General features: G+C 29.9%; 14 protein-coding genes and 10 non-coding genes across 27 annotated transcripts; 12 read left to right on the forward strand and 12 right to left on the reverse strand.

The window, feature by feature from the left end:
• The first annotated feature begins 203 nt into the window (after positions 1–203).
• On the forward strand, positions 204–1242 carry LOC134827345 (gamma-glutamyl hydrolase A-like). The gene is made up of 2 exons (XM_063839940.1): positions 204–375; positions 440–1242. The coding sequence occupies exons 1-2, from the start codon at positions 221–223 to the stop codon at positions 1212–1214; spliced, it is 930 nt and encodes a 309-aa protein (XP_063696010.1). The 5' UTR covers positions 204–220; the 3' UTR covers positions 1215–1242.
• A 6172-nt stretch (positions 1243–7414) lies between these two features.
• LOC134837438 (juvenile hormone esterase-like) lies at positions 7415–9414 on the reverse strand. Its single transcript, XM_063852813.1, has one exon. It carries the CDS (start codon positions 9412–9414, stop codon positions 7735–7737), a length of 1680 nt encoding a protein of 559 aa, XP_063708883.1. The 3' UTR covers positions 7415–7734.
• A 507-nt stretch (positions 9415–9921) lies between these two features.
• Positions 9922–11619, reverse strand: LOC134837439 (juvenile hormone esterase-like). Its single transcript, XM_063852814.1, has one exon. It carries the CDS (start codon positions 11617–11619, stop codon positions 9922–9924), a length of 1698 nt encoding a protein of 565 aa, XP_063708884.1.
• A 9-nt stretch (positions 11620–11628) lies between these two features.
• Positions 11629–13534, reverse strand: LOC134837992 (juvenile hormone esterase-like). The gene has a single exon (XM_063853414.1). It carries the CDS (start codon positions 13528–13530, stop codon positions 11845–11847), a length of 1686 nt encoding a protein of 561 aa, XP_063709484.1. The 5' UTR covers positions 13531–13534; the 3' UTR covers positions 11629–11844.
• A 252-nt stretch (positions 13535–13786) lies between these two features.
• On the forward strand, positions 13787–15600 carry LOC134837440 (juvenile hormone esterase-like). Its single transcript, XM_063852815.1, has one exon. It carries the CDS (start codon positions 13787–13789, stop codon positions 15473–15475), a length of 1689 nt encoding a protein of 562 aa, XP_063708885.1. The 3' UTR covers positions 15476–15600.
• Positions 15601–15704: 104 nt separating this feature from the next.
• On the forward strand, positions 15705–17384 carry LOC134837442 (juvenile hormone esterase-like). Its single transcript, XM_063852816.1, has one exon. The coding sequence runs from the start codon at positions 15705–15707 to the stop codon at positions 17382–17384; it is 1680 nt and encodes a 559-aa protein (XP_063708886.1).
• A 3305-nt stretch (positions 17385–20689) lies between these two features.
• LOC134828232 (5S ribosomal RNA) lies at positions 20690–20808 on the reverse strand. The gene has a single exon (XR_010161864.1). It is a non-coding gene; the product is annotated as a 5S ribosomal RNA (ribosomal RNA).
• A 378-nt stretch (positions 20809–21186) lies between these two features.
• LOC134828233 (5S ribosomal RNA) lies at positions 21187–21305 on the forward strand. Its single transcript, XR_010161865.1, has one exon. It is a non-coding gene; the product is annotated as a 5S ribosomal RNA (ribosomal RNA).
• A 1169-nt stretch (positions 21306–22474) lies between these two features.
• Positions 22475–61922, reverse strand: LOC134827509 (E3 ubiquitin-protein ligase goliath). Of its 3 annotated transcripts, none has more exons than XM_063840186.1 (10): positions 61587–61922; positions 37157–38393; positions 27873–28005; positions 26207–26324; positions 26077–26148; positions 25943–26019; positions 25779–25875; positions 23526–23660; positions 23269–23466; positions 22475–23212 (listed from the first exon to the last, which is right to left on the reverse strand). In XM_063840186.1, the coding sequence occupies exons 2-10, from the start codon at positions 37710–37712 to the stop codon at positions 22805–22807; spliced, it is 1794 nt and encodes a 597-aa protein (XP_063696256.1). In that variant the 5' UTR covers positions 37713–38393; positions 61587–61922; the 3' UTR covers positions 22475–22804. The 3 variants fall into 3 exon arrangements, with proteins under 3 accessions (XP_063696256.1, XP_063696255.1, XP_063696257.1); XM_063840185.1 differs by lacking the exon at positions 61587–61922 and adding an exon at positions 60883–61334; XM_063840187.1 differs by lacking the exon at positions 61587–61922 and adding an exon at positions 48298–48381.
• Positions 27132–27203, forward strand: Trnaa-cgc (transfer RNA alanine (anticodon CGC)). The gene has a single exon. It is a non-coding gene; the product is annotated as a tRNA-Ala (tRNA).
• Trnac-gca (transfer RNA cysteine (anticodon GCA)) lies at positions 28077–28148 on the reverse strand. Its single transcript has one exon. It is a non-coding gene; the product is annotated as a tRNA-Cys (tRNA).
• On the forward strand, positions 29694–30767 carry LOC134827510 (large ribosomal subunit protein P2-like). Its single transcript, XM_063840188.1, has 3 exons — positions 29694–29845; positions 30122–30473; positions 30642–30767. The coding sequence occupies exon 2, from the start codon at positions 30123–30125 to the stop codon at positions 30456–30458; it is 336 nt and encodes a 111-aa protein (XP_063696258.1). The 5' UTR covers positions 29694–29845; position 30122; the 3' UTR covers positions 30459–30473; positions 30642–30767.
• On the forward strand, positions 50252–50322 carry Trnag-gcc (transfer RNA glycine (anticodon GCC)). Its single transcript has one exon. It is a non-coding gene; the product is annotated as a tRNA-Gly (tRNA).
• Positions 50577–50647, forward strand: Trnag-gcc (transfer RNA glycine (anticodon GCC)). Its single transcript has one exon. It is a non-coding gene; the product is annotated as a tRNA-Gly (tRNA).
• Positions 60480–60551, reverse strand: Trnac-gca (transfer RNA cysteine (anticodon GCA)). Its single transcript has one exon. It is a non-coding gene; the product is annotated as a tRNA-Cys (tRNA).
• A 2962-nt stretch (positions 61923–64884) lies between the features above and the next one.
• On the forward strand, positions 64885–69413 carry LOC134837443 (trichohyalin-like). The gene is made up of 6 exons (XM_063852817.1): positions 64885–64934; positions 64984–65170; positions 65329–66466; positions 66937–67749; positions 67994–69357; positions 69408–69413. Exons 1-6 carry the CDS (start codon positions 64885–64887, stop codon positions 69411–69413), a joined length of 3558 nt encoding a protein of 1185 aa, XP_063708887.1.
• Positions 69414–69460: 47 nt separating this feature from the next.
• LOC134828234 (5S ribosomal RNA) lies at positions 69461–69579 on the reverse strand. The gene has a single exon (XR_010161866.1). It is a non-coding gene; the product is annotated as a 5S ribosomal RNA (ribosomal RNA).
• Positions 69580–69731: 152 nt separating this feature from the next.
• On the forward strand, positions 69732–69850 carry LOC134828235 (5S ribosomal RNA). Its single transcript, XR_010161867.1, has one exon. It is a non-coding gene; the product is annotated as a 5S ribosomal RNA (ribosomal RNA).
• A 689-nt stretch (positions 69851–70539) lies between these two features.
• Positions 70540–72700, reverse strand: LOC134833880 (gastrula zinc finger protein XlCGF57.1-like). Its single transcript, XM_063848367.1, has 3 exons — positions 72646–72700; positions 72342–72497; positions 70540–72284 (listed from the first exon to the last, which is right to left on the reverse strand). Exons 2-3 carry the CDS (start codon positions 72495–72497, stop codon positions 70686–70688), a joined length of 1755 nt encoding a protein of 584 aa, XP_063704437.1. The 5' UTR covers positions 72646–72700; the 3' UTR covers positions 70540–70685.
• A 105-nt stretch (positions 72701–72805) lies between these two features.
• LOC134838185 (spliceosome-associated protein CWC27 homolog) lies at positions 72806–74991 on the forward strand. The gene is made up of 3 exons (XM_063853663.1): positions 72806–72926; positions 72981–74040; positions 74228–74991. Exons 1-3 carry the CDS (start codon positions 72854–72856, stop codon positions 74568–74570), a joined length of 1476 nt encoding a protein of 491 aa, XP_063709733.1. The 5' UTR covers positions 72806–72853; the 3' UTR covers positions 74571–74991.
• A 242-nt stretch (positions 74992–75233) lies between these two features.
• LOC134830695 (apolipoprotein D-like) lies at positions 75234–86382 on the reverse strand. Of its 2 annotated transcripts, none has more exons than XM_063844254.1 (5): positions 86240–86382; positions 85834–85952; positions 76013–76387; positions 75722–75928; positions 75234–75504 (listed from the first exon to the last, which is right to left on the reverse strand). In XM_063844254.1, exons 2-5 carry the CDS (start codon positions 85945–85947, stop codon positions 75376–75378), a joined length of 825 nt encoding a protein of 274 aa, XP_063700324.1. In that variant the 5' UTR covers positions 85948–85952; positions 86240–86382; the 3' UTR covers positions 75234–75375. The 2 variants fall into 2 exon arrangements, with proteins under 2 accessions (XP_063700324.1, XP_063700332.1); XM_063844262.1 differs by having other exon boundaries at positions 75368–75504; positions 75649–75928.
• On the forward strand, positions 81079–82842 carry LOC134830684 (major royal jelly protein 4). Its single transcript, XM_063844243.1, has 2 exons — positions 81079–81687; positions 82229–82842. The coding sequence occupies exons 1-2, from the start codon at positions 81101–81103 to the stop codon at positions 82776–82778; spliced, it is 1137 nt and encodes a 378-aa protein (XP_063700313.1). The 5' UTR covers positions 81079–81100; the 3' UTR covers positions 82779–82842.
• Positions 86383–90478: 4096 nt separating the features above from the next.
• LOC134838495 (hyaluronidase B-like) lies at positions 90479–94501 on the reverse strand. Its single transcript, XM_063854038.1, has 9 exons — positions 94467–94501; positions 94181–94383; positions 93926–94071; positions 92813–92977; positions 92298–92470; positions 92098–92237; positions 91117–91295; positions 90846–91053; positions 90479–90779 (listed from the first exon to the last, which is right to left on the reverse strand). Exons 3-9 carry the CDS (start codon positions 94063–94065, stop codon positions 90585–90587), a joined length of 1200 nt encoding a protein of 399 aa, XP_063710108.1. The 5' UTR covers positions 94066–94071; positions 94181–94383; positions 94467–94501; the 3' UTR covers positions 90479–90584.
• On the reverse strand, positions 91464–91582 carry LOC134828236 (5S ribosomal RNA). The gene has a single exon (XR_010161868.1). It is a non-coding gene; the product is annotated as a 5S ribosomal RNA (ribosomal RNA).
• Positions 94502–133272: the final 38771 nt, after the last annotated feature.

Here is a 133272-nt window from a genome sequence, read left to right on the forward strand (position 1 = left end):
TTTCTGAAATCTTGACTGATAAGATACAAAGACAATGAGTATTTAAATTTTTGTCGTGATTAAAATCGAATCACTTTATTTTAGTTTCTCAAGTAATTCACACAATTTTAGCAAAATGAGGCTATTATCAATTTTCGCGATTTTATGTTGCTTTTTTGCAACAAATTTAGCTGATGAAGTTCTAAATGAGCGTCCAATCATCGGAGTAGTAGCGCAAGAAATGACTACAACACTGAATAACGGCTTTCCAGGACATAAACAGTTCATTGCAGCATCTTACGTAAAGTTTTTAGAAGGAGGTGGTGCCCGAGTTGTCCCTGTGTGGATCAATCAAACTGAAGATTATTACAGAGATATAATGAACAAAGTTAATGGGTAAGGAAAAATCATCAAAAAATTTAAAAATAATTTTTTTTCAAAATAAAATTTCGTTCAATAGAATATTTTTCCCTGGCGGCTCCAGCAGCTTTAAGAAAAGTCACGGATTTTCTGAAGCTGGATACCAAATTTACAAAATCGCTAAAGAACTAAATGACAAAGGTGATTATTTTCCACTTTGGGGAACGTGCCTCGGATTTGAACTCTTAACTTATTGGGATGCCGATCGTGCGGATCATCGTGTCAAGTGCAAAAGTGAAAATCAACCACTACCACTGGACTTCACCTTAAACTACAACAATCATCGTCTCTTCCAACTGGCCAGTCATGACATTATCCACAGTTTGCGCTACAAAAATATCACCTCAAACTTCCACAGTTATTGCATCACCGAAGAATCTCTCAAAAAGGTCGGAACAGAGAAAAATTGGATAACTTTATCAACAAACAAAGATTTTGACGGCTTAGAATTCATCTCCAGTTTCGAACATAGTCGATATCCCTTCTTTGGCACCCAATTTCATCCTGAGAAAAACATGTACGAATGGTCAATCGACAAAGTGATTCCGCATGACGAAGACGCTACACGTGCCAATCAATATTTTGCCAGATTTTTCGTGGAAGAAACTCGTAAAAATCGACATCGCTTCGATACACTGAACAACGAGCTGGCTCATTTAATTTTCAATTTCCCAAAAACTTTTACGAGTCACAAAAGTATTTACAGTGAATGTTATTTATTTAAATCTGAAGACGACTATCCGGTAGAAAAATTCAAAAACATTAAGATTGAACAAGGAGACGAAAATGAATCGGATGTTTCTACAGACGAATAATTTAAGAGAAAAAAAAATTAAAGAAAAAATGTGTCAGTAAGCAAAAAAAAAAAATTAGACAAAAAAAGTAAAAAGTATGTAAATTGCATTCGTTCTACTTCTTATGGGCATGCAAATCAAAGCATTCTTTCTCCATTTCATCTCAATTTGAAAGAAATTCACAATGCAGTGCTAAAGACCTTCATGGTTACGAAATATTAACACTCCCATCATGACGCTTTAATTGTTTTATTTTTCATGCCAAGCAAAAAGACAAAAGAAGACAAATGAATGAGGAATCTTCCCTATGCAATAAACAAAATAATCATCGGGGGTTTTCTAATCCTAACAAAAAAAATGTTGACTGCAATGCCTGACGAAGACACACAAAGCTAAGAATTGTAAAAATGCTTCAAGCAGAGACGCAATAAAAACATAAAATAATTAAAGTGAAATATATGCATTTTTGTGTTGCACACACAGAGATCTTCTGCTTACTGCTGTTTTCCGTATGTCTGCGCCTTTTAAAGTTGTGTCGCTCTCTCTGAGGGAGGTATATTTTTGTATCAATGTTTGCATGCAAAAATTGTCGACAATTTTTTTTTATCTCTCGAGTGTTGAAACACAGAAGCAGCAATGCAAGAACTAAAGATGAAGTTGATAAATTGCAGCAAAAGTTGTGTATCAAATTTAATTTAAATTTTCCGAGATGGATGCTTGAGGTTTTGTGCAGCAATACCTTTTGTTCGGAAATGTGTTGGCAGAGCTTTTGTGTCGAAATTCCTTCGTAAAATGAATAAGACGAAACAAAATCGTTTCAAATCTTTTCATTTTTAATTAACTTTCGAAGTGTTTTTACAACAAACTGCATTTCAGGTAAATAAGACTTTTTAATCAGATTATCGGAATTAAAGAAACAAGACAAAAAATAAATAGAAATGTTAGAACAAGAAAGTTTTGTAATTGGATGTATGGGCGATTATTTTTCTGTTGAAACCAGATTATTATTTAAGGTTGTTTGCAAAATTTTCGAAGGATTACCAAGGTAAAATCCTTTCTCAACAAGATTTGATCTTTTCTTATGTTTTATTGTATGACAAGATTATTATTGGAAAGACGACGTATTGAATATTTTTGTTAAAACTTGGCTTTTAATATAAATTTTTGATAAATTTAGTGATAATACTAGTAAAAATTTTTTTCGTTAAATTTTTTAAAAACTAAAAATAATAATTTTTAATTCTATATAAAAAAAATATATTTGATAAAAAAAATTTTAATTAATAATTTTGTACTAACTTTTAACAATAAATTTGCCAAAAACTTTTTATATTAAAAATTAAGTTTCTTAAAATAAAAAAAAAAAAAAAAAAAAAATTTTAAATATTTAAAAAAAAAAAAAAAAATAAAAAAAAAAAAAAAAAAAAATTAAATTTAAAAAATAAAAAAAAATAATATTATGACGTTTAATTTTTCAATATTTTTGTAAAAATCACTTTCAGATTTTTTTGTTTTTAAATTAGAAGTTTTTATTTCTTTTCTTTGATATTTTCCATGTAAAATGCTGTGTTCATGTGGGAACTTTTAATAAAATAAAAGTAAAAACATGGTTAAAAAAATATCAATATGTCATTTTATCTGATGTTTTTTAATGTTCTTATCATGTAGCATTTAAAAAACAATGACTAGCCAAAATCAACAATAAAAAACAAATCAAATCAAGCAGAACTAAGTAACGACACATTTTTCGAATAAATATCGAGCAAAATTACATTTTTATCACACGAAAACGCGTCAAAACTAGTTCTATCCATTATTTTTCCTAAAATGATTGTTTCCGCATCTAATTTTTCGTGAATTTTATCAACAAAGTCCCTACCCACTACGCCACGTTTTCCACTTTCCTGTCATCTCCTCGTGCATTGGCGATGCAACTTATAGTCTATCATTAAAACCAGGTCTTTAGTGCACAAAGTAAATACCAGGCAGCTGTATGCTCTAATTTTTGCACGCTTCACGCCTAATTTAAATGAAGAATGAACGAGAGACACAGAAACGAATGCAGGACACACAAAAATCCCCGAAAAAAAAAACATTTTACTCATAGGGTGATGACTTTTTGTTTGCTGCAAAAATTAAATGATTGATACCTTTTGAACACACACACAAAATGCCATGCATGAGAACCAACGACGAGAAATTCTGACTACTGCATGATTGAAAATGAATTTAACAAAATTTCAGTCGATGCCACGCCATGTCGGAGCTGAGAAAAAATGAACAGTTCCCTCATTTACGACAAAAAAGAGTATAATTTAACTTTACATGTATAATAATAATAAGTAATAAAAGGGACTGCAGAGAAAAAAAATGTATGCAGTCACAGAAGAAGAATGGGGTGCTGCTGCTTATTGCAGTAAAATTTGATTTTCCATGGTTGTCAAGAAAAATATTATTTAAAATAAAAATAACGACGACACAGAAAAAAGAATTAAAAATTTCTATTAAATTATACCGTGAGTTATATTTAATTTTTTCTCTTTTTTTTATTTAATTTTTTTAATTATATTTTTATAAAAAAAATAAAATATTAAAATTCAACAAGGAATGGTCAATAATTTCAAACAAATAATTAATATTTTTTTTTTTTTATTAAATTCTGCTTTAATTAAATTTTCTCATTTATTCGCGTTTTCTTACATTTCTTTTCCTATTTAAATAAAATTTAAAATAAATTAGTTTATTAATTTTTAAACCTTTGAAAAAAAATTTCAAACTTTTTAATTTTGACAAATGTAAAAAAATTAAATTTTGTCTAAAACATTTAATTAATTCAATTTAAAACAAAGCCAAAAAAATTGTTGAAAAATTAAAAAAAAAATCCAGTAAAAATTTAAAAATAAAAGAAAATGATAAAACTAATGAAAAAATTAATTTTATTAAATTTCCTAAAAATTTTCGATGAAAAGAGTAAAAATAATATTTTTTAAAAATTAATTAAAAATTAACGAGAAGCGAAAAAAAGTGAAAAAGTGAGAGAAAATAGTTTAAATAAAAATATAAAATTCAAGAAAAAATAGAGGAAAATTTAAGTGAACGCACGGTATATATTTCGGTAGTAAATGCACACAAAATTCATTTTAAATTTTGTTTATTTAACACTGTGCCCTGTGCATTTCTACTGAGACATCGCCATATTTATTTTTTTTCTTCCTCATTTTTATTTTTCAATGGCAATGACGATTTATTTGTATAACAATATTTTTCAATTTGATTTTATAATGACGGTGACAATTTTTATGTGAATATTTTTAAATAGTGAACCCTCATGTTTTTGAATCATTAGCGTATTGTTAATGCGAGTGCCAATAAAAATCAATCGAACGAAACAAAATGGATGGCAAAATTTGACTTTCTTTTATTTTATGAAAGATTTTGAAGACCACACCAAAATTTTAACACCTACTGAACACCTATGATGACACTATTGTTCCAGTCGTCATCAGAAGTCCCACAAAATCTTGATAAATCATTATCCTCCTGCTCATTCTCCTTTATGCAGCACATGGCATTCATTTGGACACACAATAAAATCTGGTAAAATGTCATAAAAACCCGAAAAAATAAGTGTGAAAATTATTTGAATGAATAAAATTAGTCGCGGTACCTTGTTAATATTATTATAGATGGATTTGCTTGATTCTCACTTTTTTTCTTTCTGTATGAGTGTAGGACGTTGTGTGTGGCTTTCGAGGATATATTTGGTATTTTAATACTAGAAAAATGAAAAATTTCATTTCGGACATATAAAAAGGACAATAAAAGTAAATAGATAATAGTTTTGTATTCATCAAATTTGTTTTTTTTTCTCCAACGAACAAAAAGGAAAATTCGTTCCATATTAAAATATGAGTTGCAGCTGGATTATTATGGATGAAACAACAATTTATTGGTTTACATTTAATGATTTTTTCTAGAAAATTTTAATTTAAATGCAGTTTCAAAGTAATTTCCATGCCAACAAATTTTCGAAAAGATGACACAAATTTTAACAGACATCTCATTTCCATATTTTGCAATTTTATCTAATTCCGCATGATGACAACAAATGCTCTAACAACGCATTAGTCGCGTCAAAATATGTTTGCGGAATCGGAACACGGACGTTTATTTAATTATTTTAATTCAATTTGTAACAAGGTACCGAATCGCCATGGTAAATAAAATTTCCTTTGTACTTAAAAAATAAGTGGCAACATGACTGTTAAATGCTGTATCAAAACCAATTTTTCCGCTCATAAGACTTTGTACACACAAAAAAAGGTATTTTCCTTCTGTCTAAATTACTTTGTGTAAACAATCTATCAACGGAACTGTGATTATAACTTGCCATGAAACAAGTTATGCGTACTTGAGGAAAAAAATGTTGCTCTTGAAGCGTAAGCATTATTAATTGTTGATACTGAACGAAGAGCGACCAAATCTAAGCTGGAGCACCGTAAATAGTCTGATTTGTGGACACGCATATTTAAAATGACAAAAACTGGAATAAATTTCATTTTTTTTTCGAGCATGAGCTTTTTGTTTTGGTTTTCTTGTCGTTCACTGAAATAAATATAATTTATTCATGAGAAGTTGACATGGGCTTTTGATGACAAAAATATTTTTTAGTTTTCTGTGTGCGTACAAATCTAGTTCATTTGTCAGTTTTAACGCCTAGTTCGTATAAAAAGTCTCCAGTCTGTGTGAAAACTTTGTGTTTCAAAATTAAAAATTATTGCGAGACTGAGACCTTTTTCATGGAAAATATGCTGGTATGTACAATTAAAAAAATCACAGAACTGTTAATTTTTATTTAAAAAAAAAAATTATTAATTTTTAATTAAAAAAATTTTTAAAAAAAATTAATTTTTAAGCTTTTTAATTAAAAAAATAATTAAACTAAAAAGGTTTTTTTCCTGAAATTTTTAAATTTCTGTAATTTTTTAACGTTTTTCAGAATTCATATTTTTTAAAATTTTTAATTTTAAAAAAAAAACCAAATTTAAGGCTTTTTTAAAAATGAAGAAAAATAAAAATAAATTTTTTACGAATTTTAAATTTTTCGATCTTACACGATTAAAAATCAAATATTTATCAATTCAATATTCGAAAAAAAAAACTAAAATTCAAATAGCACGTTAAATTTTTTTTAAAAAATTAAATATGGATCAAAATCCAAGTTAAAATATTACTGAAGGTAATTACATTTTTTGAAATATTTTTTTAGAATATTAAAAAATACTAAAAATAACAACATTTTTTTTAAAATACCTAATTGTTGAAAATTTTACAGGTTAATTATTTAAATTTCTAAAAATTTAAATTGCATTTATCTAATTAAATTTGTAATTTTGCAGCTCAAAGCTTCGAGACGTAATTTTTTCACATTAAAAGCACAATAAAATGTCTACTTCATGAAATTTCTGTCACAAATGTCAAAAATTATCACGAAGCAATCAGTCAAAACCGCGTGTGCTTTACATATCAAGTTCAACGACACAATATGTGTATCGCAAGTAAGTACCGTGCAATATTTGGCATATCAAATAAGATGACTATGACGTGAACAATATCATTTTGTTATAAGTTTATTATTATAATTATATCATTAAATCGCATCTCAGGTAGTTATCTACCACTTGCTGCGGTCTCTAATCAAATTATTATCCGTATCATCATCATCATCAATATAAAGTTTACTTGATTAAACTATCAAGCACCGTATCACAATTATAGATTTAATTCAAATGAAGCTGAAAAGTGTGACCAAATACGAAAAAAAGGCAAACATCATGTATTTGCGTGTATGTCACACACATTCGCGTGCTCCACTTGCTACATATTATCATATTGGTCCACGACAACGACGCGGCTGATGATGATGATGATGTTGTTGATGAAGCGCAACATAATAAATTAATTAATCTGAACAAATTGCAACAATTTATATTACTTTCTCATATTTCTGCCGTTCGTTGCGGAAAATGCTGCGGAAGATGCCTTTTAATCGATTCCCGAAGAAGAAAAAGCAAAGCTCGGCGGTACAAGAGAGACGGAAGAATATATATGAGAAAAATAATATTAGCATCATTAAATCACTGGCGTGCACCAGAATTGCCCTTTTATCGTTTGTTATGCGCTATCTCTTGCCCGCTCTTCAGGTATTGATTATGCTTCGCGTTGTTTCGTTTATTTTTATTTTTTGCCTTTTCTTTCCTTTGATCATCAACATGATTCAATATAATAATATTATTTTATTAATGCGCGCCTTCAACGCTTACACGCCTCTTAAGACAGCACCAACAAAACATAATAATAACGTGATGAGAGCAAAGTGCAAGCAATTTGCCTTGTAGATAATAATTTTGATCGCCGATATATTGCTTTGATTTATTTGCATTTTGTTTCTTTCATATTCTTTCAAAGAGAAAAAAAATCCCGATCTCACTTGAATTATTGATAAATATGTGCCATATGAGAATATGCGGAGGAATGTTGTTTATTTTTTGTTGTATTTTTGATCCATTTCTCGCCACATGGCCATTCGTTTGCTGAAAGGATCCTCTTTGGATTCCAAATCACCATCAATGTTCAAGTATTCGAGGTTGGATTGAAGATTTGACCAAATGACGTTTAATTCACTTTGTTCCGGAGTTGGATTACCAAATTTGCCGAAATTTGACCACATTTTTACCATTCGAGTACGAACAGTTGCTGCTGGACTTTCTGCTGAAACAGAAGGTAATGCTTTGAAATTCCATAGATATCCCAGTTCATCGGCATGGGCAGCTCCTTCGTACTGCTCCAATGATGCAAGTTTCTTAAAAATATTTAAATCCCCACCGAACGAGAAAATGTAGTAAAAAACTTCGTGACTTTGAGAATGTAACTGTGCCGTTTTTTGAATACCATAACCAAAAACGCGATCAGTGGAATATTTTATAAAATCCATAGTATCAGTGATGTTTTGCCCATGGAAATATACTTTACGAATGTTATCTATTATATCAGCGGCCGCTTCGCTATCTGGATCAATATGCCATTCGTAAGGAAGTAAGAAATGTGGATTTTCGTTGAGTTTTTGTAGGAAATTCGGATTTGCATTGAGTTGCGGAATGCCTAAGAGCATTTCTTTATCGTTACTTCCAGAAATGTACTTGATATTTTTGTTAAATTTTTTCTCTTGAATTATGGTCAAGGGTGTTTCTGTCAAAAATCGGGTCTCTTCAGAATCTTCTGGCTCTACACAAGGTGAAAATGGAATAGGTTGCAGAAATGCGGGTAATTGATTGTCCTCTGCGACTCCTACAAATTTAACAAAAATCTTTGGATCATCAATTTCCCGAATTCCTTTAACAAGTTCTTCTGTATTCGAAAACGTTAGATTTAAAAATGTCCCTGCTTCGTAAGCAATACGTTTTGGATCATCTTGAAACGACCATGGATTAAGTGCGGAACCAGATTGAGAAATTGCTGCTCGAAATAAACCGTTTGCCATTGGTGAAAGTGTTAGATAATGAACACTTGCTCCTCCAGCTGATTCTCCGAAAATTGTTACTTGTTCGCGATCGCCACCAAATGCTTCAATGTTATTTTGAACCCATTTTAGAGCTTCCACACAATCTTTCAAGCCGTAATTTCCTTGCGCTGCTTTATCGTTCGTTGAAAAAAATCCGAGAAATCCCAAACGATAATTGATTGTTACTATAACGACTTCTTCCTCCATGAAAAATTCAGGTCCATAATATTCAGAATCGCCAGAGCCACTTTTAAATGAGCCACCATGAATCCAAAACATCACTGGAAGTTTTTCCTTAGACTCAAGTCTTGGGACATAGACATTCAAAAAGAGACAGTCTTCTGATCCAGTCACAGATTCACTGAACATTTGTTGACCAATGCAATTTGAACCGTGCTTTGTGGCATCTCGGGTTCCTGCCCATCCAGGATGGGGCTGGGTATTTCTTAGTCGAAGGTCGCCAACTGGAGGCTTAGCGTAAGGGATACCTTTGAACGAAAGAAATTTTTGGCCGGCATCTGTTGTTTCTTCTGTACCTCGGACTTTTCCTCCATGATTTAATGTAACAACGAGCTCGTCATCTGATTTAAAATTTTCGTGAGGAAAGGAATTAACGTTTAATATCCAGATAAATAGGCAAAATATTGTTAATTTGAACATTGTCTTAGACGATAAGAAGATCAAAAGTGGGTTCTAGTCGATAGTTACTGGTATTTATAAATTTTATGAGCAAACAATGACAGATTATTTAGATAAGATAAGGGATTGTCAAATTTTTTGAGTGATGGATAAGCCTGACAAAAATCTGCATTTAAAAAAGTGTAAAATTAAAAAAAACTTGAGAAAAATAGCAAATTCAAAAAAATACTAATTGATTTAATTTTAAAAGGCTTAAAAAAATTTAAAAGCAAATTAAATTTTTTTCTCAAAAATCGGACGGATCGAAAGTTTAATGAAAAATTTAAAATAATAAAAAAATATGAATTATTTTGTAAAATATGCAAAAAAATTAAGTTTTGCAAAATAAAATTGATTTCAAAAGACTCAAATTTGCATTAAACGAAACTTCCTTTATTTGTTTTCTCGATAAAAAAATATACGAATTTATAGGCACATATTTTTGCCAGGCTTAATAATGAATAAGAAAATAAATTTTATTTTGATATATTAATATGGATTGTTATTCCACTTTTGATCCATTTCCTTCCACATTGTCATTCTTCTTCCAAATGGATGAATTTTTGGCTGTAGTTCTTGTCCGATGTCCATGTATTCATGATTAAATTGAACTGTTTGCCACTTTACTGGAATCAACGAAGTTCTTTTCGGCGTTGGATGACCATATTTACTGAAATCTGTCCACATTTTCACTACACGTTGTCTCACTTTTTCAGTTGGACTACCTTTTGGAGGGCACGACAACTTTGCCATGGTCCACATATATCCCATGTCATCGGAGTGACAAACACCATCGTAATCTGTTAATAAATATTGCTGTTTGTGCCAACTTAGGGTGCCATCGAAGGAAAATACGTATTGAAACACTGGAGATTTTTGTTTTTTGGCATGCAAACTGGCTGTTTTGTAGGCAGAATACTGAAAGGCTCGATCAGAATTAAATTCAACAAATTCCAAAATGTCAGTTATCTCCGTTTTGTTGTTAAAATACGTTTTTCGAATGTTGTAAATGATGTCTCTAGCTGCTTCACTGTTTGGTTCAATAAACCAAAGATAGGGTATTAGAAAACTTGGATCGTCATTGTATTTTTTAAGTAAGTTTGGATTTAATCTGTGATAATGAATTTCCGAAAGAAATTCTGCATCCGTTGCGCCAAGAATGATTGGAACTTTGTTAAATTTTCCTTTTTGAAGCATTTTTATCGGGGTCTCAGATAAAAATCGTGGCTCTTTTGAGTCTTTTGGTTCGACAGACGGTACAAATGTAAGAGGAAGATATAAAGTTTGTAGATTTTCTAGGCTAATTCCAATTGTTGCAAATACTTTGGGATCTGAAATAGCACGAAATTGTTCCACAAGATCTTTAGATGAATTGAACGTGATATTTAACGTGTTTGCGGCATCAAACGCTTGTTTTCTGGGAAACGGTTGGTGACCCCATGAATTTAAAGCTGTGCCAGATTGAGAGATAGCGCCATGAAAAAGTCCCTTAGCCATTGGAGACAGAACGAGATAATGAACGGCTGCTCCACCAGCAGATTGTCCAAAAATTGTCACTCGATTGCGATCACCGCCAAATGCTTTGATGTTCTTTTGAACCCATTTTAGAGCTTCGACACAATCTTTTAGGCCGTAATTTCCTTGAGCAGCTTGGTCGTTCGTTGAAAAAAATCCAAGAAGGCCCAAGCGATAATTTATAGTGACAACAATAACTTCTTGCTCTACAAGCATTTCAGGTCCATACAAATCAAAGTCGCCAGATCCACCATAAAAGCCGCCTCCATGAATCCAAAACATCACAGGATATTTTTTGTTTGGATTGATATTTGGTGGTGTGTAAACGTTTAAAAAGAGACAGTCTTCAGAACCAACGACGTCGATCCTCAAGAAAGCGGGAATCTGGACACAAACGTTTCCATGTTCGGTAGCATTACGAATCCCATGCCAACCTGGATGTGGTTGGGGATTTTTGAAGCGAAGTTTTCCTACTGGTGGTGTAGCATAAGGAATGCCTTTGAAGGAAAATAATTTTTTGGTCGACGTTGGAGCAAGCAGTATTTCTTCGCCACGTACTTTTCCGCCGTGATGTAAGGTCACGATGAGGTCTCTATTTCTTTCGTAACTTTGTTGAGGCAACGAATTGGTAAGTAAAACCAAAAATAATAGAATAATTATTTGTCTTAACATGTTGAAAGTTCAAGTAGAAATAAACCTAGAATTCTTATTCTTTTATTTATATCAAACGAGGATAAGATCAATCAAAAATTTCAGACAAAGTCTAATTGTTTACAAACAAATTTATTGACCTTTTGTATCAGTCAACTTTAAACGCGTAATTTTACCAATTTGCATTGGAACAATATTATTTTTTACACGCAATATTTTTAAAACAATTTTTTCAAAGCTTGAATTTTACTGTGCATTGTTATATTTTTGATCCATTTCTTTCCACATAGCCATTCGTTGGCTAAAGGGATCGATTTTTGGTATCAATTCTTCTCCAATTTCCAAAAACTCTTGATGGTTTCGAACTTTTGGCCACTCTACGGAAATTAATTCAGTAACATTAGGCGTTGGATGTCCGTATTTACTGAAATTTGCCCACATTTTTACCATTCGCTTTCTCACTTTTCTTGCTGGATCAGTTGGCATGATAAGGGGCGCTTTGGAATTTTTCCACAAATATCCCATATCATCAGAGTGCATAGCGCCATCATATTCGGTAAGTAACTGAAATTTTTTGTCTAAGTTTAAAGAGCCATCGTATGAAAAAATGTAAAAAAATACGGGAGCTGTTTGTTTTCTAGCATGCATCTCTACTGTTTTATAAATTGAGTATAAAAATACTCGATCGGCACCAAATGTACGAAATTCGATTATATCATTAATTTCGGTTTTATCATTAAAATACGTTTTTCGAATATTGTTAAGTATATCGTCTGCTGCTTCAGTGTTTGGTTGAATGAACCACTCATCAGGCAGTAAAAGACGAGAATCGTTATTATATTTTAAAAGAAAATCTGGATCTTTTCTTTGCGCGTCATGAACCAGGAGCATTTCTTCATTCGTGGCGCCAAATATGCATGGAACCTTGTTAAAATCTCCTCTTTGAAGAATTTTCAACGGTGTGTCTGGCAAAAATCGGGGTTCATCGGAGTCCTCTGGCTCAACAGACGGCTCAAAAGGATAAGGAATGAATCCTGGAAATAGATCTGGATTTGTCATCGATTCTGCAATGACTGCAAACTCATATGGATCTTTAAAGTCGCGAAGTTGATCTACCAGATTTTCCGTTGAATTGAAAGTAATATTTAACAATTTAGCAGCTTCAAAAGCGATTGTTCTTGGATATGGCTGAAAGCCCCAAGCATTCAAGGCTGTGCCAGATTGTGAAATGGCCCCATGAAAAAGTCCTTTGGCCATTGGAGATAAAAGAAGATAATGAACCATACCTCCACCAGAAGATTGTCCAAAAATTGTTACACGATTCCGATCACCTCCGAATGCTTCGATATTATTTTGAACCCACTTGAGCGCTTCTACGCAATCTTTCAATCCGTAATTTCCTTGTGCTGATCGATCGTTGGTAGAAAAGAATCCAAGAAAGCCCAAACGATAATTTATAGTGACAACAATGACATCCTCATTGACCAAAAACTCCGGTCCTTGCTTGGCTGAGTCTCCAGATCCTGTTACATAGGCCCCTCCATGAATCCAAAACATTACGGCATATTTTTTAGTTGGATTTAGATTTGATGGCGTATAAACGTTCAAAAAGAGACAGTCCTCAGAGCCTTGTAGTTTATTTAATTGTACGCAGATATTACCATGCTTTGTTGCGTTAAGAATGTTTGTCCAACCGGGATGAGGTTGGGGACTTCTGAACCGAAGTTTTCCCACTGGTGGTTCGGCATAAGGAATACCTTTGAATGAAAAATATTTTTTATCCGAATAGAGTCCAATAGATTTTTTCTCGCCACGAACTTTTCCACCATGATGTAAAGTTATGATTAAATCCTCATCGTTTATTTTTCGTGAATGTGCCAAAGAATTGGCAATTAATACCAAAACCACCACTAAAACTATTTGTCTCAACATGATGAGAGCTCAAAACGAATTGAATTGAAAACAAAGTTACGCTAAAAAACAAAATCGTATAGACTTTAGATGATTAGATTAATTTATTTTGTTTTTTTTTATCATAGATATTTAATTTTTTGACATGTTTATTTCAAAAAATGATTGATCAGTGATTGAAAAGTTAAAATTAATATATAATACAATTTTAATCATAAATCAATACGACTTATCAAATTTGTGATTTTGCAAGTTTAATTTGCGTTGCAATCTCAACATGTTAAGACTAATAATTTTATTGGTGCTTTCGGTGTTAGTTGCCAATTCCTTGGCACATCAAAGAAAATCAGTCAATGAAGATTTGATTATAACTTTACATCATGGTGGAAAAATTCTTGGCGAAAAGAAGTCTCTTTCATTAAATTCGGACAAAAAATATTTTTCCTTCAAAGGCATTCCTTATGCCGAACCACCAATGGGAGAACTTCGCTTTAGAAGTCCTCAACCTCATCCAGGATGGAATGGAATTCGCAATGCAACAGAACATGGCAATATCTGCGTGCAATTTGGTAAATTGAATAGCTCTGAAGACTGTCTCTTTTTGAACGTTTATACGCCATCAAACCTTAATCCAACTGAAAAATATCCTGTGATGTTTTGGATTCACGGAGGAGCATTCAACGGTGGATCTGGAAATTCCATGTTCTATGGACCGGAATTGTTGGTCAAAGAAGACGTTATTGTTGTCACCATAAATTATCGTTTAGGATTTCTCGGATTCTTTTCCACTAATGATCGATCGGCACAGGGAAATTATGGATTGAAAGATTGCGTTGAAGCGCTTAAGTGGGTTCAAAAAAATATCGAAGCATTTGGCGGTGATCGGAATCGCGTAACAATTTTTGGACAATCTGCTGGTGGAAGCATGGTTCATCATCTTATTTTATCTCCAATGGCTAAAGGACTTTTTCATGGAGCTATTTCTCAATCAGGCACAGCCTTAAATGCTTGGGGCTTGCAACCATATCCACGATCTGTCGCATTTGAAGCTGCTAAACTGTTAAATATTACATTCAATTCAACGGAAAATTTGGTAAACCAACTTCGCGACATTCAAGATCCATATCAGTTTGCAGTTGTTGGAGAACTGCTCGAAGATAAAGAACAAATGGCAGGATATCATCCTTATCCTTTTGAGCCATCAGTTGAACCAGAGGACTCCGATGAACCCCGATTCTTGCCAGATACACCGTTAAAAATTCTTCAAAGTGGAGACTTTAATAAAGTTCCATGTATTTTTGGTTCTACGGATGACGAAATGCTAGCTGTAATTGACAAACAAAGAAAAGATCCTGACCATCTTTCACTATATAACAACGATCCAAATCTTTTACTGCCATATGAGTTTTTTATTCAACCTAACACTGAAGCAGCAGAAGATATCCTTAACAATATCCGAAAAACGTATTTCAACGGTCAAACGGAAATCAATGATATAATGGAGTTTCTTAAATTTGGTGACGATCGAGTATTTTTATACTCAATTTATAAAACAGTAGAGATGCATGCTAGAAAACAAACAGCTCCCATATTTTATTACATTTTTTCATATGATGGCTCTTTAAACTTGGGCAAAAAATTATCGTCACTTTCCGAATACGATGGCGCCATGCATTCCGATGATCTAGGATATTTGTGGAAATTGTTACAAATGCCCGCACCTATTAAGCCAAGTGATCCAGCGAGAATAGTAAGACAACGAATGGTAAAAATGTGGGCAAATTTCAGTAAATACGGACATCCAACGCCTAATGTTACTGAATTAATTTCCGTAGAGTGGCCAAAAGTTCGAAACCATCAAGAGTTTTTGGAAATTGGAGAAGAATTGATACCAAAAATCGATCCCTTTAGCCAACGAATGGCTATGTGGAAAGAAATGGACCAAAAATATAACAATGCACAGTAAAATTCAAGCTTTGAAAAAATTGTTTTAAAAATATTGTGTGTAAAAAATAATATTGTTCCAATGCAAATTGGTAAAATTACGCGTTTCAACGTTAACTGATACAAAAGGTCAATAAATTGGTTTGTAAACAATTGGACTTTGTCTGAAATTTTTGATTGATCTTATCCATATTTGATATAGTAAATAAAAGAATAAGAATTTTAGGTTTATTTCTACTTGAACTTTCAACATGTTAAGACAAATAATTATTCTATTATTTTTGGTTTTACTAACCAATTCGTTGCCTCAACAAAGTTACGAAAGAAATAGAGACCTCATCGTAACCTTACATCATGGAGGAAAAGTCCGAGGTACAGAAGAAACAACAGATGCCGGCCAAAAATTTCTTTCGTTCAAAGGTATTCCTTACGCTAAGCCTCCAGTTGGCGACCTTCGACTAAGAAATACCCAGCCCCATCCTGGATGGGCAGGAACTCGAGATGCCACAAAACACGGTTCAAATTGCATTGGTCAACAAATGTTCAGTGAATCTGTGACTGGATCAGAAGACTGTCTCTTTTTGAATGTCTATGTCCCAAGACTTGAGTCTAAGGAAAAACTTCCAGTGATGTTTTGGATTCATGGTGGCTCATTTAAAAGTGGCTCTGGCGATTCTGAATCTTATGGACCTGAATTTTTCATGGAGGAAGAAGTCGTTATAGTTACAATCAATTATCGCCTGGGATTTCTCGGATTTTTTTCAACGAACGATAAAGCAGCACAAGGAAATTACGGCTTGAAGGATTGCGTTGAAGCTCTGAAATGGGTTCAAAATAACATTGAAGCATTTGGTGGCGATCGCGAACAAGTAACAATTTTCGGAGCATCAGCTGGAGGAGCGAGCGTTCATTATCTAACACTTTCACCAATGGCAAACGGTTTATTTCGAGCAGCAATTTCTCATTCAGGTTCCGCACTTAATCCATGGTCGTTTCAAGATGATCCAAAACGTATTGCTTACGAAGCAGGCGTATTTTTAAATCTAACGTTTTCGAATACAGAAGAACTTGTTCAAGGAATTCGAGAAATTGATGACCCAAAGATTTTTGTTAAATTTGCAGAAATCGCGGAAGACAATCAATTACCTGCATTTCTGCAGCCTATGCCATTTTCACCTTGTGTAGAGCCAGAAGATTCTGAAGAGACGCAATTTTTGACAGAAACACCCTTGACCATAATTCAAGAGAAAAAATTTAACAAAAACATCAAGTACATTTCTGGAAGCAACGATAAAGAAATGCTCTTAGGCATTCCGCAACTCAATGCAAATCCGAATTTACTACAAAAACTCAACGAAAATCCACATTTCTTACTTCCTTACGAATGGCATATTGATCCATATAGCGAAGCGGCCGCTGATATAATAGATAACATTCGTAAAGTATATTTCCATGGGCAAAACATCACTGATACTATGGATTTTATAAAATATTCCACTGATCGCGTTTTTGGTTACGGTATTCAGAAAACGGCGCAGTTACATTCTCAAAGTCACGAAGTTTTTTACTACATTTTCTCTTTCGATGGAGAATTAAATCTTTTCAAGAAAATTGCATCATTGGAGCAGTACGAAGGAGCTTCCCATGGTGATGATTTGGGATATCTATGGAATTTCAAAGCATTACCTTCTGTTTCAGCAGAAAGTCCAGAAGCAACTGTTCGTACTCGAATGGTAAAAATGTGGTCAAATTTCGGCAAATTTGGTAATCCAACTCCGGAACAAAGTGAATTAAACGTCATTTGGTCAAATCTTCAATCCAACCTCGAATACTTGAACATTGATGGTGATTTGGAATCCAAAGAGGATCCTTTCAGCAAACGAATGGCCATGTGGCGAGAAATGGATCAAAAATATAACAATGCACAGTAAAATTCTAGCCTTGATGAATTATATATTTCCATCCAATTTATATATATCAAAAAAATGTGGGAATGGGGGATATATGAAAAATAAATGTAATTACTATTTTTTTTAATTCTAATTTTTTTTTGTAATAATTTTAGGTTTCAAATAAGAATATTTAACAAATAACTGAAGAAGTTTATTTATTCGAATACAGTTTAAAGGTTTGAAAACAATTTGAACTCGCAAACTGTGTCATATCTAACAATCTTCAATTTAAAAAATATGTTTTTCGGATGTTGTAAAAAAATATCGTCTGCTGTTTCAGTGTTAAGTTGAATGAACCACTCAAAATGGAGTAAAACCAAATAATCCTAAATTTTTCAGCGAAAAAAAAAACAATTCACAATTGTCAAATAAAAAAAATATCTAAAAAAATGTTAAACGAAAGTTTTTTTTAAGTGCCTCTCAATTTAATGCAAACATTTTTTTCCGTTGCACCTCTTGTTTTATTTTCTCTGAAATGCTCACACGACTCCACTCTATAATAAAGCAAAGAAAAGAAGAAGAAAAAAGTGGTTAAATCAACTTTTGATACAAATTACCAATATTAAAGTGTTGCAATATGTAATCACATTAGTCAGTCAGTCCTTTAGTTATGTTGCAAAAGCCGACACACACACAAACAACGTCGCGATCGGATAGATGGATGAATGGGTGGTAGAACGTGAAGTGCATGCCAATGTGTTTGAGTTGCATTTTCTTGCAGTTTTTTTTAAATTTTAATAAGAGCAAAGAGCGCGTTTTAATAGAGTTGTAATGCAAGTCATGTATTTAAAATAATAATAATAGGCGGGTAATTGTAATTGTTGGGAACAACAGCAGTTTTTGAGGAAATATTCCGCGTTTATGTAGAGCAGAATAATGTTTTTTTGGGTAAAAAAAATTTAATGAGACACTTACAAACTTTCCAGAAATGTCAATATTTATCAATAAATTTCGCATTGCGACCTTGTTGTGCGACGCTGGCAATGCACTAAACATGAAAACCACACATTTAACATAAAATTCAATTTACCATAGCAATATATCATCTTCTTCATGACACTATCAAATATAATAAAATTCGGTAACATAATTCAATTTATCGTATTCTGTCTCATACATGTATACTTTATGATGACGCAGAGCATAAGTGCAGCAACAGATTGAATAAAATCGATAAAATTTTGTGCGATACTTCACAAGTGAATACAAAAGACGGCTTAAATCGGTTCGTTGTTGCTTCAATTCATTATAAAAATCCATGTTTCGCAAAACATAAAACGCGCGAAACATATTTTTTTTGTTCTTCCACTTTCAATTTCAAATCAGTAATTAAAGTGGAATAAGTTCAAAAATTTGGACAAAACTTATTTAAGAATTTTTTTAAAATTATAAAAGATTTTTTTTCAAATTGTTAAAGAATTTTTTTAAAATTATTTAAGATTTTTTTTTTAAATTATTAAAGAATTAAATCTTTAGGTGAAAATATTTTTTTTTCAAACTTTAATTTCTAAATTCTAAGCCATCTAAGCTTTTTTCTTCATCCTTTAATTTTTTTTAAATTTTGGAAATAAGAATTTTTTTTAAAAAGTTGAAAGCCTCATTAAATGCTTTTTTATATTTTTAAAAATATTTTTTAATTAATTTAAACATTTATTTATAAATTGAAAAACCACTTTTAAAAAACATTTGAAACCAAATAATTAAGTTTTTTAAAAATAATTTTAAAAGAAATCAAAAAAATTCCATAAAAATCTACTTTCGATGAAATTCAATAAATTTTTAATAATTTTTAAGGAAATCTTAGGATTCGAAAAAACATAATTTCTTATTTTTCTCATAATAATTTTTTTTTCACAAAATTTTTTTTCTCATTCAATTTTGAAAATTCTAATGATGTTTTGTAATTATTTTAGGTTTCGATACACCAATTTTTTACATTGTTGATTATGAAATGTGAAGCAGACTTGCAGAAAACACAACTTCAAGTTAAAAATAAACAATAAAAGGAAGATTATACTGTCTCTTAACAAAATTTGTCGCAATAAATCGAGTAGTTGTCGACCTGATTTTGCTTTAAAGACACATAAGCATCGATTTCCTCCTTGAACATAACAGTGGATTTATTGTTCTTTTGTGTTTGCACATGACTTCTGCACTTTAATGCACAATTTCGATGATGTCATGAGAACTGACCACCCAAAAATTGTCGTCATTGATGCCTTTTCTTTCCTGCGTAACATGGGTGTTAATGTGTTAACTGATTGTTTGGGCAATATCTTTTGATATTTTGTACGTGCATTTCTTCACTCAAAGAAACAAACAGGATGACGACAATAAAACCCAGAAAAAAGATAACAAACAATAGGAAGAACTTGATTTTTTTTCAAAGACAACGAAAAAGAAGTTGAAAAAAAATTCGGTAGTCATTAAATATATAATATTTCACTTGACCAAAGAGTCCTTTAATCGGAATTCTGTACGTAGAAGTAACACAAGAAGACATAGATCACCGAACAACACACACAAAGATTATTACATGTGTTTTCTATTGTCTCCAAATGACATTATTTTCTTGTAATTTATATATCGGGCCCATTATTTAGAAAAAAAGACTTCGTATGTGCGTACACAATCACATTGTAAAGCACAAAATAACAGAAAAAGCACCCTGGAGCTGACTATGCATTCATTACGGCTACTGTGTCTTTGCTGGAATGCAGACTTTTACTTGGGGGGTCCTGTTTTTTTTTTACTTGCAACTCTTAAAAATCGTGCTACTGGTTTTTCTACCACGATTTGCCTTCCTTTTGATTAACGCCGAATTCAATAACTATTTATTAAAGTGTGTTTTGGTAAACAGCGGCACAAAAAATATAGTTTGATAATCGCGATTGATCAACATTGTAAACAAAAAATAAAAATATGTTTTTACATCCGAAAAACGGTAGCACAAAAAACATAAATTAGCACGTTCAAAGCAATTTAATTTTGGACGAAAATGCCATACAATTATCAAAAATTTTCTCTTTATTTATTCAATTTTTGCTGCAAAGCGAAATATTTAGGCACGTTCGGACCACACATGTCCTGTTATTATTAATTAAATATTTTTCGAGTATTTATATGTTTCACATACTATATTGTTTTTGGTGCATAAAAATAGCCCTTTTCTGATCTGATACCCTAAAAATTTTTTAATTTAAAAAAAATCGAATTTGAATTATTTAAATTAGGCTTTTGAAATGTGTTGAACTTTATAAATTTATTAAAAAAGTAAAAAAAAATGCCAACGACACGCGGCGTTCCCAAGCGGTCACCCATCCAAGTACTAACCACGCCCGATGTTGCTTAACTTCGGTGATCGGACGAGAACCGGTGTTTTCAACATGGTATGGACGTTGACAAAAGCAACAGAGATAAGTTTCGTACTCATTCATGCAAAATCATCAAAAATTATATGAAAACCTAAAAATATCTTCTAATTTGCTGAACATGGAATTTTCAACATTCGATACTGGAAAAAGTAATAAAACGTCGTTTCCGGGAAATTTACAAATTCACGAAAAAATTTTGAATTTTTAAGAGAAAATGGGGAAATTTTTTAAAAAAATTAAAATTCAAATTTAAAATTTGTAGAATTACTTAAAAAATGTGTAAAATTGACTTAATTTATTATTTTTTTCATTATCTTGGGGTAAATATAATTTTGGAAAATTAATTTAGTTCCCGGAAAAAATAAACTTTTTTCACAATGTGTACCGATTTTATTCGTTAGATTCTCGTCAACGTCCATACCATGTTGAAAACACCGGTTCTCGTCCGATCACCGAAGTTAAGCAACATCGGGCGTGGTTAGTACTTGGATGGGTGACCGCTTGGGAACGCCGCGTGTCGTTGGCATTTTTTTTAAATTTTTTTAACTAGGTATTTCTGACAATTTTCTGAAAATCATATACTACGATTCGAATTTGCTTGCTAATTCAAGGTACTTTGTTTTTTGCATTGTGAACGTTTATTTTAAATAAATAGGTAGGTTGTCCGGTAAAAGGACTTTGATTGTTTATAATTATATGGCGATTGTTTCGTCGGAACACCTGCTAATAATGATTTTGCGTAATTTTTAATTTTATGAAAAAATTGTTTTAATGTCTGTGGCATTATTGAAAAATTTGAAACCGTTATGTAAATATTGGATATATGTACATTTTGCTTTCATATTATATTATTACCGTATGCATAAAAAATGTCAAGCTTTGACATTAAAGTGGTTTAAAAAAAGTTTTAATAAAATTCTTAGTTAAACTTCTTGTTTTAAGGAATTTTACCCATATAATTAAATAACAGAAATTTCTTCTAAAATAAAAATTTTTAATTGTATTTTCTTTGCTCTTTGGCTTAAAAATTTGTAACGTCCATAAAAATTGATAAAATGTTGGTCTTAGTAAAAACTTTGACAAATATCATAAAAATTTTTATTTTTTCTCCCCTTTTTATCGGAATGCCACAAAAAATAAAATATTTGAATTTAGTTGCCTTATGAAGAAAATATTTAGTAACTTACCACTTGATTCTTACAGTATAGCTCCCGTTTAATTATTTTAAAATTTTAATGAAACTAAAAATTTTAGTTGCAAGAAACATTTTTAAATTTGTCATCCAAATAAAATTTTTGTAGATTTTCAACGGTTTTCAATCAAACAAATTTTTGAACATCAAAACGCAATAAAACGCTAAATTAAGTTCAGTAAAACGCAACAAATTACAAAAAATTTATTTATGGTCATTCAAAATTTTTCTTTTTAATTTTAAATTAAATAAAAAATAAAATTGAATAAATTAATTTAAAAACGATTTTAAACTTTTAATTCAATAAGGTTAACTTTTTATTCTTCATAATTTGTTTTACAGCATATTTTTTTATTTATTTATTTTTTCATAAATTTGTAATTCTATTTATTTTTTTTTTATTTTTAGTATTTAATGATAATAGCACTCAACTCTCCATCAGAAAAATCTGCAGACAGAAATATTGTATGATAAAACTCTACAAATTGCACCTGTTTTGACTAAAAAATTACATATTTTGAGATTTTAGTTTAATAAAGTTGTTCCTAACTTCTGTTCTATAGATTTTTTTTAGATTTTTCGTAAATAATTCATTAAAGTTTTTTCTTTAAGTACATTGTTTATTCAATGTTTTATTTTTTAAGTATAGTGAGTAGCTATTTAGTTTTAAAAACTATATTTTTTAGGTCATGAAGATCATTTTTTTTAATAATAAATATTTTTTTTTGTCTCGCTAATATTAAGTACAAAGAAACATTTTGATCACACTGTTTTTTTTCGAGTGTTGTTTCAACACATTTTTTAAATTTATTTTAATGCAGCACAACCTAAAATCATTCGTTAATTTTTTGCTCTAAACTGCCAACAATACTAGCAACAATGACACTATCTAACAGCACATTGTCGTCCGAGTCATCAAAGTCTGTTAACGCGTTATTGTTACTATTTGTCGTATTCAATATTTTATCACATGATACTGAGGCAGAAAAGGAAGAAACATTTGCTTTTGATGCATTTCTGTCTTTATTCGAGCGGCTTTTATTGTATTTATTTTGACTGGCGGACGATGCGGTGTCGTCGTACGGGTTGCTTTCGGCGTTCTTTTGGTGGTCCTTGTTGGACGTTCGGGAACTGCTGGCATACAGGTGCTTGCATGCCTCTGTGGAATGGTGTCCCTTGTATTTTTTCAACGTTGTTGGGAGACTAATTGAGCTGTGACGGAATGTGTTGATTGGGGAAGCCTTAAAAAAATTTTGTTAAAAAATTTTTGTTATCGAGAAAAAAAATTAAAACTCACATCAACATCATCCGTTTCATCCAATAAGGCAGAATCAACAGACTTACGGCTTTTCTTGAGTGCAGCTGCTAAGCAGCTCACACAAATTTCGTTTTTATTTGACACTCGTGATGAATAATTGGTTAAACTGGGAGTTTCTTCAGTGGGACTCGGGACTTCATGCTCAGAGTCAGAGTCGGCGGTCGATGTATGTGACAACTAAACAATCCAAAAAATCATTAAAAGTTCAAATTTCATTTAAAAAAGCAAAAACTCACCCGGTTACTACTACCTCCTCCACGAATTTGTGGCAATGGACTAACGCTGTTCCGACGTGCAGATGGATTATTTATCTCGATCTCAACATCTTCATAATCTTCCAACTGCAGAATACTTTCTTGCGATCCAGTAAACTGAAAATTATTATTTTGGTCAATAATATTTATTTTTCTCAGTTTATTAGGAAATTCAGGAAATATTAGGATTTTTTTTAGAAAAATTAAATTTTTATTAAGGATTAATTTTTTGTTAGTCACAATTGATCGTGCAGATTACTACTAAAATGATTGTTAGATTAAAATTTTTTTTACGAATGAATTTAATGATTTTTTTAAAATTAGTAATTAAATTTTAAAAATTGATTAAAGTTTTATTTAATGAAAAAATTTTAAAATAAAATTACCTTTTGTTGATGAAAATGTATTTTTTATTACTTGCATTCACTACAACACATAATAAATAAATTTTATGAAAAAAAAAACAAAAAATAAATAAATATTGCAAAAGCGAGAAAAAGTGGAAAAGCGAGCGAGCGTTTTGAAGCCAATAACTTCCTTCAAAAAATAAAAGATCTAAAACCAGAACCATACGGGTTTTTTGCTTTTTAGAAAAAAAATATTTGATGATGTTTGCAACTAAACTAGAACTTTTGCACCAACTGTGATTAAAAAAATAAATAAATTGATCTCGTTTCGTTATCTTTTTTATTTATTATCCATTAAAATCTAATTTAATGCTCTAATATTTTTTTAATACGTACTAGCTTTACATTTAGTATTTTTTTTTTCATTTAAGTTGTATAAAAAGTCTTCATTATTTTTTTTTGTCTAACTTTTATATATTTTTTTACTTCCTAGACGGCTAGAATTACAGTGCTGAACATACAAAAAAATGTGTTTTCTACAATACTAATTCTTATTATCATTTATGATTGTTCTTGTTTTATCGTTTTAAAAATTATATTTAATCATTAGAAGTACTTCATCTGTGTTGATCTCATAGTTAGTTACAAAATTTTCTCCCAAAAATATTACATGCAAAAAATTAATAAAGTTGACAAAAAAATGAAATGCATGTAGAAAAAAAAACTTATATCACAGTGTTTTGCCCTCATTTCTAAATCCCATTGTGCATGCGTATGAGAATCTTAAGTTTAAATATTTAGTACAGTATTTTATTTTTCATCCTTTGACTAGATGTCATCGATGTGCAAAAATTTTGGTATGAAAAGTACATTTTTCTAATTAAGCATGAACATGAATTAATAAGAAAAAAAATTATCGTGCTCTGAAAAAAGCTAAAGCAATAATAAATATGTTTGTAAGAAAGCCGCAGTAGTTTATACGGTTTGTTTAAATTTAATTTTTGGAAGAAGCAAAACTAAATATTTTTCTAAAAAATTTATTTTATATTAAATAGCATGAGTTTTATGACTAAAAAGTTTTTTTTATCAGATTGTCTTAAAATTAAAAGATTTTGAATCCTTATTTTCTTATCGCGAGCAAATAGAATTATTTTTTGGGGAAAAGGGGAAATCGATGTATCGTATTTTTGTGTCCTTTTTGTTCGTTCCTTACATTAAATTATTTATTTATCATACATAGTAATACAATGTTGTGTCACTAGCTTAGCTATTAATTTATAATTTCACGTTAAAAAAATTAAGTTTTGTTTAAAATCAAGTAATTATTTAATAAACGTACTTAAAGCCTTTATCTCTTTCAAATTATTAAGTTTGGTTGTTTGTCGAAAAAAATTCGTTGCGAATGAAAGAAAAATATTAATTTCCGTTTGTAATACTGCAGGCGACATTTTTTTTATACGTCGGTTATTTGTCGACTTTCTGTCACAGATTTGTGGGGTCTTTGGTCACCTAGCAAGCTAAAATTCGTCTGACTCGACACGGAATCTGTCATAACTTCGGGACAATCGGAAATTTGCTCGACACTCACGCAAACCGTATTGTTATTATTTACTGTGATTGTTGTGGTATTGCTACTATTTCTATTATGATTATTAACACTACTACAGTTGCTGCTAGTCACAACATTGTTCATACTACTATTTATTTGGGGATTTGCGGAGGACGTGGAGGAGGAATTCGATTGAGACGAAGACGAGGCGGGGGAACTCGAGGCAGTGTTTACGGTGGTCGTGATATTTGAATTTGTGTTTGAGGAAGATGGAGAAGAGGAGGAAATCATAATCATTGGATCGTAATTATAAACATTAATGGCTTGATTTGCACTCACAACAAAACCATAATGCTTCAAGATGTCGAGCTTGCACATGGGACATGTACGGTGCTCCAATAACCACGGGTCGATGCACACTTTGTGATATTCGTGTCTGAAAAATTTTAAATTTTCAATGAAACAATGTCCATTTGGCAGCATTTTGTGTGAATAAAACTTACTTGCATGGAAGAACTCGAACTTGATCAGCGACCTTGTATGGTTCAATACAGATGGCACAACAATCACTGTCGATTTCCTGCAAATTAATCAAAAGATAAAAAATTTTCCTTTGTTTAGAAGTTACTTTACTCACCTTATCATCAGATTTGATATTTTTCAAAGGAATTTTTGATATGATGCGTTTGGCTACACTACACAATCGTCGCTGCAAGTAAATTTTGTAAATATTGGAAAAGAAATTAATTCTCAATTGCATGACTTACCGATTGCTTATCTTTGGTTTGGAGATATCTGAATCTCTGTACATAGTAGAACACCAACCATATCAAGGAAATTATCATTAAGACGATAAATGATATTGATACGAAGAGCACGGATGTTCTGGAAAAAAAAATAAAAATAAATAATTAAAATAAGCTAAGCCCTCAAATGATATAAACTTCAGTAGTGAGAGATTATTTTTTAATTTTTTTTTTCTCCAATATTTTAAATTAAAGTTTAACAATGAATTTTCAATAAATTTATGGAAATTTTTTAACTTTTAGTATATTTTTAAATTATTTAAAGTTACGGTAAATATTCAAAAATTTCATAAAATTTTAAGAAAAAATTATTTTGGTTGAGAAATTTGGGAAAATTTTAAAATTTTGATAAGCTCTTCCTAAAAATTATTCAAAAATTAATGAAAAAATTATTAAATAAGAAAAAAATATTTTTTCCCATTTTATTTTTCCGAAATGAAAATTAGAACTTTTTAGAAAAAAACTTTTTCCATCTAAAGTTCAAAATAAAGGTCTTGCGAGTATATTTCGTGGTGAAAAAATGATCAGCTTTAGGCAATAAAATCCTACTGAAAAAAAGTTCGACTCTATCAAATATTAAAAAAAAAAATTAAAAAATTTTAGTTAAATTTAAAAATTAAAAGAAAATGACCAAAAATCGAAAGTTGGGTGAAAGATTTTAATAAATATTTTTCGCTAAAATTTATTTACGCCTCGATATCGTAGATTTTTTTGCTGTGTAACTTAAAAGATTCGCATTAAAAATTTATTTTCAACAAAAAAAAATTTAAAACGCAAAAAGAATATTTTAATTAAAGTCAAAATAGCGTTTTATTTGCGTTTCAGGTCAACCACATCTTGCCTGTACACAATTGAAATACCGCATTTGACACGGTATGGGATATATGGGGCTGTAGCTCAGTGGTAGAGCGCTAGCTTCGCATGTTAGATGTCTCGAGTTCAATCCTCGACTGCTCCAGTTGAATAACTTTTTTGGTATTTTTTTTCTTTTTTTACTTCAGGACTCGAATTAGTTTGTAATTTTTAATTTAAATTCATGATAGAAATTTTAATCAAATTCTAGTAACACACTTTTTGTCCCTTAATGATAAATGGAATGTGACGCAACACATTCAAGTCGTGTATATGTTCTTTTCCGTTATAGATTTCCATTTAATTAACATCATTCTTGATTCTATTTAGTTTCGTCGTCATGGACGAAAAAACGTGTACGGCGATAATAAAAAGGAAAAAAAGAGAAATCACATTTAACAGATCGTAAAGTTTAATTTGCTTCATCAATTTAGTGTTTGGTGGGACGCGACCGACAGTGGGATGGCTAAATAAGACATTTAACTCACAGACATTTATGTTGGTAAGTGATCCTGACAAGGACGAAATTCATTATGTGAGTAAAAAAAAAACGAAGACTTTAATTGAAGGACGGCGACATCGTTTTTATTTGCGGCAAGGAAAAAACTGTCGACATTACATTTTCATTGTCAGTTGTTGAAGAAAAGTCGTAAAAATTCCTTGCATAATGTGGTTTTAGCAAAAAAGGGTCTCGTCTCATATATGTGAATTTTTTTTTGTTTGTCTCGCTTGGTTAAGGTCATGTTAACGAGAAAAATTACTTTAATTGACTTACCGATTAATGTTGCCAATCATGCGTCCGCCACGCATTCCTTCATTGATAGACACTGTGACATCTTTGTCTTCCTCAACTAATTTTGCGAAATCTTCTCCTACCCATTTATAGGTGAACACCGCTGTGATGTGACCTGAAATTAAAAAAAAAATAAAAATTTAATTAAAAAATTATTTAATGAAAAAAAAAATCAAAAAAGTTAGTAGGAGACTACCATAGTCGAAATGGTGACCTATCGATCTGCAGTCGATTGCTCTGCCACTGAGCTAAGCCTCCTTATACGTGAATGAGCGTTAAATCGCTATCATATGATGATGTCGACACGAAATTTAGTATGGACTTTGTGTGTGCGTAGGTTAAATGGAATCTGTACGTGAACATATGATCAATGTACGTGTGTATGAGGTCTGTAGTAGTATACATAATAATTTTATGCTTATGCTCCTTTAATATTTAAGCATATATTCATGAAATCCAGTATATTAGAAAATTATTAAATTATTGAAATAAATGTTTCTTTTAAAATTTATTTTTTTTTTACTTTTCTTCATTAAGGAAAAATGTTTAATAAAAAAATATATATAAAAAATTAATAGAATTTTATATTTAAAATAAATAAAAATGTTTAATGTTTTAAATTTATTTTTTCAATTTTTTGCTTTTTCCCTGATTTGTCAAAAAAAAAAAAAAAAAAATAGAAAAAATAAAATTAATATGTAAAATAGAAAAAACCTTCAAAAAAGGACAATTTAGAAAATTTAGGCTACGTGACTAAAATTATTTTTTTAAAAAAATATTTTGAATAACATAAACTTAAATTAATTTAATTTAAAATTTTTTTGATAGTTCATTTTTATTTTTAATTTAATTTATTATGTTTTTAAAATTTAATTTAACGATCATTTACGGTCAAAAACTTTAAAAATAACAAAGAAAAAAATTAAAATAATTGTTTGGACAAGAATTAAAAATATCAAATTTATTTGCTTAACAATTTACCGATAAGAACATTTTCAGAGGAAATATATTCATTAATTCCGTAATGTTTTGAATTGTTATGGAGACCACGCAATGGTTTACCTCTTTCTTGTTACCAAAAAAACATTTGTTTCAAAATGATAATTTACTCAAACCAAGAAAAAAATAGCACGGTAATTATTCCGAACAGACCAACAAACCTCCGAATGACCACACAGCAAACATTCAGCACGTACCTCTCAAACTAGGCGTGTGTTTGTGAATGGTGTGTCGAATGTAATATTTCTTGCATGTCAATTTAAAAGCAGTTACTGATTCGTTTGGAAGATATTTAGTCATAATGTTTTATTGTAACACAAAACAACAACAACAAAAAATAAGATAATTTGAACGATATTGTGTCATTCTACTTCCTAAATTGCTGTCTTTTTGTGGGTCAGACGCATTATAATTTTATTTTTTTTTTTCTATGAAAATTACACGAACAACATGTGACATTGAATTTTTTTTTCCAGCTTTTATGTAAGAATAAATTGACAAAAGCAGCTCATTACAAGACTATAAGCACACTACACACTTGGGAAAAATTAAACAACAACAAATCCTTAAGCAGTTATGATTTTCTCAAGTTTCTTACTACTATCTCCGATGATTAGCAATTTGAAAAGATGATCATAATCATAATGTTACACACACTTTTCAGGCATTTTTGATACATGCCATCTTTGCCTGTCTTCTTGTCTTCTGAATGCATCCAAAATTGCATCGCAAGAAAAACACGGCAAAAAATAAATACAATTCAATCGCGTATTGACGGAGGCACGTTTCGTGAATTTCGCGAGGCAATCCACAGTTACTATTTCCGTAATGAGTCGGTCGAAAATGATATTGAAGCTCGTGCTCATGTCAAATTTCGTTCTCTTTTAAACAAGCTTTTGTGGAAACAACACCTTCTTTTTTGCGACTTACGATTTCGTGTCAAAAACTGACTTAAAGTAAGTAAAAATTATCTGAAAACATTCAATTGAGTTCCGATTATCTGAAACATATGGAGTTTCCGCGTGAAAAGTGTTATTTTGTCAGAAAAATACAAAAAATGATTTGCACGTGGCCATGTGCTTTAGCGTGTATGATGAAACTATTCTTAACCATCTTTCGGATGATTCTTCCGTGATTTTAACTCAAATTTCTGAAAATGTCAATTTTCCGATATTGTAACGCGTGTTTTGCAGTGCATTAATTGCCAATTCTTGTCTTTTTCTTTGTTCCAGAATGCGTTACGTAGCCGCATATTTACTTGCAACTTTGGGCGGAAATGCCGAACCATCTGCTGCTGATATCGAGAAAATCTTGGGATCTGTCGGTGTTGAATGGGACGGTGATCGTATCAAGAAAGTCGTTGCTGACTTGAAGGGCAAAGATCTCGAAGAATTAATCGCCCAAGGACGTGAAAAATTGTCCTCAATGCCCGTTGGAGGAGGCGCAGCTTCTGCTCCTGTTGCTGGAGGCGCTGCTCCTGCTTCTGCAGCTGCTGAGAAGAAAGAAGAAGCCAAGAAGGAAGAATCTGAAGAAGAAGACGATGACATGGGCTTCGCTCTCTTCGATTAAACATCTCCTCAAATGGTAAGCATTCAATAGAATTTTTCCCGATTTACACACATGATGATTTCCTTTACATACCATCTTTCGGATGAACACTCTTGATTTTAACCTTTGTAAACTGACAATTCTCTATTCAATATTTAATGAAGACATGTGTAATATTTGCAATTTTTTCATCCTCTATTACAGGTTACTTCATCAGGCATTTATCAAGGAATTTGGTACAACAATGGAAAATAACACACATTTCCAGACAGCACTTTTTATTTCTATGAAATATCAAGTTGACTTAAATAAAAGAAAAGCCTAAAGAAATACTATTGTTTTTTTGTTGTTGAAAAATCATCTTCGAATTCATCCAAATAATCTTCATCTCTGATATCCTCATCTCCTACATCTTCAAACTGTGCAGTTTCATAGGAATTTATTGAGTTTAATTTGAACCTTTTTCTGTCTGTTTTGTTAAAGTCTTTTGATTCTAGATACTTTTTGAACTTTGATCTCAACATTTCTTCAGATTCGGCGGATTGCAGTTTGAGATTTTCAACATTTTGTCCTACATTAATGCATGAACTTTTTCCCTCGTACACTTCCCAAGCTGCTCTCACTTTGTCTTTTTCTCTACTGATTTTCTTCAAAATATCCGCAGTCCTTGTTTTGTAGGCTCTCGTTTCTTCGGAATGTTGGCTGTCGACAGAGCATGAATGGTTGATGAAGAATATTGAGTTTGAAACTAGCACAAAGAAGATGAAAAAAAAGACTTTTTTTTTTATCACACTCTCTTTGTTATTAATATCGCGAGATATAACTGCAACAACGGCATAACACCAATAAATTACATTATATCATTCGTTTGACAAGCAAAAACCGGCTTCTTATCTATACAGAAGCGAAACACAATTATTTTGCCTAGCTTTTACTGACATTTCCGCAAAATTAAAAGAGAATGGGTGAAACATTAGATGACAACAACAACAACAACAACTCCAATAAAGAAGAAAAATCAAAACAGCAAATCTAAGGAGTGTTTTATTGATTGCCATTTGTAGCAAAACTTTTATAAAAAAGTTTCATTTTTTTCTCGGGCACAATCAAGACATCAATAGACAGCCATGTGGTTTTGATTTTTTTTTAAATGCTCGTTGTCGCACTTGCGTTCTTATGCAAGAATTTTTTTAATCGATGCAATCCATATTAAGTGACGTGGGAATGGACGTGAAGTGTACTTTATTTTATGCAACATGATCAGACAACATGGTTCACTCTAAACATTGTTGAGTCATATTTGGAACGCATTATGATGAAATTTATGACGATTGACAATTTTCACAACAATCGACTCTGCTACTACTACTGAAGACAATAAATAATAATGTTGCGCTTTTTTTGTTTCTTTTGCGGTTTCGAAATAGAGAAGAAGCAACTTTTTTTTGGTTTGTACACCGAAATAAAAGCAGAATATCGATTGTTTTATGCAAAAATGATCCTATGTACACTAATGAACCGAGCAAATTGACGTCAATAATAGCGAACTGACGAGAGTTGCGTTACGAAAATAAAATAGAAAATTATCTGAAAATCGATTTAATGTTGACCATTCCAAAGAATCGCGTTAATGTGTCAGGGATGATGCTCGTAAATAAAATAAAAGCAATTTTGTCACCATTTATTGAACATTAAAAGAGCGATTCATAAGAAAATTAATTAACCGTGAAATCCAATTTCTCAATTTTTTATAAATCACTTCAAGGTGTCTTGACACAATAATAAATGGATGTGTGCCGCAATTTTCTAATTGTTTTATCGTCTTTTTCCATCCTGATTTAAAAAAAAGCTTTAATTTATCAGTTTAATTAGTCGGAAATGAAAATACGTTTTCCACGTCAAATCATGTTCTATAGAGGAAATGCAAACAGACATCATTCTAAATATACATAGTAGAGGCCGGTACAAAAATTAAAAATGTTTTCAGTTTTATAGATTTTTTGAATTTTAAATATTCAAAGGACGGATGTGGCAATTTTTGATGTCCTGGATAGGGTCTTCAAGTTCAAGGAAAATTTTTTTTCCGAAAAAAAATATTTTTTTTTTAAACTTAAAAAAAGGTTTTTAGGTATCAAAAATTATTTTTTTAACAAAAAAAAAAAAAAAAAAAAATCGAAAAAATAAAAATAGAATTTTTAGAAATTTTAATATTTTTTTTTTTTGTAAACTAAAAATTTTTAAAATTTTGCATGTTTTTGATTATTTTTACTAAAAACTTTAAGATTTGAACTGATTTTAAAGAGAATTTCATATTTTTTCCTGTAATTATTTTTTTTTCAAAAGAACTTTGGTTGAAAATATATGAAAATTAAAAAAAATTCATACAATTCAGATACTCAAAATTTTTTTAAATTAAAAAAAAAAAAAATAAAATAAATATGAAAACATTTTTGATTATTTTATCAGCCTTTATGTTATATATTCTTCAAACATTTTTTTGTGAGTACTTTATGTGAATAGAGAAAAAATAACTTTTTTTTCGTGTTAGGCAGCGCAAATGCAACAACGGATAATGACAAGGTGAAACAATTTTAGTGGCAAACTAAAAATAGGCTATGCTCTTTTAATATCGATTTGCTATTTTTCAAGTACATGGTTAAGAAAAACGCGATTTTGTGCTTTGTTATAAATTTTTATTTGAAATATCGCGAGTTTGGCTGCACCTAAACTTGAACCAAAAGAGACCGCGAAAGTTGTTCAAATAAAATACCTCTTCCGTTAGTCACTTACATCAATCACTGACCCCAAACACAAAACTAATCTAGTTCAATGTTACAATAAAATATTTTCAAGAGAGATCGCAATTATTACAAACGCCATTAAAATTCAATAAATCATATTTTCAAGACTTTCATGAAAAAATATTTGAACGTCACTAATGAAAAACACTCAAATCCATCACAGACATGAACTATTTTGGCTTCGATTAAACCTTTATTATTTAACATTTATTCGATTGTAAAATTTTTGTTTGAAGTGTAATTATCGATACATTGTTTAAAAATACATAAAAGCGATCGAAATGCAAAAATGGCATGACGACTCGAAAAAAGTAAATAAATTTACAGACAGACGGAATATCATTTAACGTGTGTTTGCTAAAGTTTAGTTAAAATTTCGGTCAATGAATTCTCAATTAGATCAGAACTGAACCGTATGCATGAGTTCATATGGTGACCTTGATGAGTTGGAACACATTTGATGGAGGCGCCTTGTTGCGTATATCCTTTTAACATTTTTTAAAAAATTAATATCCTGCTGTTTTTATTTTTTTTTGCCTGCAGTTAAAAATATATTTTTTTTATTAAAAATATGACACTTTTCTGTCGACTTTAAAATTATTAGTATGGGGTCAAACGTTTAATTGGATTTCATTTAAAATGAAGCAAGGTAGAATAAATTCAATTAAACGCAAAAAATATGATTCATAATCTTTTTTTACTTTTTTTTTGTTTTAACAAGAATTAAATCCATCAACAGTTCCACACCCAGAACCGGTTTATTCAACTAACAAGACTTCTGTCTCTCTTTTTTCGTTTCTTTGATAAAAGGAAGGCTTGCTACATGCAATTGTATTCGTGAAGTAGCGTAAAATGATAATACTTAAAAAAATACACTACTGCCTTACTTACGAAAAAAAGAGTGTAATGCAAAAGTGTTAACAACGGTCATGCACTAATGAAATTATGTAATCTACGAATAATAATATAGAAACAATATAATAACATTATTTCAGTATTGTGAGCACATTTACTTGAATATTATGTGAAATAACATAAACTGCCTTTTATGAATAAAAGATACGACGATATATATGTTTAAAATGAGTTTTCATGTGAATATCAATGCGAAGTGAATTGAAGCGATTCGCATGCAATTTTCCAAAGAAATTACGAGTTTTGATTTGTGCATGGTTTAAAAAGTAAAACTGATCCATTACATTAATTGAAGTCTTTCTCTGACAAGAAATTCAAGACTCTTATTTGAAAGTCGGAAAATTTGTTTTAGTATTTTGCTTTCTAAAGAGGATCATTCATTAGCATATAAAATACCGAGTAATGTAAAACGATGACAGAATAAATATAGTGCTTTTTTTGCGAATGAAAGTGAACATGCAAACTAAAAACTTATTTAATGGCGAGTGTTTATGACATGTTCTTGACCTGACCTTGGCAACGCAACACCACTTTCGTTCTACACAGTTGAAATCAAATGAGAAATGAAGTTTTGATTGTATTTCCGCCATAATTTTCGTCAAAGTGAAAAGTGAAATTTCTTTAATTTATTTCATTCAATGCTAAAAACATGACTTTTTATGAGACTCGTACTTATACAAAGAAAAACGTACAAGAAAATAATAAGGAATTGTCTATTGTTCATTTTATTTTATATTTCACCGAATAACGAGCACGACATGACTGACATTGGTCAAAGCATTAATCAAAAGACATTTTATTAAATAAATTCGTTTAATGCGGAAACTTAAACTTCGCGGTTACATATAAGGTCCGTTGTAGCAAACTTTTCCTTTAACATGAACCTTTACGATGTTTTTTGTTTGTACAAATTATTGTTTGAACACAATATACTTCATAAAAAACTTTAATAGTTTGGAGTCGTTTACAACGATAATGAAAACAAACATAACATAAAATAAACATTCGGAACCGACAATTTAGAAATAAATTAGCCATTGACTCTCGTAATGTTTATTACTTCATTATTACAGAAAATACCAAAATGAGAAAGCTTTGAATATTTTTTTTTTAAAGACGAAAAAGCGTGAATCCATTATTTTGTAAAAAAATTCGTTATGTAAAAATTCTTGGTTCAATTATGTTTTGAAAAAATAACTATTTTAGCTTATTAGGGTGTTTCAAAAATGAATTTTGTTTCGAGATTTCTATTGAAAATTTTTTATCAAAATATATTTTGAGAAAAAAATGTTTGTCAATTTCTATAAGAACTTAATCAGTGCTAAAATCCAGTGGGAGGTTCGAGAGATCTCAAATTCTGAATGAATACTATAGAGCAACTAACAACATCAAGTAAGTATTTTATGTTTTTTAGTCCTGTGATAATTAATTGTTATTTTTATTTGTTAGTTTACAAAACAAAGTTCATTTGCAAGTGTGGCATGTCGTCATCAGCGACATCTACATTGACAGAAAGTGACAGCAGTCGCGAGTAACAAAGTAAAACGTACATTGACTTGTATAAAGTATTTTTGATGTTAAACCCCGAAAAGCCTAGTTTTACTTAAGCAGTTCCCATTCAGCTCATCACAGGAAGAATTGTTATGAAAGACCTTCTCAAAAGAGAAAGATATGAAACTTTCTATGGAGATCAATGATGAAACGATACCTACCCAGGGAAAGCTCTATCAAGCATATGCATAGGTAAGGAAAATCGCAGTCTGGTTTGGCAAGTTGAGATAGAAATGCGTACGTTAATCGTGAAATTTTAGGAATCGGAATGGGAGTTGGACCCTTTTCTTTGTCTCTGTCACTTTCCTTGCCAACTACAACTAAACAACTTTTGCCTACTAGACGCTTTCTCTGGCAAATCCCGAACCAATTTTCATTTCAAAATTTTTATCACTGCACTCACGTTTCACCATATGGAAAGAAAAAATAGAAGACGAGATGATATCGATATCGATGACTGTATGTCCAACTCTACCGCTGTCTTTTGGGACCGAATGGTAATAAGCTTATTGCGTCTGATAATCAAAAGTTTTGAGAGAGAACGAGATTTGGACATTGTAAAATTCAAATAATCACCATTTCCTTTTTTAATGTTTCCGTTCCCTAATAGGGAATCCCTATGCCTAATGTTTCCTTTAGAAGTGATAGACGTCCTAACTTTTAGATCATTTGTCGTTTAAAATAAACATGTAAGAGCTTTTCTTCACAATTTTTTGATAATGAAAAGGAACCCAAATATTGACGGAGAAAATATTCAAAAATATTGCTTTTGCCCTCGAATCCAAGCTCGAAGACGGTTTTATGTTTTCTAATTAAGGTTTTACAATTATCATCAATTATCTCTTTTGCACTTTCAAGCCCATTTATATCAAAATAAGTTTCAACTTTAGATTAAATTTTAGTTTTAATCAACAAACAAATAGATTTCACACCAGTATTGAATTTGTATCAACAATTCTGCTATAATAATAGTGCAGTCAATACAAATGCAATAAATTGAACCACAAACACTGCTAAAACTTTTTGCAAATGCGCAGTCCTGATGCATTGACACAGAAATACTCAATTTACATAAAATATTTTTAATAATTTATTAAGCACGGATGAAGACATATACTGTCTTTGTCATAATTCGACGTGTTTGCATATAGTGTCATCCGTAATAAATAATGTACACGTTTTACAAACAGTTGAAACTCGGTCAAACGAGATGTACTTTTTTTCTGTGTCAGTTAAACATGAGCTTTTTTCTGTGTTAATAAAATAAAATAAAAAACGTCCTTGATCATTTGTTCGTTTTTTTTTCTATTTTTAAAAGTAACCTGCTTGACGCGTTGTTATCAGAAACTTTGATAAGATATCTATCAATCTTGTTTGTGAATGACAACGACTCATATTGGGTGGTTTACAGTAATTGAATATTAAAAAAAAAATAAAAATAAAGGTACTTACGGTCTTTTCCGAGAATTTTCATTTTATCCAAGTTGATGGAGTCTCTGTCGTTGTAGACAATCACACCGGATGCATTATGTTTGTATGCATGATTAACTTTTTCCTCGAAATTGCACTTTCCACGTTTAATGAGGGCAATCCAGGGCTCATTTGGAATCGGTTTTCCCTTTGTTCCGAGCATATCTTCGTCGCATCCCGTGTGATCGGTCAAATCGCGCGGCGACGTGATATGCACGAGTTTTCCCTCGACATTCAGGATTTTTCCCTCGCCATATTTGGCTTTTTCCGAGCGATTTACAAACTCGTCGGACTCGTCGCTGTAGTAGGAGATGTTGATTGTGGCAAAAACCCACACATCCATCGGCGCATAACTGCGATCCGTTGGTCCCTGTTGATCGACTGCACCTGATCCTGACACCGGAACCGGATATGCCGAGGAAATTTGATTTTGGTAGAAATCTGTGTGTTGATTTATGTCGGAGCTGGGTGCGGAATTGGCTGCAACGAGTGACACACCGAGTAGCAGCGACACGAATTTTGTTGTGATGAAATTCATTTTGACGATTTTTTTTTTTATTATTCTAGCACTTTTAATTTTATTTTTTTCTCAAAAAATGAATGGCACTATTTTTTAACGATGATTAAATTTCTAATAAAAATATTTTGTAGTGAATTAAAATCGCACATTTACGCACTCTCTGATATTTTTAATTTTGGCTTTTGTAAATATTTTTGTTTTGCACCGCAATTACTGCGCAATAAAAGTATTAAATTCGCTCTGCACTTTGAGAAATTGTTTTCAAAAATGACGAATGTCAACTGATTCAGCACACTATTGAGTATAATGTAACAACGTATGAGCGCAGCACTAATCTTATCTTATCTCCGATGTGATATTTTTCCAAAACTCGTGTACTTCTTCGTACTCCTCGTGCGTTCGGCAATGACAAATAACGGAAACACTAAACGACTGGCGAAATAAAAGAAAACAATTGTCTTATCAGATAACGAGTTTTAGGCCTCCTTTGATACTACTGATAAGATTTGGCGAATTTCAGTCTATTCAAAGGTTTTGTGAATGTTCCAGTTATTTCTTGTTGGCTTGTTGTTTGTGAAGTAGCTAGCTGCTGTAACTGACGAAGCTTGTCAAGATAACAATTTTTTTTTTGGGTGGTGATGGCAGTCTCGTATGTTGATGATGCGTAGACTTTCCAACAGCTGTTAGGTTGCGTGAAATCTGAAAAGACAAACAAAAATATTTGAATTAAATTTAATTGAAATAAAATATAAAGTTATCGTTCGTAGAAGAAACAACGATGGTCGCGCATTTCGTTCACCAAAGATCGTTTTAAGCAAGTAATTTAAAAAATTTCAAACCACGTGACCTGAAAAATATTCAAATCACCTAAGAAACCACGTGATCTAAAAGATTCTGTGAATTTTCAAACCACGTGACATAAAAAATTCAAACCACGTGGTCTAAAATATTTCAAACTACCTGCCCTGTGAAAATTTTCGAACTACCTGTCCTGTGAAAGTTTTCAAACCACGTGACCTGATAATTTCCAAACTTTGGATCTGAATAATTTATAAACCACATGATTTGGCACAGTGACAGAGTAAAACCACATTTTTCATCGAAATGCGGTAATAAATTCACAAAAAATGAAAATCTATTGACAGTTGACCTCGACCCTGTCGAGAATGACGAAGACTCGGTTGCATAAGCGCAAATACAAACAAGATTCACTCTCACTTTTTATTTAGAACTGACTCATCTCAGCTGATGATACATCGTGTCGTTTAAAAGCAATTAGGTATTTATACAAATATTCATTTTACTAGCACGAACTATTCTACTCGCAAGTAAGTGATGCACAACGTCTCATCGTTTTTAGTTTTTTTGTTTGTTGTTGTTTCGCCTTTTGTGTTGCAAATATGCTGTTTGATGCCAAAGCGAGATAACAATGAAAAATATTTATATTAATTATAATTTTAATTTATGATATGGATGGTGGCTTCAACATTTATTTTTTTTATAGACTGACAAAAATGATTTTGCATCTGTGTAAGTTATTGTTTAGAGAACGACAAGCAAATCATAACAATAATAAATGCAAAATCGTTTTATTCTCTTGTGAGAATATATGGCAGTTGATTTATTGTTCGTTATAGTCTAATAAATTAGCATCCACATGATTCATGGCACGGTCGTCGTGTCTTTACCGTCTGTTGTCAATTTCTTGACAAAAATTTGCCGAATAAATTCGTGACAATTTAAATCTCTGAGATGATGCTTGTGACAATTTAAGCTTCGTCAAACTAAGCATTTGCAAAGGCATTCAGATAGCAAATATGTATGATTTTTGTCGCTAACCGTTAATCTTGTCCAGTGACTCATATTAAAACACGTGCGTTGATACAATAAATATTCAATTTTTTTTCCAATTTTTTACAGATCAATAAAAAATTAAATAATTTATTTTATTAAAATTTATTTATTTTTTGAAAAATTAAAAAAAAATGGCTTATGTTTTAAATTTATTTAAAAATTAACAAAAATATTATTCCAAGTAATTTTTGGAAAAAAAAATTTTTTTTTGAACAATTTAATTAAGAGCAATCTTAATCAATATGAATAAATTTAAAAATTTTCAAAAATAACAAAAATGTAAAATTCTAAAATTTTTTAAATCATTTTTGATAATTTTACTTAAAAAATAGTAAATCTAGTTCTCGTGAAAAAATTTTTTTTTTTTGATCTCTTATTTGAAGTTTGATAGCAGAATTTAAATAAAAATGCGTCATGAAATCAAAATATTTGCACAAAAATTTGGGTCATTTTTTTTTATTAAGGTTATTAAACTGCATTTAACGATTTATCTTATAACAACAATGGTCGACATGTAACAAGAAAAAACATTCACCATCATCTTTCTTAAAAATATTTATTTATCAACTGCAATCTACATTGCAACAAAAAAGATGAAATGCAAAAATATTTAATTTCTTTCAATGTTTCCTCCTGACATTAAATGACACTTGAATGGCGCTTATTTTATGTTCATTATAAATTACTTGTTCATTTTCCTTTGTGCCTTTCCTGCCACAAGCAACTTGTAACAAGAAGCGATGAGGTTCGAGATTAGCATTTTTTCTCGATAAAAAAAATATTCTCGTTGTTACACATTTATAACCTGAAGAGAACAATAAAGCAAAAAAAAAAGTGGTTACCATGTATAATTACCATGAATGAACATTACTGGCCAATTTTGCACAACAATAACAAAGAACAACAAGATCAATGTCTCACGTATTTTCTTCTTTTTGCACGCGTTCTACAGACATTTCACGTTGCACCCCCACTTTTGTCTGTGACGACGACTCTGTGATGGTGTGAATATCAAAACTTGTGTCTCGTCTCTTCGATAAATGCGCATCGACAACAATTTGCTGCACTTACTATATTTGTGGATGATGAAGGTTTGCAGCAAAATCAAGAATAATAATAAAATTGCGTCTCATTATCCGACCTTGATAAATACAATGAACCCATGTGCGTATCGTTGCCATGTATGTATGTGAATTTGTTGCAGCAAAATCACGAGAGTTAGTCAAGTATAAATTGATTGCATTTTTTTTTCGTTTGTTTGTTTACAATTCTTGCAAGAAATAAAGTTGAAAAAAATAATCAAAGGGATGTTTTGAAACATAAATTTTCATTGTTAAGATTTTTTTCTGGAATTATCGTCAAATAATCGACAATTTATCGAAAAATTTATTATCCATTATTTTTACAGGCAATAAAATAATCATTAGTGGAATTTCTCTGCTTTTTCTTTGTTCTATCGAGAGGCGCCAAATTTCCTAATCTTTTAATTAATTCATCCATTAAGTCGAGCTCTGACGCAAAATTATTAATTTACATCACAAAATATCACAACAAAGACAAAATTCAGGAAAATCTATTAAAACCGCAGTTTACTTTGATTTTGAAGAAAGAAAAAAAAACATTTTCCGTGATTCTAAAATCCATTAAATAATTAATTATACAACATTTTAGTAAATTTACGTAATTAATTTCACAAGCGTATCGTTTACGCACAAAATGAGAATAAAATTCAAAAAGACGTGATATTCCACTGTTTTCGACATCTTCGCGTAAAATACCTATTCGTTCATTTAAAAGCAATTTTCTCAATTAATTGGAAGATATTTTTTCCAAAAAGTTAAATCACACTTGGCATGCATGTCTCTTTACCTCTACGCGAATCATCAAACCATAAATGAACGTGTGGTTTTCACATAAAAATTCATGATTTTCAACTACGTTATTATGACACGCTGCCGCGGCGCAACGGATTACAAGCTATCATTATTTAAGCAGTCTTATTGTAATGGAAGCTCATAAAAATTATAAATTATGGATTAAAAAGAAAATAACTAATACACCACACATACGTGTGTGCTCAGCAGTTAGTGTGTGTGAGAGAGAGCGCAAACAGCAAATGATTTTAAAAATTTTCATGCCTTAGTTACTCTGACTGACTTTAACATGTACCTATATTACTGATATTATATTTAGTGTCATTATTACAGCACAACTTTTGGCATAATTTTTCGATATTTAGGTTACCTAACACTAAAATTACAGACAAATATCGTCACGCCAAACTGTCACTTTCAAAGATTTTTGATAATGATGAGATTTTTTAGAAGAAATTCTGAAAAATTTACACTTTTTCTGATTTTTTTTTTATTTTAGAAATATTTAAATTAATATTTTAATTGAAGATCAAAAAATTTAAAATTTTTTATAAAAGTAATTTTAATTTAAATTAAATTAAATGAAAAAAATGTCATCATTTTAAAACAGGTCAAAAAACTTTTGAGATAAATTTCAAAAAATATTTTATTAAATATTAGGAGTAAAAGTTAAATTTATTTAGTAAAAAATCAATTATTTTTTTCTTTTCGAAAATTTTTTGACAAAAAAGTTTAAGGAATTAAATTAAAATTTTTTAACTATCAAAAAAAATTAATAATTTAATTTTTATAAACATAAATTTTTATTTTATTTTTTTTTTTTTGAAACCAAATGAAGATTTTGTATTTGACAAGAATTTTTTCGAACCTGTTCTTAAGACACAAATTTTATAAAAAAAAAATTTAAGTAAAAATTTTTATTTTCATAAAAATTATTTAAAAAAAAAAGTATTTCACTTTAAATTTTTACAAACCAAAAAATTATTCAACAACTTTATGATTCATTCAATAAAATTAATGATCATCTGCAAATATAAATTTGGGTCATTTTAAATGAAAATATTATTTTTTGTAATAAAAAAAAAGTTAAATGGAAATGGTCAAATTAAAATTGTCGCAAAAAAAAATTGTGGGACAGCACATTTCAATTTATTTAGAATGGCTTTGAAAAAATCGAAGAGCAACAATAAGCCGATTATTAATAAATATATTGGCCCACATTCAACTAGGAATACTCTGTTTGCATTTTCAAGTGTTTGTTATTATTTTCTTATTTTAGCCAGTAAAAGGGAAAAGTGCAGTGAGCCAGTTTTAAAATAATAATAATAACATTTTGGAGTGGTGCCGTGCATATAAAATGAACCACATACTTTGTGTGTAATCCATAAATCATTCAGTAAGAATATTTTTCTCACCTCATGTGGTTTAGTACAGCACTTAGAGTTGCGGTGTGCGAGAGAGAGATGTAAATGTGTTTCCAGTTGAGTCTTTCGGTCATAAATTTCTTTTTGGACATAAACATTTCGAGCGAGATGAAAGTAGATTATAATATTTGAAAATACTTGCAGAGCAAAAAATTTAGGTTAACTGAGTAATTGAAGTTTTTTTCTGGAAATTATTTTTTTTATGTGTTTCGATTCACATGAGTTGCTTTGCAGCGTCCCACAAAAAAAATGCAAGTGAAAACTAAAAATAGAGAAAAACAAAAGTCACATAAAATTATTATCATTGTGTCATTTATAGCAAGTACCTAGAGGTGATCTAGTTTAAACATTCTATTATTCGTTCGTTTATACGAATAATGCCAGAGATGTTTAAATCGGACGTTAATTTAAAAGATCATTTAATATTAGAGAGAAATGTGTTATGTGTAACAAGTTCACTTTAATTAAAAGAGCACGTATACCCCCTTTGTGAATGTGCCACAATACATTTTTAATGGCATTTAGATTAGATACTTGTTGTGTTTATTGCGAGTTTATTGATTATTTATATTATGACTGCTGCGTGTGATTCGAATATAATAATTCTTTGTTGGTATGGGACCAAAATGCACGACTATTACTGGTCCTATTAATAAAACATCTGTCAAATAAGTACAAAAAAAAACACAAACATTTTAAAATTGTGAGTATTTTGCTCCTCCGTGTCGTCGTCGTGCCAGTAATAATCCATAATGTCTGATGCCAACCAGAAAAACAAGATATTTTTAACTACTCTGTTACGACGACATGTTACTTACACTTATTAATTGTTTGTTTGTGTATCTTGTACCGCAAAGACCGGTAATTCGCATTTACCGATGCTCATTAAGTGGCTTTGTAGACAAATGGCGGCATGTTGATTGACACAAAATAATAATTTTCGATTTAAAATTCCAAATAAAGTTTATTAAACTTCAATTCAAGGCAAGTAACTACCATATCTTCCTCAATATTTACATATCTAGCAACTGTCAGTGGGATGTCTCTTTTTTTTTTGACTAGAATATGACATTTTCACGCAAAAGTACTTAGACAACAAAAATTAATATTATATGAATAATGAGCTCGGCAAATCCATTTGGATGAAAATTTTGTTTGAAATGTGTCATGTTTGCTCATGTTCCGGATTTTTAACACATTTTTTAAAAAATATTTTGAAAAAATATGATTTACATGTCTGTCCGAGAATATCAGTACGAAAAAATAATTAATAAAAGTGGACAGAAATAATTATTTCAAGTCGCATCAGTCTTATCCATTATTTGGGGTGAAAAAATCATTGGCATCTTTTTGTCTTCATTTTAATGGCTATTTCTCAATTCTAAAAGTACAGATTTCTTAAAATTGCAGGCAGACAATTGTGTACAAGCTACTGAAACGATTAAAGGACAAAATTAATAAAAATTAAAATTAAATTATTTAATTAAAATTAAATTTAATAAAACTTATTTCGAACTGTTTGTTTAAAAAATCTTAAAAATATTTTTTTCAAAATTATGAAAAAAGCCCAAATGAATTTTTAAATTTTTTTTTAAATTATTTTTAATTATTTTATTATTTTTATTTGTTTTTTATTTAATTTTTAAAATTAATAAAAGAAATAAATTAAATAATTAATAATTAAATTAATTTGAAAATTAAAATTAATTTTAAAAAATAAAATTAATTTCGAGTAGTCGCGATTTAAAAAATAAATTAAAATGCGCTAAAATATTTTAAATCACGAATACCAAGTTCATATAATTTTTTTATAAATTACATTTTTTTCTGCTCAGTAATGCGACGTGATCAGCTGTTTTCAAGTAAATTTGCCAAAAAAATGTTCCAAATCAATTTTATTCGGATTGTGAGCTAAATATCAAGGTCTTCGCAATAAAAAAGCGGCAAAAAGAACAGGGATAATAATTGAGAATCATGTGATTAATGGAAAGATTAAAAACCAGAATTTACACGAGCTTCAATAGCCCCCAGTAGTGCCAGTTTGAGCAGAAAATTTATATAAAAATGCAAATCTACAAGTGTAAAAAAACATAATCATTAAAATTATGACTTTATATTTGTTTGTGCTTTAAATAATTTTTTTTCAGACTATACGGAACATGTGAATAGGCGATTCCACATAAAAAGGTTGTAAATTTAATTGTGAATGAATCATTTCGCGCGAGTGTCAATGCAACAGTAAATATAGTAATAATAATATTTTACTTCCCAGGAGATTTTAAATGTCGATTGTTTTATTTGATATTTCAAAGCTTGCGGTTTAGTGTTATTAAATTATACAAATGACAGGCAACAGACAATAACGCGTTGTATATAAATAAATAAATAAATTTGTTATATTAAAATGAGGAAATACATTTCTATGTAAAGTTCTGTGTATATTGTTTGTTGGTGTTAATACACTTCACGAGAATCAAAAGGCAAGGTTGTCTACTAACAAAAAAGGTAATAGTTGGATTATGGTCTACAAAGAGAAAGAAAGTTCCCATTATTTGTACCAATATTGAGTATATGAGGTCGACACCATTCAAGTTTCTTACACAATGCAAGCCGTTGTTATTTTTTTGTGTGTTTTTTTCTGACCGCAGCAAAATGTTTCTTTTCACGTTTATTTTTAACTTTTTTTATAACATTTCTTATTTTTTTAAAATTTCAACGTTCATACAGTCAAGATCAAGAGCATTCACACAAAAATATACATATGCGATATTTTTGCGCGTTTTTTGTGTTAAACTTGAATCTTGTCATTCAAGGACGTTCATGCGTATTTTTTGTTTGTTCATTTACAGTTTAGCACACCTTTTATTTACGTATTGAATAATTTATTGCACTAAAGTTTCTGATACAGACAAAAAGAACGAAACAATGCAATGAATTAATTAAGATATTTTGCGAGAAAAAAAAACATCTCATGGACAGAAAGAACATCACAAAGTTAATTATTATCGTCGATAAGACATTCACCTTTCAAACGTTAAATAGACTGACTTTCATAAGGTTGATGACTCTCTTTGACTTTTACAGCAAAAAAATTGTTAAAATCTGTCTATCTAGCTAGAACGATCAATCAAAATCTCTCAACTTAATTTTTGTGTAATAAAAACTTGTTACAAGTTACACTCTAATTATTACAGTTACCGGTTTCGTAGCAAGAACTGAAAAAAAAACATTTAAAATTTTGAAAAAAAAAATCACAAAATTACTCAAGCAGAAATTCATTACGTTAAGAACATGCTTCGCTTTGATTCTTCACACAGCTCAGATTACATCAATCATGATGACATTTCTTCAGTATGATTTTTACAGCGCATTTGAAATAAAACACCGGCATATTTCAAGTGTTTTTAAACAGACACATTTGAATATTCTTTGCGGTGGTTTGTTTTTTTTTTCGCTCATTATTTTCATCATCATCGTTTTAAAATTCATTCATTGCACCATCTTGTGTTCTCTTTGCCCATATCATGGAGATTTTATTTATAAATAAATGAAATTTACGTGAGTGATATACATTTCCATATGGGCGAGAGTGTTTTGTAAAGCAACACCAGCATAAATAACAACAACACTCTGAAGTTGAGAACTGTAAAGAGTTCGGTGACATTTCATTAACAAATTACATTTACATATGGTAATTATCATTGCACTAAGTAGGAAGATAAATATTCGTTATTTTATCTGTTGCAGTATTTCGGATGGCGCAAAAAAAAAATATGAGACACACGTGTTTCGTGTTGATGGTAAAAAATGTTAATTTTAGAATGAGATTTTTTTTGTCATGGGAATGATCATTACTTTATGATCTATAAAATTGTTCTACAATTTTTGCTTGAAATTTTTTTTTTCTTAAACTTTCTAAAAATCCGTTAAATTTAAAACTTTAACTTGATTAATTTGTAAGTTTGTAATAAATCCAAAGGTTCACAACAGAAACGCGAGAACTAATTTTTATGAATTTCTAAATTTTATTTGTTCGACTTGTCTTCTTGCGATCTAAGTACAGAATGAGTTTCCTTTTCTTAAAATTATGCCAATGTCAACTGGACCTTCTTGGTCCCAATTCCTTAGAATCATCATAAGATATTAATCATTTTTTGAACCAAATTAGAAAATTACAATAAAATTGTTTGAATATTTATTTTTTACATGATTTTTTTCACCATTTAAATGTGCAAATATTGCGTTTCGGTAAAAAAAAAATAAAAATGAATATCAATCAAGTTTTAAAAATTTGTTGCTTCGAGAAAAAATATTTATTTGTTGACTTATAAATTAAAGTAAATATACCTAAGTAGATTTGATCAATTTTGCCAATTTAAAAAAATGCATACTATTTTTTTTTTAACAAAAATGTTTAATTACAGATTTTTGATAAGAAAAAAAGTCTGAAAATTTTTAAAAATAATATCTGATAAAAATAATAATTTAAATAAATAGTGTTATTGACATTAAGTTATCATGATAATTATAATAAATATAACTTTTTAATTAAAAAATATTCATAAAAATTACAGACCTCACATCAAGCATGTCAAAAATTCTTAACATCCTTTCTTTTTTTACGATAAAAGTGAATCACTATTTTAAAAAGTGAATCATTGCAATTCTTACATTTTTTTTCGAATATAATCCAATTCCAATTAAATTTGTCTTTTCTTCTTTCCGTTATTGAATATTCTTTTACACAAAAAAATAAATTATTCACCGTTGTCTTATTTTACACAAAAACTTCCAAATCGTAAAAAACAGCACAATCGAAGAGAACAAAATGTAGGATCCAGGCAAATATACTGTTATTATACACTTTTATTATTATTGTATATTTTTAACAACTGTGCCACTCTTCTTCGTGTTAGCTTAAATTACCATGGAAAAATACAGTTTCGGTTTTCTGTTACATATTAAATATTATTATATTATAACTACTGTTCGAAATTACTTAATGATAAAATATTTTTTTATGGTTTAGCTTAAAAATAGATTTTTTTTTTGTAGTAAAAAAACACAAAAATACGATACATCGATTTCAGAGTCCGGGACAAGACTAAGACTGACTTAGATACTTTTTTGGTTTCATGCGGAGGACATTTAATTACCGTGCATTGCAGTGCAACAAGTAAAGGGCTCGCAATAGCAATCGTTAATTGCATGGACTGGATCACCTTGAGCCAATAAATATGTTAGTGCAGGGTGATGACAATAGTTTAAATTGTACTATTGCAGCTTTTAATTAAGTAACGCAGAGAAAAAAGACTTGATTTATGTGAATTGAAACAGAAATAAGTATCATGTTCATGCGATATTTCCAGTGATAACACTAAAGGTTGTGTTTAGAATGCAAACATGAAGTTCTAGCATAAGGCTGTGACAAAGCATGACTTGTTAACTCACGATTTATGAATAATTTAAATAGGAAACGGTTGAACTAATGTTTCATTTGTGGCACTATATCCTCGAGCGAACATCATATTGTTTTTTTTTCACAACAGAACCGAACGTTTTTGCACTTTTTGTGGAAAAATTGAATGTTGGAAAATTACCTGAAAAGAAAAAAAAAGTTCATAATTATTAAATTGCAAGAAAAAAAAACTTTTCTACAAAAAAATGTACTGACGAAAGTTTAACGACATTTTGCAAGCTACATTTATTCACTATTATGAATAAAACATATTGAAAAGGCGTCACTGTGTTTGCAAAAGTATTGATAAAATATTAAAATATGTACAAAATAGGAAAAAAATGAAATGTATTCGACTTTTACTCATGCAACAACATCGAGACGGCATTTAAAAGGGTTAGCACCATGTTGTCTGTCTGCACTCCTCCACATGCTTCAAAATGACATAAAAGAACAAGTAATATCGTGTTCTATTTTGCGCCGAAGAGCTATCATTGCATTTATGCACGAGCATTATCAGTAAGGACAAACGTGTAACTTAAAGCCTTATGAACGTAAGATCTTAAGTCAAGTAATTTTCATGAATCATCAGATATTTTTACTGAAATTCGTACGCTACTAAACAAATTCTCGAGCTTTCTGAGCTCTTTTATAATTTTTGTACGAATTTCAGTAAAAATATCTGATGATTCATGAAAATTACGACCTAAGGAATGACTTAAGATCCTTACGTTCATAAAAAAGTTACACGTTTAGTCCTTTAAGCTTTTTTTTATCAGGATAAAAAGCTCAAAAAATGATTGCATGTTGTAAGCCTTTTCGTGTTCATTTCAATTTTCAGAATTGGTAATTTTTTATGTTTCAGATTTTCGCTTAAAATGAAAAAAAATCATAAAAGTTAATTAGTTAATGTAAATTTTTACTATTTTCACAACTTTTCAATTACGATTAATTGCATTTCCGCGGTTGTTGTCAACTTTTGTTGACACTCACAACAAACCGAACGTTTATTGCCCTCTTGCAACTTTAATGTCTAGCAAGAGTAACAAAATACAGAGTAACAAAGCAAAAAATAATGATATGCACAGTACAGCTCTTTTGAGTAGCTGACAACCGCAAATCAATTAACTGCCGGTCTTATGTCAGAAATGTCGGTTTGCGTTTGTTATTCTAATCAATATTGATCTGTTTGAGGTTTTTCTTTCATCATCATAACGAAATGAAATGATGCAGGCATTGAAAGTGACGTTGTTCTTGACTGCCTGGGAAAAATTTTCCATTTGGAAGATTATCATCAAAAAAAAAAAAATCCGATCGGATAAAATTCCTTTGCAGCACAATGGAACCATTAGTGTGGATCCGTGTTGCGGAATACTTTATTCGCATCTCGCAAATCAATAAATAATGCGATAAAATAAACAATTGCGTAGTTTTCAAAACATTAACGAGTTGGAGCGCGCAATTAACTCCCATATCTCTGTAATAGCGACGATAAAGAGTAATTTGTCTAGAAAATTAGCTCCATTCAAGCATCTTATGGTGTAATCGCAAGTTACGAAGAGCGTCTCTTTGCCAGCAGGTAAGCTCTACGTGACAATATGTACGAACGTTATTTCCAGCAAATTCAGTTCAAAGTCTCACTTTGTTTACCTTTTTCGTGTAATTACTCTTCGATATATAGTGAAGTGATTAAGATTAGACGTTTTACTTCGGAGTAACATCGACAAATAGGCGACGATTGGTACACATACAAAATGTTTAGTAGTATAGCCGGCAGTAGTTTATATAGTTATAGGAGTTATTTTTAGAAAGTTGTCAGTTTTTTTGCAACTCTTTGTTTTTGTTTTCTGCTTTTTTTTTTTGAAAAAAAAGATGAGATAAGCGGAAAAAACTGATATAAAGATTGACGGTGATCGACTTGTGATTTTTTCATGCCAAATATATGAAGCATCGGTGGTTCAGTGGTAGAATACTCGCCTGCCACGCGGGTGACCCGGGTCCGATTCCCGGCCGATGCAAGTGATTCTTTTTTTTAATTATTTTTTTCAAATTTGTTTAAAATTTTATAAAAATAGAACATTTTGTTATTCAATAGATATTTTAAAATATTACTTCTAAAAATTAAAAAAAAAAATAAAAACTTTATTTTTAACCCAAATTGCTCTGCATTAATTTGCAACTGATTAAGATGCATTTTTTATTTTATAAAATTTTGATAAATTTGCATAAAATATTTTTTTTATTTTTGTCAAAAATTAGTGATTCCACAAGAGCATCGGTGGTTCAGTGGTAGAATACTCGCCTGCCACGCGGGTGACCCGGGTCCGATTCCCGGCCGATGCATGTGCATTTTTTGCTGAGCCTATATTTTTCATCATAAGATATCATCTTGCAAAAACGCTTTATGGCTTGTTGACACGAAAGTTTCATATCTGAATAAATAATATATCAGCACTTAATGCTTAAACATTTTTGCCTCATGGCACATTCCGAATAACCGATCTTTGTTAAAGTACTTGCTAGTTCTAGATTACTTTGTCGATGCATTAGGTAGGAGGAAGAAATCTAGTTTTTTTCTTTAAATTGTCAAATGATGTTCAATGTCGATGTCGTTGCATCACGTTGTCAGAACTCAAGCAACTACGTGAAAAAACAAGTATTTTATTCACAATCAAACACATAGAGAGAGAACTAGAGAGAGCGAAAAAATTGCTTGTAACAACTTCTGGATAATTATTTATTTGTACATTCGTATGTGTGGTTGTTCTTGACTCAATCTGAACTAGGTAGTAGTTATTCATTTGATTTATTTACGTATTACTCAAACGTATGTTAAAAATAGTTGAAAGTTAGCAGTTTGAGCGATGAAATAAAATATCGGGACAGGAAGACTGCTTTAGATTGCCTTGAGTAAGCTTTCATGCGTTTTGTTTAGAGACGATAAGAGATAAATTACGTTTGTCTGGGGGTCATACATAACGTCACGTTCCAATTATTTTGTACGCGAGCCACTACTCTGCTGTAAAAATTTACGATTTTCGAGAATCAAGTTTAAAACTGATAACAAAAATTGAGATTACTTCCGTTACCCGTAGAATTGGTTCTACTTGTCATTTTTTGTTTTCAAAAAAGCCAAAATTATTAAATTAATTTAATTTTAAAAATAACTGAATATTTCCGCATAACTTCATAACAGGTATTCGTCAAAAATGCCTGAGAAGGATCCTGAAACTATTCTGGTCATGAAAATAAATATATCGGATCGAGGAAAAATCAAACTCTACCATAGATTAAATTGACATGTCAGCATGTTGTTTCGAGAGGACGTTAAGCTAACAGTGAAGGATGTTTAGAATGTGTCGCTGCCGTTTCTCTCAATAGAAGTAGAAACGCTTAAGCAAAGAGAGATTCAGAAGCAAATCTTAAAATAAGTAATTTCAAGAGGACGAGGAAAAAATGTGGCGTGCGTGGGTATATTTTGGAAAATAATTAATTTTTCCCTAATTTTTTTTTTTAGTAAATTAATTTTCCCTGATTTTTCTATTCCTAAACCTTCTCTTAGCTTATTATTAATATTATCGTATATAAATCAATTTAAATTTAAACTATAAAACAATATTAGAATTCGTTTTCCAATCCTTTGCTTGATTATGGATATTAATTTTTTAAGGGACATTTTTTTAGTAAATTAATTTTCCCTTAAATAACAAAGGCTTAATTTCAAGCCGGTGCTACGTAGTATTGTTAATAAATTTTATTTTGGCATTAATGCTACTTTTTTTAATAAATTAATTTTTCCCTAATTTTCCTATTCCTAAACCTTCTCTTAGCTTATTATTAATATTATCGTATATAAATCAATTTAAATTTAAACTATAAAACAATATTAGAATTCGTTTTCCAATCCTTTGCTTGATTATGGATATCAGTAATCGATCCAGGAAATGCCGTTAAGGGACATTCAAGGGCTATGTGTTTAATTGTTTGGTCAACTTGTGTGCAATTGCAAAAGGGATCTTCTCTCTTTCTCCATTTAGACAAAAAAATAATATCATTTGCCATTTTCGCACCTTATTCTGTTTATAGTAGTCCAAATGTGTCTTCTTTCTCTAGAACCTGTTAATTTTTTTGTTGGGTACAAAACAAGATGGCTATTTTTTACAGAAAAAACCTCAAAATGGTTCTCTGAGCAGAATTTCAGGGGTGCTGTAACAAAATTTATATGAATTTTAAGTTTCAACTTTTTATGCCTGTATGTGTTGAAGATAACAGCACAACTATTATTCTACTAATAATAGTATTTTTGCCGTTGTCGTCAAACAACAAAGCCCCACTTTTTATTGTGACTAAGCTGCGTTTATTTTTTCTATTAGTCATGTCCTACTTGGGCTTTGAAGAAAAAAAAATAAAATAACGAAAACTGGAAATATGTCGTCGCGTCTACTTGTAATAAAAATAAATAGAAACTTGCTTTATATTTTTAACAACATTTGCATGCTTTAAACATAAAACAGCAAAAGTTGAAAGTCTGCGTGTGTTGCGTTCATGTGTACTCGGACTCGCACTATTGTATGCTAATGATATGTAACTTCTAAAATGTATACTTCCGTATGATTTTTTTTTTGAAATATATTTTATGGAGGTGGTAGATCGATGTGTCTACCGCAAAAGTTATGTGGCTTGAATTAATTATTAGTAGCGAAGAGGTACCTGTTTGACCGGGAAAAGACGGTGGTGAGGCATGGCGCGTGAATAGCGTTATTTTTTTTAGCGTGACCTCGACTAATGTTAGATTGTGCCGGCCGTTAACTTTATTTTATTTTTTTGCGATGTATTGTATTTTAATACAATTTCCGTTAGGCAAGACCTTTTTTTTTGTTGCTCAGTAATGATTCCTCTAGGAGTTCCCTAAGAGCATTTTCTGATCGTAAATAAGAAGACATGTTCTTGGATCCGACATAATGATAGTAAATGGTTACCCACTTAATCCCACAACGAACTGTCTTTCACATCGCATGAAGCCAGAAAAATATAATTTCATACAACGCAAAACATCAGCAAGCAATCATTTGTTGTTTTCCAGACTTTGACTAGACGACGGGCTGACTGCATGACTCAACCCTTTTTATTTTATTTTTTCAAATACAATGTAATAAAAATCGTATAAATTTAAAAAGAAATCATCATAGGCTCCATAATAATAATAATATACTCAATATTAAATGATGGAGGTTAGCAACCTCAACACTCGTTCTCGTGCAATTTTTACCGCATTTCGAAAATAAATTGCGGTTTTACTCTAGAATTGACGGTCATGGTAAGAATATAAAAATTAATTTACAACGTGATTAAAAAAATTTAAAGAAATTAAGTGATTAAGAATTCAAATGAAACCACGTGGTTAAAAATTATTCAAACAATTTGGTTAAAAAATAAAAGAAGGTTTAAAAAATCAAACCACGTGGTTAAAAAACTAAAGAAACCGTTTGCTTAAAAATTTTATTTTTTTAAATTAACCATGGGATTTAAAAAAAATTAAAGCGACCACGTAGTTAAATTTATCCCAATACTAACGAAATCCGGTAACATCGTTAGTTGTTCTCTATGAACGTCAACTTTACATATTTTTATTCGTTTATTTTTATTTCTATTTGCAAACTGCATTAATGCAACAAATCGTGTCTGGGGATTCGTTAACTGCTAAACAACAATAATCACGCTCGTAATATTATTTTTGCATTATTTATTTGTTTTTTCGCTGTTTAAAAAATTCAAACAAAAAAAAAATCAACAAATCTACAATATGGTTAGTGCTTTCGGCTCATATACATTTTTTGACGTGTTGTGTTGTTATGTCATAAAAAAATTCATAGAGAGTTATAACGAGAGTTATAAAAACGAAACAAATTCAAGTTTCTCTTCCTTGCACATACAGACACATTCGCTGCGGCACGATAACGGTAGCTGCTGTATTGTTTTTGCACTGCAATAGTGCAATGCAACCCATATTTAATAACAACTAGAAGTGCATTGATTGCATCAAAATTAGGTTATATGGCATGTGAGGCAAGAGATTTGTAAGTAAGTAAATATAATTAAATTAAAAGGAATTGAAAAGCTTTTAGCGCGAACCATTTTAGAACTTGTGCAAGTTGTATTTCGAAATAAATGAAAAAAGAATTGCATGCGACAACACACGTCGTCGTAGATTACTATCGTACTAGGAAATGTAAATTTTTGTTATGTGCATATACCTGATGGACATGCAAAACTTTTTTTTCGTTTGTTGTTGTTGTTGTCTGTGTAGATGTAAAATTTATTTACAAGTCTGTCATGTATGAAATTAAATGGCTGTCGTAAGTGAACATTCACGTTGATAACTTTTTAATATAATTTTTCTTTATTGAAAGTCGCATTTCCGTCAACAAGACTTTGCACTCTTCTATCTAACACTTCAATCGCGGTGCGAGTAGATTGTGCTAATGATAAAAGATTTTTCCTTTCATACATGTCTATCGTCAAGATCTGACGATATAAAAGAACAATTTAAACAATTTCAAGTATAAATATTTGTATTTTATTTTTATTATATGGGCTTATACTTGCTATCTAACATCTTAAATAATAAAAAGAGAAAATTTTTCCGCAAGATGCGTGTTTTATGAAGGTAACGCCAGGTTCTTTTTATATTTTTATGTTTTATGATTTTATACCTTTTCTTTTTAGGGTCGTTTTAGGGTATCAAAAAAGGTTTTGGAAAAATATGGTCAGCCATTTCGGCTGATCCAGGATCAAAACAAAAAAATTAATCAGACTTAATCTTAAACTTTAATTATAATAAAAATGTTGACTTAAATTTTAAAATATTTTGGAACTTTAAAAAAATTAAATTAAGATTATTTTCTATTAACTAATTTAATTTTATTTAATTTAGTTTGATTTTTTAGTTTTTTCACAATTTATTTTAGTTTTGAGTTAAACCTTAAGTTTTTTCTTTTGACTTAAAATTTTGCTCAGAGCAAAAATTATAAAAAAAAGTTAAAATATTTGAATCATGGCTTAACCTTAATTAAAATTTAATTAAGTTTGACTTTAATAATAATATATATTTTATTGTCGTGTTCTTCATATTTGTACAATTTTTGTTACGGAATAAATAATCTACTGTAACGCCAGGGAGGTGACTTCTAACAAATTAATTTAATTTACAATGTTATCAGGACAAGTTTTAATAAGTTTGACTTTTAAGTAAAATTATATGACATTATAAACTTTTTTTTTAAATTTTTTTTTTCCAAAATTTGATCGAAAACCTAAAACCAAGGGCGGATCCAGGGGCATCGGGGCATTTCTTCATCCCCCCTTTTCAGCTCAAAATGTACTAAAAATTACAAAAAAGACTTGAAAATTGACAAAAATGACATGAGATCGGGTATGTAAAAGAGGTACTTGAAAATACTCAAATGCACTAAAAAATGTCTAAAATCTCAAAGGTTCGTTCTAGAATTTTAAATTTAAGTTTTTTGGACTACTTTACACAAAACCATCAAAAAATCTCATGCCATTTATTTTTCGATGAAATGCTGATATCGAGCCTAAAACTTTATTGACTTTTGACTTATTTTTAAATTCAAGCTTAAGTCAAAAGTTTAAGATTTAAATTTTTTATAACTCTTTTGCTGCCCTGCTTCAGCGTTAATTTTAATTTTTAACCCAATTTTTTCCCGATCTTTTCTTAAACTTATTTTATCTCTCAAAATCTTATCAAAATAAAATTCTATACACGAAAAAAAAGAAGTAAAAAATTCCTTTACTACCCTTACCGTTGTAAATTTATAGCTAAAAAACCTCCCTTCACTGAACAAACAAAAGATATAAAACTAAAAATAGAATTTTCTCATTGTTTGTTTGCATTATTCGAAACGTCAACGTAATTATCAGCAAGTTTTTTATTAAATGATCGATAACATGCAATAAACGCATTGAATTGTTTACAAGATACACAAGGATACCAATTCTAGCATGGGTGTGACCAGTGATATTTATTTATTTTCCATTCTCAACAAAAATACATTTCCACGTATTTTATACATTCATTATGATGCCTATTATGATAGCAATATCATCGCAAGACACGCATCATTATAACCTCATTAAAAAGACAGGAACGCAGAATTCGGTTGAAAAAAAACGAACTTTTTTCCATTTGATTGAAAATTCTGTTCGACAACGACGACGACGACGACGCAATATCTATGCGAAAAAGGTTTCATCATTTGCGGAGAATAACGACGCAGAAGATCTATAAATTGTGTCTCATTTTAAATTTCAAACACGTCCATTTAATTTTATCACATCAGGAAAGGGAACGCTATAAATTGGCAAACATGTTGTTAATATTAATTTCATGTATCTGATTATATTGTCAATATTATTATTTGTTATTTTAATAAAATTCTATACTGTGAAGACATAATTTTTGTAATTTAAACAAGTTTTAAATAAATATAATCATAATATCGAATCAGCTTCATTAAGATAGTCTTTGTATTTAAAACAATGTAATTAATTTTTATTATGATTACAAAAATAAAAATAATAACATTTAATAACGTTCGTAGTTAATAATTATCATCTGTATTTGAAGTCTATTTAACACAAATCCTAATAATTAAGCTAATTGAGTGCTGACAAAAAAAATGACTCCAGACATAAAAGCAAACAAATATTTTTCGTGTCTCTTGCATTATAAATCTTTGATGACCGAATATATTTAGCAATATCGTAGCAAAAAATTATTTTGTTTTTACAAAAATTTCATCCAATATTTGAACACGTTTGCATGAATGTGCGAGAAATTTACACGTGACAAATTATTGATTTTTTATTATGGATTTTTTTTTGTGATTTTTTTTTTACTGCAAAAAGGCGTCTGAATGTCTAAGTTCAGTATTTTTTGTGTCCTGTGAAAAATTCAATAACAAAAGGAAGCCATTTCAATGTAACACTCAAGTTCACAGCTGCTGACAAGTTTTAATAAAATTAGGAACATGTGTCACTGGCTTACGGCAACAACGCGTGAAATTATTTCAATTGCTTGTTTCCCAGTTTTTCTCTGTTTTTTTTTTCAACACATCGGAACAAACTGCAGCAAAATTTACACGACACGAGAGAGAAATGCCCAAAATTAGGTCAGAATAACTGTGTTTCATATACTAGTTAGTTAACTTTAACAACATGCATGTATTTTATGACCTATATATTTTTTGTTTGATTTATTACAAAAGTTAAAATGTTTTAACAGGACATAAAATTAGTAGAAGTTGTTCGTCTAGAAAAAGCTATAAAATAGCAAAAATCACCGAGAGAAAAAAAAACAAACTCGTAAAATGATGCAGGAAATGAACTGATTATGAATGACATAAGAGTTCGACAAAAGTGCATTAAATTATGCATGAGAGAAATATAAACATTTCACACTTGATAACTTGAAGCGCAATAAAAAATATTTCAAGCATTTTTTTTGACACAAAAAAAAACTTGTGTCAATTAAATTTTTATTGATTTTTTATACAAACATCGGAGCCGCCGCCGCTGCTGCTGCATGCGATGCGGAGACACAAAGAATAATCATTTTATTAATACTTGAGCGTATGGGTGAAGTATCTCTTTTAAGACATTTTTTTTAAAGGTCATTCGTGTCTGTGTACGGAACGTGCTTTAATTCCGGTTGTTGTCATCAACGAGACACGTATCTCTTGTGGCGAGATGCAACGACTGTGAAATTTCATGCGTAGAATGAAGGAAACAGGATTTAAAAGTGTTTAACGAAAGTTAAGGTTTTATATTTTATGACGAGTAATGCAGAAAGTCAAGGATATTTTTTTTTTGAAAAAAATTGAAAAAAACTATTAATTTAATTAAGGGTTTTGCTACTTCCGGATATTTTCCTGTCTCAATGGAAGTTAGCTTCGTTAGCTGAAAAGGTCAAAAAATTTTAAACAAATTTAAATTGCAATTTTAAATTTTTTTTTGTCAATTTCAGTTGAAAAATATATGAAAAAAATAATAAAATTTTAAGTTTTTATATATTTTTATATTTTCTGGCTTGAAACATTTTTTGTCAAAATTTTACTACAAAAATAAAAAAATATTAAAATTATATATATTTTTTTTTAATTCAAAAATTGATTAAGTTAATAATTATTGTTATTAATTAAAATAAAAAAATTAAATTATAATTATTTTTTTTTTATCAAATCAAATTGAAAAAACTTGTAAAAAAATTCATTTAAATTTTCATCACTTATTTCAATTTTTTTTTATTAAAAAACGTTAATTTATTTTTTTTTATTGAATAAAATTTAATTTATTTCATTTTATTTTATGGGATATTTTGAATTTTTTAAATCTTTTAATTAATTTAAATTCTTTTAATTAAAATCTTAAATTAAATATTTAACTAATTTTTTAACATTGCAAATCGAAATGTAAATCGCTATTTATTGTTTCATTATTATTATTTTTTTATTTTTTTGATAAAAATAAATAAATAAATCTTATCTAGATAAATCTTTAAAATCGTAAAAAAATTATTCAAAGTCTTATTTTTTATCACTTCTGTCTCTAAAATAATTCGAAACATTTTTCAAAATGATTTTTTTTTCATAATAATCATTTTACCGAAATAAATAAATTTAAATTTGAATAGCCGGCAACTGATAAATATGATTAAAATTAATGCAGCTGCAGACCTTTGTTTACAAAACATTAGGTTAACAATTTATTTCAGTTTTATATTATCTCATTCAACTCTTTTTTTTATTTTTGAATAATATGTCATTTCTTTTATTATTTCTTTACCTTTTGTAGAAAAATGAGTGTCTATTTTGTATCGGTCGCTACTCAGACATTTATTTATACAACAACTGCTTGTTATGTAACAGACAATAGAATAATACAAGCCTGTTTTGTATACACAAGAGCGAAGAAAATTTCTGTCAATCGTTCAAAAAAAACGTATTTGAATATCTCAGCTGATTCATGTTTTCTTTCACTTGAGTAACAAACCACATTAACAGTGCGGTTAATACAATTTCTTTTTTTTATTTCTATTCTACGCTCGATAGACGTAGGCGGAAATGCATCTTGCTTTCTTTCCACTGTTATGACCCCAATAGTTGACTCGAAAAGAAAATAAAAAAAAGTTTATTGAATTAGACGTCTCTTCATAAAAATCCCTTTTTTATTTAATTGCCAATTGACCTAACAGTCTACGCAAGAATTGACACAATGTCACGTAATGAGTGCATTCAAAACGTCAATGCTTTGTTGATTAAAAAAACGTTCAGTGCATAAAAAATAATAATTTCAAGTGAAAACAAAATTTCATTGATTAGAGTGGAAAAAAGATGATCTGTCTCGTTATTCTCCCTTTTTAGAGGGTTTTTATTTATTTTACATACACTAAAAATTTATGTATGCATTAAAGACGTCAATATAACATAAACATCATTGGATGCATGAACCCAAATTAATACGCAATATGGCTTTGCGCATGTCCGTTATTTTGTGCAGAGAACGGAGAATTTTTCAACAACATTCAGTTTTCGTCAAATATGCGTTTGTTTCTCACACTGCTGCTGTTTTAGGTATTTGCTAACATTTTTGTGAATGAAAGTCGATTCTCCCTCTCGTTCTGCTGGTAGCTGCTTAGATTTTGTTATGACGTATTATGACATTAAATTTCTGGGAATTTACAAGAGGAATGATTCAATTAAAAATTATTGCTCGCATTAGGATTTTTTGTTTTTATTACATGAAGAATTTTGAGTTTGAAATTTTTTCTTTAATTTAATTATTAAATTTAATATGTAATTATTTTTTTATTTGAAGCTCGATCCATTTTTTATTGTATTATTTAAATTAATTTAAAAATTTCAAATTAAATTTTAAAAATTAAATAAATTTAATTTAATCAGAGACTCTTTTGAATTAAAAAAAATATTTTTTTAATTTTTATTGAATTAAAAATTATTTATTTTTTCATTCAAATAATTTTGAATATATTTTTAATTCTTTAAAATTAAATTATTTTATTTTTTATTTAATTCATTATAAAATAAATAAATTATTTAATTAAAAAAATAAAATAAAAAAAAACAAAAAAGTTACTAGGAGACTACCATAGTCGAAATGGTGACCTATCGATCTGCAGTCGATTGCTCTGCCACTGAGCTAAGCCTCCGTATGACAAACGGACAGTTAAACTGCTATCATGTACTTTTCAAGAATGACGTCGTACAAGTTCTACGTAGGTGTGTCAACAATTCACGTACTCGCGTATGCTCCCACACAACCCATTCACACATTGAATATTCTTATTAATAAATAAACAAGAGAAAGAAAATATTTGGCTCACAATTGTTGTTACAGAGGTCTTTAAGTGTATAATTTATTGAAAGGGTGTATTAAACTCATCACGAAAAATATTTCCTTTATAGAAAATTTTAATAGGTCACTGTCACCATCACTTTTTGACCCATTTAATTTTTTTTCTTGTTCCATAAGAAACTCACCTATTTATTTTTTCAGCTTTACAAATAAATTTAAAATTCTTCCGGAACTTTTTGAAAAATTAAACAGGAACTAATTCTCAAGTTTTCTTCAAGAATGGAAATCAAATCAGTTGTGTACACACATACACTTTACTCTATTTGCTTTGATTATATAAACAATTATTTTTATTAGCCCTCGTGTGTGACAGAACAAATAAGAGCAGGTCAAATTATATACACCTACAACTTTTTTTTTGTATTTTGTTGATATTGCGAATCTTTGCACTGTGTACTTTATGTTATTTCTTGCTGGATCAATATGAAGATTTCTTTAATGTTTATCTTCCAGTATTTACTTTATTTATTATTTTTGTTATTTATTATTTAATCTTCCATTATTTATCTCACTTTTAGGATATTTTGAAAGTTTTATGAACTTTTGTAGCACCAAACTTGTGAAATTTGCTTGCTGTAAAAATATTTCACTTCCGTTGAGATTTTGTGATTATAATAATTATTATTATTTATTTTGAAGAAATGAGAGAATTATCATGAAACAACTGATTCGCCCTTATCATCAAAAAATTTTTAACAAAATCAGATTCATAATAATTTTAACTCATTTCTTTGTTTTTATTATTTTCGTTTCACACCCCAAACAAACGAGCGAAAAAAAATAATAACAAAGATTTTTTTCCTCTTGATTACATAAACCAAGTATTCACCTTTTTTTAACTAGGTATATATTGCTGCTAGCTGAAACTACTAGTTGTGATTATTTTTCGTGTATATTGCAAGAACTTGATTTTTTTTTTGGACTCCTATTTAATATTTTTTTTTTGAAACACATAAGTTTTCCGTCGACTTTGGGAAAAATTATTTTGTTTTCATGATTTTTTTTGTCTAACGAACGAAAGGTTGTTTATTTCATTAGTTTTTCAGGAGTTATGCTTTCAATTATAAATGTACAGAAGAATATATATGTTGTATAAAAACAAATAATAAAGAAAATCCGCGGAACAGCTATCTTTAATTTTTTTTTCTACTCCGTCTATCCGTGGACGTGGTTAAACTAGTACTGCTTAAACAGTGAAAATATCACAACAAAGTATATCGCGATACACAGTCATTCATGGCTCTGCGACGTATGGAGTATAGCGGTACACGGAGAAACACGCGCCAGAAGAGAGAAAACTACATGTTGTTCGTACGTCGAATGCTTTGCTTGTGCCTTATGAGTATGACACATGATAATGTTTGTATGTCTATGCGTTGTGTATGACAAAAAGGTAAAGAAAAAACGCGAAGAGAAAGAGAGAAATACGAATCAGATGGGACAGAGATGGAGCTCGTGTATGGAGTAAGGGGGACTTGTCACGGGACTAATTAAATTATTATTTTATAAAAAAAAGTGTCGCATGTCCCGAAACGTGTAAAAGTTTGTCATTTGTTTGACTTTTCGCGTTGACAAATCAATAGAAAAAAATAATAAGATTAAGGAATATTTTTGCTTTAGCTCGTTGTTGATATTTTGTTTGTCATTAAAAGCTGCACACGATCATTCTTGTAAAAAAATTTTTTTTTGTTCCTTCGAAAGTTTTTTTTTATAATGAAATTATTATGATTTTTATATACAACATGCATTATGCAAATAATATGTCGACATGCATTAAAAAATTTACATGTCGACATGTAAAATATGAAAATAAAATTATTTTGATGAAAAAAAATTTTTTTTAAAGAAAAAAAAAATATTTTTACTTTTTTAGTAGCTATTAAAGACCGATACAATAAAATTCAAATGTTTTGGGTTAAATAGCTTTTAAAAACATTACGACAAATTGAATTTTTGAAGATTTTTTTTTATTTTTGAACAAAAGTTTTGAGATTTTAAAAAGAGCTTGACTATATTTTTCTATCAATAATGGAAAAGTTTCAATGAAAAAAAAATGGAACTATAGTTTAACGAAAATAGATATTTTTAGCTACATAGTGGTAAAAATTTTTACTTAGAATCCTGAATATATCTTAATTTGAATTTTTGACATTTCACGATATGAATTTAAAATTATTAATTTTTTTTCATCAATTTTGAAAATTATTTTATTCAATTCTTTATTTAATTATTAATTCATTTTTAATTTAGTGTGAAAAAAAAAATAATTTTTTCTTTAAAAAACTGAAATTTGGACTATTGAAATTTGTGAGTATGTTGCATGCATGCAGCATGCATGTCGACATATATGCTGCATGCATGCATGGTTTTTTTACATGCAGCATGTGCCGAACACTATGATTTACTTAAAAAAAATAATACGAGATTCGAATAATAATAAAAATGTTCGTTGAAACAAGCAGCTAAACCGCATTTCAATTTACAGGATAATTTTGAGTGTAGCGATACTTTCATACACTAAAAGTGTATCCAGTTCATATTTTTACCTGAAAATATTTTGAGTTTTTTACAAATTTTCCAAGCTTTTTCCGAAATTTTCCGAGAATTTTGACCTTTTATGGTCAAACTTCTACAGATATTTTCGGATCGTGCCATTTTTCTTGTTTTTCCAGAAATTTTCAGAGTTTTCCATAGGTTTTTTCTCGAATTTTTATCATCAATAAATTTTTGTCGAGTAAATTTTAAAATTTTTAAAAAAATATCTGAAACAAAAAAAAATAATTTACAATGAATTTATAGCAAAGTTTGAATTAGCAAAGACAAATTTTCTCGTCGTTACGGACAAACGGACAGCACGAACATTACCGCGCCCTAAAATAAATAAAAATTTAATTAATTCTAAAATAAAAAAAAAAATTAAGTTTTTCCTCTTTAAATTTAATTTACCTTCGCTGTAGTGCGACTCCATGCGACGATTGTGCTCTAAAAAGGATCTATAAAAAATAAAAAAAAATGAATTAAATTCATTGAAAAAAATTAAAAAGCTTATCTTAATTCTACTGACAACTTACGTTTCGTCATCGCCTTTTTCGAGGTACCTTTTTTAGTTAAATAATTTTAAAAAAAATTAATAAATTGAATTTTAAGAAACATAAGTATAAAAAGCTGATGCCAAAGATAAATGTTTCCTTTAGCGCCCTTTTCAGTCAAAAACGGATCATTTTTGTTGTGACGAGCTAAAATTAAAAGTAGTTGAAACAAAATTAAAATTTAATTTAAGTAGAAAAACAAGTTTAACTTACCCTTGGGATCGCTGAATGATTCATTATCTTTTAAGTCTTGGATTAAAGATGTTGTCCCACTATTGCTTAATGGTGATATCGATAGCTGCGGCGGCATGGAATAAATTACGGGTTTGTCACAATCCCAAGTTGACACGCGGATGGATGAAGAGCCGCAGAGGCGGAAAAGTTTTTGCTGATACAAGTCCAGCATTTTATGAATGGACTCCATCATCGCATCCATTGCATTTTTGTCAATAAATTTTGAAAATCGGTTAATAGGACAATGCAAAAATGCAGGACAACAATCTAATATATGTTAAGAGTGTAACTTGTACTTTTTTCTCTTACCTGTTTCTTTTTTTAATTCACTTTTAAATGGAAATTTAAAAAAACATTGAAGAAATTAAAATTCTGCACGTTTTATTACTTATTAAAATATTATTATTAGATTGTCGTTGGCACCCACGTTTTTTTCCCATGCAAAGCATTGCTTTTTATTCTTTATTTATAACATTTAATGCTATTATAATTTGTCGTATCGTTACAAGAATGTAGGCTAAAATTAAAATTACAAGCCAGGGGCGTAGCAAGCCGAAAATTGGGGGATGGGGGGGGGGGGCAAACAGCACAAATATAGCTTCTAATCCCCGAATTCTGAAAATTTCCTTTGAAAACTTAAAATTTTTGTGGGGGCATTGCCCCCATATTGCCCCTATGACGCTACGCGCCTGTTACAAGCACAACTAAAACGGTAAAAGTAAATTTTGCTCTTGCTTTTTGGCTGGAGTTTCATCAAAGCAACCAAAAACTAAAATGTAATGACGTTTTGAGTAATTTTGCAAAATGCCTCGGAAGAAGCCAAAATTGACGGAAAAGGAACGCAGGGAGCAGGAGTGAGTTGAAACATTTTTGGTTAAACGTGAAATAATTTTCTTGTGATAGACGTCAAAAACAGGAAGAAGCAGAAAGGGAAAAACGACATGAACAAGAACGTTTAAAGGAAAAACAAGCTAAAGATGAGAAAGAAAATGCTTTGCGAAAGGTCATGATCGATTTGACAACAAAACATTTTGAAAGAGTGCAAGAACAAGTGAAAGTTTATAAACAAAATGAAAATGAAGAAAAAATGGTAAGTTACCGTTTCTCATTTATTTTAAACTTTTTATTTTTAAAAATTTGGGAAAAATTTGAAAATTTTGAAAAGAAATTTTGATTTTTTTTATTAAATTATAGAAATAAAATTTTAAAAATTTGAAATAAAAAAAATAAACACATTAAATTTAACAGTGGCAAAAATACTTGGATCCCGAAGCAACACCAAATACTGAAAAGCCTTCTGAACTAAGAACCTTTTTACATCAATGGGAGCTAGATGAAGAACGTCAAAAGAAAAATCGCATCGATCCGCGCCTCATGTTGGATGAACGAAGTCTCCTCAGTCAAGACGTCTCCACAGTTGACAAAAGACTCAAAAAGTTTCAAGAAATCCGAAAACCAATTGGTGACACATTTCTTCCCAGAATCAAACAAATTTTGACCATCAACTCTGAAATAAATGATTTACTGACAGAAAATGGAAAAACTTTGTCCGACAGAATTTACAACGATCTGAAAAGTCTTCAACTGATTTTTCGCAAGCAACTTTCGAAACATTTGGATAAATGGTCTTTTGAAATTCTCTGTGATATTGATCGCGATATGAAATTATTGGATCCCATCACTGCCGAATATAATTACGAATCGGAATTTGTTAATCAGTTTTTGTGGACTTTTCGGGAAGTGCCGTTGCCACCAAATTATACAAAAGTGAATTTTGTTTCAATGGCTGCTTGTAAAACGGAATTTACAAAGTCAAATTTGATGGATTTAGCAAATCAAAGTTTACGAGGATTATTTTTGAAGTTCGATCATTTGAGTGACTATTGTTCAACTTACAAAATAGCAATTCAACTGTGCGAGTCTTTTGATTTGAAAAATGAATTGGAATACGAACAAAATCTTTTGATGGAATTAAAATTAAAAAAATTGGAAAACATGAAGGAAGAAAGACGATTGTTTGAGGAGGAAAGACAACGTACGGCAGAAGAAGGAAAATTAACTAAAAAAGCAGAAACTCCGACAAAGAAGGGGAAAAATGAAAAGACAAAAAAGAAGAAAACGAAAAAAATTAAAAAGGAAGAGGAAATTGAAGAACCGCCAATAGTAGATGATGACACGATTGTCGATGTAACAGAAGAGTTTATGGCTAAATTGAAAGAAAATTTTTCGAATGAGAAGGAAAAGTTGGATCCAGTTTACTTGGACTTGGAAAGTGATGAAGTAAACCTTAGAGAAATGATGGTCCTTGGAGGCGTTTATTCTTTCCATTTACTTCGAAGACCTCGACAAACAAAATTTATTGGTGAAAACTTTTTGATTACTTTAAGTAAGTAACAATTTTTTTACATAAAAAAATCGATAATTTTTTTTCTTGTAACTCAGATTGGTTTTGGAAAAATTAAATTGTTAAGAATTTAGCTGAATTTCGTGAATGTATCTTTTATTTTCTTATCTTTTCGAATATTTTATGAACTAATCTGCTCAATTGTTCGGATTTTTAAAAATAAAAATTTTAAACTAATTATATTTACCTGATATTTTTATATAAAGAATTTTTTTGAATGAAAATAAAACCAAAAAAAAATTTTTCTGAAGCAAAAAATAATTAAATAAAAAATTAAATTTAATAAAAAAAAAATTAATAAAAATAAAAAAAATAATTTAATATGTATTTAATAAAAAAAAATTATTTTAAAAATTTTGATAAATTTTAATCCAATTTCAATAATTATTTTTTTTAATTTTTAAAAATTTTTAATTTGTTTTTAATAAATTTTTTTATTTCCTCCAATTTAGTCGATGAACCGGACATTTTAAAGTACGAAAACTTCTTTTACGATTACATCGAATCACCAAAACCTCGTTTATCTTTGATGCATTTGAAAAATGTCAAACGACAATCAATCTTTCCAAAGTCAACTGATGTCCGCGAACCCGCTGAGAAACGACGAACCACACTTTACATCCAAGAACGACGAACTACTGTAATAAATCAAGAATTTGAGGAAGAACAAAAACGTTGGGTATCGGAAAACGAGTTAAATCAGAAAAATCTCTTCGAATTGCGGATAAAAGTCTCTGACGATGTCTTTTGGTGGGAACCACCTTCCGTTTGTCGCTGGGAGCCATGGGAAGAAAGTGAAACTTTTAAAAATTTAAGTCCAGCGATGCAGAATTTCAACGTGAATCATGAAAAATTTTTGGAAGAACAACAGAAAAAATTATTCGCAGCACCGCCAGTTAAGCGGGACTTTCGAAAAATTAAACGTCTTCAAGACACAAAACTATCGGAAGTGAAAAGTGTGTTGCCGTCCCATTTTCTCATAAAGGATTACTTGTTGCCACGAATGATTGATGACTACAAATTTGCGGAAGAGATTCGCGACGACACGGAAAAAGAAATCAAGGAAAGGGAAAATCGATTAAAATTGCGAAAAGAGACGATAGAAAGGAGGCGATTGAGCGAAGAGCTGGAAAGAGAAAAGATTCATCGCGAATCTAAAGGAATTACGTTTCATGATCCAAAAACTATTGAAGTGGAAACTCAAACGGAGAGCGAGCTCTTGAATGGAATGCAAGAAAATCAAAAAAGACGAAAAACATCTCAAAGTACGAAAAAAAGTTCAAGTCAAGATGAAAAAATTGAACTTAATGGAAGTGGCAGATCTTCAATCACTTCCTCTAATGAGCAAAAAAGCTCAAATAGTACTCTGAATGGTTCCATAAGTCAATCAGAAAACATTGATGACTTCAAAAAATCCGTTGGAACTCAAACTTCGAAGTCTTTAAACAACTCTCAACGCAGTTCTAAATCAAATTCAATTTCTATAAGATCGAAAAAACTCTCAAAAAGTTCAAAAGACTCGTCTTCCGTCACTTTTAGACCCTTCTGATGACTCCACAACTAGTTCAACAACTCTCATAGCTGAAGCTCGATCATCTTTCATTCCGTCTTTTGTCCAAGTAGTTCCTCAAAGTACTCCTCCCAAGTTCCTGTTTAGTCCAAAACGACGTTTGCGACCTCTTGAAGTCGTTAAATCAATGGACGAAAACGAATCCTTGCAATCGATCCAATTAAACGACATTTTATCAACAATTTCTGATGGATTTGACGAAGACACCACGACTCTTTCGAAATTTCTCGCTCACTTGGAGGACTTACACGAGAAGGAGAAGCCATTTTTCCACACAGACTCCTACATCGATCGATTTCTTGCGCAACTTGAAGCTAAAAAGGCCGAAATGAACGCTGAAGAAGCAGCCAGGAAACTCAAAGAGCTGAAACATCAACTGAGAATGTCAAAATTACTCGAAGCAAGTGAACGTGAATCGACGTTTTATCGTGTGCCAAAGAAAAGTATTGCTGAAGTGTCAAAATCTCGCGTTTGGAGTATGATTGAGCACAAAAAACGACGTAAAACGAAGACAAATAAGGGAGTTTCAAAATTTGTGAAAAGTAAGCAAAGTAGAGAAGAAGAAAAGAACCTCAAAAGAGATTCAGAGTTGAAAAGACCAACGTCGGAATCAGAAATTGAAGAAGAAGAAGAATTGACACTAATTCCACATTTTCCCGGAAAATGGTCAAAGAAACATGTTCATTGTGAGAGTTTTGATCCAGTCACTAAAATAATTACATTTAAATCCGGCTGTTTCGGGAATTTCGGTCTGTTTACATCAAAATATGTAAATTTCCCCTTTAAAAATTGGAAAATCGTTCCAAATGAACAAGAAGTCACTGTAACATTAGAAGTTAAATACACAACAGTCGAGTTCAAAATATCTTCGAAAGGCTTCAAAGCGGGAATATTTTTAAAGACAAAATCATTTTTGACGGAACTTGTGCCAATTATCACGGATTTCGTTCCATTTCAACAATTGACGACCAAATTGAAGTCAATTAATGTCAACGTCTTTCCCGAGCCTGATGCTTGTTATTATTTGCCGAATGTCCATGAAAAATTGGGACCTCTTGAAGAGCATTGTTACAAGTCAATGTCAATGTTCTGTTTAACACATGCCTTTAAATCCACTTGTTGGAATCGATATTCAGATTTTCGGACAATTCTTCTGGAATCTAAAGCCGTCGATAAAGAAGGAAATTTTAGAGAGGTTTTAGTGACTCCATTGAAATCAGAATTTGTGCATATCAGTCAAAAATGCTCGGAAAATGTTTGCGATGTTGACTTACTCTTTACCTCAAATCCGCCACATCAGGACGTAAGTTCATAAAGTATCTTATAGCATTTGATTTTTTTGACTGTTTTCAGTTATGAGAAACTTCAAAAAAAATATTCATAAATTTCTTAAAAAATAAAAAAAATGCCAACGACACGCGGCGTTCCCAAGCGGTCACCCATCCAAGTACTAACCACGCCCGATGTTGCTTAACTTCGGTGATCGGACGAGAACCGGTGTTTTCAACATGGTATGGACGTTGACAAAAGCAACAGAGATAATTTTCGTACTCATTCATGCAAAATCATCAAAAATTGAATGAAAATCTAAAAATATCTTCTAATTTTCTGTACATGGAATTTTCATCATTAGACAAAATTTTCACCATGTGTACCGATTTTATGCGTTAGATTCTCGTCAACGTCCATACCATGTTGAAAACACCGGTTCTCGTCCGATCACCGAAGTTAAGCAACATCGGGCGTGGTTAGTACTTGGATGGGTGACCGCTTGGGAACGCCGCGTGTCGTTGGCATTTTTTTTTCTAAAAAATAATTTTATTTTTATTTTTGGCAAAAAAAATTAAAAATTTTTGTTTAAATTCAGAAAAATTAAAAACAATTTTTTTTGGAAATAAGGCCGCTCCAAATTTTTTTTTCACTTTTTTTTCAAAAAAAAAAATTTTAATTTTTGTTTTGAAAACTTTTTAACTTAAATTTTCAAAATGACAAAATGAATTTGAAATTTCAAGGTAAAAATTTAAATAAAAAAAATTAACTGTCAAAAAAAATTTTTAATTTGAAAAAAAAAAAGAAAAAACATGATCAAAAATTGTTTAAATTCAGTCGTTTTAATTGAAAAATTAAAAATAAATTTTGATGAAATTTTCAACTTTTTTTGATTTTTAAGACAAAAATTTTTGAAAATGGGACAAAAAGTTTAAAAAAAATTTGGAGCGGCCTAATTAAAAAAAAAAATTGAAAAAAATATTTTTCTTTTTCAGTTCAACCCAGATCTTTACAATTTGTTATTGGGAGAAACAGTTTCGTCAAGAAAATTATTTGAAAATACGAATCCAATTTTACAATGGAATGTATTTGAGCTGTTATCGAACATAAAAATTTTTAGTTTCACAAAATAAATGAACTGAAATAAATAAACCAAATTTTATTTTATTTCGTTGAATGATAAAAATCAACAATTTCCAACAAATCAAAAGTTGGATACAATTCATCCTTTATAAACAATTTCTTATCTTCAGGATTTTTTTAAATTAAATTTCTTCAGGTACAGCAAATCATGAATATTATTTCAGAATTTTTCTGAAAAATTAAATTTTCTTTGGTTGGATTAAAAACTTATGCCACATCCTACTTTTGATCATCTTCTTCCTGGTTCAACTCGATTTTAGTGACAGTTTTTTCAATCACAATATTTCCCTTTTCCCCGATTTTCGGCTCATTCACCACAAAATGCTCCGACTCGTGATCCTGACTTTTCATATGCGTAAAAAGCAGCGTTTTTCTCATGAATCCCATTTCGCAAACCATGCATTCGTACGGTTTTTGCTTGCTATGCACAAATCTGTGGGCTTTCAAGTTGTCCTTGCTACTGAACGACCGTTTACACAGCTCGCACGTAAACGGTTTCTTTCCCGTGTGAATTCGCATGTGCTTCTTAAAGTGTTCCGGAATCACAAAAGTGGCGTTACAAATATCACAAGCATATGGCCGTTCGCCCGTGTGCGCGGATTTTATGTGATAATCCAGCAATCGACGTCGTTTGAAGCCCTTGTTGCACTGCGAACATTTATGTCGCTTGTCGTTGAGATGCGTTGCTCTTTTGTGACTCAGCAAGTTGGATCGTTGCGCGAACGTAGCACTGCAAAAGTCACATGAAAAAGGTTTTTCGCCGGTATGGGTTCGTTCATGATCCCGAACCTCCGCTTTGCGGGCAAATCTTTTGTCACAAATGGCACATCCGAATTTTTTCAGCTTTGTGTGGACGATAAAATGGACATCGAGGTTGTGTTGCGTGCTAAAGGCTTTATTGCAACCGGAACAAATAAATTCCTTGGTGCTGGAATGGAGTTTCAGGTGTTGCACTAAATTTTGCGAATGATAAAAGGATTTTTCGCAAACCGTGCATTTATAGGGTCGTGGACGATCGGTGTGGATTTTCATGTGAGTCGTCAAAGTATATTTCGACGTGAAATCTTTGCTGCATCCGTCATGGGGACATTTAAAGGGACGAGAAGACGACTCAGAATTATGACTCGCAGCAAGATGATCGTCCAGCAAAACTTTTTCTTTGAAAATTTTATCACAAAAAGTACATTTAAAGTCTTTTTTTAAGGGAACCAGTGGCGGAACCTCAGAATGACAATTAACTTTGTGCAGATTCAACTCATTGCTGTCCGAGAAGCAATTATCGCAAATATTACAAATTGCCACCGCATATCCATGTTCCGATAAAAGATGTGATTGGATTTCGTCTTGAGTGTAAAAAATATTGTCCGAACATTGCTTGCAAAAATAACTTCCGGAATCAGTTTTGCGTTCAAACATTAATTTTGGATCGAGATCCGCGACTGTTGTGGTCGTCAACTGAACCAGATCTTCAAAATTTTCCGGTTGGTCATCCAAAATTGGTCCATCCGATATGTAAAGTTGGGGAATTGTGCTTTCCTTGGGCTGTTGATAAATTAAAAAAGTCGTTCCGTAGGAATCTGTGTTCTTTAGCAATGTAAAATCTGATTTCTGTCGCTTCGATAAAATACTTTGACCTCGTTTATAAGCGATTTGCAGCAAAGATTTGATGTTTGCCAGTTGTGACAAGAGCTCTTGGTACTGTTCCAGATGAGAGATGCAAGTTTTGCATAATCGTGCAAGAATTTTAGTTTCAGGCGACAGCTGGATATTCAATGAATCCAATAGGATTTTATGTAAAGCAACTTCATCGGGACTAAACTGTAAAAAAAAAATCAATTAAAAAAGCTGATTTGGGGTCGAAAACATCAAACTTACGACAGTTTCAATAACTCCCTGTTCAATATCGGAACAACAAAGGAAACAAACATCTACATTTTCGACAGAACTACCACTTGCGAGGGCAAAGGACTGAGATTGAGTGAAACCTGGATTCAAAATGTTGAATTTAACGACTCCCGCTGCATTTGACATCTGAAAAAGTGTAAATAGAATGTTGGTATTACTGAATTTTTTCAGGTAAATGTAATTTTTCTTCTTTTTCTGACAGGATTTGACATTTATTTGAAGAATTGAGGTCAGAAATTAAATTTTAACGATAATTTTTAAATTAAGAACTCACCTTCTGAGGATTTTTCAGCAATTTTCAAGTTTTTTCACGATTTTCCATCGAGAATTTTGACATTTGGACGTAAACAAAAATTCTGGCCTCTGATTGGATGAAAATTTTGAAGCATCAACCAATCACAAGTCACTGTCAAAATCAGCTGTTGATAGTTTGTCAACAAAAATTTTGGTTTCTCGGAAGAAATTTTTGTTTTTTCATCAAAATGAGTAGCATTTATATCCAAGAACCGCCGACAAGTGGCAAAGTCTTGTTAAAGACGACTGTTGGTGACATAGGTAATTTTTATTTTATTTCAAAACCCAAAAAATCTTAAATTTTTAACATTTTAGACGTCGAATTATGGTCTCGCGAATGTCCAAAGGCATGCCGGAACTTTATTCAGCTCTGCATGGAAGGATATTACAACAACACAATTTTCCATCGTCTTGTCAAGGGGTTCATTGTGCAAGGAGGCGATCCCGATGGCGACGGGCATGGAGGCGAATCAATCTACGGCGAGCCATTCAAAGATGAATTCCACTCGAGATTGCGTTACACGAGACGAGGTCTTGTCGGCATGGCCAATTCCGGCAAAAATGACAATGGATCTCAATTTTTCTTCACTTTCGCTGCCACGCCAGAACTGCAGAATATGAACACGTTATTTGGCAAAGTTACGGGCGACACAATTTTCAATATGCTCAAACTCGAAGAGGGAATGGTCGATCAGAACGAACGTCCGATGTATCCGCACAAAATTCTCAAAACTGTAATCTTGAATAATCCCTTTGACGATATTGTTCCGCGAAAATTGAAGAAAAGTTCAAAGGAAGAAGGCGAAAGTTCCAAGAAGAAAAGTAAGAAGGGCGTGAAAAATTATGGACTTTTATCGTTTGGCGAAGAAGCGGAGGAAGACGAAATAGAAGCGACGGAATTTGTACAAAAAGTTGGAAATAAAGGCAAATCCACGCACGACGTTTTGGATGATCCAAAGTTGAGTAAGGAGGAGGTCAAGATAGAACGGAGATCAAAAACTCCGGAGCCGGATCTTGTGGCGAAGGAAAAAGAAGAAGCTGAAATAAAGAAAAGACAAGAAATGGTCCGTGAAAAATTGTCCAAGAAAAAGGCAGAAATCGCGAAGAAGGAATCTGATGGTGATTCTGATGAAGATGTTCTCAGTTTGATTGATCGCGAAAAGATGGAAGAGAAACAGAAGAAAGCTCAGGAGATAAGAAAAGAAATTGCCAAACTTAAAAAAGGATACGCTTCGGAGAAAAAAGCTGCAAGTCAAAAAATTGAAGAAGAGAAAAAAGAAAAGGAAAAACACAACAAAATAATTGACGATTATCTGAAGGAAAAAGCTGTTTATGTGGAAAAGGTGAAATTGCTGCCGAAGAAAGGAGCGAGTCGGTAAGAATTTTTTAAATGATACTTTAACAAATATTGACCACGATTTTTCTTCCTTATTTATTGTTTTTTAAATTTTGGTGTAAAATTTCCTTCCCGATTTTTTTAAATTATTTTTTACTTCATTTTTTCGAAAAAAAAAAATTAATAAAATATAAAACTGAGTCAAAAATATTTTCCTAAATTTTAGGGAAGATCACACACTAGCCCTTCTGGCAAAATTCAAAGCAAAACTAAACTCTGCCCGTGGTTCTGCCTTTAATGACGATGATGATGATGAAAAAGACGAAGAAAAAGAAACAAAACCTTCGTCAAGCAACGTAAATATCGACGAAGAAATTCAATCGGACAACTGGCTGTCTCACAAATTGCGTTTCGAATCAGAAATTCCCGTTTTAGCGAAAGATGCTTCAACGAAAGGTGACGACTGGTATGATGTGTATGACCCTCGAAATCCAATGAACAAACGAAAGAGACATGAAGCCACTGGTGGAGACTCAAAAAGTAGCAAAAGTAGAAAATCTGATCGATAAGTTGCATTTTTTGATTTAAATTAAATTAAAATAAATTGATGTAATTTTTACAAAATTTAATTTTTTTAAAATATGTTTTTATATTTCATCCACTCCCTCTCATTTTTCGTTGAAAAATTTCAGGGGGAAAATAAAATTATTGAATAAATTTAATTTCTTAATTTTTTAATCCCATGAGGATTTTCATGAGTGGGAGGGGGAAATAAAAAAAAATATTTTTTAATTTTTTGTTTGTAATTTTTTAACATTTTTGGATATTATTATATTATATTATATTTTTTTAAAATTTGAACTCAAAATTAGAGGAAATAATTAAAAAATTTTAATTTAATTTTTATTTTTTCCTCTGAATTTTTTCGACAAAATCGGAGAGGGGCGACAAAAAATTATATATAAAATTTATTCGCCTAAGGGGAAAAAATTATTTACAATATTTTATACTCTTTGATCATAAAACGGTAAAAATAGCCAGAATTTAAAAATTTTTTTTACTAATTTTCAAATGAAATTAAATTTAATTAATTAAATTCAGTTCAATTTTCTTTTAATTTTGATTTTTAATTTTTTTACAAAAATTAATTAAACGTAAAAATTGTTTAACTTACAAAAATATCAAAAAATAGAATAAAAAATTAAATAAAATTTATCGACCTTCAGGACAAAAATTTTAAATTATTTATGAGCGATCACCTTAAATCAAAATTTAATTTTAATTTTTATAAAATTATAAAAACTTTTTATTTATTTATTTCGAGAGATAAATGAGATTGCCTCTAATTAGGTAAATGAGAGAAAAAAAATATTTTTAAAAAGGGAGCCATTCAGCATCTTCGTCAAGAGTTTTGTCGGCCTTGTAGATCAATCTGCTATTTCCTTTAATTTCTTTTACGTCAGCTGGCTCTTCGGTCGATTCTCCCTTAAGTTTATTGTACCACTGTAACAAAACGAAAGAAAAAAATTGGATTTATTGATGGTTCTTTTGTGTGTCAATTCTCATGTCAAAAATGTCAATTCGGTATAAAAATCAGAAATCTGAGTCAATCATGCAAGAGAAGAAGGAAAAAAGATCTCAAATTACATTTTTTTTCGTTCGTGTATAAAAATGAAAATTTTGTGTGTTAGAACAATACGTAAGCAACTCCTTTTCCAACCTTTTTAGCGCCGTTGATTGTGTACTCGACACCGGTTCCAATGGCTTCGCCGGCTTTCTTGACAGCATTTCCAATTGACTTGGCCGAAAATGTCTCTTGGTCAATGTGGATGTTGTAACCCTCCTCTCCCTCTTTCGGGCAACCCGTTTGATTTATGATGGACAAGTCGAAGGGATCGACATTGTACGATGCTAACTTGTTGCGAACCTAGAAAAAAAACGTAAAACCGAACATAAATTGACGAATGTTAAAAATAAGCGATGCGTGAAAAAGCAATTTAGGCAAACATACTTTATCGACAAAAATCTTGTCCAATGTCTTTGTTCTCGACAAAATTGTTGCACTCTGACGATGACTGAATGCCAGTTTTTGGCATGTGAAAATGCCAGCGTATGTCGTGTAGTCCGTGGCAAAAACTGTGAATTTCGAGCTGCCAGCAACACTCAAGGGATATTTGACGGACATCTTGGCAGGCAAGTCTTTATCGATGACTTTGAGGGTGCCAGTGTAGCTGTATTCGTGCTTGAGCGGCGTCAAACCAAGCGCAAAGTGTTGCGATAATTGCTCGATGTTGTACTCTCCGGGCTCCTCCGACTCGGTAATGTTGTAGACGACGCACGTGGAAGCGGTGGTGGTTTTCTGGACGGCATACCAAATACCAAGGAACTGAAATGAAAAATAAATATTTTTTTTTAAATTTTAATACTTTTTTTAACTTGAAAAAAAAATGAAAATAGCCTGAAACTATGAAGCTTAAAATATCTAACAAACCATGTTTGAAAAAAAAAGTTTAAAATAATATTAGTTAAATAGTTCATTAGGAGAATGAACGAAATTTTGTTCGTACAAAAATATAAAATAAATCTACAATTAAAAGTACAAATCCTTTACTGCGCTCGAGGCAGTTTATGTAGTTTTGTTTCATTCCAAATGATAAAGTTTGAAAATATCTTTTAAGGTTTTTGATCATAATCTTTTCTGCGTTATAAAAATTCCTTCTTTAAATGAAAAAATAATGAATTGAATTATTGAACTTTTCTCATGCTTTCTAGATATTCTCTACAGTTATTATCGTTATTTATTTTTTCTGCCTTGTAGTTAAAGGTCATTCCAAATTTATTTTATTTTTTTTTTGTCTCATGCCCCATTTACAAATTAAAACCGGAAAAATAGTTTTAAATTTCAAAAAATTAATTTAATAAATAATTTTAATCATAAAATTTTTTACAGAAATCTTTCAAATAGTTAAGATAGAAAAAAGAATTAAAATTTTAATTTTAAAAATTTTTTAAATATTTTTTTAAAGTTTTTTCCGCAAAATATGTTTTCAAATTTTTTTTCATAAAATTAATTTTAAATTCATTTGATGATAATTTTTAAAGTATTTTTTAAATTTAATTTTTTTGATTACCTAATTTAAAAAAAAAATTCCGAAAAAAAATTTCAAAAATTTTTTAACAAAAATAAATTTAAAATTATTTTTATATTTTTCCCTAATTTTTTATAAATTTTATATTTGAAATATTCTTAAGACTTACAAAAACTTTTAAAAAACCGTCAAAAATTTAAAATACTATATTTTTTTAATTTTTATAAAAAAAAATTTCCAAACTTCTCCCCATCATTCTGAAAAAATAAGAGAAAAAGTTAAAAATAAATTTGGAATGACCTTAAATATCTTCTTTTTCTACATCGCCTAACTTTCCCCAAACTTTTACTCAATCATGAAAGTTTTTCCTTTCGAAATCATTTAATAATCTGTTTTAATTTATTCAATTCATCGTCGTCTCCTCTTGCTACTGATGCATTTTTCGTGTATGTTTTCAAAAAAAAAACATGTAAATTTGATGTTAACTCTTCCGACAAGTTCCTTGCAGTTTTCAATTATCCTACATAAATTTCTGTTTGAGTAACTTTTTCATGTGATACCTGTCTGACGACAACGTGCGATGTTGTTAAAATTTATATTGATTTGTGTCAAGTTTGTGATAGAGGCACATTTTCAAACTACAACTTTTGTGCAAAAAGTTCGAGTTATTGTTAAAAAGTTTACAATGGATTTTTTCATGCATGTTCCTTCATCATTTTATCGATTTTAATTGATTTACAGTTTGAAACACAAAAGTGATGGCAATTAAGTTTAAGTGATGTTAATGCTGGTAGTTTTGAGGTAAATATTTTTCTCATCTTTGTCTGCCTCACATGAATTTTGCACAATAAAAAATAATTATTTAATTCCTCTCTGAAGTAAATAATAAAAAATCACAAGGTTTTGGCACAAATGTGTTATGACTTCCTGAGGAAGTTTCCTTCGCAGCATTCCAAAACCTTAAATTACGTTTTTTATTGCTGTAATAAACATGAATGAGAACGACTAAGACCACACAATTTTAGATTGAAACGGATAAACATTGACTTTACAAAAGGAAAATAAAAATAAACCGGGCGCCGACACACAATCCAATATAAGGCGGCGATGAATTTCAGCTGGAATCCATTTTTTTGTCATCAACTAGAAAAAGAGACACAGAAGAACACTCCAACACTCGAGACTTAATAATACAAAACACAATAGTAAATAACAATAACAGTAAAAAATCTACATAAGAAGCAAAAAAAAAAAACTTGTCACGACTTTAGTATTTGTAGAATTTTTCAATTTTCCCCCTTTTCAATTTTTTTTTGTTCCGTCTCTTTAAAGTAGTTTTTAAAGTTGAAAGCTCGTTCTTTTTTTTTCTGACAAATCGGCAAAACTTTTAATAGTACGCCAGCCGTTTTTTTCTCTTCTAAATTTTTCGTAGTGGAAAAATCGTGAAGTAAAACTCGATGAAATGCCGCCCCAAGAGTGCTGTAGCATGTGTGTGACATATTTCATATTATTATTATTATGGAAATATACATCACTTCCTTTGTCATTTCGGGGGAGCGATACACAGCGAGATTTCTCGATGCATAAATTTATAAAATTTTTTTGAATGAAATGATGACTCCTTTTATCGCCTTAGAAAGCATATGATTTTTCAAAAGGCTCTAGAAAATAATATGATATGCTATTTTTTTTGTTAAATTAAGTTTTCTATTTTTTTGTGAAGAAAAGCAAAAAAAATCGGATGTAAATTATATTTTTATGACACACGCTTTCGGGTACTTTTGCGATTTCAATTAATTTAGTCCAAAATTTTTTGTCTTAATTTTTTATTATAAAAAATAACTTTTAGGGGCTTTTAGGTACATTTTAATTTGAGGATGTGAAACGAAAAAATTAATAGTTTTTTTTTTAATTATTTTTTTTTAACAGTTTCGAATAAATTTTTATTTATTGTCTAGGTAATTTAAATTTATTTTGACTTAATATTAAAGAAAAATTGAACTAAAATTTTCCAAGATAAAAATTTAAAAAAAAATTTAATTAATTTAATTTTTATCTAAATTTTAATTGGATTGAATGCTTTAAGTCAAATAATCCAAAAAAGGTCAGAGACTTTTAAATTTTATTTTTCCAACTTTCCAGTAATTAAAATAAATAAATTCTATCGCTTTGCTGAAAAAAAATCACAATTTCACTTGTAAACTTAATTCTTTAACTCTTTTTTCTACGTTTTCCATTTCCGATTGAAGTAAAAAAATGAAATTATTTTTAAATTAATTTTAAAATAATATAAACTAAAATTAAATAAATGTTAAGAATCAACGTTTAACGTCTAATAACTTTAAAAAATTACAAACAAAAAACTCTCATTTCTTTTTTTTTACTAAAGAATTAGTACATCAAATAGAATTTTTCTTTTCAATTGATTTTTATTGCCCATTCTTTCCGTTCTTTCAGTAAATGTATTACAGTTTTATCACCTCCTACCAGATATTTTCACATTAAAAATGAAAAAACTCAATCTTTCTTTCAAATGTGGGGCAGTTTTTGGATTCAATGAAAAAAAAAAACGGTGGAATGAAACAAAATAATAAAAAAAGGTGTGAAAAATCCGATAAATCCTCAAAATAGTAATAATGAATAACAAATCTAACAAAAATACTTGTTTACTTTGTCTCCAATTTTTTATTTCAGCAACAAATCCAGGAAGGGTGCAAATGTGAAAATATTGAAGTAGGATGTGTTTCTTCGAAACGAGGAAAAAGGGAAGAAATGTAATATCCTCTTTCAATCTATTATTGGCAGTTTGTGATGACGTTACCAAAATAAAATCTATTTTTATGGAGAAAAATACTTGGCACGACAAGTTTAAATGATTTTATTACCCCGATGGACCGACTATCATCTCATGAAGATCTTTGGTTTACACAAGTCACCTTTTATCAAGTTGCGGAGTAAATAAAAAAGACTATCCAAATAATGAAGAAAGGAAAAAAAACTTGATTCTATCCACAAATTGCACCGATATTGAAAACAGCCCTTCAGCAATGTGTATTGAATTTTTATTTATTGCATATTTCTTTCGTTTTCTCTCGGAAAGAATGCAGTCACAAATCTTTATATCTCGATATTGACTGAAGAATTCAATTGACTTTCAAACTTTATGTGTGAAAGAGTGTGCCTCTATCAACAATTTTTCAATGGAAAGATTGGATACGATAGATGCATTTTCACCATAAAAGCAGTGTTTATTCAGTAAATATGTTTTTCATAGATTTCTTGAATATTTGATATTGAACCTTTTGTAAAAATTTAAATTGGAAAAATAAGATGTTGTACAGAGAATTTTTATTTTTTTTGTAGGTATTTGGAAGGATCGAATTTTTTTGTGTTAAAAATTAATTAAAATGGACTCAATGCATTTGATTGAGAATAAATAAAAATAAAGTTCAAAACTTTCCCTTTTTTTTTTAAAAAAATAATTTTTCTCGTATTTGACCGAAAATTTCCCGTAAACGAGGTTCAAAAATTTTTTTCTACTCAAAAATATTAAAAAAAAAAAATTAAAAAATTTTTCTGACTTAATTTTACGTTGATACAATTTTTTTAAAAAATAAAAAAAAAAATTTTTCAACTTAAACTTCAAAAATTTTCTTTTTCTAAAAAAAAAATAATATGTAATATTTTTGACTTTAATTAATTTAATTTTTTAGACAACACAAGATTAAGTTATCTCTTAAGTTGCTTTTAAGTCTTACTTTAAGTTCCATTAAGTAAAAGCAAAAAGTTTTTTTAACCCTGTTATTTGGAAAACATTCATCGCGGGGCCATGAGACAGAATAACAGTCACGTCCAATACCATTCTTCATGTTAAAAATGTTTGTTTGTTTTGAAATAAAATATTTTGAACTTCTGTCTGTTTTACCTTCCACGCGACTTTAATAAAATCTGCCTGTCATTCACAAACGTTTAGTTCCAAAAAGTTCTTTCTCCGGTTCAAACATCCAAAAATGATAAAATTTATTTTTCTGCTGACCGTTGCTTGGCATGCCAGAACTGCGTACGCTGCTTGCGGCGACCAACAAGTATTTCCCGAGCTGAATTTCCATCCAAGCCCTACAAATTTGCAATTTCCCTGTGAGTCAACGAAACGCATTTACTTGACGACCAAACGTTACATCCCGAAAAATTTTATCCTCACGCGCGCCCAAATCCACCAGAATGTGGTGTATGCGTGTGCGCCTCGTTTAAGACATGGCGTTCCCTTCACCGTGGCCAAGATGACGCTGAAAAAGGGAAATTGCGTGCCACCAGTTGAGCCTTATCCATGTTGGTCCATTCAGGAGGAGGGAAATTGTCAGGCAATTCAATCGTGTACAGATCTTGTGCATGACGCGCAAAATATTCTCTGGGTTTTGGATTCGGGCGACACAAACACCTTGGATCAACCGATTCATCGATGCGATGCCAAAGTGGTGGGAATTTGCACGAAAACGCATAAAGTTGTCAGTTCGGTCAGCCTTGGGGATTTGGTGAACCAGAAGTCACGCCTTCAGCATTTAGTTGTCGAATATGATGACACGGGAAATGCCTTCATGTAAGTTTTTTTTTCCGCGTGAATCTTTATTAGGAGGCTAATCCAATTTTATAAAATGTATCACATTTCATCATAATTAATTTTTTCAAAAATCTTAGATGGAAATAATTTCCATTTAAAAAATTTTGACGTTCAAAACTAGAAATTCAACGTTATTTTTCAGTATTTTTCACAATTATATTTTTTTTATAAATTAAAAAGAATATTTATTTTAAAAAAAAATTTAAAATTCAAATTAATTAATTTTTTATATCAAATTAGGTCTATGTTGAAACTTCAAAAATAAAAATTAATTACTTTTTGATAAAAAATTAATTTTTTTTGATTTTTTTTTTAATTTTTGATCAAATTTGATACAAAAAAAATCGTATAAAATTTTTTAGGTTAAAATACTGAAAAATAACGTCAAATGCTTTAAAAATAATTCCTCATAATATTTTGTGGAGTGTAAAATAATGTGAATTAATTTTTAAAATTTTACTTTCCTTCAAAAAAGAAGAAAACACGTCTTCAGATACATTTTTTTTTTGTTTTTCCGCAGATATGTTGCTGACGGCGGCAATAACTGTCTGATTGTGTACGATGTGACACGTGACAAAGGTTACAAAATTGTCCTGCCACCGGCTTTGCACAATGGCTGTGCATCACGTGACGTCCTCTATATCACACTCATCCGCAAGACAAATGGTCTTTCGTACCTTTACATGAATTATCTCTGCGGTACGAATCTCTTCTCCATCAAAACGAAGCACTTGCGACAAGGCGAGGGCTCGAGTGCCGTTGTCGATCACGGCACCATTCCGGGCGACAAGAAACTCGTGCAACTCGGTAACGATAATGCCAACTATTTGTTTGTTCGTGGCAAGGACGAACGGAACATTTATTTGTACAACACGGAAACTTGTCTGAAATCCAGCAACTTTGTTCTCGTGCAAAAGGGAGGGGAATGTCGTCTTCCAACGCACGTTTTCCCCGGATACCAAAACTACATGTGGGTCATTTCCTCCAACACACACCATTATGTGGCGGATAAAGTGGGATCCACTGGAGCAGATATCGCCATTCATCCGTTAGTCAAGGATTGTGACTAAGCATTTTTTTTTTCGCAAAGAAATAGAAACTTTAAAAGTGCAATTAAATAAATTAAAAGATTGAATAAATAAAATTATTTGAGTTGGTAATTGTTTGACTATTAAATTTTTAAATCTTTTCTGGATTCAGCTGCACTTGCAATTCCAATATTGAGTCGAAACTCCAATATAATTACCCACCAGGGACATAAAAAAAATATTTTAATTAAAAATTTTGTAGATTATAATTCAGTTGACAAATTCAGTTAACAAAACTTAGAGTTTTTTTAGCTCAAATTAATTGATTTTCTGTAAAAGTTGCATAAAAAATACATTTAAATTAAGTATTTCAGGTTCCCATAAAAATTAAGCTAGATTTTAATATTTTAATTTAATTTAATTTTAATTTTAATAAATGTTTATTATCTTTCTTCGATTTTGACGAAAAAAATCTATTTTAAGTTTTTTCAAAAATTGACAGTTTTCATTAAGTCATACAAAAATTAAATTAAGTTTGTTTAAATAAAATTAAATTTGAATTTCTTCAAAAAAAAGTTCCTTTTAACGTTTTTTTGTAAATAATTCATTTTGCATGAAATTTCGTAAATTTTATCCAAATTAGGTAATTTAAAATTTTCGCTAAAATATTTTCAATATTAAAAATATTTTTTCGTCCCTGATTATTACCGTTATTTTCTACCTCATTTTCTTGCAAAACATTGAGAGAACAATCAATTCGTAAGGACATGCTGAAAACTTATCGCATTGACGAAGAGAAACGAATGTCGTATCAAAAAGGAGATTGAATCAAATTAAATTGGATCATTGAATTATACGTGTAGTCGTAGTGATTGTCCTTTACTTTATTTCTACAAAAAAAAAACCAAAAAATGATAAAACTTTGGTACCACATCGGTGTGGTGGTATATGTAGCAAATCTAATGACATCAATAGCTTTACCTTGCTTTTGATACGATTCGGAAAAAGATATTCAATACTGCAATCTCCTGAATATTTGAGTTATATCTGTTTCTGTTTGTTTGCTTGTGTGTGTGTGTTTGAGTTTGTCTCCAACTAAATTGATCTGGTCTCTCTTTGTCTATTATATTATGGTCAATCAAACTGGTTCTTCTGTCTATGTTTGTGTGTCGAATATCCTTTTTGGTTTGGTCTATGATGGGCAATCAAGGTAATGAAAGACTAAACATTAGACTTAATTCTTCTTTTTTTATTCTTTTATTGCCAAACGACACTTTTGTAAACTTTTAGTGTATCGTTTATTTTTTTCTTTTACTTTTAGGTCGATTTAACGGAAAGCCAATTATAATGTCTAATTTTTTGAAAAAAAAAGCAATAGAATTTGCAGAAAAAAATTAGCAATTAAGAACTTTGCTGAAAATTTATTAAAATGGAAAAACTTTTTTCAGTTCTTTTCTAAAAATGACAAGTGTTTTTTTTTTTTTATTATTATTTTTTTTTTTTTTGTAAAAAATTGGTTTAATTTTTTTAAATATAAAAAATCTTTAGCCGAATTTTTATTTTTTTTTAATTCAATTTGAAATTTTATATGAATTTCAATGATGATTTCAAATAATATTAAGATTTAAAAGATGAGTAAAATTTCGCCATAATTTAAAAAATTAGATTATTTTTGCTTATTTTTTTCTTATTTATTTTTTGCATTTTGACATTTTTGAAAAAATTTTTTTTGAAATCATTTTTTTTTATTTTTTCAAATAAATTTTTTAGATCAAATTTTTATTTAAATTCTAATTTAAAATATTTTTTTTAATATTCTTTAAAATTCGATTAAAATTCTTTTAATTTTTATTTTGGAGCTCCTTTAAAAGAAATCGCAATAAAATGTCCTTTTACCGCCCTTCAACATTTTGTTTTGTTTTTTTTACGATGATACGTAGTAATATTTACCTTTTCGATGTTCAATTAAAACTTTTTTTGAATGTAATCACCTTATTTAATTATTTTTTAATCTGATTTTCATTCAAAAACATGATTTCCTTTTATCCCGACGTGAATTAACGTAAAAAACATTTTACTACAAAGAATGGAACTTTTCTGTTCATGCCAAATGGAATTAGTTCAGCATTTAATCCTTTTTCATTCAACACAAGAAAAAAAGGGAAAAACGAAATTTTTGTGTAATTAATCAACAAACGAACCCGAATCATGTCTACCTTATGTGCATTCTCTGTGAATGCCTCTCTTATTTATTTATAAGTTTTTCATACAAAATCACTTTACGATTAAGTTGTGGCAAACAATTCATTATTAACAAGCACTTATCTCTGTTGAGTACATTATCTTGATGTTAGTACAAAGAATCTACCATTTTTGGACCTTTTTTATTTATTAAGTAATTACATTTATTATCTCGATGGCTAAGAGGCACAACAACAACATAAAAAAACAGTAAAAAGGTAATTTCATTTAATTTATGATAAAGTGACGTCATTGTCGACGCTTCGGACATATTTAGAGTACTTTCGAGAATTATGATTTTTTTTCTTAGATAAAAATATTTTTTTAAGACATTTTTTTTTCAGTGAAAGAAATGTCCAGCTATAAAACTACTGCTGCGAGATTAAATCTTCTACATCATATTCATGAAGCGACAACTTAATTGGTTCAAGGAAATGCTTTAATCCGCAGCGTACAGCGTATGACAATGTTTTTGTTAGCACACTGTCGACTAATCATGATGAATCATACGCTTTATGAGTTTTTGTTATTATATTACTTGTACCTAGCCTGAGAATGTTACGGCACCGTCTCTAACGTAAACGAATGTGATTCACACAGAATAATGATGATAATACTGATAAATTGTAAGTTTGTGTCTGGCAGGTACATTAAATCTAATTATGAGACGTGATTCCAGTAGACTCTGTTTTTGTCGCATTTTACGAAACATTTTAAACAAATAATCTTCCAGCATAATTTTCAATAAACTGTGCTATCAATCATTTAATGATTGTCGAAAACATGCGAATTTCGGAATAATTTACCGGAAAAAACCGCATTTCCGAACTCATTTTACATCAAATAAAACACTCACCTGTTTCATGTTAAAATCAGTCAGTGGTTCGACGGCAGGACACTCGCCAGTTTTGTATTTGTGTGCATAATTGCCGGCAATGAGTAAACAAAGTACCGCTACCACAGCATTCATTTTTGCTACAAATACAGAAACAAATCGATAAAATAAATGTTGCAAGAGCGCAAAACAAATGAGGTGAAATGACGGAGACGCGTGAAATAAATTTAAATGAGTATCACGGTGATAATGAGACAAATAATCAAATTTAGACGCGAGAATAGCGAGTCAATGGTTACGGCGTTAAAACACAATGATTTCAATTATACGCGTTTATTGGTTTTTCGCTGATTGTTTGTTTATTTAATTATTTTTCGCTGCAACCAGCTTTGTCTCAATTTTTTTTTTTGTAAAATAAAACACTCACATCGATTTATCACTAAGCTGCTCCGTCACTAAAACACAGTTATTTATAATTCAAAAGCTTTTAATGTCAGTTTTACACTCTTATGAGATTAATCTTAAAAATTTAATTTTGTATGTTTCTCGTTCGATTTGTAAAACTTTACTGAACTACCGAACGCGTACGAGACTTCGTTTATATTTGTTTTTTAGAATAATGATAATGTGATTCATTGAAATCTTAGGGTGAACCGATTTTTATGTACGGATTTTTTTTTATTCATTTAATTTTGTTTTTTAAATGTATTTGTGAAAGTACAAAAAAAAATCAGAACAGGTATATTTCTGATGATAACCAAATTTGTGTCAAGCCTATTCTTCCGCATTATATGTTTCTTTTATAAATCTCTTTAAAATTTAAAGTAACTTAAAGTTGTTGTAGTAGTATAGATGTGAATTAGCTGGTGTGACATTTTTTTATGTTTTTTATGCAGTAAATATTTCTTTTATTAAGAAAATTTTGTTTTTTGTAAGGTCACTCAAAGTCCATTTGCTACTTGAATTTTATTTTATTTTTTTAATTTTTTAAATTATGATATGACACAATCCTTTAAAAAACTGGTGAAAACGATGTTTTATTTTAAATTTTACATATTTTGTCAAGTTAAAAAGAAATTAAAAAAAAACAAAATTATCAAAAAAAAAGTTTAAAAAATTATTAAATTGTTAATTAAATTAAATAAATTTAATATTCTAATTTTTTGTCCTATGAAACTTTCAATAAAAAATAAATATTTTTGATTTTTTCGTTGATTTTCAACATTAATTTAATTTTGGTTAATATTATTTTCAAGTTTGAACATAAGAGTGGAGAAAATCAATCAAAATCTCCTAAAACAAAAATGTTTGAAAAAAAAAAATAATTTGAGCACGTGACCTAAAAAAAATTTCTTCTACATTTCAATAGAAAACGTCTTGTTAAAACGAATTTCTTTTGTTTTTTGTATGATTTTATCGTAAATAGTAATTTTTCAATTAAATAATTCAAAAAAATGTAAAAAATATTAAAATTTATAATTTTTCCCTGAATTTTTTTGACAAGATCGGAGGAGGCGACAAAAAATGGATATATTATATTTATTTGTCGAAATAAAAAAATATAAAATCAATAAAAATTAAATCATAAATACCAAAAGTTAAAAAAAAATATTTGTTTTAATTGTAAATTTTATTTTATTTATTTAATATTTTTTTTATGAAAAAAATGGAATTAATAATTTTTAATTTTAATAAATTTACTTTAAAACGTCGAACAAAAAAATCGCCAAAAATTAGGGACGTTACAATTTGTTTATAAGAAGCACCCATCTTATTCCATCATAGTAATTTAATTTAAATAATTGTTTCCTTTTTATTTTAAATTTACATACATTTACAATAAAAAATAATACTTTAAAAAATAATAATCGAAAATATTTGAAATTTTTCAAATATAAAATTTTTAAAAATCATTTGCTTAAATTTACAAAAATTAAATTTTGTCCTCAAACCAAAAATTGTCTTGTTAAAAACTTCACATTAACAGAAGCTAAGGTACCATTTAAATATTGAACTACATTCGAGCCACATCCACACAGACAAGACAAATACATGCATAAATAAATAAATATATGCACTATAGATAGAGAGGTTCATTAAGCTATTTACTTTTTTTTCATGTTTGTTGTGTACACGCATCAATCTTGGAGAAAAATACGTCAAAATCTCCATCGAAAACAGTCGACACTAATTTAATAATAATTTATAATTACTTCCCGTGACACACCATAAACAATGAAACTCTCAATTAATGACTCTGAGATAAACAAACACATAAACATCATGTTTCTCTGAGCATATCATAAACATTTAACCACCACACAAAACGGAATCAATATCTCGATGATATGCAATTCATATATAGAGCAAAATAGCTTGAAATGCATAACGAGTAATGTGAAATGTAATACGTTACATTCTGAGTGCTAATGTTTTAATCATCATGTTATGAACTAGTAATTGATTCAACATGTAATAACATGGAATTTGATCGAATGTTTATGAAAATGCAAGATAGTTATTAATTATTTGTATTTAATATTGTGCTTTTGATAGTGAATGTAGCTTTATCTCGAAAAAAAAACAGATGACATTCAAATAAGCACAAAATGAATTACTGACCGGAAGATTACGAGCAAAATAAAATGAATGATAACTCTCATTTCTTCGAAAAACATTGAATGAGTCATGCTCTTGTTTTTTTGTCGTATAACTTTTTCAGCGAAAGTCATTTTTTTGCATGTTCAAGTCCATTCAACGACTTTGCTCCGAAGCTGTAGACGCAAATGTACTTTAATCAGAGATAACAAGCAAAATAATTCATTCATCCGAATAAACATGAAGAATCCTTAAGAAGAATCTGTGGATTTTACGCTACGTTCCATTTGTTACATAATGTAAAGAATGCATCCAGAAATAACTGGTTTATGTTTGGATGTGTTCGAGCGCATACTTTATCTCCATTGTCAAGTAAACTCGTCTTCTTCTGTGTTTTGTTTGGAAAATTTCCTATTTTTTTTTCCATGATTCTCTGGATTCAATCGATTGATACGAAAATTTGTTAAGTTTTTGCAAAAATTCTCTTGCTTATAAATATTTGATTCCGTTCCTTGGAGAAATATGTAAAACTAAGCGATAATTGGATTTGTATGGATTTTTAGTACACTAGACTTCGGACGGTATGGGGTTAATAGCACGTGTAAGTTGCATAAATTTCGGAGTAATTTTTATTTGAGCAACATTTTTATTGGAATCTCAGCGGCCTTTAATCACGTTTTTAGTTGAAGTTTAATTTAAAAACTTAAATTGATCCAGCATGTTTTGATAAATTGCATTCCACTAGTTTTTTATGAATAACCATCAACTTTTTTTTTTGAACGATGTAAAAACTATTCTAACAAACATGGGTATAATATCAAAGTCAAGGTCGTTCATTGATGTTGTTTACAATTTCCTATTTTTCAAATTTTACTCAATATAAAATAAATTAAAGGCTTGTTGGGGGAATCAATAAAGTTGTATGCCATTCACAAAGTTTACTAATGAAAGTTTGAATGAAAATGCAACAACAATTCAATTTAAATTTTTATACCACAAAGATAGTTTTATCGTTAAGTGTTTTTTTTTGTATGAATTGAATTAAATAAATGAAATAGCATGTTTGAGTATGTGCAAATTAATTTCCGTATTAGAATCTCGGTTTGATGAGTTGAAGGCATTATAATTGAATTAAAATTTTTTTTTGTGAAACTGTTCGGTCCGTGACAATTTATTAAGTGTGGTCAAGTGAAGTGCCTCACGTGTTTTAATTTAATTCGAAATATTTTGGTTTTTATTATTAAATGAAATTGAAGAAAAGAAACGAGAGAACCACAAAAAACTAATAAAGCCAAAATTTTTCAAAAAAGGAAAATAAATATGAGAATTAAAAATAAGGCCCTCAAGATTTTTCTAGGCAATTTTTGTTAATATTTTTTTAAATTTTGAGAAATATAAAAACTAAACAGAAAAAATAAAAGTTTATGAAAGAATTTCTAAAAATGTTCATGGAAATTATAAAATCCGTTAAAACTAATGCAAGTTCCTTGGAAAATTAAAAAAAAATTAAAAAATTTAATTTAATTTTTTTTAAATTTAAAAAATTGCTAAAAAAAATCATAAAGAACTTTCGGTCTTTTTGATATATTTTTTGTTTGTTTTACAAGAAAACAATGAAACCTAAAAAATGGGATCAACATTATTTTTGATTAATTTCGTTCTTCCTGAAACGGTCATTGAACATTGATATTTTATTTTGATAGAAAATTCATTCGAATGGAAAAAATTGTGATAAATGATAAAAATACGACAAAATATTTTTGATTAGAAAATTTCAAAAGATCGACATTACAAAAGAAATTTTTAATTACAACTTTTCATTTCTAGTTTTCTTTTTGAGAGCCAGATTGCAATCATCCAAATATTAGTTTTTTGCTCCTTTTCTGGACTCGACACAAACAAAAATATTTTTTCCAGATAAGACAACCGGAGTTCAAGATAAACATTGCAAAAGAAAAGAAATAATGAAGCCATAAAACCCAATAAAGCAAGAATAACAAAATATTTTGCGACAATTCTGGTCCGTCTTATTTGTGGATAGAAACAAAATTTATTTACAATAATCGATGGGCAAATATTTATTTTATTTTTGGTTTATATTACATTTTTTTCCTCTCTCATCCAACTATCATAACATCGATAATGACGCGAAATAAAGAAGAACGAAGGAACTGTTATGCTAGATTTGGCGTAAGCACTTTTGGCGATTTGTTGTTTGCCGACAGCACGATGGGACCCAAATTATGATCGACATATTTTCGGAAGTCGCTACACTGGTCCCGCGTTTTGACGTCGTACGAGCTGCCCCAGAATATCATGCCGTTGCTTTTTTGCTCTTTCGATACCTTGATTGCCGATTTGAGATCGTCCTGTGTGAAGTGTGAGAAAAAATAACATCATAAATAAATATATATCTTCAATGTTGCGCCACTTACGTTGCTAATGAATTTTAGAGTGTCCGTGTAGACGTAGCGCAAGTAAGCCAGCACCGGTGGCTTTTGTGTTTGTTTCGACATTCTTGCGACACGATAACCTTCCCGCATACGACCACGGACAAATTGTACTCTTTGTGCCGCCGTAATTTTGTTGTTCAAGTAGACGGAAGGAAGAACTACATCGACAATATCCCACAGCCATTTTATTCTGGGAAAAAAATAAAATAATAAAAGATGCTTTGAACAAAAATAACAAGGAAGGAATGCTTACTGGTCGTTCTCGTCTTTTACATTGGCGGGACAGTCTTCATTCATGTTTGCGCCGCCATTCATATTAAAGCAATACGGGAAGCCGTAATAGCCCCATTTTGCTTTCGGACGTAATATTTGGGCGACCTTGATAGTTTCCTCGACAAATCTACGTCCAGCTGATTCAAAAAGTTTCGTCGCCTGAAAATTAAAAATTTATTTACAAAATTTCTTAATTTTAAGACAATCAAATTTTTAATTATTGAAGTATGCAGCACGAATTTTGCTATTTTTCATTTAAATTTAAATCCAAAATATTTATTTGAGAAATAATTGAACTCCATAAATTTCTTAAAAAATAAAAAAAAATGCCAACGACACGCGGCGTTCCCAAGCGGTCACCCATCCAAGTACTAACCACGCCCGATGTTGCTTAACTTCGGTGATCGGACGAGAACCGGTGTTTTCAACATGGTATGGACGTTGACAAAAGCAACAGAGATAATTTTCGTACTCATTCATGCAAAATCATCAAAAATTGTATGAAAATCTAAAAATATCTTCTAATTTTTGTACGTCGAATGTTCATCATTAGACAAAATTTGTGTAGCGACTTTATGCGTTAGATTCTCTTTAATTTTTGTCTTAGACCGCTCCAATTTTTTTTTTTAACTTTTTGTCCCATGCTCCATTTGAAAAGTCAAAAATTCTATATTGATTTTCATATGTATTATAAGAATCCATTTGAAAAGTCAAAAATTCAATAGGGAAAAATAAAAAAAAAGTTAAAAATTCTACAAAAATGACCGTTTTTTGTCTATTTTCATAAATTTTCTATAAATTAAAAAAATAATAATTTTTTTAAACTTTTGTATTGAAAATTATATTTTTACAAAAATTTTCTTCTTTAAAGGAGCGGTCTAATTTTTTTTATCAAGTTAACTTGTAGTATTGTTTTTATTTTTTTTTATTTTTAAAAAATAAAATTAAATACAATACTTACCTCTTGTTCAACTCGTTCTTTCTTCCACAACTTGTGATCTCTTCGCACCAACTTCATGGACAAGTCTTTATATGGCTGCAAAACTCCTGAGTTTTGTCGGAAAATAGGACGCCATGACTCGAAATCAATCACGCCGATTCCTTATCATAAACACAAAACATAAAATTCATTGTTTATTGCACACTTTGACATTAATTTACCTGAGAACCCGGTATCCGGTATCAATTTATTTATATGCTCCGCTAATATGTCAATGTGCTCTTGTAAATTTCCCTCCTGCGGAACGCCGCCATTCCGCCGATACAGTTGTCCTTGATGTTCCAATAAAGCCGGAAATTTGCCGGGATCATATAGGATAACGATTTTGTCACCGCTAAAATGATAAACTTAATATATTAGCAAATAAAAGAAAGGAAGACGGATGTAAAACAGGATAATAAAATATTTAAGAAAATGAGTTAAATTGTGATGGAAGCGTATTTCCGTCATTTGGTATCGTATGGTTTTATCACTTTCTCCGCACAAAACGCGACAAGAAAAGTTACAATTTGATTATGTATTCTGCGTTAAAGAGACACTCGTCTTAACATTTTTATTGTCGTCTAATGGAAAAATTTTCACAATGTGTATAAAAGACTGAAGGAAGAAGCATAAGAAAAAGTAAATATTTTGCTTCTTTATTAGCTTTATAAATTTACAAACGGAAAGTACCTACCGCCATTTATCATCCTTATTTTGCACGATGTTGTACGATGAAGTCATATCGGTGAATGTTTGGTTGTGTTGCGCGCACATGAACGACGGTATGTTCCAGTAGAAGTTGAAGTCGTTCTGATTGTTGGTGTTCCGTGATGTAAGGAGGTTATTAGAAAATATTGCTCTGTAAAATTTAAAATATAAGGAAAATTTATCGCAGAGCATGTTGGAGCGATGGATTGTAGCGATTTAGCGGGATAAGCTTTAAGATATTAAGTAATCCACATAAAGATTGGATAATCGGAAGCATTTAACGCGTTTGGATTTGGCACAGACTTGAAAAAAAGTTTAAAAACCTTCCGTTGAAATGAACTGCTTAAACGCATTTTTAAGTTTTCAGTTCATTTTTTACGATTTTCCACTATTTTTTCAAAATTTCTTACGAATTTCAAATTTCTGAATTAATTATTTAGTTAATTTCAGCCTATTTTTAGCATTTTAAGAACAAATCGAGCTAAAAAAAATGTTTACCATAAAAAACTTGTCAATTTAAAAAGCCAAGAGACTCCTCCAAAACATTTAACGACTTAGAATTTTTTCTTGAAGTTTTCAACGAATTTTTACTTTTTATATTGATTAACTATCACGAAGCAGATTTCAAGTTTTTCCAAAAAATTTATAAATTTTCACGAATATTGTACTGTTCTCGAAGAATTTTCGAAGAATTTTAACTTTTCACATTGTAAGATCTACAATGTAAGATCTACTTACATTCTTAAATATCGACTTTTTCAAAAATTGCCTTAGAGTTTTTTCCAATTTTCTTTGAAATTTTTCCAAATTTCCACGAATTTTTAGCTCTCTTGTATTCAAACAATCTTCCCGTGAAAAGATTTATTTAAAATTTTCCTAAAACTATTTGACGAAAAATATAATAAATATGCTTTTTGTTAATTCAAGCTTATTCAGAATTTAAGCTAATTCAGAAATTTGAATTAGCAAATGGCAAAAAAGCATTCCGTTACAGACAGACGGACAGTCCGAATGGACACAATAAATTTTCAAATGCGATGAAAATCATTCAAAAACAGCTCTAATGTAACCACGAAAGATAATTAATTTGAAAAATTACCTGCTTTCATCGTCAAAATCCTTCACAGCGTCCAACGGACTATCGGGAATGTTTGCGTTGATCAGATGTTGAGCACTAATTAAATGTGCGGTGGTCATTACCGCCATTATGTGCGAAATGTTTACGACACTTGACCACATTTTCTCCTGCAAATGAGTGTGTAACGTAATTATTATTGTTTAACCCTAATTACGGAGCACTTGGCATCGAAAGCATCTGTCTGTTTGTTGTCTGATAAAACATTTGTTCTCTTACCTAAGATACGCACGCAACGGCAAAAGCACACGTGTAAATGTAAACTAAAACCACTGAAATTACTTTTCACGCGCGTCTAAAACCAACGAAAACTTGGAGTTTCGGCTGGTTGACTGGCAATAAATTTATTTAATTTCTTATCTTTCACTCCACATAAAAACTTCTAGTTCCGAAGAGGTGCAATGAACAACTGACTAATTGTTCTGTAAATACGAGGCAATTGTACTATAAGTTTTGTTTTTTTTTTATTAAAATAAATTTCAATAAATTGTACACTGTCACATACCTGTTACTACTCCATATATGCGCGTATGTGCGACGACACGATGATGACAGCCAGCCGCGAATGAAAAAGTTCTCTGTAACAGAAATATAAAAAGTTTTTTTTTTTGACAAAAGCTACATTGTGCACAATATACGGGAGTTACTTTGGTTATCTTTTTTTTCGATATTGTATGACTAAATATAAACAAAAAAAAAATTCAAGGGCAAAAAATTTTGAAATTTTGGTCTCGTTTCATCATCTTGAATGAATGGAGGCTGCATTTTTTTTTGTCGGTAGCTTATGAATAAATAACGAAGAATATTAATTGTCACAAATTCAATAAAACAATAAAAAAAGTTGAAAAAAATTCGGCCCAGACATACTGACGACGACAAAGAATTCTGCGGGTATTTAGGCAGATTAGGTGAAGGGTATTCAAACGAACAAAAAATCATGTTCTAATAAAAATTCTCAAAACCAATCGAATGACGAAAAAATAAAAATTAAATTGATCAGCTGTGCTCTTGCTTCAGATGAATAATTAATTAAAATGTGTTTCTGGTATAAAAGCTTCGAGAGACAAGCATTAAACTTGGCACTAACTCAATATTGGAGTAATAAAAGCACTCTTTATTTTATTAAATTGTTGTCTACTCTCTCTCACTATTTTCTTTAAAGTGTATGTTTTTTTAATGTTGCACCCCATATTGACACTTAACCTTAGCAATGAAAACATGCATCAGTCAGAGGTGGATCAGCAAAAAAAAAAATTATCCCTTAAATCAATTTTTACACTTTTTACTTATTTTTTACTAAGTAAATTAAAATTAAATAAAAAAATAATTAAAATAAAATTAAATTAAAATTAAGTTATTAATAATTTTTTAATTTTTGCAATAATCTAATTTAAAAAGAGACAAAATTCTTAATTTTTTTTTGAAATGTTGAAAAACAAAAAATGACCAAAATTATTTTTTTTTCAAAAATTTTTAAGTTTAATTTTTTTTTTTTAACTTCAAATTTTTAAAATAATTAAACTTTTTCAATAAAATAAACAAAACGTTAAAAATAAAAATTCAGGAAAAAAATTAAAATCAAATTTTTGCGAAAATCAACTCATTAAATTTTTCCGCTAAATTAAAATTAAATAAAAAATAATTAAAATAAAAATTTAATTAAAATTAAGTTATTAATAATTTTTTATTTTTTGCAATAATCTAATTTAAAAAGAGACGAAAATTCTTTTTTTTTAATTAAAAAAAAATATTTTTTTTTTTTTATAATTAATTTTTTTTTTAACTTATTCTTACAAAAATCATCAAAATTTAGAAATAAAAATTCAGGAAAAATATTAAAATCAAATTTTTGCGAAAATCAACTCATTTTTTTCGCTCAAAATTTAAAATTAAATATTTGATAAATTATTTATTAATTATCAAAAATCAATTTAAATATTAAATTTTTTTATTAAACTAAGTCGCCTAAAAATTTTATTTTCTTCATCCACCTCTGTCTACAACATGAGAAACCAAGAGATGAGACACATCATTAAAATTTATTAGAATGCGAAAATGACATCTTTTTTTATTTTATACACCTTGTGTCGTCATTTGCTGCGCCATGCCATAAAAATAGGTCATGATGATAGAAGAACACGAGACAAGACACTTCCTTTTTATTTTATGATATCTCACTAAAGGTTTTCTTTTTATGACTGTAACACTTCTCCTCTCTGATACACTCTTAAAGTCCGCAAATGAATAATAAATTTTGAGAAGCAAGTATAATTTTTTACTGCTGTTTCTTTAATACCTGCCTAAAAAATTCGCATGAAATGTTTAAAGGGAAAAATCCATAAAAATAATCAAAATTCGATACGTGGTGACATCGTCATCTTAAATGACCTTTTAAGATAATTTTTTTTCTCAAAATATGATGGACGCACTTCTGTGAATTTATTTTTAAGATTTATTTTTAAATCCATAAGCCACTTATGAAAATGATGATCCGTGACAAAGTAAATAACGGTAAACTCAATTAATGTGTATCCTTTTTCCATCATCGTTTTTCGTCATCCTTCCCTTTTGCAAAGTGATTTTTATGACGTAAATCGCACACAAGCGTACAAATCAAATTGAATTTACTTTCAAAAAAAAATCCTCTGACGTGATTTGTATACCTGTCATTTGTGTGTATCACTTCGAAAGGATATCATTGAATCCAATTTTGATAGTCATCGCCGTAATAAGGAATTACACGGAACGGATACTTAACGAATATTGCCCTTTCTCTCGTTGATGTGCCATGTGAACTTGAGTCAGTTTACAGTTGAGTAAATTCATCGAATCGAATAAATTTTATCTTTCATCTCGCAGTGTCAGACGCATTCCGTTCTGGCAAATGTCAGACGCAACAGAAAATGATTAATTCCATCACACGTTTTTAGCGTACTTCAATCATGATCATTATTACAATATTATAAATACACATAAAAATGGTGTCTCGCAACCTCGTTAAATCCGCGTTGAATTATTATTAAAATTAAAACTATAATTCATATAAATAAAAGCTTTTTTAATTAATTTTTCGAATATTTTAAATAATAATCAAAGTAAAAATAAAATTTGCAGCACATAAAAATTTAAATTTTGAATTATCGTCAAAATAAATTTTTATAGGGACGGAACGTCTTGGTATTTTTTTCTATAAATCAGTAAAAAAAAATGTTTAAAATTTAAAAAAATGACAAAAGCTTTTTATAAACATTCCTATTAAAAATTAGAAAATTTTAATTTTTTTTTAATGAATTGAACTCATGTTTTCAAGAAATTTTCGCAATAAAAATAGTTGAATAAAAAAATAAATATTTTTGAGTTTTATTGTTTTTAGAAGGTTTTTAAAATTTATTTATATTATTTTCAAATTTGAACTTAAAATTAAAAAAAAAAATCAAACAAAATCTCCCAAAATAAAAATAAAAACTTAAAAAAGTGACTTAATAAAATTCTTTTTAAAAAATTTTTTTATGATTTTATCGTAAGCAGTATTTTTTTTATTATTTTTCGATCAAAAATTCCAAAAAATATTAAAAATTTTATGTTTAATTTTTATTTTCCCCCCTGGATTTTTTTTCAACAAAATCGGAGGGAAGGGCGACAAAAATGGGTGTAAGAAATTAATTCGCGTTAATAAAAGTATTTTTTTAAATATCACATTTTGTTTTAAATTGATTTTTTTTTAATTTTTAGTTATTTTTAATAAAATCTTAACATTAAATTTTAAATAAGTAAAGAAATATTGAAAAAATTAAAAAGAAAATTTACAAAATTTTTAAATTACTTCATAGATATTTTGGTTTTCGAAACATGACGCGAAACAACAATTTTTTACAGTGCAAGACAGTCTCGTTACAAACACAGTGACAATTTGTTACAGATTAAAAACATATTTTTTGCTCGCTAGTACCCTAGAATCTCGCAAAACTAATACATCAAAATTATTTCATCATCATCATCAAAATCAACAAAACGCATCGCATCAGATGCCAGGCAGCATGCAGCAACCCAGACATTCTTATTTGCAGTTTCGATGTGTCTGTTGATAGTCTTGTTGTTGATATTTGAACAATTATTTTAATAAATCAAAAAACGCAAAAGCGTAAAACAGCATGCATTGTTTCGATTAAAAATGTATTTGCATACCTCTAGAGTGAATGATATTGTTTTATTTATGTTGGTAAGTCGCTGCTCGTGCTTCGCTTGTGTGCGAAAAGTGTGGAAAAAAACGTACAAAAAAAAGTTGCAGATAACATAAAACAGAAGTTTTAAGCCATGTCATCAGCATTAATTTATGTTAAATAATGGACATGCAATTTATTGCACGATAAGAGCAAAAAAATACTCGTTTTGAAAGTCATTCGTAAAGGACATTACACAAAAGTGTCTTTAAACTCTGTCGGTTAATCTGTTGTTTTTTGTCATATTATCAACACTCCGGCTAGGATTAAAAAGTGTCAATTGATAAAAAGAATCTTATCATATTTTTTTTGTTCATTTAATTTTAATCCAATTTTAATTCAAAAATAAGCGTAACAAAAAACCCATTGTATCGATAAATTTCGCGAAAAAAAAGAGTATACAAAAAATAAATTGCTTTTAATGGTTTATGAATATATAATAAGTAGGTAGAGTGACACTAATCACACGCCAAAGTAGCTTAATTATTAAAGGCAATGAAAATATGACAATGAGGCTTTAAAAAATGTAAAATGATAATTTATTGATAATGACGCAAATTACATGGGCAGGTAAAGAAAATGCTTTAAGCTAGTACATTAAAGTCTTAATTCCATGACATTGTTAAGAAATTAGTAGGTACGTGAACATTAGCGTAAATGGCGGCATAATTATTTAAAGGAACGTTGTTTTCATCATCAACATGACCGTATTTTGGCTCGTCCGTATTTTTTTTAAAAAGAATATTAAGATTTTTTGACTAGCAGTCTGCTCTTGGTAAATATGTCTTAGGCGAAAAAAAATTAATATTGTCGTGTCTTGTCCCATCTGGATTTTGATGAGGTGGGGAAAGAAGAAAAATTAAAGAAAATAATTTTCTAACGTCTTTCAATTAATTTTTTTTCTTATTTTCAAAATTTAACTTATAAATTAAAAAAAAAATTAGAACATGAATTTTCCAACAGAAATTTATAAAAAAATAGTTGTGGTGACGTTTCACCTAAATTTCAATAGAAAATGTTTTATTAAAGCAAAATTTTCGTTTTTTGCATAATTTTTATAAAATCTTTAATTTTTCAAAATTTTTTTATAAAAAATTTCAAAAATATTTTTTTTCCTCTTTATTATAGCTAAAAACAATTATGACCTATCACATATGGCATTTTTGGTTTAATAAAAGAACGGGGACAAATAAAATTTTTAGGGACGATATTTAAATAATTATCTGTTCTCCTTCAACAAACTGGCGATTTTTAGGAGGGATGTCACGTATGAAGGTGTTTTTGTCGATTACTGCTTGTTGTAGTTCGGATGCCAGGTCACCAGTCAAAATTCTTCTGATTTTAAATTTTATTTTAAACCCCCCTGATTTTGTTGTACCACATTTTAATAAAAAAGGGGGCTTGACAAAAGTTGAAATAATTAATTTGTATCGCCTAACTAGCTAAAATTATATTTTTGTCAGAGAAAAATGTTGATGAAAAATTTTTATCGTACGAACGATAAACTTTCTTAACGAGTAATTTTATCCGTCAGAGACAACTTTATTTTTCCCGTGCACTTTTCCAAAGTCATTGTATGATTAAAAGTGATGGGATGGTTTAAGATGTTAAGTACACAACTAACAATGACTGCGGTCTGCTGTGTCATAAGTGCAGTTGACATACTTTTTTTTTGTTCACTTTATCCGCTTTGTGATTAATGAATTTTTAAGCCTTTTTAAATGTGGAGAAAATGACCGAGTAAATTGAGTTTTCGTGTCGACTGACCGCTGTGTGAAATATTATTTATCATTATTTTTTTCTTGGCAGCAATTTAATATTTTTATTGAAAAAATTTCGCAATAATTTTTATTGACGATTTTTAATTAATAGACCAACTTTTTATAACACTTGAGAGTAATTTCTTTTTGAGCGTTTTTAACACCATATAAAAAATCACTTTTTAAGTTTCTTTTCTTTTTAATACCTATATTTGCTGCACTGGCACGTGCCTTCCGAGAACAATTAGTAATAACGAGTTTAATTGATATTTCAACTTAGAGAATTATTGAAAATTAATTTTTACAAAAGTTTTTCAACACAAAAAAAATAATTAAACTGTGCGATTGAACTGCTGTTGCACCAAAACTGAAGTAAATTACACCAAGAACAAACGTTGGCACGTTTATTCAACGCACAATTGCATGCTTTCTTTATTGAAGTGTTTACGGCACAATATTTATTTATTTAAATTTAATTCATCACATGTAAATGTTTAGTATAACGTTGTTGGCACTTGTTTATTATTTGTTACCCGTACAATTTACACAAATAAATATCGCACTTTAATAACAGTTGTATGTATTTAGGAAAATTTTGTACGAAAAAACTCAACTGTTGCAATATTTTTAAATTATTTTTTTTTGTACGCAATGTTCTTTTCCTGATTTCACAAAAATAAACGTCAAAAATGTCATGTAAATATTTTTTGTGGTTTTTTATATTTTTTACGTTAAAAGCCGACAATAAACCAACTGATAATTACAAAAAAAAATTAAATACATTTTTGTTTATTTGTTATTACCGGTCCAATGACTGCAAATATAATTAAAAAAATTTCTGCCTTCAAAAATATTTTATAACTCGTGTTGTGTCTTCAGCTGTTTGTGTATTACAAATAATTAACACATTAAAATGATATGTTGGTGTTATTATTTACTGATAATCATTATTTTTATTAGGTGTTAATAATCCATAAATAAAAATTTAATTTGTATATGTTGAATGTTTTATCTTTTATTTGAATAAATTTTTATGTGTTCATTGAAGAGATAGTGGGTGTTTTATCAATTTAATTCAATTTTCGATTGTACTATTCGGTTTCTTACTGACATTTATTGTCGGATTAATGAATATGTTACAATTATCTTATCTTGTTTACACAGTAATAGAAATGATAAACAGAGTGGAAAGTTTCTTTGCTTTTTGCCGCATTTTTTTTAAATTTTAAAAGCCCATTACAGCAGTTAAATTTCTTGAATTAATAGAAAGAAATCTGGCAAATTTTTCGCTAACGTTTGGCCGCTCCAAATTTTTTTCGAACATATTGTCCGAAAAAACTTTTTTCAAATCGGGCCAAAAAAATAAAAAAGAGTTTTGAAATAATTTTTCATACAAAATGACAAAATTCAAACAATTTTAAATCATTGATAAATATTTTAGTTGTTTTTATGGTATCTTTATTGAGATTTGATAACTTAAAATGGATGTAAGAATTTTTAAGAAAAAAATTTAAACACAAAAATAATTGTCAAAAAATTTTTAAAAATAATTATTTTGAAAAAATTTTTGAGAATGAATTTTTTATGTTAAATTTCGTTTTTCAGTACAAAAATTCTTAAAAATCAAAATTATTGAAAAAAAAATTTCTTAAAAAATATATATATCCACAATTTTTGCGGCATTTTAACTTTCAATTTTTTTAATTTATCCAAAGAATGTTAAATAATTAATTATAAATGGGAATTTAAAAAAAAAATGTAAATAAATGTGTACGAGCAATATAAAAGCATACAACTTCGTCAATTAACCTTAAATTAACTATTAGATACTTGTGAGAATATTTTGTTATCTGTTCATCTAAAATATTTTAATTTTCATACATAGGTAAAAATATGCAATATCTCAGTTTACTTCGATATCTTGTAACACTCGGTTCGCTTGAATGGATCAAAAATCAAGCCCTTTTTCATCACTTTTGTCCGAATGCTTTCGGTTTCCTCCAAATACGAAACCCAACTCAAACATTCAATATGCGAAGCCATGGCACCTGGTGCTCTTCATCGCATTCGGAATTGCACTAATTTTTATTCGACAACTCGTTGAAAAATACATTTTCGCACCTCTTGGCAGATCTTTGGGAATAAAAGATGTCAGAGCCAAACCTCCTAGCCACAATGAAGTTTTGAAAAGAAATTACAAGAAAAATCGTCGTTTGCATGTCGGCATGGTAAATCATAAAAAAAGTATTTTTTGTAAATATTTCTTAGATTTTTCTGTAGGTTACTTCTTTGTCGAAACAAACAGACTTGACGGAACGTGAGATCGAACATTGGTGGATGCTGCGTCGAGCGCAAGACAAACCGACAATTTTAAACAAATTTTGCGAAACAAGTTTTAAGGGATTATGTTACACATGGAACTTCTACTTTGGCTTGTACACAATTTGGGACAAAGATTATCTTTGGGATATTGATCTGTGTTTCAAAGATTATCCGCATCACTCGTTGGAAAATGGTCCTTGGTGGTTGTACATGAGTGTAATTGGCTTTTATTGGTCCCTTTTATTTGCGCATTTTTACGAGCCTCGCCGCCTGGATTTTTACCAAATGTTGCTGCACCACAGTCTGACAATTTTTCTTACGAGCTTATCTTTTGTCTCAAATATGCATCGATTTTTTCATGTTATTATTGTTTTGCATGACATTGTAGAGTATTTGTTGCACGTAAGTATAATCAGGGAGACTAAAATTGTTTTAGGCCTAATCATATTTAGAAGAAAATTATTTTGTTTGCTAATTTTTGACAAAAAATTCCTTTAAATCGACCTAGTCCACATAAAATGTTTCAAGTCCGCCCCTGAAAATAATTTAAAGACTATTAATAATTACATCAAGTATTCTATTGTTTTTAGATCACAAAGGCCGTAAAATATGCAAAGTATGAGAGACTTGCTCAAATACTTTTCCTAACATTTGCAGCACTATGGACACCAACACGTTTGCTTATTTATCCAATAATTCTGTATCGCTACTTGTTTATAGCGCCTTTGTACTTTTCGGCATTTCCAGTGTATAACATTATTGCAATTTTAATGATATTCTTGCAGTTTTTGCATATTTTTTGGACATATCTTATTTATAAAGTTATTTTCCAGGCGCTCAAAGGCAATATCGAGGTAAAAAATGAACAAAAATATTTTTAAAAAAATTTTTTTCATAATATTTTTTTCTTTTTCGTAGGATGCGGACGATATTCGATCAGAAGCAGAAGATGATTGAATATAATGTTAAAAGTAGGAACAACAAAAAACACACATTAAAGAGATATTGTGGATATGATAAAAAAAACATTTCTTACCAATTTTTATGCGAATATAAAAACTTGTTTATTGTTTTTTTCCTTCCGAAAAGAAAATACAACAAAAAAACTCGATAATTGAATTACAATATTATTATTTATTTTGTTTACGAACATTAAGTACATACCGATATTTCAATTAATTTTTAAATTACCGAAAAAAAGTACATTCCGACTTGTAAAAGATACGATCAAACAATCGCTTGTCTGCACGTTGTTCGTTGTTCGTGCTTGTCAAAATATGTCTCAATTTTTTTTCGCACAAAAAAAAACTTTTTTTTCCTTAAATGTTTGTAAGCAAGGTTGTAATTTGTGTGGATACGGGCTTTTTTCATTATCTCTTGGACGCCCATTTTGACAGCCGATTACAATCGAATTATAATAACTTATCTGGCACCTTTTTGTTCAGCTTTATTATGTGCTGCAAGTCATTAAGGAATGCTCTCATTGATGAAGTTATCGTCTTAAGACCTTAAAGTATTTTAATAAACATTTCAAAATTTATAATTATTTTGAAATTTTTAGCGTACAAGTGCAGAAATTTCTTTTAAAATGTAAAATTCAGTATTTTTTAATTTTTTCTTACCTCGTTCGCTCTACATTACATACCGCGAGACAGTAAAAGGTAATTTATTAAATGAAACACGCACGATGTGTATTGGATTTTGTCTTAATAATTTATCAACTCACACACACACACACGCACACGCAAAATAAAGAGTGAGTTATTAAAAAGAAATTTACGTCATTTGACCTTTGGCTTCGAAAAATCATTGTCCGACTGTTTTATTAATATTTCATGCAGCGTCTGGTTAATTAATGTTGTGACGCGTGTGTGCCGCGCAGAAAATGAGAGAACGATGAGACAACAGTGCCGGCATGTGTTACGGATTAAATAATTTGTTATTTTCAGCATGCCGAACAAAAAACCGAGTGAATTTTGTGGTCCAACATTAAATGTCACGAGAAATTTGTTCAATATTCCATTCGAGAAATTTCTACACATTTTCATTGTAACGACGATGGAAATATGATAACATCACTCCACAAACAAGAGGAGTGCCTTGGTACACGTATCAGTACTTGCGCCAAGGACTTTTGAAATACGTCCTTAATTAAAGTCTTCTTTACAATTTTTTTTTCTCGTGCAGTCTAGAAAAGTCGTCATTAAAAATGTAAATAGTGTGTTTTTAATAAGCTTATAGACTTGTCAGTCACTTTTTAATAAATTTTTCATATATGTCAAAAAAAAATTCAATATTTTTAAACAACAAAAAAAACTGCTGATGGGCATAAAATTAACGTGAGATATTTCAAAAGTTTTGCATTACCTCGTAACTTTTATCAGATTATTTTTGCTCTGTAATAAAAACTTATTGTTATTTTTCTTGTTTGGCTCGACGCTCATCATAATAAAGCGATAAATGATTAATTTCGTGCATGTAAACAATGTGCTCGGATAAAATAAATCAGATCATGTGCACCTGGAATGGCATGTGATAAAATTTTATCGGTAATTCATACTTTAATGATTATGTTTATCAAGTTCATTTTCGGTTATCGATGTTAAATTAATAATATTATACATATATTTTTATTATCTTCATCAGATCGGGGGTCATTGAGTGCACTACTGAATGTTTGGAAATTTTTAATCAAAATTGAAGTGCATAAAATTAAGAAATAAGTACTGGTAAGAATTAAGGTAATTGCAAATTTAATGTAGTCCATGCAATTTAAAAGAAAATATATTATTTAAGGTTATTTTTATGAAGAAATCTTGAATTTCAAATAAAAAATATCTCTGGGGAATAGACTGTATATCGGTTCATAAATAAATAATAAAATAAATCAATAAAGAAATTTAAACAAATAAAACAGAAACCACATCCGACAGATTGATTTGAAATTTATGAGTGAGTAAACAAGTTCAAAGTGTATAACGCGGGAAAAATTCATAAACTACAACAATAATAAAAATAAAAGTGTGAAAAAGTATAACAAGGTGCGAAATTGTAGTATCAACTTGAAACATTTATGGTTTTAGTTTTTTTTATCAAAAAATTTATTATGCTACAACAATGATGGACATGTTTCAAAACTTTTTTTTAATATTTTAAATTATTTTTAAGAATTTATTTCGTCTCTTTGGCTTAATTTTTAACATTTATTTATTTAATTATTTATTTTATTTATTTAATTAATTTTATTTATTTATTTTTTTGAACGAAATTTAAAAATTTTGGTTTAATTTTTTTTCAAGTATTTTTTTTATTATATTTTTTTCAAATTAAAAAATTTTCAAAATATAAAAAATAATTTGAAATTTTATTAAAAATGCGATTTAGTTGATCGTATATTTTGTATCAAAACTGTATATTTTTCATAAACTTCTAAAATTTTCATTGTACATTTAATATACACACCAACAACGGAGTCAAATTGATGGCCTTGTTCAACTTATGACAACATTATATTCTCTTGTTTATTAACTTCACAACGTTATTGACAACTTAGGGCGTGTTTTGAACATGAGTGAATGGAGAACCTTGAAAGGAAATTTTGTATGTTGAATGTTATGAAATTTCAATGTTGATATTTTTCCTGAACTTCGGTAAAAGGCAACGTTATAATAAAGTTTAAAATTTCACTGTCAGTGTGTTATTAACGAGGATATTTTATTTCAAGTGTAAAATGTGCAACTTTTTTTTCTAATTAATACTGTACCTAATACAGATTATTGAAAAAGTTACTAATGATGTTATCAAGTTGAGACACAATACAACTCTGCGCCAAATCACATTTTCTCAATGACGTGCTAAATTTTTAATATAAATTTAATTTCAGCGTTGCATGGGGTGCCTATCATCACGAAACTACGTGAAACACAAGAGAAAATTCTCTTGTGACACAAAAGTTGCTTGCATCTTTTGCAAGTTTATAAATGAACATTTTCATAAAGTTAAGCTTTTAGAAAATGTGATATGCTTATGGAATTAATGTGCGTCGTCGCATGTGAAATGCAACGAGACGAAGAAACGACTGAAGCTGCTTAAATTTCTGTAATAAATCTAACTGCACTTTTAAAAGGCATTCTGAAATAATTAATTTGATAAAACTTTAGCATCACACTAACGAAATTCATATATTATTACTGTGCATTATTATCACGTATGTTATGTAAAATTTGTGACGCACACCCCTATAATCCGATTATTTTGCTACATTTGGACGGAATATCACTACGAATTACTTGACATCTTTCTATTACCTACATGCTCACAAATTTATGACTGTAACAATAAAACTTTAGAGACGAGAAAATTTAAATATGATAAATTTGATTTGGAAATAATTGATGTTAGTAGATAAGGCTGCTCCAAATGAAATTTAGTAATATTGTCAATGCCCTTTTTCATTATTAAAAATTGAAAAAAATTAAATGGGGCAAAAAATTGTATTTTTTTAAATATATTTTTAATTTTTTTTTCCAAAAATCTCAGAACTAAATTTTTCAAATTGATTAAAATATTGAAAAACATTGATAAGATTATTTGGCCGTAAGGTTGTGACAATTCCGTTGTCAATCTTTCTGTCAAATATTCCGGGAGCAAACCATTCTTTGGCTTTGTCTCTTAGTTTCAGTGCGTTAAATTAGACTCTTTTTGACTTACTTGACTTAATTCCTTTTCACCCCTTTTCAGAGGCATAGGGTCGCGGTGATTTCCCTCCAGTTTTGGTGGTTCTTTGCCAACGTTGCATGGAATCGGCCTCCTTTTCATATCCCGACGCCGCATTAGGATCTTGAGCCCTGAGGATTCAGAAAAGAGCTCTGTCTTCTAATGTGATCGGCGTCGACGAAGTTGATTTTCTTCTTTTCACTTTTTTCGACAAAATTATCTTTCAGCTCACGGTTAAAATGGGCCAGAATATTTTGATCCTCTCAGGCATCTATTGACGAATCACGTAACGTGTCAACTAACCATGTCTCGCAGCCATACAAGAGGACTGATTTGACATTTGAGTTGAAGATGCGTAGTTTTGCTTTCAGGCTAAGATGAGTGGAGCGCCATATTGGTTTTAGTTGTGAGAATGCTCCTTGCGTCTTTCTTATGCGTTGTTTCAAGTTTGTCCCTATCTGTTGTTATTTGGCTTCCATTTTCCAAATGTTTACCGTCAAGTGTGAGATTCGCTGGCTCTGTTCCTATGGTCATTGATTTAGTTTTGCCCTATAGATTTTGCAAAATAGACTCTTTGCTTCACGTCAAATAACTCCGACTCTCCACACTCGTATATCTGAAGGAATCAAAATTTTTGTTCTGAAATTTTTGAATAATGTAAAGCAAAAAATTTTTCATTTTAGTAATTTTTACGAAAAATCTTACTAAACTTTTTTGACCAACCCCTCCCCCCATTTTGTTTTGAAATTATTCTAAATCTTGAATTGGAGCGACCTAAATAAGAAAATTATTTGTAATTCAATTTTACATATGAATTGAACATCATAATAAAATCCTGTTGCGTTATTCCTTTTTAATGAACATTTAAAATTTAAATCCATTTAACGTTTGCTCAATAAAATATGCCCCCAACAATGTTGCATTTTAAAATAACTCGTTAACCCGTTTATCTCATGCCTTAAAAAAATTAAAATAATCACTATCGCATTATTATTTATTGCATTTCAATTGTACTTGCACCACGTCAGGTCTTTCGCAATTATTTTAAATAAATTTGGACATTCTGATTATTGTTTGCTCTCATAAAATATGCCCTAAATGCTTTTGAGTCAAAACTACGAAACAATCGAGCAAAAAGTTGGCCGAAAACACGCACATTAAAATTGTATGCGATGCAAAAAAAAAAAACAGGTTGACATGATAAAATCCATTATTTAACACTTTTGAACAGAGCGTAAATTATGCATTTATTTATGGAAATGAAATTTAAAATATAAAAACGTGAATCGGCATACTGAATGTGAATATTCTGAGAAATGTTTAAGCAATTGTCAATATTTTGAGACAAATATGACAATTGTCCTCACCACGCATTTTTAGCGAAATAAAGTTACAAATTGACAGCTACTTTCCAGTACGTACGTAAGGTGTGTAACTTTAATTGAGTTTAAAAATTGACATGTCCAGAAAAATTAACATACGATATTTCTTTCTTTTAATTTAATCATAAATAAAAAATGATTAATTTTTTCAACAGTGAAAGGACATTTTGTCATATTTTTATTTTGTTTTTGATTGAAAGCATCGCTTTTTAATAATAACTTTGTGAAATGCGTTCAATTATTACTCATTTATTTAATATGGATATGTGTCAAAAATTGATTGAAGTTTAACCAAGGTGAGAAAAAGTTGCAACTTAATCATTAATCAATAAAAATATATTCTTGTGGGAAATTATTTTTGACCTTTACTGATATATTTTTTTTATTTTAAGCAAAACAAACAGAGGAAACTAGACAATCTGTTCCGTCCGCCTTCGCAATTTCTGATGTGGTCACAAAAAATGTCATTTAAATGTCAAACAGATCAATGCAATTATTAATAACGAGGGACAAAATATTTAGATATTGATCCAAAAATCATGGAATTTAAATTCAACAAGCTGATTATTGTCATGGGGAAAAACGCAAAGCGATTTCTCGTTGTAAATTTAGAAAATTAACAATTTGTCATGATGATTGTGCCTCAGTCTGATTTATGAACGGCGGTATGTGACAAGACGCTCATTGCTGTAAGCTACAACTGACGCTTTCTCTCTCTCTGCTTCTCCCTAAATGGCTGAAATTGTCTTCATGATTTATCGTTCTGCCCTGCGATATGATTTAAGAAGTGGAAATATGTTATCTGCGGGGCTAACCAAAATTTATCGTTTGAAAGTAATTGCACGTCAAGCACGTTAACCAAAAGAGATGCTTAGTATCTCACAAAAAACGGCTATGAAAGTGAAAGTTCACGACACTTAATCCTAATTACAGTTTAATACTCGATATGAGAAAAACAAATAGGCAGTTAACGGAATTGATTTTTTTCTGCGCAAAGCATTAGACCTTAATGGGGCTCCATTAAAGCGTGGAATAATAAGATATAATAAAAAGAAAAACGACGGAGAAAAAAAGTTCAGAACACTTTTCCTGATTTACGGTTCACTATGTACATAAGAAGAAAAAAAATTATTTTTGCTCTTATAGTTTACTCTTTTTCCTTATTTTTTCCTCTGTTAATTATTTAATGCACTAGCTTTTTTTTTCATCTTGCTTCGTATTAATGTGCTAAAGAGCAAATTTATCAAATAACCCCAACACTTAAACCTGACATTAAACAGAAGGGAAAGCATTACGGTAATGGGGGAAAAGGGTTTCAGATTGAAGTCTTTTAATTAAGTGCCACTGTGCCATAAAAGTACCAAGCTATTTTTGGTATGAGCAATTATGATCTTTATCGCTTTAATATATATTTGGCAAAAAAAGTCTTAATGTTGCTCATTACACTCAATCATCTTCTTCATCCGAACGAATGTCCTACAAAAAAAATGTTCTTGTCAAATTATTCTAAAAATATTTTTGTTAATTTCTTACCTCGTAGTTGTTACTGGCTGTCTTAAAAAAAAATTTGTAAATAAGATAAGTCCAAAAAATGTGCAAAAACTGCAAGGCTATCAGAAAAACTGCAGCAATGTTGTAAACTGCATGGAAAAAAAATAAAATCGCTTAGTATATAAGTTAAGTTTGTTTAGGTAATTGTAGAAATAAATCAGCTTAACATCGAACTAAATTCGTTTTATATCGAAATCTGGTAATATGAGGTTAATCTATGTAATTTATGTAACTAGCATCCTAGTTTGATCTGCTTTTGTTAGTTTAACTGTTAAATTGATTTAATTAAAACAATTTTTAACTATTGAAATGAGCTTGTTAAACCTATTTTTCCTTGTGGTGATACCGGAATGAACGAAGGCGCTCTAACCAGGTAGTAATACAAAATTATTGGATACATAAGCAAACGTGTTGGTGTCCATAGTGCTACAAATGTTGAGAAAACTTTTAGAGCAAATCTGTCATACTCTGCATATTTTGCGGCCTTTGCAAACTACAAATAAAAGAAATACCAAAAATATCCATGAAATTCTTCGAGGCACAATGAAAGTTTTTAAAAAGTGATGTACGAAAGAAAATATTATGCGCGGATACCAATTTTTTATAGTGTACTTACGAGTAATAGATAGTCCGAAGAATCATGTAAAACAACAATAACATGGAAAATTCGATGCGAGTTTAAGACAAAAGATATACTCGTAAGAAATATTGTCAGAATGTGGTGCAGCAACATTTGGTAAAAGTCCAGGCGGCGAGGCTCGTAAAAATGTGCAATAAAAAGTGACCAATAAAAACCAATTACGCTCATGTATAGCCACCAAACACCATTTTCCAACGAGTGATGCGGATAATCTTTGAAACACAGATCAATATCCCAAAGATAATCTTTGTCCCAAATTGTGTACAAGCCAAAGTAGAAGTTCCATGTGTAACATAATCCCTTAAAACTTGTTTCGCAAAATTTGTTTAAAATTGTTGGTTTGTCTTGCGCTCGACGCAGCATCCACCAATGTTCGATCTCACGTTCCGTCAAGTCTGTTTGTTTCGACAAAGAAGTAACCTACAGAGAAAAAACTTAGAAATATTCACAAAAAATACGTTTTTTTTATAATTTACCCTGCCGACATGCAAGCGACGATTTTTCTTGTAATTTTTTTCCAAAACTTCATTGTGGTGAGGAGGTTTTACTCTGACATCTTTTATTCCCAAAGATCTGCCAAATGGTGCCAAGATGTATCTTTCAACGAGTTGTCGAATAAAAATTAGTGCAATTCCAAATGCGATGAAGAGCAACAAGTGCCATGGTTTTGCATATTGAATGTTTGGGTTGGGTTTCGTATTTGGAGGAAACCGAAAACTTTCGAACAATAAGAATGAAAAAATGCTTGACTTTTGGTCCATTCAAGCGTAATGGGTATTTCTAAATATCACAGTAAACTGAGAAAAGATGAAGTACTTCTATTAAGTAAATGAAGTAAATTATTGAATATTTCACTTTAGAAATCAAAAATTGAATGACTTCTTTCCAATGCTACTGCTCAGTGCAAAATGAGTATTATTACTTACCGCTCCGATATGTTCTACCAATTTACGTTAATGGAAGTTAACCAAAAATTTCTTAAAATTAATTTACATTATAAAAGACTTTAGCCAAATGTAAAATACAAAAACAATTCACAAAATCTTCTGTTAACAAAACACTATTGATTTTCATGCAAATGCCGCTTTTGCATTCAAAAAACTTCCAATTGTCAAGAAATGTCTCATAAAGACAGATTTTTAGACTTAAAATAATTTCAATGGTAAATTGCAACTTCTCTCAAAAATATCTCTTCAAAGCTCTTTCATTTTATTCCAATTCTTTAAAATTAATTTTTTTTAATTACAGTGAAAATTCTATCATAGGGCAATTCTGAGTTAGGACATATTCTTTAATAGGGCACATCGATTTTCTATAAAATTTCAATCGAAATCTCAAATTTTGGGTTTTATTTAACAATTTTCAATGGAAAAAAGTTTCAAATTGTCTAAAATATGATAATTAAGGAAAAAAACTTCAAAAAGTTAAAAATTTAAAAAAAATTCAAAGAAATTCATCATTTTGAATTTTCTCAATAAATTTCCAAATTTTTAAATAATTTTTGATCAAAACAGTAAAAATTTAGCTTAATGATCAAAAATATTTATAAATCTATCATTTCTTACGAATTTTCTTTGAAAAATGTATGGATCTCTGAATATTGATATACCCTATTAGAGAATAAATATTTTCTTATTGGTACACACATTTGAATTTTGGGTATTATGGGGTAGTATTTACATTAAATTAATTTTTTTTTTATTTATTTGAAAGTTTTAAGTCAAAATTGAAATAAATTTTTACGAAATTAAAGTTTGAGAAAAAATAATAATTCACGTGTTTCAAGTTCAATCCATGTTCATATCTTCATCTTTAAATGTAAATTTGCTATTTTTATCCTTTTTTAGTCAAAAAGTACCAAAATGTATCAAAAAATTTTCCTTTTTTGTAAATATTTTTATTTTCCCCTGAAGTTTTTCGACAAAATCGGATGACATAAAGTTAAATAATTAAATTTAATGACCTTTTCTTATGCAAATTATTTTGGTGTCAACAATTATGATTTTTGGAAAAAAAGCTTGTTGTTGTTCATTCATCTTCCGCATCTGAGCGAATATCCTACAAAAAATATTATGCAAAAACATTTTTTTTTATATTTTTCTAATTTTCTTACCTCTAAATTTTCTTTTATTGTCCTGAGAGTTACTTTATAAATAAGACATGTCCAAAAAATATGCAAAAACTGCAGAATTATCAGAAAAATTGCAATCATGTTGTAAACTGGAAATACCGAAAAGAACAAGGGAGCTTTAAATAAGTAGCGATACAGAATTAATGGATAAATAAGCAAACGTGTTGGTGTCCATAGTGCTGAGAATGTTAGGAAAAGTACTCGAGCCAGTAACTCATACTTTGCATAATTTGCGGCCTTTGCAATCTATAGTTAAGAGAAAATTCGAAAAGTAATAATAATGTATTAATATCAGTCTGTGTATTATTTTCAGGGGCGGATCTGGGCAAAATTCCCGTATGCTACAGTCAATTAACAGGTCAGTCAGATTAATTTAATCATTAAATTTTAATGTAAAAATTAATATTTTTGACTTTTAAAAATTTTCAAAAAACATTTTTCTAGTTTTTTGAAATTTTAACCGCATTTAAAATTTATTTATGCTCATCGTGATGTCCGTCTGTCCGTAATGCCGTGTACAACTTTTTACCGCATTTTGAAGAAAATATGCGGTATTAAACTCAACTTGTCGTTTGTATGTGTGTGTGTTTCCGGTGTGCCCCAAACTTTTGTTAGTAATTCTTAGTTATTTAAGGACCCTGAAGGTCTTTAGGCAAGCCCTTTGGTTGCGAGGTTTATAAAATTATGAAAGAATCATGAAGAGCACGACAATTTCGTGCAAAATTTTCAAGCAAAGGGTACAAAAAGCGTAGGTATGTAATATTGAAATGCGGTATAGTATGTGGTTCTTTAGGCGACTACTTTCTCTATTTTTTGTTTAAATTGAATTGAGTAGGTTTGCTTAATTCTTATCAAATGTCAAAGTTCAATATTTCAAAAAATATACGCTGCAAAATTTTAAAAAGGGTTGTGTCCCAGATCGTTGCTGACTATACATACCTGCAGCAGGTACTCCACAGTATCGTGCAAAATAATCATAACTTGAAAAAATCGATGCATGTTGGAGACAAAAGACAGGCTTGCAAGACAGATTGACAAAGCGTGATGCAGCAACGTTTGGTAAAAGTCCAGTCGGCGAGACTCGTAAAAATGCGTAAATAAGAGGGACCAATAAAAGCCAATTACGCTCATATATAGCCACCAAACACCATTTTCCAACGAGTGATGCGGATAATCTTTGAAACACAGACCAATGTCCCAAAGATAATCTTTGTCCCAAATTGTGTACAAGCCAAAGTAGAAGTTCCATGTGTAACATAATCCCTTAAAACTTGTTTCGCAAAATTTGTTTAAAATTGTCGGTTTGTCTTGCGCTCGACGCAGCATCCACCAATGTTCGATCTCACGTTCCGTCAAGTCTGTTTGTTTTGACAATGAAGTAACCTACAGAAAAAAAAACTTAGAAATATTCACAAAAAAATACTTTTTTTTATGATTTACCCTGCCGACATGCAAACGACGATTTTTCTTGTAATTTTTTTCCAAAACTTCATTGTGGTGAGGAGGTTTTGCTCTGACATCTTTTATTCCCAAAGATCTTCCAAGTGGTGCGAAGACGTATTTTTCAACGAGTTGTCGAATAAAAATTAGTGCAATTCCGAATGCGATGAAGAGCAACAGGTGTCTTGGTTCCGCATATTGAATGTTTGAGTTGGGTTTCGTATTTGGAGGAAACCGAAAGCTTTCGGACAAAAATGATGAAAAAAGGCTTGACTTTTGATCCATTCAAGCGTAATGGGTATTTCTAAATATCACAATAAACTGAGAAAAGATGAAGTGCTTCTAGTAAGTAAATGAAGTAAATTATTGAATATTTCACTTTAGAAAACAAAAATTAAATTACTTTTTCCCGATGCTACTGCTCAGTGCAAAATGATTCTAAATACTAACTGCTCGGGTTTGTACCACAATTTTTTTTTTGTTTTTAAATTTACACAATAAAAGATTTAAAATCGAATGCAGTATACAAAAACAATTCACAAAATCTTCTGTCAACAAAACACTATCGATTTTCATGCAAATGCCGCTTTTGCATTCAAAAAACTTCCAAATGTCAAGAAATGTCTCATAAAAACAGATTTTAGACTTAAAATAATTGCAACTTCTCTGAAAAATATCTCTTCAAAACACTTCCATTTACCTATTATTATTTTTTTCATGATTTAAGTCAAAGTTTTATTTGAGAGTTTTAAGTCAAAATTGAAATAAATTTTAGCGAAATTAAAATTTGAGAAAAAATCAAAATTTACGAGACTCAAAAAAATTTTCATCTAAATTTCGATAGTTTATGCGTTGTTAAAGCACGTTAAGTTCATATCTAATATCCTTTAAATGTAAATTTGCTATTTTTATCCTTATTAAGTCAAAAAGTACCAAAAATTGTCAAAAAGTGTTCCTTTTTTTTTTAATATTTTTCAATTCCCTCTGAAGTTTTTCGATAAAATCGGAGGGTGTAAAGACATAAAGTAAAATAATGCAAAATAATTCTGGTGTCAACAATTATGATTTTTGGAAAAAAAGCTTGTTGTTGTTCATTCATCTTCCGCATCTGAGCGAATATCCTACAAAAAATATTATGAAAAAAACATTTTTTTTAAATATTTTTCTAATATTCTTACCTCGAAATTTTCTTTTATTGTCCTGAGAGTTATTTTATAAATAAGATATGTCCAAAAAATATGCAAAAACTGCAGAATTATCAGAATAATGGCAATAATGTTGTACACTGGAAATGCCGAAAAGTACAAAGGAGCTTTAAACAAGTAGCGATACAGAATTACTGGATAAATAAGCACACGTGTTGTTGTCCACAGTGCTGCAAATGTTAGGAAAAGCACTTGAGCAAGTCTCTCATACTTTGCATATTTTACGGCCTTTATGATCTGCAGACAATAGAATACTAGATGTAATTATTAATATTCTTTAAATTATTTTCAGGGACAGACTTGAAGCATTTTACGTGGACTAGGTCAATTTAAAGGAATTTTTTGTCAAAAATTAGCAAACAAAATAATTTTCTTCTAAATATGATTAGGCCTAAAACAATTTTAGTCTCCCTGATTATACTTACGTGCAACAAATATTCTACAATGTCATGCAAAACAATAATAACATGAAAAAATCGATGCATGTTGGAGACAAAAGACAGGCTTCCAAGACAGATTGACAAAGTGTGATGCAGCAACATTTGGTAAAAGTCCAGGCGGCGAGCCTCGTAAAAATGCGCAAATAAGAGGGACCAATAAAAGCCAATTACACTCATGTACAACGACCAAGGACCATTTTCCAACGAGTGATGCGGATAATCTTTGAAACACAGATCAATATCCCAAAGATAATCTTTGTCCCAAATTGTGTACAAGCCAAAGTAGAAGTTCCATGTGTAACATAATCCCTTAAAACTTGTTTCGCAAAATTTGTTTAAAATTGTCGGTTTGTCTTGTGCTCGACGCAGCATCCACCAATGTTCGATCTCACGTTCCGTCAAGTCTGTTTGTTTCGACAAAGAAGTAACCTACAAAAAATAATTTTTGTTACCAATATTGAAAATTCACAAAAATACTTTTTGATTTACCCTGCCGACATGCAAACGACGATTTTTCTTGTAATTTCTTTCCAAAACTTCATTGTGGCCAGGAGGTTTTGTTCTGACATCTTTTATTCCCAAAGATCTGCCAAATGGTGCCAAGATGTATCTTTCAACGAATTGTCGAATAAAAATTAGTGCAATTCCGAAAGCGATGAAGAGCAACAGGTGCCATGGCTTCGCATATCGAATGTTTGAGTTGGTTTTCACGTTATTCCATGTCGTATTTGGAGGAAACCAAAAACTTTCGGAGAAAAGCGATGAAAAAGGGCTTGACTTTTGATCCATTTAATCGTACCGGTATTTTAAATTAGCAAAGTAAACTGCTGGAAAATGAGAAAAAAATAAATATTATTTTTGGAATTTCACAAAATTTTTAACAAAAAAAATTTGTCGAAAATATCACTTACTGAGTGCTACTGCTCTTTGCTAAATGAAGATGCTGTTTTACAAATCGTCTTTATTTATAAATTTATATCCAAAAAGATTCTTTAAAATTAATCTGCACAATAAGTCTTTGTTTCATAAAATTTATTGCAAAGCAATGTACAAAAACTTTTGTCAATAAACTACTTTTGATTCTCATGCAAATCTAATTGTTTAAAAATTATTGTATGTATCTTGAATTAAAATTTCTTTTTTTTTAATTCTTAAAAAGCCCTAAATTCCACAATTTTTGAATTTCTCATCTGCATACATATTATTTGGAAATTTAAAGAGCAAACAACCACAAAACACACGTCCAAGCTCTGCGACTTCTAGTTGTCATGAAATAAATCTTGTGTAATACCTACCTGGCATCCATTTGACATGGTTTTACATGTCACAGAATTTTCAACTAAAATCAGATAAATATTTTTCAAATGCATGTTCAAGCGTCTAAACGGCAAACAACTCCTACCAAACAAACAGTAAAAAATTCTTGTTGCCAAACAACCGTAGGAACGCTGAAGATTTATTCTTATTGCGTTTCTATGCACTTTTATGTATGATTATCATATATATATGTATTGGCATAATGCCCACTTGTATCAATTCACAAAATTTATAGAGCTTTATAATCATGAGTCGTTTTAGCAGAGAAATAACAAAAAAAAAGAGATCATGGTGAATTGATTACATTTTTTACGTCCTCTAGGAGTGTAAGAAAACTATTTTTCATTTTCCCCAAAAGTAATGCGCTATGAAGGAGTAACAATGCAGAAAATATTTTTGTGCAAAACATTGCTTTAACAGCCCTTGTTCGGTGGAGCATGAATGAACCCTTTTCTTGAAACACTTTATTTAGATAACTGCTTTCGAATGCTCATTCGTCCTCTTTTGTTGCTCCACTGCGCTCTGACACCGACATGGCATGTGCATGCGAACGAAAATACACATTCGCATTGTGTCTCAAATGTTGTGATAAACTACACTGCAAAGGAATTATCATGTGCTTGTGTCTTTTGAATACCAAAAGCAAATAATTCCGAAATGAAATTTATAGTTGAATTATTTCTTCTATTTGTTTTGTAACTTGTTGCATGTAGAGCTCGGGTATTTTATTGCTCGTTTACTTTTGGTTTAAAACTGTATGCTACGACGACGTCGAAAAAGTGACATCAACTTTATCTCTTTATGTGTTTTTTTTGCGTTTCGTTTTTAAAGAATAGTTTCTTCTCATGTGAACTAGTTTAAAGAGCAATAGAATATAAAGCATGATTTTTTGTTACGCTTTTTGTGGAATGTTGAAAATATAAATTAATGTGCAAGTAGGAAAGGATTTATATTTTTGTCAAGAGATTTTATTTATACAAAAGGCACGTGGAAGTAATTTGATCAGTATTATTAAAGTTCATGACATTAAATACTTTATTTTTTACCGAAAGGTCCATCTTCAGTAGATTATGTTGACCAAACGGTTTTAAACTTTTTCATATTTTATTTTAGTATTTTATTTTAAGTTTTCAAAAAAAAATCAAGCTACATGTTTAAATGTGATGAAAAATGTTTTTTTTTTAATTTCAGGAATACCCAAGCCGAAACTGGACAACCTTGGTTCGATTTATAATTTAAAATATCAACAATTTAATAGTTTTGAGTCGTGTAAATACCTTGGTTCGATTTATAATTTAAAATATCAACAATTTAATAGTTTTGAGTCGTGTAAATACTTTCGATAGACATTTTACGGTGTTACTACTCGTTTCATTTTATTGTATTCGTTTAATCCTTTGTAATAAAATAAGTTCTGTGCTCCACTTGTCACGTAATTTGGTAGTCTAAAATCACTCTTTCTCCAAAACTCTCAATGTTGTATTTCGCTCACTATTGTCAGTTTAGCAAGAAAATAGTCTGGAAAAAATAAATTTGAAATTTTTAAGTCAATCATTTATTTAAGGAATTTATGTTAAATTAAATTTTCAGTTCTAAGTAAAAAACTTTTGATCTAAATTTTCATTTGTCAATCTAAATGCACCTTATTTTTATTTTTTAAAAAAATTTTTGAATATTTCTTACAGACATATTTAAATAAATTGAAAATAATTTTTATTAAACTTAGAATTTTTAAAAATTAAATTCGAATCAATTGGTGCCATATTATTTACAAAAAGTGATTTAAATGAAAATTTATTTGCATAAAAAATTTTTTAAAAATATTAAAATTAAATTTAAAAATAATTAAATTACGAAAAATTATTAAAAAAAAAATTAGAAAAAAATTATTCTGATAAATGAATTTGAATCAAAAAAAAACATTTTCTATATCGAACTATCATTTTCTTGAGTTTATGATCAAAAAATCATTGTCATACACTTTATAAAAAGAAAATAGACACCAAATTTGCATTGAACGATTTTTAATAAAACAAATTTTTGTTAACACCTGTTCGCAAATAACGCGTTATACCATCCAACAAACACTCTTTTTAATTAACTCAAAAAAAAAGCTTGGCAAGAAAGGTTTCGTCTTCTGCAGATAAACGTTGTTATATATCCTATATTAATATCCTACACAACAACTTTTATACCTACGCTAATAACGTTTTTGTTATTTCACTTTGTGCTTCTTTCCCAATTCGCACAACTCGTTGTTCGTTCTTCATTAATATTGGATATGATTACGTATACGGCATCGATATTGCTACTTTATTTAATGTAGAACGTCGGAACACATGATGATGAAAAGAAAGAAAAAACAGACGAGAAGCGAATTTGGTGCACAAAAAAGAAATTGCCAATAAGAAAATAATAATAAACATTCAATAACTTTAAGACATAATCGTATCGTAATAATGAATATTGAATAAATTTGCTTCTTTTCGTAGTTCTTGCTGCTGCGAAGGTTGTGTGTATCATTTGCACGAGAGTATCAAATGTCTTTTGCCAGGTAATTTAATGCTGTGTTTCCAATTAAGGTAGATTGATGTTTGCTTTCTCGTGTACACACCTCACCACACACACAATATTTATTTCTCGTTCTTTTTTTGATGTTTCCTTCTATGTTGTACACTTGATTTAATGCAAGAAAAACGTCAAAAATCAATCACGTGTAAAATTAGTTGCAATTTGTTGAAACACCTTGTACCAAGGTCGATGTGTGGTCCTGTTTTTATTATCCGGTAAGTTATTTCATAAAAGCTTTTCAATTGTTCGATCATGTCAATGACGTACGATAAACTTATTATTAATCCATTATGGATTCTCGTCTTAAAATGTCATCTAACATTATTATCACATCTTTTGAAGTGAGCAAATTCAAGTGTCATTCGGGCATGACAATACAACGCTGGATTTGATTGCATTTTCTTGTTTATTTTGCATGAGAAAACTTTATCCTTTCACAACACGTATTTGAGACATCTTTATATTTGCCTTGAAAGTCTACATCTGATACGCTTCTTTAATGCATATTTACATGTCTGTGGTGCAAAGTGTTTTGAGTCATCAACTAGGTGAAAATCAAACGTTAACAAAGGATCGGAAATTCGTTGAAATACACAGTTTTAATTATTTTTGCTAGAAGCAAGTTGAAGAAGTCTTGCTTTATTAACGAGTTTGTCGAAGTACCATCACCTTAGCATTCATCGACATTGAACCACTTTTGCTTTTGTGAACCTTGATGTTGTCTTTGGCGCGGTTGCGTCCCATTTTTAGTGTATTTACATTTTGGAAGAGAAAGAAATTGTTCCCGTGACGCTTTGTCCATCCGTGACTGATTTTTTTAACGTTTTTTCATTTAAAAAAATTCATCTTTATAAAGATTTAAAATAGCTTAAGAACCAATTGGATCTTTTACCCTGCCAATTGGGACAAAATAACATTTTTTAAGGCTCTGGGGTCTCTTGTTCGAAAATTTTTTGAAATGTTTGTATTATTCCAAACATATAAAATTTTTGAAAAATCTCCATTTAAAAGTTTGAGGGCTGAATTTTCAAGACCCTAGGGCTGTAAAAAATGGTTATTTTGTCCCACATGGTCATATTTTAGGCCCTTTTTATTGAAGAACCTAAAAGCCAAGATCAGAAATTTCTTTGAATGTTAAAAAGTAGTCACGTGGTTAAAATGTTTTCGGGCTTACAGTACGAATATGAAAAATTATTCTAAAAACGTCTAAAGATTCGTCTTTCCGCTTTTTAATTTTTTATAACCACGTGGTTAAATTTTATTCAAGTCACTCTTGAAGCCCAGTGGTTTTTTAATTTCTCAAACCACGTGGTTTCTGTTAGTTATCTCATCACGTGACTTGGCATACTGGTGTCGTCAAATCATCCGCGTTAATCAAAAACTTGTGAAAATGTTCCTATTTGTGTTAAATGCGCTTCAGTAGGTCACCTCAACAATTGATTTAGTTTGCTATCGATTTGGAGAAATACGCACGATGACATCACAAAATAACACAAAATATGTCTCAAATTTCACGTGATTAAATTCAATAAATTTTTCCATTGCCACGATTAAATCAATACAAAATAATGACTTTACTCCAACTACATCGCCGTACACCGCATTGTTTATCACTTTTTGTCCGCCGTTAATGGAACAGGGACATGCCTGCACTACATTTTTTTGTATTTTTATTCACACTTGATTCTTGTTTATTTTTTGTTTTGTACAATTATCTCTGTCACAGCAAGTCCGGGTCAATATTAATTGCTAAATACATATTTTGTGTTTATTATTCATACAACGCAAAAAAATGAAAAAAAAACATAAACAATTTCACTAAATGTTTTAAACTGCGAACTTATCACAAAAAAGAGACAAAATTTTTTGGCCAGTACTTGTGTAAGAGTCCTGCATGCAGATATATGTAGTTGATTGATGCACACAGTGGAATCAGATAGGATTTTCACAACGCAGACCACTGTCGGTTACAGCACGTTACTCCGCTGCCTGGTGAAAAAATAACCAAAATAAAAAAAGGGAAGGGAGATTATTCGGCCAGTACCGAGCTGCGGTCACCAATAAAATGAATATGTGGTGATCAAAAATATATAGAGCAAATGTACTAGCAGGCGTAGGTCATGTATTCAATAATTTGCGTAGCATGAAGGTGTGAGATAATTTAAAAAAAAAACAATCTGTTAAATTGAGGGTATAAAAGTGGTGGCATTTTTATTTCTGAATTCAGTATTCAACTATAATCCACGAGCACTCATATTACAATAACAATCAATATTATATTGAGCGGAAAGAACTTTACGGATTTTTCCATTTTAATAAAAAAAAGTGTCGCACGAAAGTAAAAAAAAATGTTTAGAGTAAGTGGACTTTTAGTTTGGTTGTACAAGAAAAAGTTTTTGATCTACGAACGAAAATTCTTGAAGCAAAAAATAGTTTGTCTCTAGAAAGTACATTTTCAGTAGAACTTTTAATCGTCTCACAAACTTTACTTTGTGCAAAAATTCCACTGAAGAGTGCATACTTGGGGTGATCAAAAAATATTTCTTTACAAAAAGTTTTGTAGTAATTTTAAGTTGCCCAGAACTTTAAATCCCTCTTTACATCTCTCTTTCTTTTTTTGCAGCTCATCGTAACTTGTTGTTCATTGATAGCCGCTGCAAATGCAGGCATTCTGCCATCGGCTTACTACGCCACAAATACCCTTCATACCGCACCTGCGACAACTCACTATGAATACCATGAGCCAGCAACGGCCATTACCTATCACCATCACGAGCCCCAATATGCCATTCATGCACCGGCCATCGGAACTTCGCACAAAAGCATTACCCGTACACCCGACGGAACCATCTCGCAATACAGCAAGGCTGTCGATACCGCTTTCTCCAGCGTACGCAAAACCGATACCCGTGTTTCCAACAAAGTATACCAGCCAGCTGCCACCGTAAACTACGTGCACCACGAACCGATTGAGTATCATCACACCATCGGTACTGCAGCGACCGCAACAAAGACTGCTCTTTTGAATGCTCCGCAAGCTCATATCGCCTACTCGCCAGCTACGTTGGTGTCACATGTCTCATATGATGCACCACTTGTCCATTATGAATGGTAATAATTAAATGTGTTGTTGTTGTTGTAAATATTTGTATTGTCCAACACACACACACTCAAAGACGCATGAGAGAATTTATGTCGAACATGTTATTAAAAGTTATTGTTGTTGTTGTATATCGCTTCGTCCTCCATCCATCAGTCCAAACACACAAAGGCACTCGTGAATATCGCATTTCATGGGAATTTTTGTGTTAACATGAGAGCTTTTAATTACACCACTTAACCTCACTTGTTGCTTAGCTGAATATTGTTTTGTTTCTTTTTTTTTATACACATATCGGAAAATAAAAGTCCATTAATTAAAATTGTTTTTTTGTTATTCGAAACCCGAATTTCAACTGAAATATTAGTCAATTTATTATTTTGTCATGTCAGTATGGTCCTTTTTCTAAACCAAATTTAATTAACTTACACGTCGTTGGGTCATTTTTAACTGTCACAAGCTCATTTTAAAACACGTGGTTTAAAGTAACATAAATCCTGGCAACTGGCAAAAGTACATCATCCGAGACATTTTAATGAACTTTTACCATTGACCTTTCTTTCGTTCTTCACGTCATATTTAATTGCCACAAACATCTTCTCGTCTCATATACATTAGCACACTTTTGTAATTTAGTAATCTTCTTACAACGTTGCGACGGATGATGAGTGGAACCTGAAGTTGTTATTATTACATAGCACTGTGGTTTAAAAAGGTAAAATTCATTGCAATACTTTTTTTGAACAGAAATTTGAATTTTATCATGATATCTTTAAAGGGCTTTATCATGATGTCTTAAAACTTGTCTAACTACCACTGTGCTTAGAAATTTAATTTTATTTAATTTACAAATTTTTGACTAGAATTTTTAACGATACTCTTATTGGCATGCACCTCCAGGTGACCAGGAAAAACGAATTTCAAAACTAAACAATACTAAATAATGACTCGGAATATCGTGTGTAGAAATAAATGAGATTACCTCAAACACACACTCTGGCCACACAAATGAGCTCTTCTTTCGCTCAACGAGCTTCGTTTAATAAACGTAACAATTGTATGTGAGATGAGGGAAACGTTTTTCTTTGGTACCCGAAAGTAATTGTGTTCTGAATCGTCCTCATCTCTTCGGACAGTTAGGTGGAAAGGCTTGGGCCTTTAAAACAGAAAGACCAATCAGAGGGAGAACGTTCTTGACATTTGATGAGTAGACTTCCTGATTTGATGTCACGCGAGGAAGGCCAAAAGTTGCCTTCAGAGCTCGGTTCTGTAATGTCTGCAAGTACCTCAAGTGACTCTTGTACGAATAACCGTAAATTTTTAATTGCGTAAGTTAACCGCGAGTGAAACAAATCATAATAAATCTTCAGCTTTTACTTTAACCTATTATAAACCCTCGAGGGCTTTCAGAGAGAACCAACTGGATTAAAAAGCATGTTTGAAATGGCGGATAAAATGCTGAGTCCTACTCCCTCTGACTGCAAAAAGTGAAATTAAAGAAAGTGATAACATCGAAAAATTTAAGGCTGAAGCTACAGATGAACCAAACTAAAAGGAATTATTTGAACACTTAAAGGCTTATATTTTAATGGATTAATGTAACTCCTAAAAAAGATTAATCTGATCCCATAAAAGCCAATTTGTTACCTTTTCAAACCACAGAGTTTCATACAATATTTCCGACACATTTGTACATTTAATATGAACCTCCAATTAAGAATGACTAGGTATGAAAATACAAAAGCGGTGACATGCGTCATCACGAGTGTTCTCATGGGAAAGAGGATCGTTAAGTAATTTCATAACGAACCACAAATTCTCTTGTTTTAGCAAATTGCTGATACATTTAATGTTAAATTACACAAAAGACACTGATTATCGTGTTTGTCAAAAAGCAAAACAATGGCCCTTAATAAAACTATAGGTACATGAAATTTTGATGAATTGAACGAAAATTCCACAACAAAGACACATGTTACTACCACCGATGCGACACACTCTTTAAGTGTTCTTCAATTGTTGTTAATTGTTTTCCTTTGTGCTGCAGCACTAACTCAAATAAACAATTCGTACATGCACATACAGATGTTACAAATATAACATAACCTGCCGCAATTATTGCAACGAGTCGTTGTTGTCGCCGTCGACGCTCGGTCGTCATGTAACAAACAACTTAATTACCGCAATTGCGTGACACACACGTACTATAAAGTTGCAAATGGGAATAATAATAGGATAATAAGTGCCCTTTAGTATCATATAGTAAACAATATGTCACGCGTTTTTTTTTAATAAGTGAGATATGAGACAGATTTTTTCTCCATAACGAAGTATTTTTAAGTTATTCATGGAAACGCCTGATTATATTGATACCTTAACCTTTTTGCCTTGCTTGACACTTTTTGACATGGAACGTGGGTTTATCCTTCCCGAAATCGTCTAGTTTCTGCGGTAAGCCAAAAACTTTGCGTCATCACGAAACACGCTAAAATGGTACAAACACAATTTTAAAATAACAAAAGTGAAGCAAAGTTTGTAAAAACATTGCCCGGAAACACGAAAATATATAAATTGTACATTTTTTTTTGTCCGACACTGCTGGGACACGTGAAACATTATTTTGCTATTTCTCAACGCAAAATATAGTGACGTATGTTACATTTCATTTCCACGAAAAAAAAAGAAAAATAACAAAAAATACATATATTCGTAAAAAAAAGGAAGCAATGATAATGTAACTACTTTGTTTTTCAATTTTTGTATGTATATGAGTTATGCGTAGATACTACCTTACTCAGCAAATAGCAACGTCATATATCTACTTATTTATGTAAAATGATATTGATGTACCTCATATGTGTAAAAATATTATAAAAAAAAGTTGAAAAATTAAAAAAAAAAACATTTGTTTTTTTTTTTTGCACAAAATGACGAGTATTACGGGTTACGTGTAGTAAAATTAGAACAAAAAAAAATCCAACAGACAAAAAAACGCAACATTGATAGTAAAGTATGTAGTAAACTCTGTGCACAGACACACCACACTGATATATGCCAATTGTTCCCGAAAAAACACATGTTTTTGATTTTTCCAACAGACGAAAAAAAATGTGAGAGAGAAACCGAGCAAATTTGAGCGCCTGGAAAACTCGCACGAAAAATATTTCTTATCATCTTCCGTGCTACTCACTCACCCATTGTCTATTTTATTATCAGTCCAGAGGTGCTGGTAGCATTTGTCTCTTTCGCGCTGCCACATTGGACCGTCTACCGAAACTGAAAATCACGACCATGCGCAATCTATAAATACTCCGTGTATACGGGAAGGCAATCATATGTTTTTCCAACGTACATTGCCGCTGTGTTCGTCTTCTAATCTGAGATGATGAAATCATTCCTTAACAGTTCAGTTTCACTTTGGAATTGAAACGGTAAAGACGAGAAAATTTCGGTCGGATTTTATTATTATTATCATTGTACCCTACTCTGTGTGCAATGTGTTCAATCATTGATATATTCTTAATAGAATATCGGATCAAATGAAGGAAATTGAGAAAAGTCGGACCGAACTCTACAGTTACTTACGAAAAGAGGAATTGAAGAAACTGTTTTTATTTTAATTAAATACGAAAAAAAATATAATAGGAGCCAGACAGATTATCATACTTAACATTATCTATTAATGACTGCTTGCAGGCGAGCGGTATTTCCATATAAATGTACAATCCTTCTTACATTTTTTGTCTGACAAATGAGTGTAGGATTAAATTATATTAGAATTAATTAGTGAAAATAATAAAAAAAAAAGTTAATTAATCATAAACTGTTAAAACATAAAATTTTCCTAACTGATGTTAATTGACGTGAAATTTGTATTTCAAACAAAATATCTTGGTGTAATACTTTCAATAAAAAAAAATTAAATAATAGCAAAAAAATAAATAAATAAATAAAGATAGAATATTGTAAGTAAAGAAAGCGCAAAAAAAACACAAGTGCAAAAAGATCTTTTTAATTGATTGATATTATAAATTATTCACGCTCAGTGATAAATCGATAAAAATAAGCTGCTTATGTTATTTGTTTGTTTATTACTTGAACTTCAAAGAAATAAAAATTGTGTGAACCTTTTTTGCTTTGATATCTTTTTTTATTTTATTTTTCGTTCTTTACGCGGAAATATTTTTTTTACTAATGATGGAAAGCAACTCTACATTATTATTATTATTAATAATAACTCAAAATTTGTTTTCTGTCATTTGCATAAAAGTAATCCGCAAGATTATTAAAAAGATATTCTTGATTTTTTTTTGTAAACTAAACAAACTTGATGATTTACGATTTAATTTTTTTTTGCAGCAGTAGTGAGCAAAAAATAAAGAAAAAAATATAATTAAACTCACTAAGAGAGAAAGATCATTATACAGTGTGGGGTCTTTAATAAACAACATACTTAAAACAAACACAAATGTGCGAAAAAGTTAAAAAAAATATATTTAAAAAAAAAATTATATAAAACAAAGTAAAAAAGGAAATTTCAAAGAGAATTCCAGACATTGTTGAAGTGAAAGAAAAAAGGTTTTTTTTTCCTACAAAATTAACGTTACCGGTACAAGAAATTATTATTAAGTTCAAGGTGAGGAATTAATATAATCAAAAAGTTTTCTTTTCCCTTTGTGAAATTTTTGCGGACATCTGAAACGGAACATAAACAATTTTATATAAAAAAGGTATCTATCTAATGCCACAAACAAGCTACAAAAAAAAATCCACAAAGTAGCAGGTGTTTGTAATTGTTTTCGGCATAATAATTCTCGGAAATTATTTAAATCGAAAATAATAATACTTGCGATGAAATATTTACCGTTAAATTGATAAAAACATCCAAATGATCAATTTTAATATATTCACGTCTAGTCGAATTATAGATAGTTTTCAAATTCGTCATAATTGAAATTTAAATATTGAATAACACAATTATTATTATTATTACTACAGCAGATTCGACAAATTGACACCATCCAAAATTTTGTAATATTCGCAATCAAATCAAATTCCCCAAAATAAAATAATTATTATGTTTATTTTATATCAAATTTAACAAACATGATTTAATTAAGAGTAATGTTGTTTGAAAGTTTTGATTGCATTTCAATTTCTATCAAATCATGGTCATGCAAAACTATGTTATATCAGTGCTTGTAATACTTTTTATTAATTAAAACTTTTTATTTACCTTTAACATTTATCCTTTTAAAAATTTACGGCTGCTGAATTCTGAGATAAACAGAAAAGTTTATCTTTATTCCATGTAACATGATGATAGATTTGCCGATTTCATCGTGTTTCGACAAGCGGGGATGGCAAACAAAAACCAATCAGTTATTCATGAAAATGCTTCTTCTGCGCTCTACAAACATCTGATGATTCAGAGATAAGCAAACAACACCTTTTGTCACTCATTATTTTATATTTTATGCCGTCAATGTTTGTTCAAATTTATTCTCCGTGAAAATTAGTGGTTGCTTCTATTTACACGCAAAATACACGAAATTCAGCTGTGTCAGTTTAACCAATCAACCAACGGTTGACAGACCACGTTGCACGTCTACACACAGATTATTTACCCTCATCATCATCATCGTCATTGATTTTATCGCGATATTTGTGGGGTTTTATTTTGTTTTTGTTTATTCATGTCGTCGCGTCATAAAAAGGAACTCACGCATACGATTCACAGAATCACTTACGAAGATAATGCGGCTGATTCACATCAAATACCACCAAAAAAAGATGATAACCGATTCTTTTGTGTGAACAAAAATAAACTTTAGTGATGGAATGCAGATAAAAAGCTTCGGTGAATAAAAACATAAATTTTATATACTGGTTGTTTGAAATAAATAAAGTACCAGGCAACTCCTTCCAATTTTTTTTTCATATTTTTTCAGTAAAAATATCAAATAGTTTTAAGTGATATGAGAAAATAACAGGTGATATTCCACGTGCTCTCTTTGGAAGACCTTGACGTGTAAAAATAACTAAAATACACCTATTATTAATTTTGAATTTAAATTAAGGTCAATTTTTATCAAGTAACATACACAAAAAAATCTTAACTTGAAAAAATAAGTAAAGCCACACAAATTTAATCAAAGGCAAAAAGTTTTAAAAATAATTATATTTTTATAGGATCTCAGTATATATTTTTCAGTAGAAAAAATTGTATTATTCAAAAACAATACAAGGAAGCCTACCTAATTTTTTTTTATTATTTAAGGCAATTGCAAGTATTTTTTATTTTAATGAAAATCAAAAAAGTTGAAATATTTAATTTTGAAAAAAAAAATCATTTTTGTAATTTTAAAGTTGCAAAATATTTTATCGTAAAATTATAATTTTTTTTTAAATTGTTGACATTTTTTAATAAGGATTACATTAGTTAATTCAAATTCATCGAAATGATTTTTTTCTTGATATGTTTTCCATCATAAATTAGTTTTTTGTAATTAGGATTACATTAGTTATTGATTAATTACTTATTTAATTTAAAATAGAATATTTTATTTAAATAAAAAAAATATTTTTTTGAAAATTTTATACACTAAATTTTAAACATTTAAATTTATTGAGGAGAATACATTTTATATTTTCATTTTTTGTCCCTTGAGGATTTTCATGAGGGGGAAAATTTGTTCCTTGAGAAATAAAAAAATAAATATTTTTGATTTTTTTTTGTTGGTAATTTTTACCGTTTTTAGATGTTTAACTTTGATTCTTATCATTTATTTAATTTTTTTTTATATTTTTTCAAATTTGAACTTAAAATTGAAGAAAAATCAAACAAAATTTCCCAAAATAAAATTTTTAGAAAAACAAATTTTTTTCTTCTACATTTTAATAGAAATATTTCTTGTTTTTTGTATGATTTAACTTACGATAAGCAGTACCTTTTTTATTTTTTTTTTTATCAAAAAATGTCAAAAATGTTTCCATTTTATATTTAATTTTTATTTTTTCCCCTGAATTTTTTCGACAAAATCGGAAGAAAGCGATAAAAATAGATATAAAAAATTTATTCGCTTATTTTGTTAATTTAAAACATTTTTTGAAAAAATCAAGGTTTTTTATGTTAAATATCTCCAACATAATCCTTTTAAAAGTTCAAACAATCAAAGCTGAAAAAACCTCAAGTATTTTATTTGCCTTGAATACAGTTCCAATTTCTCTTTTATGAAAAACCATAATGACCCTTGACAAAAAAGTACATTTTTTTCAAACGAAATTTATGCGCGTCACAAACTTTATACCCCACACTTTAACAAAAACATTAAAATAGTAAAAATGTACTATTTCACACATTATTTGCATTTCTAATTCTTGCTTTGCTTTCCGGTTCAAATGCAAATTTACTGTTTTTTCGTTCATTCGTTTTATCGCTTAATACAATATGAACACAAGTTGATTTAGAACGTATTGTTTTCATTTGTCGTCGGATAAGGATACATGAATTTTTTTCAAAGTCGGAAGATGTACAAATGATTTTTTGTTGTTGTCTGAATAAATAGTGCTAACTATGAAATATCTCGTATGGTGACTACAATAAAAATGCAAATTAAGTCTCAAGAGTGTTGCGAAATCGCACTAAAACTAAAAGTTTAAATAAAAAATATTGCCCTGTTTCTGAAAAAAAAATTTTTTTTTGAATTCCCAGAATAAAAATATAAATTTTACTTAATTGCGAAAAAGCATTGTCTCGTTCCAGTAAATGAGTTTTCCTAACTGTGAGTGGGTAAAATGAAAACAAATGCACTTTTCTGATTTTTTTTTTTTTGAATGCATCTCAATTTTTAGAGTGAAAAGGAACATCATCATCCAATTTTATTAGAAAAATACCACAAACACGACAACTGCTTTCTGTATATTTTTCTTCTAATAAAAAAATGTCACTTGAAACAATGTGCGGCAATTTTTAATAGCACTTTACCTACACATGCTGCCGCACGTCATGTCGAGAGATATACATTTTTTAAAAACTATTCTATGGCACTTAACTCGTACACAGAGGCAAAACTTAAAAATGTTTGTTTATTATTTGGTGGTGATATAAAAAAAAGTTTTAATGGGTCTATTTGTGTACAATTTATTGCAGTTTGGAATTCCCGTGCGCGAAGCAGTTTGAGAGTCGTGTTGTGAACAATGTTTTTGCACTTGTTCAATATTATTTTTTAAAAATTCTTTAATTCATGCTGCTTTTCTGTTATTAATCTTCCTGTGTTCATGATATGTCTACCCTGCTTGAAATAGATTTATAACAATAACAACAAATTTCAATCCATGGTTAGAGCAAAAATATAAGAATAAATCTGTTTTTGTGTAAGATTTTTTATTTTGTTCCATTATTTTATTACATAAACATGAAAAATTGTATTTTTTGGAGTGGATTTTTTTTTCTGCATTCTTCTGATTTATTTTAATGGAAAACTTGTGCATGTGTATAGAACTTTTGCCATTTTATCATAACATTATTTATGATGTTGATTTACAGTTTTAACAGCTTATTTAGCCTAAAAGTTATAATTAAGTTGTCATTCGGCATTAATTTATTTTTAAATTAAATTTTTGCAATTGACCATAATAATGTTGTTTTGTGTTTTTTTTTCATTTATCACTAAACAAAAAAAAAATTGAACTTGAAAAGTGCTCAACTCACTTTCTTGCATAAGTTACACAAGTTGTTTTGTATGACATGTCAACAGCTGTCGCGAAACAAAGATCCACCTTAGGCGCTTCAAAATTTATATTTTTGTTTCATTAATATTTTTTGCAGTCTTTTTTGTAAATCACGATTTCTTGGTATCAATTTATGTTTATCATGCTAAAAATAATTGTTAATGTGGACAGACAAAGTAGCGACATGACATGACATTTTAGAAATTCTTCGAATTTTTGTTAAAAGGTTTTTTTTTTTATTTTTTAAAAACAAAAATGTATCAAATTGTAACAATGCGAAAATTCAGAAACATTGTCGTTTACCTTAAAATTTACTTTTGAAAAAAAAAATCAAACAAGCTTACCCAGCTTACAATTCTGACACATTATTGTGTAAGCTCTTTGTAACATAATATTAAGTATACATTTTTTACAAGGTTATTTCCACCCTTTTTTTGTCATGAGTTTTACTTGAATATTTAAAAGTCAATATAAAACCAAAAAGTTGAATATTATTGATTTGCACTTCTTGGAAAAAATTATTCTCGCTAAATAATTCTAGCTGGGAATATAAATTAGTCGAATATATTAGCAAAACTTAATAATAAATAAATTAATCTCATGAGCTCAGAAAAGGAATGAGAAACAAAAACAAAACATAAACAATTTTTTCTACACACTACGATTAGTTTTAACGCATTTAAAAAAAAACTGAGGTATTATTTTGAAATTGACGGTCACGTGGTTTGAACATGCTCAGGTTTGAAATTTTTTCAAGCCACGTGGTTTGAAAGCTTTAAAGGTCACGTACTTTGAAAATTTCCAGGTCACGTGTTTTATAATTTCTCAAGTCACGTGGCTTAAAAGTTTATCAAGTCACATGGTTTAAAATTTTTAAGTCACGTGGTTTAAAAATTTTTCAAGTCACGTGGTTTACAAATTTTTCAAGTCACGTGGTTTTTAAAAAATATAGGTCGCTTGGTTAAAAATTTCTTAGGTCACATGGTTTCTTTGAAAATATTTAGGTCACGTGGTTTAAAAACTTATCATGGTTTAAAATTTCTTAAGTCACGTGGATTCAATTCACTTGATTCAAATTAGGAAACCACGTGGTCAACCAATTATTTTTTCATTCAAGTTTTTCATGCAAATTTTTCACTTCAGAATTGTAAATTTGAGAAAACCACGTGATTAATTCGATCACTAATTACCGAGGTCGAAATACGGTTCCATCGTTTATTGTTTTCCTAACAACAAATTTTTATAATCGTTTTTGGTTTATCCAAGGTTTATCAATTAGAACTGTTTTGTAAAAAAAAATAATAAAAACAAACGAATATGAAACTGTTTCAGCGGGAAGCATTGGGATTTTTTTTCCTAATAAAAATAAAGACCAACCCAGCTTAGAGGTCTGACACATTTTGCAAAGTTTTTTTTTTGTAACAAAATATCGTTTAATTTTTTTCACATGTGTCTGACCTTTTTTTTCGTGTGTGCGAATGTCCTTTTTTGTGGTATCAAATTTTATTTTCCAAATACAAAAGAGAAAGGTTTTTGTCTATTGTGAATTTGCTGACCGAGGAAACACTTGTGGTAACCGTTATATTCAGTCTTAATCTCTCGCAATAATTTTTATGGAAGATTTTTTTTGTGTTGAACAAGCTTAATTACAAATGTTACCTCGAATATTACCGAAATTTGTCGTCCAATTAATTGACACGATCAAGATAATATTCGCAACGAAGGGAATGGAATTTTTTTCAATAAAACCAATTGGATTATTTGAAGCGATCAAATTTCCTTT

Source organism: Culicoides brevitarsis, chromosome 1 (genome assembly GCF_036172545.1).
Source record: "Culicoides brevitarsis isolate CSIRO-B50_1 chromosome 1, AGI_CSIRO_Cbre_v1, whole genome shotgun sequence".
Classification (NCBI taxonomy): Eukaryota; Metazoa; Arthropoda; class Insecta; order Diptera; family Ceratopogonidae; genus Culicoides; species Culicoides brevitarsis.

What these genes read in the sequence shown, in the direction of transcription:
- LOC134837440 (XM_063852815.1), top strand. Translation starts at nt 13,787, where the DNA reads ATGTTAAGACTAATAATTTTATTGGTGCTTTCGGTGTTAGTTGCCAAT.
- LOC134833880 (XM_063848367.1), bottom strand. Translation starts at nt 72,497, where the DNA reads ATGTCAAATGCAGCGGGAGTCGTTAAATTCAACATTTTGAATCCAGGT. An exon ending in AGGGAGTTATTGAAACTGTC is followed by an intron (nt 72,285 to 72,341) that starts GTAAGTTTGATG and finishes TTTTTTTTACAG; the next exon opens with TTTAGTCCCGATGAAGTTGC.
- LOC134837992 (XM_063853414.1), bottom strand. Translation starts at nt 13,530, where the DNA reads ATGTTGAGACAAATAGTTTTAGTGGTGGTTTTGGTATTAATTGCCAAT.
- LOC134830684 (XM_063844243.1), top strand. Translation starts at nt 81,101, where the DNA reads ATGATAAAATTTATTTTTCTGCTGACCGTTGCTTGGCATGCCAGAACT. An exon ending in GACACGGGAAATGCCTTCAT is followed by an intron (nt 81,688 to 82,228) that starts GTAAGTTTTTTT and finishes GTTTTTCCGCAG; the next exon opens with ATATGTTGCTGACGGCGGCA.
- LOC134838185 (XM_063853663.1), top strand. Translation starts at nt 72,854, where the DNA reads ATGAGTAGCATTTATATCCAAGAACCGCCGACAAGTGGCAAAGTCTTG. An exon ending in GACGACTGTTGGTGACATAG is followed by an intron (nt 72,927 to 72,980) that starts GTAATTTTTATT and finishes TTAACATTTTAG; the next exon opens with ACGTCGAATTATGGTCTCGC. An exon ending in CCGAAGAAAGGAGCGAGTCG is followed by an intron (nt 74,041 to 74,227) that starts GTAAGAATTTTT and finishes CCTAAATTTTAG; the next exon opens with GGAAGATCACACACTAGCCC.
- LOC134827345 (XM_063839940.1), top strand. Translation starts at nt 221, where the DNA reads ATGACTACAACACTGAATAACGGCTTTCCAGGACATAAACAGTTCATT. An exon ending in ATAATGAACAAAGTTAATGG is followed by an intron (nt 376 to 439) that starts GTAAGGAAAAAT and finishes TTCGTTCAATAG; the next exon opens with AATATTTTTCCCTGGCGGCT.
- LOC134830695 (XM_063844254.1), bottom strand. Translation starts at nt 85,947, where the DNA reads ATGAATGCTGTGGTAGCGGTACTTTGTTTACTCATTGCCGGCAATTAT. An exon ending in ACAAGATTTTTGTCGATAAA is followed by an intron (nt 75,929 to 76,012) that starts GTATGTTTGCCT and finishes TTTTTTTTCTAG; the next exon opens with GTTCGCAACAAGTTAGCATC. An exon ending in CAATCAACGGCGCTAAAAAG is followed by an intron (nt 75,505 to 75,721) that starts GTTGGAAAAGGA and finishes GTTTTGTTACAG; the next exon opens with TGGTACAATAAACTTAAGGG.
- LOC134837442 (XM_063852816.1), top strand. Translation starts at nt 15,705, where the DNA reads ATGTTAAGACAAATAATTATTCTATTATTTTTGGTTTTACTAACCAAT.
- LOC134827509 (XM_063840186.1), bottom strand. Translation starts at nt 37,712, where the DNA reads ATGAATTTCATCACAACAAAATTCGTGTCGCTGCTACTCGGTGTGTCA. An exon ending in ATGATTGGCAACATTAATCG is followed by an intron (nt 26,325 to 27,872) that starts GTAAGTCAATTA and finishes TTTTTTTTCCAG; the next exon opens with AACATCCGTGCTCTTCGTAT. An exon ending in AAACCAAAGATAAGCAATCG is followed by an intron (nt 26,149 to 26,206) that starts GTAAGTCATGCA and finishes ATTTACTTGCAG; the next exon opens with CGACGATTGTGTAGTGTAGC.
- LOC134837438 (XM_063852813.1), bottom strand. Translation starts at nt 9,414, where the DNA reads ATGTTCAAATTAACAATATTTTGCCTATTTATCTGGATATTAAACGTT.
- LOC134838495 (XM_063854038.1), bottom strand. Translation starts at nt 94,065, where the DNA reads ATGTGGTCAAGTGTCGTAAACATTTCGCACATAATGGCGGTAATGACC. An exon ending in ACCGGATACCGGGTTCTCAG is followed by an intron (nt 92,238 to 92,297) that starts GTAAATTAATGT and finishes GTTTATGATAAG; the next exon opens with GAATCGGCGTGATTGATTTC. An exon ending in AAGAACGAGTTGAACAAGAG is followed by an intron (nt 91,296 to 92,097) that starts GTAAGTATTGTA and finishes TTTAATTTTCAG; the next exon opens with GCGACGAAACTTTTTGAATC.
- LOC134827510 (XM_063840188.1), top strand. Translation starts at nt 30,123, where the DNA reads ATGCGTTACGTAGCCGCATATTTACTTGCAACTTTGGGCGGAAATGCC.
- LOC134837439 (XM_063852814.1), bottom strand. Translation starts at nt 11,619, where the DNA reads ATGTTAAGACAAATAATTATTCTATTATTTTTGGTTTTACTTACCAAT.
- LOC134837443 (XM_063852817.1), top strand. Translation starts at nt 64,885, where the DNA reads ATGCCTCGGAAGAAGCCAAAATTGACGGAAAAGGAACGCAGGGAGCAG. An exon ending in AAGGAACGCAGGGAGCAGGA is followed by an intron (nt 64,935 to 64,983) that starts GTGAGTTGAAAC and finishes TTCTTGTGATAG; the next exon opens with ACGTCAAAAACAGGAAGAAG. An exon ending in AAGACGAAAAACATCTCAAA is followed by an intron (nt 67,750 to 67,993) that starts GTACGAAAAAAA and finishes ACTCTCAAAAAG; the next exon opens with TTCAAAAGACTCGTCTTCCG.